Genomic DNA, 144,179 nt, shown 5'->3' with positions numbered 1-144,179 from the left:
CTATATCGATGTCAGAAGCTTGTGATGAACTGTCATCCATAACTGCATTCGGAGTTTCACTAATAACATTTACGGAACTATTATTCGAAACAGTCAATTCCGGTAAAGCCTGAACCTTATTATCCACATCGCTAGCAGTCTTCTTACTTTTTCGCATTCTTTTCCTTCTTTTATTTCTACTCGAAGACGAAGAATTAGTTAAGTTCGAATTTAAACGATTTGACTGTAATTGCTCTAACTCATTAGCTGATTCAACCACTACCTCATTCTGACAAGCACTAACTATATTGGATTGTGTTGTATTTTCATCTATCACCGTTGCCAAATCAATCACTTTATGGTTATCACTAACCATCGATGAACGCATAGTGTCATAGTTCCTAATATTGGGAATAACATCATCAGCTCGATGGACAATATTTGCAGAGTTCAATTCATTCCCAATTACACGATCATAATTTCTGAATTCACTTAAACTAGAATAATATCCATTATCAACGTCCTCTCGAGGCTTACGTTCAGACGATAATATAGAACGCAATTCATTTAATTAATTAGTAGATGGCACTGATATTTCTAATAACTGTCTCTCTATATCATGAAGCTCTATCTCACACTGTATTCCAATGTCCGCTAACGATAGCCTTTGATCACTTGCCTTTACAAATAACGACGCTATCTTGCCGGTATTTTTCTCTAAGTTCTTAGTGTTAAAAGAATTTTGGCCAACCGGGTCACCTGATCTAAACCCCTTATGCTCCACTGAAGAACCAGAACTATTCAACGTATTGTATATTATATTAACTATCTTCTTGTTATTGCGTAATCTTAGTTTATTTAGTCCATAATCTATCACCGAACCAGTAGCTCTTAAAAATGGCGTTCCTAATAAGCAATCGCAGGGAAGATCCTCAACTATCCTGAATCTCACTCTTTCAAACCAACCTTGTATGTTCAGTACTAACATAATCTCACCAGATGACCTGTAATTTTGTCCTAAGGGAGCACTTATATTTAAGGGTTGTACTTCAACACGATAACGCTCCGCCCCACACTTCCCAACTAGATGTTCTGTCACTAAGTTATATGATGATCCACCATCCAAACAAGGAAAAACATTAACATCGTTCACTTTCGCCTTAATAAAGGATGCCACTGTGTATTTCATCTCAATGGAACACAATATTGTTTATCACGCATACTGAACCGACGCTCATACCCCGCGGAATGAGTATCATCGAATAAAGTGCCGCAATTCTGATTTACAATTCGTTTATTATCATCTTTTTCTAATTTACTTGTTTTAATTGAGGATGTGCACGCATTTGTACTTTTCATATTCATTTTACGACTATAATCCAATTGACTTCTATTAAATTTAACATATTGACTAGCCTTATAACGCAATTCCTCAATAGAGAGTGGTATAAGGGTTTGCAACATTTTGAACCTAACTGCCGGGATCATTCCATTAATAATTATTTTCACTAACTGTTGTTCATTATCAAAAACATCTAATACTTTGGCTGAAAAATAGATAGTATCAATATAATAATCAACAAACTCAGAAAGAGCTTGTTTACGATAAATGCGTTCACTAATTAATGTATGTTTAGCCGTGTCTGTAATAAATTTTTCCACAATGTTCTTTCTAAATGGAATCCATGTAACATTATTGTTCAATGCCCTTTGAACCTCACGCAAAAATGCACCTTCACATTTTATTAAAATAGATGACAAAAGAAATGACATTGGATAACTACCTTCCGATTGTACACGCTCCAAAATGAGTAATAATTCAAAAACAGCAAAACTGTTATTACCATTAACCGGCTTAATATGCTTAATATTATTTTCCAATACTTCAATGTTCTTATTAAATGAATATTTTTCAAAATATTTATTATATGAAAATGTTCTGGTAGGTTCCGATCTGGTACCATTACTTTTAGATTCACCCTCACATAAATGATCACAGCTACGAATACTAATTTGATTTACTGTCTCAATTCTCATTTGATTATAACGACCAGTATTTAGATGTAATGAACCTATGGGAGTTGAGTTTCTCAAATAAGATACTCGTCTATAATAGTTCTGCATATTTAAATAAAGATTTCGAACCCCTTCACTTCTATTCGGAGTAATATCCGCAGAAGGCTCACAGTATCTGTCACGAAACTCTACACGTCTTGTTTCATTACTCATACTATCAGGAAACACTTGATCCGACATAGGTGGTTGAACGACCCTACTCACATTCTGAATGGTTCCTGATTCGATCCCAGAAGCAAACACTGGTTCCACATTTCCATGCATACTAAAATTCCTATTCTGAAACGTGTTGTCTAATAGAATAGATCGGGCAGGGGGTGTTTCACTCATAGAAGTCTCACCGACTGTACTATTATTTACAAAACCGGTCTGGTCAATTGTATAAAGATCATTATCACTTGGCATGGTAATACTGACATATTCGTTATCGCAAGACATTTCAACCAATATAATAGCAAGTATATTCAATAAATAATAATACATATAAATCTAAATATATACAAGTAACTACCTTAATACTAAACACAAACTAAACTACAAAGAATTTCGACCAAAGCAGAAAAAAAAACAACGGTTCAATGCAAACAAAAACACGCAGCTCTCCCAGTACACATCCGCATTCCAACGATCTCAACTATTATGCAATAACTACAACATTGTCGATTATAATTAATGAATATTTCCTCACTTCTTTACTTTCTGACAGACTAACGTTTCCTTTATTTTAAGTTAATCATCAAATATTATTCAACTATTTTCATTACATTGAACTGAATACATACCCAAAAAATTCCGTAAATAATAAATAAGATTTTTCTTTTTTTTTAATGTATTGAATAGTACTGTATTGAGGAGTTAAGTTATGAATTGAGGTGAGTTGTGACCTGTCGTATGTAATGCCCCTCGATCTCGGTCCGATAGGACTCAACACTGAATTTTTAAAATTAAAAAAAAAAAGAAAAAGGAATCCTTACCCCACAAGACCAGAGGCTCGTATCCACTAAGGTTATCGCAAACAGCCGTGAAATTTTCCAGAAAACAAGACTTAATATTATACAGTTTTTAAAAGTATTATGGCAAATCAGAGCTAAAATTTCATCTGATAACAATTTATTAACAATAATTCAAAAGTCAAAACAGCTGAATAATAATTTGAATTAAAGATTGAATTGAATATGTATGTAGTGATAATTTCCTTCAATTCAGCAATCTACCTTACAATAATTAATATTTAATTCAAGATACAATATACAACACCTTTAACAGATCGATTGTCCAATTTAATCAAGAATTTTAACGATTTGACAACTTACTAATTTATGAACGATGTAGCAACAAATGACGTAAGGTAGTATTTTCGGAACTAATTACTAAATAGAAACGAGGCAGCAATAAACTGCATACGCTAATAACTTAAGTAATGATTACATAAATAGTTAAATACGTTAGTCTTTCTTAAAGCTTGTCTTGCAATTTCTGGAATTTTACTTTTTATACAAAAAAATACAGAAACGGATCCGAGTTCGATTTCTTTAACAAATTAGACTGATCAACCAAATGGAGCAAATAACACAACCGAACACATACATTAACTGTCACAAAGACACAGAAAGGATAGAAAAGGAAGTTAACAAAACTGGTTTCTTACCTTTAATTATCCGCAATCTGCTCACCCTCCTATTTACTTCTCTGTCTGTGCCCAATGTTAATAAATTCAGGAAAGAAATAAAGAGCCAACAACCAGCAAACAACGACAGGTTCCTTCAACAAATCCCTCCTGGACTCGGCCATTCAACAAATACTCGAAGCGAAGGCAAACGGAAACTACTCGCAGCAACACCCAGCGGAAGCAGCGACAGGTCACAACTGACCTCCCACTACCTACGGAGCCACGAGGCAGGGAAGAAAAGCGTTGTTGCCACATCGTCATAACTACAAACTCTTATTACTTCAATTCACATAATCCAATATAATTTCTGTTCACAACATACATTATTTAATTATTTCTTCTTTCTTTTCATGTCCATAATAAGTATTTTATTTAACAATTTTTATTCATTTATATTCAACTTGATTACGTTAAATAGACTCGTCCATAATTCTGGGGGGTGTTTCCTAAGCCGTCAAACCAGCGCAGAAGTATGTCCCAAGGAACGTCATCCAGTGGCGGCTCGAAGGGAAGTCACATCAGTGGCGGCTCCAATGTATGAACCATTACAATGGGAACGATTTATGGCAAGAAACTGGAAGATGTACTTAGATGCGAAACACGCTGTGGCATGATAGATAGATATCGTATTTTTCGAAATGTCTTAAAGAACAATAAAAATTCTCCATGATAAAACTATTGGACTTTGCTTTACAGTCTATGTGTATTAAGTTGTTGAAATATCTGACTGGTGTAGTGATGGGTAAATTCTCGGGAAGATATTTCTTGGGAATATTAACGGGAGGATTCCCAAAAATGGGAATTTTTCCGGAAATTTATGTACAATCACAAAGAAAATTGCATCCTATTACTATATTCCGATTTGAAAGTTAAATTCGTTTCTATATCACAGTATATTATTACTGTTGTCCCCAGAGGAGTTTTTAAAATGAATATTCTGAACGGTATTATGTTATTTTATTAATATTTATTATATTTAGAGAATACACATAAATGTATATTATTTACAATATGTTCTATGCAAGTAAACATGTGGAAAAATGGTATAGTAAGTCCACATACTTTTACGCCGCTAAAGAGTTTAAATTTATATGTACATGGATTTTCTAAACTTGACTCTACTATTGATAATTATAAACATATTAAACGGTAAGTTGGGTAACACAATAAGTTACAAACACAATAAGTTGGGTAACTGCCAGAAGACACATGCCCCACCATTTTATCAAAATTTGCGCATAAATATTTATGTTCACAATCTTTGCAAGATACTGACTTATCTTTAAAATTTTGCACGGAACATTGCCACACACGACCTTTCTTCCTACTCATTTCTCGAAATTTCATGCGTTAATTCACATGTAAGAGAAGTGCGAGCATCTCTTCAGAAATTCGAGTCAGAGAGGAGAGACAGAACGACGTCTATTCCTAACGGTGGTTCAGGGTTTATTAATAGTACTTCATATCTATTTTTATAAAATTTATACATTACTTTACAAAATCATTTGTAAATTAGTACTTTGCTAATTTTTAGTGCAAATGGAAATGGAACTTTAAAAATCATATTATTAGTTATATAAAGTACAGTCAACGAATTTTAATTTTTTAAACATCCAAATTATTTAAAACCTAGAAGTAAATCATAATAAATGAAAATAAAGTAATTAGTCGTATGGTTCTTATAATTTGGAAGATAAAAGTAAAGAAATGGAAATAAATTCCTTTCCGGGAATTTACACGCTAGGGGAAAAACCCTGAAATATTCCCATTTTTTATTTTCCTTCCCACCGGGAATATTCTCACTGTCCATCACTAGACTAGTGTGTGTCGTTTTCAGGTGGAAAAACTATAACCTAGTTAGACAAGGTAGTCTCCGGCTGTAGCCAACTATTTTTGTAGTCGTTCAGTCAACATTCAGATTCCATGACGAAAGGAGTCTGCAGTCTTCGATGTGAAGAAGTTAACCGTAGTTTGCATCACCTGATCATTAGGGAAGTTTTTCTTTATAGTTAGTTTTCTAGTGGTCACTTTTTTCATCCCGTGTGCAATTTAATGGTAGAGTATTGTGGATGATTTCATTTTGTCTCCTGTAAGATAGGGAATGGGAAATGTGATGGTGGACATGTCAGACCCGCGACTGGGAGGGAGAGGGGTGGGAGGAAATGATGAGTTCTTTATAACTTCGCTCCTAAAGAAAGGTCTAACAAGGAAGGATCACGAAGTTGCTCCGCTAAGATCCGAACGAAACAATTGCATTTGCATTTGATGTGTTATAACTAGATGAATTCCAAAGTTATACGTGCCACCGGATGGAATGTTGTGAGTTACAACATATTTTGTGATGTAAAAGCTACAAAAAATTACCTGGCAGAATAGCTTGAATCAAGTAATTTGTTCGGAAACGGTTGGGTAAATGGCGGACACACATATTCCATCATTTTCAAGGACACACTTTTTGGGATAAAAAGTATGCCCCAGGGTCCCCCGCAGGGTTCCAGACGGAGTCTAACTCAAAATTTTCAAGTGGCAAAGGGGGTTAAAATTGCCATCCGCGACATATTGAGTTCAAAATGCCATACTATGTATCGAACGCATGTCCAGCTCAAACCACTGGTGTTGCAGAAACGAAATGTTGTATTTACGTTTATGGTTAATAGCAGATTTCCACAAAATATCAAAGAGTATCTTCTGTAATCCAATATGGCTGCCAGCGTGAAAAATGAGTTTGTATATAAATATGCTATTTCTTGGAATGTTGTGACAAACCAACAAAATTTGTGCAGCTCGATGCACTGAGATAATTTACACGTGGTTTGATACTGCTCGCCAATCTTGTAACTGAATGTTTTTTTTTTTATTTGGTATTGCTTGAAATATTGCGATCAAATCAAGGAATGGCATACAAATATAACCATCACGAATACGTTACAATACAGCCCCCAACCTGACTATTGCAGCAAGTCCTTTATGTATAAACTACGTATGTCCAAATAAGAAAAATACCCGAAGGTATTCAACTTTTGTTTAGCAATATGAATAGGAAGTTAGAGTTGTATGTTGATCGCATATTCGTTACATTCACGTAAATGATATGGAGAGAACTGTGACCAACGTGCATTAGGAACAATTCATATACAGGGGTGAATGAAATAATAGTTGAAGAAAATCGAAATTCAATTATTCTTTAGTCTTCCTATTGTTTCTACATACATAATAGAAAAAATAGAGATTTAGATTTGTACTGCTATCAACGACATAGGTTTTAAGCGACCATTTTGGATTCAAGGTGGACATAGATTTTCAATTAAGCTTTTGTTTACATTTCGACAACCGTTATTTTGCATATGGTTGTCGTAGAAAATGGAGACTTGCTCCATCTTATTTCATTTAACAGCTTTCAAACGGTGTGCTACTTAACCCCTCTTGCATTTGAAGCTTCTTAATTGGACCCCATCTGGGACCATGTTGGGGTCCTGGGACAAGACGTTTTAACTTAAATCGTTGTACTTTGAAAATAATGCCACACTTCCTTTCCTGTTTTCACATTTGTCTCACCGTTTCCGATTTATAGGGGTGGCCATGGACTTTTCAATTAAGTTTTTGTTTACATTTTGACCTGCTGCCATTTTGCACAGTATTGTCATAGAGAGTTGAGACTTGCTCCATTTTCTTTTATTTTACAACTGCTTTCAAACGATATGCTACTTAACACCCCTTGCCATTTTTGAAAATTTTGAGTTGGACCTCGTCTGGGACCCTAAAGGGGACCCTGGTGCAAACTTTTTTTAATCCCAAAAAGTGTGTCCTTGAAAATGATGAGATATGTGTTTACCGAGCTTTCCATTTATCCAACCGTTTAGGAACAAATGACCCGGTACAAACTATTCTACCAGCTTTGTAGCTTTTACATTATAAAATATGTTGTAACTCACGACATTCCGCCCACTGGCACGTACAACTTTGAGATTCGTCTAGTTATACCATATTAAACGCAAACACAATTGTCTTGTTCGGATCTCAGCGGAGCCAGTTCGTGACCCTCACTTCTAAGTACGTTCTACACATTATGTTATTAGCACCTTTTACATAAATGTAGCCGTTTTGGTTAAAACCTCAATAAAGAAAAAGATTTTTCCTAAGAAAAAATATTTCATTTGACAAAATTATTATTTTTGTATTATTTATTTATGCCAAATAACTAAATTTAGAAAAGGAACGTGAAATACGAATCACTGTTCTTTTTTCACTTTTTACCTTTTACAGAAACGAAAGTAGCCGTTCTTTATTGATGTTTGGCCACAGAACGCGAAAATCGCACTAAAATTCTCTCGTGGCTCAGGTTTCTAAGTAATTTAGCATTTAATATTTTGCTTATAACATGGAACATGGAACATTGTAAGTACATGATTTGAAATTATTGTTTTACACGGTACAAAGTGTCGTTCTTGACAAGTCTTCGCTGCATATTCGACTTGGCAACGTTGTGCGTTATCAACAGCTAGTGTGTGCGTCTCATAAGTCAAGTGAGGCAATGATTGCAAGTTGCAACTAGCTCCAGTTAACGCCTCTAATCTAATTCATGGCGTGCTTCAAGTAGTAGTTCGGCAACTGTTTGTGAACCAGCAGTTTGAAAGTAGTGAGTAAGAACATTATCGCTGTTGCACACATTGTTTTCATTGCGAAGTGTCAGTGATTCAAGGAAAGTGCAGCAATGCCCCGCGTTTGTAAAAATTCGGTAGACAGTGTGTGCTACATATGTGCGGACGTGATTTGTGGTTTCAGGAAGTGCCATTGACTGCTGTAGTGCGAAGAGCATATTTACTATACTTTGGGTGTCGTGTTGGAGACCAGGATAAATCATGGGCTTCCCATGTTTATTGTACGAGTTGTTCATCTACTCTCAATGCCTGGATGCACGGGAAGAACTTTCCATGTGCTTTGCTGTGCCGCCACTTGGCGCGAACCTACAAACCATAGTACAGACTGCTACTTTTGCATGCTTCCCTGCTTGAAGAAAGGTATAAATACGAAGAAGAGGGAGATCGAATACCCAGTGGTACCATCTGTCATTCGTCCAGTGGTCCATGAAGAAGGATTGCCTGTTCCCTATGCCCCGGCTACCATTCCGACGGAAATTGATACAGACAATGAAAGTGAAGGTGAACCTCTTCCACATACCAGTGACACTGATCCTTCATTTGAACAGGAAACCAACTATCCTGAACCACACCGACTCACACAAGTGGAGCTTCATGATCTGATTAGAGATTTGGAACTGCCAAAGAATAAAGCTGCGCTCTTAGCATCTAGGTTACAGCAGTGGAACTTTCTGGAGGATACAGTTAGGGTATCAACTCTACGCGATCGTCAAAAACATCTTGCAAAATATTTGTGCTGCACCGATAAGTTAGTAATTTGCAATGATGTTCCAGGTTTGATGCAGAAACTGAAGATTCCGTACAAAATAGAAGATTGGAGACTGTTTATTGACGCCTCCAAAACAAGCCTTAAGGCTGTGCTTCTGTACAACAATAAGAAGGAAATATCAGCATCAATCCCTGTTGCTTATGCACCCCTAGGTAAAGAAAGTTATTCCATGTTGGAACGCGTTCTGGATCTTATAAAATATGGTGAACACAAGTTTGTGGTGATTTTAAGGTGATCTCAATTTTGCTTGGTCTACATGGTGGCTATAAAAATATAGTTGTCACATATGTTAGTCGGATAGTTGTACAAAGAATGTCCATTACACTCGAAAGGAATGGCCGCGACGAACAGCTTTGTTGCCAGACGGAAAAGACATTTCAAATGTACCCCTCGTGAACCCACAAAGCATTGTGCTACCACCATTGCACATCAAACTTGGACTCATGAAGGCATTTGTGAAGGCCATAAAGAGAAATGAACGTGCATTGGCATACTTGTGCTTAACGTTGCCGCGTCAAAGTACAGAAAAGATTAAGCAGGGAGTCTTTATTGGTCCGCAAATACGCAAGCTATTGCAAGACGAGGTGTTTGAATCTATTCTCAATGCAGATGAGCTCCATACGTGGCATTGTTTCCGTAATGTTTGTACCAGATTCTTGGGCAACCACCGAGCAGAAAATTACAAAGAATTATTGGAAGAATTCGTATCTGCCAACGAGAAACTTGGGTGTGTCTCTCAAAATGCACTTCCTCCACTACCATCTTGATGTCTTTCCAATGAATTGTGGATCTTTCAGTGACGAGCAAGGAGAGCGATTTCGCGAGGATATTTCTGCGATGGAACAACATTACAAACGAAAATGGTCAGTTTCAATGTTAGCGGATTTCTGCTGGATGATTCCAAGAGATGCTCCAGATGTTCCTCACAAGAAACAAGCAAAGAGACAGCGTGTTTAAAACAGATACTTTAGGTAACTTTTACCAATACAGCACTTGTCCTGTAGCGCTATATGCAAAATGTTAAGAGTGCTATTACACCGATAGTGTGTCAGGAGGAAGTTATATTTTTGATATTCGTATTCAGTGTAAAACATTTATAACAAGCAGCTATTTTTCTTTCCGTAATATTTGTTACAGTTTCATTATCATAGCGTTATATCCAAAATGTAAATTGTGTAATTAGTACTAAATCTGAATTCGGAACACGTATTTATTGTGTTTTTCGTGTTCAGTGCCCAAAAAAAATTATAAGGGACGGATATTTCTATTTACGTAATCATTTCAAAGTTTGATGACTTTTACCTTTACAATTTCATTATAATAGCGTTATATGCAAAAGATAAATTATGTAATTAGCACTAAATCTGATCTAGGAGCATATTATCATTGTTATTTTATTGTTCACAGTCCAAGAAGTTATAAAGAATAGTTATTTTTATTTCCGTAATCATTTCAATGTTTTGTGACTTTTACCTTTACAATTTCATTATTACTGTATACTATTATGTGTAACATGTAAATTGTGTAATTACAAGTAAACCTTAGCCAGAAGCACATTTGTATTGTCAGTTTCGTCTTCAGCGCCCAAAAAACAATAAAGGATGGCCATTTACATTTCTGTAAAAAATTCCCAGTTGCACAGTGTAATCTTTTATTTTCAAAATCGTTGTTATAAAAAGAACAGTAAGCAAAATCTAATATTTCACTCAAGAAAAGCAATTAATATTTTTTAATTATCATTAGATCTATTCATACTACTTATTATATTATGTGATTCATAATAGTATTAATTCTGTAGATGTTCATAAGTATTTTAGAAATGTGTTTTAATTATCATGGGACAAGTACTTCAGTCATAAGAAAACACATTCTTATTATATTCATTTACTGAAAAGTTAAGGATACTCTTCTTGTGTGGATCCACACGTTAGCTATCGGGACATTTCCAGAATCCGAAGTTGTCCTTCTTACTTCAATCTTTATTAAATTAATTCTTCTTAATATTTTAATATACACTTCACTACACTCTGACACCACATTCAGAACGCACTAAGAAAAAACGAGAAATGGTTAAAAGGGGGACAAAGAAACACACAAACGCTTCCTGATTTCCATTCCTTCACGTCACAGAGATTTTATGCTGTTCAAGCAATCGTCAGCAGGTTGAAAGACGGACGGACTGGTTCATGAAGGAATAGAATAAGAAGTCAAACAAATAAGGCTTTCCCTTAATCGAGTTATGACAGTGCTCAGTTCCTTCTTGTTTCACGAGAGTCTATTTCCTTCCCATTATCGTAGTAACAGATTTCCTATCTGCGTTGTCCGCTTCGAGGTACTCGTCTCATAACCATGATTCAAGTTAATCGCTGAGAGAAACTCTTTAGGACCACAAGGAATATCACACATTATTGGCTCGTATTATCCTTTTCCATAAACCGTCCAACCCCAGTCAGTCACTGTAGTTAGCTCAGGATTCGTAATATGTCCTTTACGCCGTATTAGGGCTTGAAAATTTGCTCTTTTTATGGCCGGACGTAGAGTATATTGTGTTGGAGGTCTGCATGATCCATCGACTTGTTTTTGTGAAAAACCACCACCGCAATTCTTTTAGGGGTGTTATTTTCAGGATTCTTAAGTATACAGAGCGTATAAATGCTTCCACAACTCGGAACTTTTTTTCATTAAAAGTATCTTTTCCCAGTGTTGACAAAGGGTTAATTACTGTCTCATCAGCGTCTATAAATGCATTAAAGAAGCTTGTATTCGCTTTACTATAAAATGATCCGGTAATAGCAGTCCCTGAGAGAGAATGCAATCCAATCAAGCATCAGCTCGTTTGTGACCTAACGCTTGATATACCATACGAATAGAAATTTCACGTGTTTTAGCTCCTGAGACAACAAACCAGAATCCTGTCAAAGTTGAGGATAGAAATCCTCGCTAGCACTAGGACATCAGTATCAGAAGAACATATTTTTAGAGTACTGCTCTGTTTAAACTTGCGAAGAGTGCATGTAATATGATTTTTGTATCAGCCTGTTCTTGTGTTGTTACTAGAGATTCAACACATCGGTTAGTAGCAAGAGCCTGATTCCGATAGGATACTACAATATTTTTCCCATTACCGAAGATGGATGAGGATTACTAAAAACCTCCGTTAGTCTGTCCTTGTGTTTATCATGAGAAAAATTTTTTTGAAAGGAAAATTTTTGGTTTATGTTGGATTCTATCTTGTACATGACACTACATTGTTGTTTTCGATTTCTCATTGCATATTTAAGAGAAGTATCTGCATATGTCAATGACAACACGAATCTCAGAGAAAACACTATGTTGAAAAAAAATTGCAGAACTGATTTGTTAACTCAGAAATTGTTCTCGTCTCCTTTCCAGCTATCAGTTTGTTTGAATGGTTTAAGTTTTACCCACATTTGTTTGGTAACACTGTACCTCAACTGGAAGAAAATTGTATCAAAGACACTGTTGGGATACAACAGGATTGAGCACCAACGCACTTCACGATTCACGTGCTCAATTACCTGAATCAGACGTTTCTTGTCCGCTAGATTGGAAGAGGTTGTGTATCTTCACTAGCTCCTTTTGCCTAGTCTCCAAGAAATCCCGATCTGACTACACCAGACAATGCTCTATGGGGTTTCATAAAGCAACAAGTAAGAAACACTAGATATCACACAACGCAGGAACTACGAGCAGCTGTGAAACACGCCTTCACCCTCGTGACTTTGGCGCAAAACATCTGCGAGAACTTGGCTTAGAATTCAGCTGTGTTACTACATGGATGGTGATCATATCGATGTTATCACTCTTAAGACTTCAGGGTAACTGTGTACAGACATTCTACCATAACTAACAATATACTTTTGAAACTAAAGGGAGGTACGCCCACTTCCGGACCACCTGTACAGTGACTGACTGGGGTTGGACTGTTTATGGGAAAGGGTAATGCGAGCCAATAGTGTGTGATATTCCTTGTGGTCCTAAAGAGCTTCTCAGCAATGAATTTGAATCATGGTTATGAGGTGAGTACCTCGAAGCGGACAACGCAGATAAGGAATCTGTTACTACGATAATGCGAAGGAAATAGACTCTCGTGAAACAAGAAGGAACTGAGCACTGTCATAACTCGATTAAGGGAAAGCCTTATTTGTTTGACTTCTTATTCTATTCCTTCGTGAACCAGTCCGTCCGTCTTTCAACCTGCTGACGATCGCTTGAACAGCATAAAATCTCTGTGACATGAAGGAATAGAAATCAGGAAGCGTTTGTGTGTTTCTTTGTCCCCCTTTTAACCATTTCTCGTTTTTTTCTTAGTGCGTTCTGAAGTGGTGTCAGTGTAGTGAAGTGTATATTAAAATATTAAGAAGAATTAATTTAATAAAGATTGAACTAAGAAGGACAACTTCGGATTCAGGAAGTGTCTCGACGACTAACGTGTGGAATCACACCAAAAGAAGAGTATCCTTTACTTTTCAATAAATAAATATAATAAGACTGTGTTTTCTTATGACTGGAGTACTTGTTCCATGATAATTAAAACATTTCTAAAATACTTATGAACATCTACAGAATTAATATTATTATGAATCACATAATACAATAAAAAGTAGCAATAGGTGTAATGATTATCTAAAAAATATTAATTGCTTCTCTTGAGTGGAATATTAGATTTTTTGTACTGTTCTTTTCTTTATGTGTTACATAACAACGATTTTTAAATAAAAGATTTTATTCATATTTCAAGCTCTCTTTATAAATTTAGCTATTTGGCATAAATAAATAATACAAAAATAATTATTTTGTAAAATGTAATATTTTTTTCTTAGGAAAAATCCTTTTTCTGAAATTTTAATCAAAACGGCTACATTTACGTAAAAGGTGCTAACACCATAATGTGTAGAACGTACTTAGGCATTTCTTTTTAAGAAAGAAAAATAAAATCGAATGATTAGTAGTGAAGTTATAAAGTGTTAAGCGAGTGGTGATTCACCATTTCCTCCATCGCTCCCAGTCGCCGGTCTGACATGTCCATCATCACTTTTCTCATTTCCTATCTTATACGGAACAAAATTATACCATCCATAATAATCTACCATTAAATTGCACTCGGTATACCACAAGAAAACACAGTACTACTAAGAAGTGATCAAAATGCCCGAAGAGGTAATAATCAGTGGAAGAAATGTAAGAGAATATGTGGGTGAGGAAAAGTTTAATGCATGATAACCAGCAGTATCATTCAGCTGATTTGTCCAAACCAGTTCATCAAATTCCCAGAATCGATTGGAAAATTGTCTTTTCACCTCTAGATCTGGTATTTAGGACAAAAAGTTATTTAATCTAAGTCGCTCTTACCAGTATCATTGAAATAAATGATAAAAATAATAATATAATCATACTATGGTTACCACCTTTTAGTATACTTACAGTGGGAGACACTTATCAAAAAGGTGCAGTTAGGCAGTTCCCTATACCAAAAAGTCAGCCAGTTTGTTGTCGATTAGTTGAACAGAAGTTATGATCCATTGAACCGTTCAAAGAATAACATTATCGGCGTGATTTATATGCTGTCAACACGAAACATTTTAGCGAGAGAACCATATCAATATCTACAGTCACAGGTCATACTTCGAAAATTACAAATGCCACCAAGAATTTGTTTCGAATATTTTGAATAATTAGCGTTCCGCAGTATATTGCATCTCTTTTATCCTGAATTTCAGGCGTTGAAAATGTTCTTAAAATTAAGGACGTCCCGCCTAATTCGTGATAGGTGGCAACCTAAAATTATATAGTAGTAATACTAACACTAAGTAAATTTACTATATTGATCATAAGTTCGGTTGTTAAATGATTTTAATGATACCACTGACTGTAACCCATGGAAAGTGTGGCCCATTGTTTGAGAAACATGTGGTGTTCATTGTCACTCAACTTGATATCATGCCAATTGACAATGCTGGATGCTTGTTGAAAGTTTGCGGTGAATTACATCGAAATTCAGTACTGTAACAATCCCTAGTGATAGTTTTGTCTCGACTATGGAAGGCATGATAGATCACATCAACATACTAACATATAATCTCTTCTGTGCTAGGAGGGTGATTGTATAAATCGTCCTACCAACAGTCACGATCCAACATTTTCCTGAATCACTTACAATTTTTATAGATCAATGTTTTATGAGAAGTGACAATCCGTATATAAAACTTTCCCTATTATTTGATACATTCACAGAATGGCAGACTTAGACGGCGGTCCTTGTTGGCTGCCGATGTCATCTCCTGAGGACCCATGGGTTCAATTTTTTCACCGTATCGATTGCATGGAGGTGCCGAACTACATTGGTATAATGTAAACCTACTTGGTCTGTTATTCCGCGAACATTTATCGAAGGATCTACTTTCATGGTGTTTCTGAGGATTTCAAATGAAGAAGCTGTTGGTAGGTAGTTGCGGAGTTCATTTTTCAATGTTACATCAACGGCACCAAATTTCACAAGCCAACTGCGTATGGTGCTTTAATTGATCACTGATGACTCTAAACACTGTTTTATTTTTCGCAGGTAGATATATAGAATGTCCCAATTTGAGATCGCAAAGAAAATTCACTCACAAATCTCCGTAGTACACTTTAACAGAAATCTATTCACCAATACACTGCCTCCTGAGTGATTGTTTGAATGTGTATGTAGTTAATAACGTCGTACTCGTGACTGTGTTCCATTCTTAGCTATTTTAAAAAGGATAGTTTTCCAACAGAACTTAAATCGAATATTTAATTTTCATTATTCCAATACTTAATATAATTATTATTTTAAAGATTGAAGTTAAGGTGTATACCATAAATTATTAGTTTTATTGCATCTTAGATAGAAATTGCTATCCACTTTTCTAATTATAGAGTTAAGTCAATTTACAGTGTATTAACAGGGTACATATGGTATTTGAGGATTGCGCGCCTACAGTTATATGCATATTATTTGATTTGATTTTTCCATTGCATCTGTGACAGACCTTTAGAAACAAAAAATGAACAGACAGACTATGATTATTGTAATATACGCACAATGCTGCAATCTTGAGATTGCACAATTTCCAAAAATGGTCAGATTATTAGTGCACAAAGTTAGGAAGGTGTTGGAAGCATCCGATGCACCTATAACTAAGTATAAAAGGCACACACTGCATTCAAACAGTATGGTGAAACCTCAGTTTACAAAACACGTAAACATAATTAATTTAAACCCTCTAAAGTACGTAAGAGCGATTACCAGATTTATGAAGACGTCTGAGTTCACAGTTCACACCTCGGTGTATGAGGACATTCATTACAACTCGAATGCAATTACAAGGGGATAGTTCATCCCATCGCGCACTCAACGGTGGCTTCTTAACTGATTGCTAATCAAGATCAAACATCTGGAAAAACTTGCCATGATCTGGTTTCTTCCCGATAAAACTCTCAATCTAGATCAAAAGTTGAACAGGAGAAATGGCAGGTAGTTAAGTGCAGATCTTTCTTATTTCCCGTTTCTCTTCATAGGATCTTTGAGTAAGTACTCTTGCTGGCTACATTGAAGCTCTGGAAACAATTGTCAATCCTTGGATAGACATCATATACAATGGAGGCTCGTACGTTCTCCCGCAGGATCTGCACATGTGCATATGTTGTGGCGGCCCAGGGTTGAAACGCAATCAATCTGCACGATCACATCCCACTTCTGACTTCTAACTTAATAAATCCTCTAGAGCAGGCATTTCAAGCCTATTTCAGACCATTACCTTTCTTTTATTATATCCTCTTCCCAACGACTCTCACATACAACTCTGTTAAAATACCTCCCAATTGAAGAGAACTTCAAATCATCCAATCTAAGTTCACAACTCACAATATTTTTTCTGTTGCTAAGTCATAATTACAATTACCATTTTACCTCTTTTCGCGAAAACCTCATATATTCTTCTTGTGATACCTTTAGGGCTTCCGACCACCAGGTTAGCAATCCCCTCTTTACGCTATTACTTGCGGAACATTTTTGTACAATACAGTGATAAACGCTCCTACAATGGGAGTAATTCTCTTAAAACCTCAATTACTCAAACAATTTCCAATATCAATTAGGACCATCTGATTCGTTTTCCTAACCACTTCCGATTACACGATGAAGTTGTTACTGCAGCAATTGATTGTTATATTCAGCAAACATGGGCTTCATATAGGACTGCAGAAATGTATCAAATTTCGAATGAAGATGGTTGTCTTTCTTAGTGTTATTAACTATGCCCTCAAGTACCCTAGGCACCCTTGTAATACAATAACCAGGTTGTACTGTGGAGTTAACTTTCGAGAGTTGACATAATTTCGAGAGTCGCTATTGTCATCTTCGTCGGCTACTCAATGATAGACAAACTCAAACGTCTATGAACTCACGTTCTCATTATTAGGCTTACTTTATTGACATTGCATTATAACATGAGTCATTCTATTAAAACTTCAGTTTGACAATTAAATGAATTCTTACTATTCACATACAAATACAATTTTTAAAATACATACTGGAAATGTACATAGTGTTTACAAAGCATTTAACAGAATATTCTCTCGTTAGGAGTAAAGCAAGCGAACTTGAATCTCTAAATACTCAGATGTGCAGAGGAGTAACGTCATTTGAGCTTTTCTTCCATCTTTCCTTCTATGGCGGTATGAAGAAGACAATTTCTTTGCATGATATGTCAAATCCAATTGCCCTTCCCACGAAAGATGCTGACTAGAAGTGTCCTTTTCTCTCCTATCCGTTTTAAAAATCTTCGTTTGTTGCTTTCTCTGTCCATTTTATCTTCTCCATCTTCCTCCAACACCACATTTCAAAGCTCGCTAAATATTTCTTCTCTAACTTCCGGAATGTCCAAGTCGGAACCATACATTCCAATGCTCCAGATATAGTACTTGACCAACTTCTTCCTAAGTTCAATATTGAGCCTGCTAGTTAAGAATAACTTTTTCTTGTTGAATGCTTCTTTGGCTATGGCAATTCTTCACCTGATCTCTTTGGTGTAGTAGGCGTCTCTTGTCAAAATACTTTCCAGATACTTGAAATTCTCGACCTCTTCAAGTTCTCTTTCTTCTACTCTGACCCGTAAGGGCGCGTTTCCTCGATATATTCTCATGATTTTCGATTTTTTTATGTTAATTTCCATCCATATAGTTTTCCGGTGTCAACTATTTTGTCAATCATCTATCTATATAGTATGCATAATTAGGTAGGTGGGTTTCTAAAATTTTAATATAGTTTCTCAATGGTCATTGATTAGGACAAGCTTTTATTCTTATGAGTATTTGTTTACTGTGAAGCTCCAACTGATGTGATGCATAATTTCACTTGCATGACAAAATTGTAAGGGCTCGATAACTTAACACACACATAAAACATATTCCTTAAATGTAAATATTGCATGACAGCATAATGATAATACATGTAAGTAAGTTTTCTATTCTCGCAATAATTTTCCCATATTCATTGATACGTACACAATCAAACATAATAGAAGAAAATACTTCCCAAAATGTTTATGGTAATCTTTTTTGAAACGAGTTGTTAGTTTACATTAACGAAAAAAAATTTTGTTTCTATATATATTGATATAAATTTTCCATATTTGTAGTTGCGTCAAAAATTGTGGAACTTTCGTGAACACTCAAGAAGTGCTCCATCTACGTGCAATGTGTTTCACTAATCAAGGTAAAGTTCGGACTGAGTGTGTATGGAGTGTGAACCCCAATGTAGAAACGACATTCGGATTAGAGAAAAATGAACTTGTTATATTTGAAAATGTCTTAGCACAGGACACACAGTATAATTTCAGTGTTTTTGGTAAGTGACTAACTTTGGGTAAACAGTAACAACATATATTAAGAACTAGAAAATTTCATAAAATATGTTTGATTTCTCGAGTTAATTTCCTCAGCTATATAACCAGAACATTATTTTATTGTGCAATATACACGGGTGTGCATAATTTACGTTAGAAAGCAGTGGCGGCCGGTGGTTTGTGGTTTCGGGTGTTGCAGTACAAACGATCGGAGACAGAAATATAAAGTGGACTCATTGACTAATCAGCATAAATTTAGATGCAAATGCTATGTGACATGTTAAATTAAATAAAAATCTTTTTTTAAAAAATAAAAAATGCTGAAGATTTAATCCGATTAATCACCTTATTTAATTAGTAAGTTCATTCTTCTCTCTTTGATTGGAACAAATCTGCCTAATACATGCTGGTTGAACTCTAGTATTCTTTTGTCAGGTCTTTTTCGATGGAAAGCATAACCAATGGTGATAACCTTTCTTGGGGCATTCAATTTCTTGAAAGTCTCAATTCTTTTTGATGTGAAAATGAACTTTTATTCTTTTACTGACGCCATAGATACAGTTAATATTAATTGCAGAAGCTTTGTAGATTCATTAAATATTTTTTCTAGATTTTTGTGAACAATTCATCCTAGCAAACTCAGTCCCTGACAGTGATCCGAATTCCTCTTCAGTGTAGACTGAAGAGAGTTTGTAGCAGAGATTAATGTTATAAAAAATGTACATTGAACACGCTTTATTCACAATTTATCTAGGAAAATTTCAAATAAATTGTGGAAATGTACCTAGTGCATACATTACTGCCATAAGGTGTCCTGTACACTTAAACCGTTTTTTTTTTCGAACACTCTCCTGAATTGCCCTTTACTTGTTTTGTCTAAGCCTTAATTGTAAGTTTTTCCTCAGTTGAAAGCTGTTTTTTTTTTTTTTTTTGTAAGTTATTTACAGACGTCATGATATGCAATTCATTAAGAATTTGTAGGTTATGTACAGAATTAAAGCACACACAATAAAATTAAATCTAATAACTAATAACCAAAACAGCTGATACAAAAGAGATACTAGTATATGAATTGCGAATGTCACATATTCATACATAGGGCTGTAAACTGGCAGGCTTTTCATTGGCCTGGCCGGAAAAATTGATGTTATTTTGATTAAAGCTGGTGACGGGTGCAAACTTCTCACCAGCCCCTTTATAACAGTTTTTTTTTTTTTTTGTATCTAGTTCGAAGTATAGCTATTGAAAAGTAGCTGTCATTCTGTAAACTCAAAACTGTTACCTTTCACCATGTATCAACGATTAATATATTTTGTTCGCCTGTTTAGAAAATTTTAGAGAGATGACAGGGACTTCTTAAAGGACTTAAAGAGTGGAAAAGGACTTCTTAAAGCGATATCCTATAGTTGAAGTAGAGACTATATGTTTAAAGAATGAATTTCATTTTCCAAATCCAAAATTGTCACGTAAAGATTATTATACTTCTGTTCATCTGTTTCGATAATTTTAAAGGAATGGTAGTTACTGGTAAATACAATAAATTGATCAATGCCGATTGATCAATTTCAGTTTCTCATATAGCACAATGTATCTATTAAGATTATTAGTGAATGTTCTAAGGACTTACAGAATATATGTGTTAATGCACTTTCGGTCACGATAGTACATTTCCTTTTCATGGATAGGTCCGAACAGAGATACTTCACGCTGAGACCTATATCACAGAGAATTTTGAGGAAGTGTCGGTTCTTTTTATTTTACAGAGTTGGCAACCCTATTCATATATCAACACACACACACACACAAACACACACACTTGTGCGTAAAAGAAAAAAAGAACTACATTCCAAATCATCCGTCTTGGTTGTTACGCAATGCACGATGAACACAATATGCTTCCACATGAGGCGAAACAATGTTTATCAACGTTCTGGAAAGCAACCTTGAAACCCGCCAGATATAGGAACAACATGTTAGCTGGGAGGGGTCCAAAGTATTTGAGGAAGGTCTAATACGTCTACTTAATAACGAACCTGTCTTTTACTGTACCCGAAAAGATAAGTAATTCTTAATTACTGTCACCTATATTTTTAGAAAAATGATAGAACGATTATTTCTATAAGAAAAGAAAGAGTACATGATGAGGCGTAAAATAAAATATTTAGCTTACATCAATCATTTCTCTGTTAAACAAGTATAGTTCGTTAAGAAAGTCTACAAATGCTAGTTGAGTTTCGAAATTTTGGGGAGGTCCGGACCCGTTGGAGCCCCCTCGTGGCTACGCCTCTCAGCATTGCTAACTAGTCCCAAATTCAATGTGGCGTTCCCCACCATACAGTTCTATCAAGAGTATAAAATATACTTATTTTATAAAAAGAAATATGTATATACTAAAATACTATCCACAGAGGGGAGGGGGGATTCTGCATATTGACTTAGTAATATTTGGTTCACAAATTACTGTAGAAGAAATTTTCATTACCTATATAAGCTAAGAATTAACTTGTAAATGCGGATCTACTTTCATTTGATTTCTGCTCTATTATATATTTTCTTTTTTATTTTGTAATTCTGCTATCACCTTTTTTAAATTGTCATTATATTGATTTGCTTAGTATTAGTACCGTAATATAAAAATATGAATTCATAAAAACAAATTCCATTTGTTAACTGCTAGCGAAATAAAATTTAGAAATCTTATTTAGCGCTAAAAACCTTCTAATTCACTGGAAACCGTGCTGTGTTACAGAAGCACTGCAACGACCAGATGGGGGAAAGGAGACTTAACATTTGCTCCAATTCCCGCGCTGAAGGAATCTGGTCGTTGCATGCTCGTTGCAACACAATATAAATTAGAGACTCTGTGACGGATTATTTTTCGCTTTTTAAAACGGATTAACGAAACGGACAGTTAGAGAAGTAAAAAAATATGTTATTTAAAGTATATATGGGAGTATTAGAAAGTGTTTTTTCTGTTCTTTACTACTATTGCTAATAATATTTTTTTCTTGAAATACTTTGGTCGTTGCGCAACGCTGCAACACTAACATTAGCCTCCACTGTTAGAAAGTTTGGCCGGCTGTGCCACTCCAAAGTTGCACAGATTTGTGACACTTGAACTATACATTAGGATGGAGCGAAATGGGAGGTCGATTATCAAAAGTTGTCCAACAAAATAGCACTAGGCGTCAAAAGTCTTGTACTGACTAGTATAACATTCGTGAATTTTTTTCATAATTTTTTAACTTCATCTTCATTCCTCGCAAAGCCTTAAAGTTTTGCAATTTTTTTAAATCAAAGTTTGATATTTTTTGAAATTATTAAAATTTTTTAAAAGCTGCCCAATGAAATCGAACTAGGTGACAAAAGTTGCATAATGACTAGATTAACTACACTGTTCATGATTTTAAAAATAATTTGCATCTTCATTCCCCGCAAGACCTTGAGATTTTGCAGTTTTTATGGTAAATTTCGAAATTTCACTTAAAATATTATAAAAGTTTTAAAATCCGCCAAATCACTGTACACTAAAGCGTTTTTCACCTTTCAAAAACAAACCGCGTAACTTGATGTTGTATCACTGCACACACGACTATTTGCTGTTTGGTGAAGAGGAAATTGTTTCGTCTTTCCCGCAGTATTTCTGCTGCAGCACGTGCATGTATTTCTGCTACTGCGATGTGCATTACTCGTCTCAATCTCACACCATTGCCGTGATATAGGGCAAAATACCCAATATTATATAATCCCCCCTCCTTTAAGAGCAACTGAACATTGTTATTTTTCTCCTAACTGTAATTATAGATGAAATTACAATGAGTTATGTCAAATTATCAACTGAACGATAAAGAGATGCCGCTGGTAACAGCAAGCATATTTATCATTATGGGAGATTGTTTCTTTTTCATCTATTACCTAAATCATTAAGCATATCCATGAAAAACAAATGGTACTTTTCCCCCTTTAGTTCAATTTATTGATGTGCTTTCTTAGCATGCGAATGTACAAATACTAACTTCAGTACTACAAAGTAAGTAAATAAATATTCTATGAGAACACGAAAATTAGCTATTATAGGTCTTAAGTTTCTTCAAGTGAATTGAACAACGTTGATATCGTTTGATAAACTATTTGCTTTTCTTGTGCGCTTACGGGTTTGCCTTGTTTATGTTTAACAGAATAACTCGGAGCAGCAGGTAACCTGCTGGCTTCCTTGGGCGACATCTTTAAATTGTGGCGCGCACTTCTTGTGTTTTGTCATTTGTTGTAACAGTTTTCCCTTACAAATTCGATTTTGGTTCAAGATTTCGATCCCATATAGATACATACTTTGAGTCGAAACCTAAATGTTCTTACTGTGCCTTAACAACACATGAATTACCATAATATATTGCATTTGTTGTGTACTATTTGCTCATGGAAGAATAAGCTGTTATTAGTCTCATTTTCAATATTGCTAACTCATAGTTATTTTTCAGTTTTTCACAAAGAATGGTTGTCAAACAGTTGTGTCATTTCATGAAAATGGGCTAAGAAAATAAAAAAGAGAAACCAAGTGAACTTGCTGTTCTTATTGAAGATAATAAGTTCCTTATAGTATTTCAGATCTTTGTTTGACCTTGCATTAGAGATAAGTCAATTAAAAGAGAGAGAGAGAGAGAGAGAGAGAGAGAGCGTGAGGGGGATAGAGAGAAGTTAAAGAGGATAAAACCTGTTTTAGTGATTCACTACGAAGTATTATGAGTCTATTTTTTATTTAGTTATAATTTGTATATCGCCTTTTTAAAATGCGATCAGAATAAATGACCATTTAAAAGATGCAAAAACCGAATATTCGGTGCCAGAAATGAAAATAATGTACAAAGGAATCTTCAACATTTAAGAAGTTTTATAATATTGGATAGGAATGTTCATAACTTTTGAGTCTTATTTTTTTTTCTGGCTGCAGTGAAATTAAGAGGAGGTACTATGTGCATGTTAAATAATGTGTCTTTATTCCTATGTAGAATCTAAAAAGTTTCTTGGAATTTGTTGAATAAGATGTCGATAGAGTCTTCATACTCTCATGACTGATATTAGTTTATGGCGTAACTTTTCTGTTAGATATCAAATGAAAGGATGTCACGAGGATTCAAAATATATTTTATAGGTATTTTATTACATATAACAAAGGAAATAAAATAATAAATTCTCTATTCAATAAATAAGTAAACTCAGTAGTTTTCAAGTTCTTGCAGAATGAACAATTGCTTGTTCCAAACACTCGCTCGCCTATAATGAAAACGTACAAGGAGCTCTATTTTGAAATTAAATGAAATGACATTTTTCGAATTTTACGTCCCACGTTTATGCAGGCTAGGCTAAAGGAGACGGTGATGATGAAAACATGAATGAAATGTTGGAATGAAGAAAGTGAGAGGAAATTGAAGGACCCAGAGGAAACCCACGCACACGGTGTTTGTCTACCACAAGGTTCACTTGGCACGAGCTGGAATCGAACCAGGAACCCCATGTGCCAGAGGTGAACGCTCTACCACTGAGCCACTGCGGCCCCCCAAAAGCTAAATTTTAAATAGAAGTCGTGAGTACAACTGCACATGTTTCTAGATCTGATAATTAACTCCTTTGTGGCTATATGATCCGCGTACTCGTCGTCGGGCGGGAGACCCGCGTTCGATTTCCGAAGGAAGTTCATGTAGTTCGGATCACTCATTCGGCTATAGGTCCAAATCTTATAGAACCTTGTTGTTGAAGGGGACTATAAACTTTAATCCATCCATCCAACCATAGATCTGCTAGTAGGAACACTAAGTCATCATGTAATAGTGGCTCTGAATCCTAACATTTTAGGTAGATTCTCAGTTAGAGGAAACGTTAGGAGTGGGGATAGTAAGTTTTAGTTGTAATTTACACTGGTAGAAAAAAATCAACGTTCTCCCCTTCTTCCTGCTGATGAGTGTATGCGTTTATATAGTAGTTCAAAGATTCAGGAGAGCAGCGCGTACGCCACTGCAAACGAGAGGAAATGGTTCCTGATTCTCTTATCACAAGCCCATGCCATTTTATTTTTAATCTCATTGTTTCTCCCCCTTCAGTTTGTTTATTCATTTCTTAGGACAAAATTGCATATGACATTTTTGTTTAATTAGTTGGCAACATTTGTGCACTACAGTCTGCATTGTTTACAAGGAGTGCAAAGCTTCGTGAAAATCAGATTAGTTTAAGGAAGAATTGTGTTCACTACCGTAACACCCATGGTATTAAAATAATTTTCGTGCTTATCTTATTGCCTGCAGGAATCTTAAAATTTTGGAATGTATAGTGTAAATCTCAAAATTCATTGAAGACACTGACACTTTTCAAGAACTGTCAGATAATATCTGCTAGATGTCAAGCCTTGTGCGTAACTAGTACAATTTCGATGATTTTAAAAATATTTTTTCTTTGTCTTCGTTACCTCCAACAAGTTTTAAATTGAGGTTTTACACTATTCTCTAAAAATACATTGAGCATAATATTAAAATACACTATATAAATTTAACAATTTTGCATTGAATTTATTTTTGATATGCAGCTCTTTGCTGCTTCTTAGAGCTCACCACGAGGAGGTGGCTGCATGGATATCATCCCCCCATCCACCCTACATTCGGAAATTCTCTCTTTAACTCTTTCGTTTATATTCAGATTTTGTTTCGTATGTGGGCATAATTGACCTATCCAAAAGTATTACTTTGATAAATCCATCTCGAGCTAAAACACCCTTCACACGAAGATTACACACTTCAGACGAAGCTTTGGTAACAGTTTTAACGCACTTCTCGATTGCTTGAGTATGACATGGCAAATGGAAAACAGACAGGAGGATAGATGAACCTTCCGTTACACATATCTGTAGATCGTCCTCCAACAAATGGCACATCAGGGGTGGCTCGGTTACTTCGCGTTCCTTCCAGTTGATTAGGTCAGTGTAATCCTGAGCACTAAAGTGTATTGCTGGAATACTGAACTTACGTACAGGAGGTGTTTGGTTTGAGATTCTCGATCTTGTGACAAGGATTCTACGCATACCTAGTTTTCGAATATGCTTTCGATCACCGGCGAGCATAGATACCAGTAAATTCTCCGAATGCGCGAAGAAACCATTAAGATGAATATCCTAGCTCAAATGAGCTTCAGTTCATTGTTTAAGTACCGTGAAAAGGCTAAGTACGATGTAAGTTCACAGGAACATCCTTGATAGCAGGATTACATTTAATGTAAAACCACATCGGAGCATACAATTTCATGATGAGTGTAATCAGCTCCTTCAAGTCCGAAGATGAGTTAGTAGTGCTTATGTACACTCTAAGCACTCTGTTTGCAGCAGCGCCGTAACTTAGATTTTTTAAGGGGGGGGGCAAGCATTAATACTCGTAATTATGCCCCTAGAAAAGTTGTATTGCTAATTCTTGGGCCCCCTCTTTCCATCTTTCTCTTACTCTTTATGGGCCCCCCGAAGCCTGTAGGCCCTCCATGGCAAAGTCTGCGGGGCCGTTTGTTACGCCTCTGGACCCGTTCCATACATAAAAAATTAATTAAGAGGACAATATTGACAAATTTCAAAGCCATACGGATAAATATTATTTCTAGGGCCCCTAATAGTAGATATTTTTTTTACTAAAATGGGCCCACGATGCATTTTTGTTTTGTGTATCTTTTGTGTGCTGTTTTGTTTATCTAATCTAGTGAACCTGTTTGATGTTTCATTTATAATTTCACGTTCGTATCGTATATGAAGTAAGAAAATTTTGTCTTAAAATGGGCCTCCCTCGAACGGCTATGAGCTTCCCTGGGGGTAGTTGGCAATAGTTATCCATCTAGCATAGAATAATTTTCCCGAACTTCTTGATATAAAGTTCGGTGAACACTCACCAGCAGAAATTGTTTTTCAAATATCCCACATAGTGCTAATATTTGATCTGTGCTAAGGTTTCTGACGTCTTTTTCCTTCGCTTGAAAATTAACCATTGGTAAATCCTCACAATCACCGGCGCACATCTGTCTTCAACATTTAAGGGGGGGCGACGAGTAATGCCCTCGTTTTTTTAGCGATGTTCAAAATATTTATGAAGTTCAAAAACGATGCTCTGGAGGATCAGGGGAGTAGAGTTACCTTCAACATTGGGAAGCGGGCATATTTGAGGCTTATTCTGCGGGGACATTAATTTCGTGTCACTTTCCTTTGTGGCAATCGGACACTAATTATCACATTTCTACCCAAGAAACACATCTCAAATCATTTTATTAGAGAGGACAGTCCCTCACAATTGGTTAAACGTTTTTCTATAGTTCTCTAGAATTTTTGAGGACCCACTGTTGCGCCATCTAAATGCTCTTGAATATGCCTTAGAATATACCATAAAAATTGCAAAATTTCAGGGCCTTGCGGGGGATGAAGTTGCAAATTATTTTTTAAAATCATGAATGATGTAGTCTTTCTACTCATAATGCAACTTTTGTCACCTAGTTCGATTTCATTGGGCAGCTTTAAAAAAATCAGTATTTTCAAGAAATCACGAATGTTATACTAGTCAATACACAACTTTTGGCACCTAGTGCTATTTGATTGCACAACTTTGATTTATTCGTTCCACCCTACTATACATGGAATACAGGAAACAGAATAAAACACATGATTAGAAGAACAAAACTGGCATTTTTATACAGAAATAGTAACTTACATGGAGACACTTCACCTCAATGTAGACCACCTAACAAGCTTGATCTTCAACATGCTTCCATGCTGCTCACAAGATTGGTAATATGTTGTAGTATGGTATTCTATTTCTTCACCAGTGCTATTGGCAACTCTGGATAATCCTTCATGCATCTGGAAGTGCTGCAATACGTCTCCCTATAGTATAACACATTGCTCAACTTATGTCGGAAAAACGGGGTGGTCCATTCCTCAAATTTCCTGTTGTTCCAAGAGTCCGCCACTTGCATGTTCGATGCAGCCGAGCATTATTATCCATCAAGGTGAAGTCAGAACCCACTGGACTCTGAAAAGACGCATATGCGAGAGAAACACAGAGTCACAATAACGGTTACCTTTGAGTGTAGCGCGTTCAAAAATTTGGAGGTCGGTATGTCCGTGCAACATTATGTCTCCAACACAAAAACAGCTAAATTATCAAAACGATCATGTTCAACAGTTTTCATGGGATGATTCCATGTTCCCACCTCTCTACAGATAAATGTAGATCCAGAATCATTATTCATACTGAATCTGCTCTCATCTGAGCAGAGAACGCGACACCACTTCTACTTGGTTCAGTCCTGATGTTCTCGGCACCATTAAAAACGGTGCCACCAATGTGTGGATATCAACGAAATACATTGTAATGGCTAACAGAAAAAGAGACAACTCTATGTAGTCGACGTATCACTGTAACGTGTAAAACTAAACGTTAAGTGTATTTGCAATTGTAACTTCTGTACTCTTCTTACCTGTTGCATAATGAAATGGTCGTTCTCTGCTGTACTTGATTGTGGTCTACCACTACCTTTCCTTCAAACAGCATTGCTTGTGATTCGGAAAGCTCCTTATGCACTTGAAACATTGCTGTGGGCAATGCCAAACTGTTAGATCACACTCGTCACACTTTGTAATTCTTCCAGTTTTCCAATGTTTCTTCCTTGAATAATGTCCAATTGTTATCTTCGGTCATCACAAAACACTTTACAACTTTCTGACTAACACACACTACCTCGTTTCTTTTATTCAACTGCTTTGTGCTAGTGGAGTAAACACATTTAGTGTTACCGTCACGCTGACATCACACCATGCAAACTCTTGTAACGTATATACGTGAAGATCTTTCGCAACATGCTGTCAAGCTTCCATTCATTTCCACCGAGTTAGAAATGTTTCATGTTACTTTATCTTATATCGTCCTTAAGTTTTGCACACTATTATACATATACGAACATATAATCGTATAGTCCTGTTTTATATGTTTTACTTCAAACAATTCAAATTATTTTGCGGATAAAGATAAAGGAAAGGAAAGTGTATTGTCTACCATTGGTTATTTTCTTATACAGAGTGCAAAGAGGTTGGCCACTTGATGTGAGTAAAACATGCTTCTATACCAAGTCATATGAATTTGTGAAGAACAATAGCTTTGTTTTGCCTGGATTCTCCCACATCTTCATTCCACCTGTTGTTTTAAAATAATTCACTATCATTAATTATTAGTCCACTTTATGTTCTAATACATAACCATAAGAAGAAGATCTAAAGATTTCGTTTTCTTGAGGTGTGTGGGCTAAAGTGATTACATTATGTACCATGTTTCAATTAAGTAAATCCTCACGTTAAACGGTTTTCATATCCAGTATTTAACTATGAAAACATTTACACTAATTCCAACCCCAATCAGTTCACTGATTTAACCTGCTTTACGTAAGTTATTATAACATAAAATTAAATGTAACATGTGCGAAAAATATGTTTATATATTTCAAAAGCTGGAACTTCTTAGCCAGAAACTCAATTGTATTTGACTTTAAACAAATGCTAGTTGGAAGCTGAGAGCCCCTTATATAAACGTTTAAAGTAAGTTTCGGTTATCATAAGAAATAGTCATACGGTTTGAGCGAATAGTTTATCAATGCTCTGGTTATTTATTGACACTCCTCTTACATTAAGTCCTTTCCTATATGCGGGAAAGGAACGTTAAACTTCATTTAATTAGTTGATCATTGAATCTAACACAATTACAATATGTTGCAATACGTCGACAAAAGTAGTAATATCAAGTAGGCCTATATATAAGTTATGATTCGGTAACACTTTTACTATTCAATGTCGTATACTCTTGTCGTCTATAATTAAGATCACGCCAATTGATATGAGACGAGTGCCAATTTGCACATAAACTATAATTTCACCTATGTAAATAAATATAAATAATCATTTCTATTTCAAATTTTACCAAGCCAAATTGATAGAAACTTCAAGAAAAGTTTAAGTAAATTGCATTTAGAGGGACTCGAACCAGCGACTAAAACCATATCCTGATCAGTAGCGAACCGTCTCAGACAACTCGATTATCAACTGACCACCTACGGCACTAAACAAATCGAGTAACACCTCTTGTTACAAATTGAATATATATGATACATACAGACCTCAGGAAAATTTGAAATCCACTTCTGAGTCAAAAACATCATTGAGTTAATGTAGGAAATATTCAAGTAGTTGGATGAACCCTGTAGTAGATAATTTTCTCTCTCTTTCACCGGAGACTGAGAACATTTCTGTGCATAGGGTAGAATGAGTAGAAATAATGCTAGTGAAAACGATTAAAATAGTACTAAATAAATTTATTTTATATTAAATTAACAAAACCATAAACTCTTTTCTACATACAATTGAAGATTGGAAGAGTAACTGAAAGCTGTTTGAATATATCATTTCCAAAGCTTGAAATTCTCAACTACGTTGAGTGATACACAATTCATTTCAAATTTTGTGTGTCTCTTTTTTTAGATTAATGTTTAATCTTGGTTGGCTGATTTGGAGTTTTGTGTCTCGTTCAGCATCGGGGCTGTATAAGACATGGACTTACAGTTTTCATGTGGGATCCGAACCACATGAACTTCCGTCGGATAATTGAACCAAAGTCTTCCGTGCTGAAGACACTTACGCTAGCCATACAACCACAAAAGATTTCAATGTTCAATCTAACCTGGAATAATTCCCAACTGGTTTTGCGTAATCTGAGAACGTGCTTAGATAGCTCTTCCGAAGGTTTAACATATTCCAAAGTTGAAGGAAACAATGGGCATAAATAGTGAATTTATGGTACAATAGGAATTTGTGAAAAGTGAACCCACACAATAGTGCAATTTTAAGATAAATTCCAACAAGTTCAACTGTAGTTTAGCGATCTATATAAAAAAAATGGCATTTCAGTAACATTATTAATACCTTAGAGACCATCCAAAAAACATTATCATCAGATGCTGTAAGTAATGCAATGTTGCCAAAACGTTATACACCTTTTATCTTCAAATTACACTACATCGTGTTATTTCATATACAAGAGACTGCATAATAGTAAACAAAAATATGTCTAATACGTAACAGTGTTGTAAACTTTAAGAGTTATTTGAAGAGATGTATTGCTACAGTTTTGATGTATAGTAGCTAAATAGGAGAGAAAAGAAAATGGTTTCTAAAGTAATTCTTACTAAGGGTTATACTACCCTCAAGTACAAAAATATATACAGTGACCTAACATTGTTGTCAGAATATAACATTATATTTAAAAACATATAAAGAATATTCCAAACGGAATAGTTTTCAAACTAAAACAATACGATTCTTACATCAACATATTTGAACATGAGTTTTGCATAATCTGGAAACAGATTTAGACAGCCACTCCAAAGGTGTATCATATTCCAAAGTTGTAAGTCCTAATGGGCATACGTATGGTAGTTGATTTATGGTGCAATGATGATTTGAAACAAGTGAAGCCACACAATAATTCAATTCATTCATCTTCACGGTCCGAAAAGAACTGGAGAGAGGCTGTCAGGGGTAATGTGGCCAATATTTCTCACAAGAAACGAAATTATTAGCGTTTGTACACTATCAGGATGCTGGAGTTCATCCATTCTGTCCACCCTGCCAACAGTGAGAAACATATGAGGCTTGTGGGCTCACGTCAGAGTGTATCAGATTAACAAAGCCACTATCTGACATGTTCTTCACGGGAACCTTCGTTACATCTCGTACGTGATATGTAGATGACACTTATTGTCCGACAAAACCAGATCGAACAGACTGACAGAGCCAGGAACTTCCTGAACAAACAAATATCCTGAGAGGAGAACCAACTATTACGTTTTTTGCGATTAGGAAAGCTTTGTCCATGACTAGGAAATGAATTGAAAATATGTTCTGCGGCTGTGTAAAGCCACGAGGAGGTTCCGACTATCATGCACATCAAATTCATAGCCTCAGTGATGGTCATGAGCAGTGAAGGTGACGCGATGCCTCTACATTTCTTTCGAGGTGCCAGAGTAAACACGTTACTCACACCGAAATGTGGAGCAGTTGTAAAGCCGTGGATTACTGTTGTAGGGTGGGTGGGGAGGCCTTTTTTTCCATAGCACTTCCCTCTATTCCATACAGCCCGTACTACCTAAGAATGGTTGCCCAACAATTATCATGACCATGTCATTCCTAACATGTGCAACCCTCAGCTACCCAGATATTATCCCAATGGACTATCACGTATGGGATGTGGTTGAGAGGAATTCCAATAAACAACTATACAACAATGTTTCAGCTTTAAGGACAGTTGTTGTGGATGCAATGGCGAGCTTTCCCAAGATTCATCTCATTACTGCCTTCATGCAGTTTTAACAGCACGTAGAGTCTGTTATTGTGGCTGACAGCGGTTTTACTGAATGATGTAGTAATTGTGATGTGCTTACGTATACAGCACATTGAAAGGTAATAAATGTGCTTTTTCTAGTGTATGTTCCTTATTGACTGCGGATATGACTTTGTTCCCAAATACCTGCCGCACGCTGTATTTCCAATGAAAGTTTACATACTGAATTTCATATCTTTATAATAAACCGATCCTCATATTAGGGATTTTCTGATTAAATATTGCATATGCTTTCACTCCGTTTAAGAATTGTGTTTTGAAAGCACTGACGTTTTCAGTTATTTTTAATCAGCTTATATGCCGATTTGTATCTTGCTACTATCAGGGATTCTTGAGATAGTCTATTCTGAGAATGAAAGAATCTCAGTATCTTCTCTTAGGATAAGTGTTTTGAAAACTCATTCCATTGCTTCAGTAACAAACGTTTTTGTCAAAAATTCACGTTTCTAGGTATTGTAATATGTCCTAAGAGTTGATGAGTGATTCAATTTTATTCTCTTATACTAAACACTATACAGTAGATAAACAAAGATCTAAAATAGAATGACACAAAATTAAAAATTGTTGGTTTATTTAAACATATTTGTGAACATTTGCTGTCGTCTATGGCCTTAAGCCCCTCATGTGTGAGTAATGACGTCCTTCGGCGAGCATATTATCCGGGGAAGGAAAAGGAAGGAACGACCTGGAACTTGTATCTTAGGTACTATCCCAGATTTGCTCGCTGAAGTTGAGGATGATTTGTCTGTGAAAGCTGTTACACCTTTTCTATCTAGGGGCCCCACCGCTAATGAAATCTGGGGCGCTCACACCAGAGACGAAAGCGTACGAATATGCTACATGGGACTACAAGAGACCCATTGATAATACTTACTTTAGAAACATGAACCTTGTTACAAGCTATAAGAACAACTGTCTGTTTTCATGTTTCTCAAAATTAATGCATGAACCTTCGTATAAAAAAAGTTTGGTATTTGTTGTCCTATGTCGGAAGAAATTCGGGAATGTATATTCATATTCATATTTAACATAACCCATGATTTTCTCTTTTGTCGAAACTGTACATAAGAAATATTTATATGTATATAATGTAAGTTCAACTTTAACGATACTAGGTGTATTAGATGAGCAATCTTTTCTTGTTTCAGGACTTTCCCGTGATAGTGAATTAGCAACAATAACAAAGAAAACTGCGAAGGAACTAAAATCTGGGAGTTGTAGTCTTAAGGCCGATACTGAAATTATAAAGAGTTTTGTTGATCACGTAACGATAGAATGTATTGGGTTTTCAACTACTTACCCACCAATACGGTATGAATTTTATCAAAGGTTTGAGGAAAAAGGTAATGGCTTTTTAATATTCAATCCTAACAAACTGAAGTGTTGTCAATCTACGCATAAAATATGTAAAGTAATTATAATACGCATTTCAGAAGAACCTAAAGCCGCGAAACTTCCTACATATTAGTAGTTAAGCCTTTCAAGCGATTCTTGTGTTACATCCTCATACATAATGCATTTTGTCTAAGTACTTATCATTGAAAAGCCAGATTCAGTAATTTTCAAAGTGTTTGAATTCCATTTTCAGTTAACATTATGCCCTCTGTCCCAGAAAACAGTTGTTTGGTAAGGTTTTACTTTGTTTCTAGGAATTATACTATGACTATTAAGCGAAATTACTAATTTATCAGAATTGTGATTTCAAGCGAATGGCCTTCCACAATATGACAATAACAGAAGTGTCACTAAGTAACTATTTTTAATAACATGCTTTGCATCTTTCTCTCTTACATTCTGAGATATGCTCAGATTTGAAACTGTTTCCATCTCATCCCTTGGGACTCGATGCATTCACACATGACGATGTATCACAACAATCATTCCAAAGATTGCCACATTGGCTTTTAAAACATATCCTATATAGATGCAAAAAATTTAGACGCATATCAAGTTAAAATTGTCACATCTGATAATCACAATAAAATTTATACCAATTCATAGTGCTACGGTAGCGCTGGTTAATGTTACAACCACAAAGTTAGTGCTTCTACATACGGTAAGTTATTAAGAAATTAATGGCGCCGTTCTGATTTGATTTCAAGCCAAAATTGCCACTTTTACAAATAAGCTTTCCGTAAAAGGAAATCGTTAGTGCTGCTTAGTGCTACAAGAACAACGTTAGTGCTCATACGTTCAGAAAGTTATTAACAAAGTAAAGTAGCGATTCTGCTTTGACGTCATGCCAAAGTCCCTACAAATAAGCTTTGCGGAAAACGAAAACAGTTAATCGTTATTAGCATGATAGTACTGGTAAGTGTTATAAGCACAACGAGGATGTTCCTAATTACGGAAAGTTATTAACAAATAAAACTGGCAACTCAGGTTTAAAGCCAAGTAAAAGCACCATTTTTACAAGTAAACTTTGCTGGAAAGTGGAAAGTTGTTAATCGTTAGTGCTTGTTAGTGCTGCAAACACAAAGTTAGTGCTCCTATGTACGGAAAGTTATTTACAAATTAATGTACCGAGTCTGGCTTGACGTCAAACTAAAATCGACACATTTAGTAGTAATTTTTGCGGGAAATGAAAATGAGTCAATCGTTATTGCTACGTTAGTGCTACAAACACGAAGTTAATGCTTGTACGTGTGGAAAGTTAGTAAGAACTTAATGTGACTATTTTGGTTTGACATTAAGCCAAAGTCGTTATTTGTACAAACAAGCTTTGTTAGAAACGTAAAGGGTGTCAATTGTTAGTGCTACGTTAGTGCTGGTTAATGCCATAAGCGTAATAATAACGTTCCTACGTAAGGAAAGTTATTAACAAATTAAAATTCCGAACATGAATTCACTTTTACAAATAAAATTAGAAAGAGTGATAAGCGTTAGTTCTAAGTTAATGCTAAATACTGCTACAACAACAATATTAGTGGTCATTCGTATGTCGAGTTATTAACTCTTTAATGTGGCGATTCTGAGTTAACATCATGTCAAAATTGCAACTTTTGCAAATAAGTTTTTGGATAATCAAAGGGGGTAAATCATTTGCGTTATTGGTTACTGCTGGTTAGTGCTGCAAGCACAAGTTAGTACTCCTCCTTACGAAGATTACAAATCAAAGTAGAAATTTTTACTTGACTTCAAGCCAAAATAGATACTTTCATAATAAGTTTTGGGAAGAACAAAAAGGTCATTCGTTACTGCTACATTATGCTGCAAACATGTTCATGATCCTATGTACGGAATGTTATTGACAAATTTAATATTCCACTTTTACAAATAAGCTTTGCGAAGAACACTAGAGGTGTCAATCGTTAGTGCTGCTTAGTTCTTCTACGTAGGGGGTTATTAACAAATTGAAATGGCGATCAAACAAGAAATGCCACTTTTACAAACAAGTTTTACAGAAAAATAAAAAGCAGTGAATCGTTAATGAAACTTCCGTACTGGTCAGTACAACGAACACAATGTTAGTGTTTGTACGTACGGAAAGTGTAATTAATTAAAGTGGTGATTCAAGCTTGATGTAAATCAGAAATCGTCACGTTTACAAATAATTCTGTAAGAACGAAAAGACTGTCAATCGTTAGTGTTATGTCAGTGCTTGTTAATACTACAACACGTTAGTGATACCATATACAGGAAAATGTTAACAAATGAAAGTGGTGATTCTGACTTGACCTCAAGCCGGAATGGACACTTTCATTTAATAGCTTTCCATACATAAAAGCAATAACACTTATTTGTAACACTAACCAGCATCAACATATCCCTAATGACTGAAAGTCTTTACGTTTTTCGCAAAGCTTATTTATAAAAGTGGCAACTTTGCTTCACATCAAGAAATTATCATCATTTTAAGTTGTTAATAGCTTTCTGTAATAACAAGTAAGTATCTCCAATGTTGTGGTTTGTAATAAAAATTTTAGTGCACAAGGTACTAAAAATTTACACCTTTTCCTTTTTTTCGTGCAAACTTTCTTATAATGTGTCAATTTAGGCTTAACCATTACTTTAATTTGTTAATTATTTTTCATAGATAGGTGCACTTACGTTTTGATTGCAACACTGACGATCATTTGGATCGCACTAACGATTAACAGCCGTCTCGTTTTCTGCAAAGCGTATTTCTAGTAACTTCCTGTATGTAGAAACACTAACGTTGTGATTATAGCATTAACTATCACTAACCAACACTAATATAGCATTACCAATTGATACCAGCTTAGCTTATTTGTAACAGTGTCGATTATGGCTTAACCGCAATTTTAAAAATTAATAACTTTTCTGCACGTAAGAGTACTAATATTGTTCTTGTAGCACTAGCGCAAAAATAAATATTGACACCTTTTCTGTTTTCCCCAAAGGTCATTTGTAAACGTAGTGAGTTTGATCTGCCGTCAAGCCAAAATCGCAACTTTGATTTATTAATGTCTTTCCCTACATAGGAGTATTAACATTTTACTTGTAGCACTAACTAACACTAACGTAGCACTAACTATTGAGATACTTATCGTTTCCTATAAAGCCTATTTGTAAAAACGACAATTTTCGTTTGACGTGAAGGTAGAATCGCCACATTAATTTGCTATCAATTTTTCGCACATACGAGCATTAATGTTGTGTTTGTAACACAAATCAGAATTAATGAAGCACTAATAATTGACACTCTTTTCGTCTTCCGCGAAGCTTGTTTGAAAAACTGGTGATTTTGGCCTGTCGTCAAGGCAGGATCGCCACTTTAATTTTTTAAAATAACTTTCTGTATATATGAGCACTAACGTAAAACTAAAAATTGACACTTTTTTCGTTTCCTTCAAAGTTTATTTGTAAAAGTGACCATTTTTGCTTCATGTGAAGCAGCATCGTCACGTTAATTCATTAATAATTTTTTGTACGTAGGAGCACTAACATCGTGATCGTGCTTATAGCTAACGAGCGCTAACGATTGCCATCCTTTTCCGCAAAGCTTATTTTTAGAAGTGGTGATCTTAGCTCGCCGTCAAACTAGAATCACTACCTTAACTTGTGATAAGCACTAACTATCACTAACGATTGACACCCTTTTCGTTTCTCGTAAAGCTTAGTTGTAAAGCAAATGGTAATTTTGGTTTGACATGAAGACAGAATCACCTTATTAATTTGTTAATAACTTTCTGTAAGTACGAGCAATGAAGTGATTAAAGCACTAACCAGCACTAACATAGCCTAACGTTTGACAAATTTTTTCGTTTCCCACAAAGTTTATTTGTAAAAGAGGCGATTTTGGCTTGACGTTAGCATTAACGTAGCAGTAGCGATTCTTATACTCCAGGTCAAAAAAAGTGGGAATGCCTTCCAGAGATAAAGTCCAAAAAGTTGAACCTACATCTCTACGTTCCTCGGATCTCCTTACGAGGGAAATATATTTGCCCTCAATTCTGTACTGAGCAGTGTTGGTATTCTCCAATACCAACAGTCCATCTTCTGGACATTCTCTCCAAGATGCAGAAAACAATAATAAGATATGATAAGGCCAAAAAATAAATAAAAATAAAAACTGACCTAGTACATGTTGCAAGATAAAATCCTGTAGAACAGTAACAGAGATGAACGAAAGAGGTTAACATCCACGCGCTCCTTGTCTAATGGATAATGTAATGGATTAGCGTGCTAACTTTTTATATGGATTCGAATCCTCGCTACGCTTTTTTTGTACATAAAGAATCTGCATTTTACCGAGAAAGCGTATTCATGTTTGAGTGCAAGAAATTTATAAATACATATCACAGTTATAGAATATAGTATATTAGAATATATAAACAAAGTCACAACTCCTTGTCCTCTTGTCTCTAACGTTTACTCCGGTGAGGGAGATCCACATTCGATTTCCGGCATGACTCATGGTTCGATTTCATGTTAAACAATATGTCCAGATCTTATATAACCTCGGAGTTGAAAGGGATACTAAACCTTACTACAGCACAGTCTAATTTTTAGTCTTGAATAGAAGTAATATGGAAAGATGTTCATCCTAGAAACTAATTCTTTAGTAATTCGCGGAAGCAGGCTCGTCATTTCTGGAGGACTTTCGGGCAATTGCCTCGCTGAGTTTGACATATACATTTTAATCAATAGTATAATAACGAACAATACATAATAACATTTCCCATGTTATCTACAGTTAAGCTGTGAATTTAGTATGTAAGATTTATCATGAAATGTAACCTACCACACTAATAACAATTTAATCTCGAATGATGAAACATTGCTCAGTTTCATTTCTAAATAGATTTTCTTTCCTTTCTAGCCATTGTTTTGTCAATAACTTACAAAACACTGACATTAGACTTCTTACATGCATAATCTTTAAAACTTTTTCCCATATATTTTTCACAACTGTCACAGATTTAGTCGAATGTTTCCCTTAACACATTCTCAGTACTGAAAAATTGTTTATCTAATAGTTTAGTATTGGCACTTAACTTAAAAGTAGTTCTAATAAAAAAGAAAATTAAACTACATACACACAATATCATGTTTAGATTATTCATCGCAAACATTTCTTTGCTACTGATATCATACTGTTATTTCTTAGTAAATTACATTGTGCAACAATTTCAACTGTTTTTCTGTCCTTCAACTGATTTTAACTAAATGGAAGGTGCTGAATTCATTAGTGGAAACCAAAATGTTCCATTCTGTCGCGTTTTTGTTTGGGGGGAAGTCCACAACACATTTTACGAAACGTAAATATTTACATGTATTTACTATCTAATATAGGCTAGAAAGGCGTCTTATACTCATGTTAAGTTCTATTAGTTTGCCCTTTAAAATACTTTCTTTGGTCGCTTACGCTTGCAGCCATCTTCCGGAGTTTCTCTGATGATAGACCAGCGATACTCAACAAGTATACTTTCAGTCAATTTTCCACTCTAACGCTTTCAAATGTGACAATGTCCAAATGAAACCCACTTATTGCACCAAGGTTTTGAGAGAAAAAGTCAAAATGTTACATGGGTCTAGGTCTTGCTTTCTAGATAATGTCCTACTCTGACATAGCTGGTGACCCAGACAGGCTTAGCAACCTGGACAGACCTATGGCTCAGAAGTAACCCAAATATCAGCTCTAAAGCAATTTAGTCATTTCCACGAATTGAGCTCGAATGTTTATATGTTTTTTTTAAACCAAGATGTCATCTATTGACAATTTCAAACATAATTTCACATTAGTTCGTCTTCTCAGATTGGAAAATAATGCAGTAGTTTTGAACACGAAATACGCAAAAAGATTTAACAAACCACTGTTTGAGCTCAGCAGTATCTCGTATATTCTACACATCAAGTTTTTTGGGATAGCTTGATTAAATTTTGAGAATCTCTTATAAGAAAAAATAATTATATTTTATGAAATTCCGCGCATTGATATTCTTACAGACCTTGTAGCTATCTTTCAGTGCAGTGTTCTGACAGATACAAAGATATCTGCTCTCTCATTGGCCCGTACAAACAGCCAATCAGAAGCGTGGAAATCTATCTGAACCGACGAATGGGAAAACATAACATTCTACCAGAAAGAAACAACAAGGAGCAGGCAACCATTGAATACATTAATTCACATACATTTTTCTGTATTTAGCAATAATATTTCTCCATTCATTATTAATTCTGACACCTTTCGTCCGATTCATTAAGTTTACATCTCCTTCCTTTTCTATCCACCAAGTCTCTTTCCACTTTCTCGGCCATAACCTTTCTTCAATTCCAGCACAATAACTTCTTCCCAGTTCACATCATGTCCTTTTTCTTTTACGTGTTTAAATATTGCGTTAGTTTCTCTGCCATATTTCACATCACTTTTATGTTCTTTAATTCTTTCTTTCAATAATTTCCCCGTCTCCCCAATATATTTCATATCACAGTCCTTACAATTTATACAATAAATGACAGCTTTATGATCTCTTTTTTCTTTTTCCTTCCCTTTGCTTTTGACCATGTCCAACAACGTTCTGCTACCTTTTCTATACACCTTGACAGCTTGCTTTCTTAACATCTTTTTTAAAATCTCAGTATCTTCTCCTAGCCCTACAATGCCTTTCCATACCCCCTCATTGTCCTCCCCACTTTTACCTTTCCCAGAGACCACAGATGCTTTAACGATATCCCTTTTACTATAACCATCCTCATACAGCTGTTCTTTAAAGATTTCCACATTCTCTTCTACATTTTTGTTACAAATTTTGGTAATTCTTTCCAACATATTTCTTATGAAATTAACTTTTGTGCTTCTATCTACATTACCTTTCTTATTACAATAAATACCAACATTACATTCTTTTTGATACCATTGTGTCTTAATGCTCTTCCCTTCCTTACTCATTAAAATATCAAGATAACATAATGCACCTCCCCGGCTCTGTCTCTAGTTCTAATTCTATTCCTTTCTCCTTATCTTCAATACTACCAACGAACTCTATCAATTCTTCTTTTGATCCTTCCCATATCCGAAAACAATCATCAACGTATCTACATAAAAATCGAATCTTTTCTTTCCCCTTTTCTACCACATCCTTCTCCCACTCACTCATAATGATATCAGACAATACCTGACTTATCTTAGATCCTATACTTAAGCCATCCTTAATCTTATATATGTTCTTAACTTTACAGAAACCAAACTCCCATATTAAGTTGAGGGCTTTCCTAACTTTCTCCCATTTCCAGCCTTTAACACATTCTCCCCCCATAACTCTCTTAATCGTATCAAGTATAGCACTTCTCTTTAGACTAGGGAACATGGCTTTAACATCTAAACTAAACAAAATACAACCATTATTAATTTTAACATTACTGGTGTCGTTTATTACTTCTCTATAGTCTTTTACTGCCAAAGTCTTTTGCCTGTCTCTTACCCACTCTAACACTGGTTTCAATTCACTTTCTAGCGGTTCCAAATAATTATTTCTACAGTCCATAACAGGTCCAAGCTTTACATCCGTTTTGTGTATTTTGGAAAACCCTTTAACACCGACACTCTTCCATATTCATTCATCCATTTCTTAAGTCCCTTTCTTTTACATTCACCTTTTAATTCTATAATTTCTTCTTTCTTCTTGTCAACTAATTCATATGGTCCATCCACCAATTCCTTCACCTTGACCTCATACCACGCTTTATTCATTACCACTGTCGCCCCTCCTTTGTCAGCTCTAAAACACGTAAGAGAAAAAGGACATGATGTGAACTGGGAAGAAGTTATTGTGCTGGAACAGGAAAAAAGGTTGTGGCCGAGAAAGTGCCAAGAGGCTTGGTGGATAGAAAAGGAAGGGAATGTAAACAATTGGAGCAAAGGTGTCAGCATTAATAAAGAATGGAGAAATATTATTGCTGAATTCAGAAAAATTATGTGAATTAATGTATTCAATTGTTGCCTGCTCCTTGTTGTTTCTTTCTGGTAGAATGTTATGTTTTCCCATTGGTCAGTTCAGATAGATTTCCAGGCTTCTGATTGGCTGTTTAAACGGGCCAATGAGAGAGCAGATAGGGATATGAATTGTGTATATATACTTGAGTAGTTTTTTAAATGTAGACTCGGTAATATTTCATTTAAGAGACTTTATAAATAATCTGTTAATTTGGGCGGGCAGAGTTGCAAAGAAATCAACATTAGATCACCAAACACAAACACACTAAATAAAAAAAAGGCAATGGGCAGCTTAAATAGAAAACGAACAACACTCAGGATACTAGCCTGGAACGCAGAACGGTTGACGGAGAAAGTAGACGAGTTAGGTGATTACATTGAACAAAACAAAATAGACATTGCATTAATTAGCGAAACACTGCTGAACCCGCTAACTAAAACAGCAATCCGAGGATATGCAATATACAGAAATGATAGGCATACAATAGGCAACAACTTAGGCACAATGGTAGCAATCAAGAAAAGCTTAAAACATGCAGAGATAATCCTACCCACCCTCAATACTATTGAGGCTACGGGCATCAAAATATTTGTGAACAACCAACACATTAACGTTGTCTCTGTCTATAATTCCCCCTCTAAACAAATCGACACAGAAGACATTAGAAAACTAGCCAATACAAGTAGTTCAATAATACTAGCAGGGGATCTTAATAGCAAACATCCTCACTTCTGTAGCAGACAATCCAACAGCAATGGTAGAAAACTATATAACTTTTTGCAAGGATCTCCCTTGCAGATCCTCTCCCAATTTCAACCGACTCATTACCCTCACAACGGAAACGCGCCGGACGTACTAGATTATGCCTTACACAAAAACATTAACTCAAGACTCACTATACAAGTAGGAAACGAACTAGACTCAGACCACCAACCCATTATAATAACAATAAATGGCGAACCAGACTTAGAAAAAATTAAAAAAGCACTCAATTATAGAAAAGCTGACTGGGACTTATTCAAAAATGCAATAGATGAAAACTTACCAGGCGAGTATCCTATACACACAAAAGAAGATTTAGAAAAAGCAGTTAACATCCTAACTAAAGCTATACAATTAGCAACTAATAAATCAATACCATTAATAGACAATAATAAACATGGCAATAAATTACCTAATGTAATCCAGGAGTTAATTAAAACCAGAAATAAACTTAGAAGAGCATATCGAAACCATAGAGACCAAACTCTTAAAGCACAAATAAATCAATTAAGACGAATAATAAAAGAAGAAATTAGGAGATACAAAATGTATACCTGGGATAAAAAAGTCGAAAGCGCGAATTTCAAAGATAACAGTATATGGAGAATAACTAAAACTTTAACCAAGCCGTACAACCCGCCCCTTCCATACACGGGGAAAATGGGCTAGTCTTTACTGATGAAGATAAGGCCAACACCCTAGCTGATACACTAGAAAAAACTTTCAAACCCAATGAAAATGACGAGTTCAGACAACATGAAAGGCAAGTTAAAAGACAAGTAAACGAACTGCTAGAAAGTGAACCATTAACGTCAGCAAGAAAAACAAACAAGAAAGAAGTGTACAAAGTAATAAAGAAATTAAAGCCTTTCAAAGCTGCAGGTCCTGACAACATTCAAAATATTTGTATCAAAAACCTCTCACCAAAAGGAATTTCCTTTTTAGTCAAAATCATAAATGCAATAATGAAACTAGCCCACTTTCCCACTGAATGGAAAACAGCAAAAATAGTTGCATTACCGAAACCAGGAAAAGATCCTAAATTTCCACAAAACTATAGACCAATTAGCTTACTGAACACGCTAGCTAAACTAACTGAGTCAATTATATTAGCTAGAATAAAACAACACATACAAAATTACAATGTGCTAATAAAAGAGCAGTTCGGCTTCAGAAACCACCACTCTACCACACACCAACTAGTTAGAGTCATTGAATCAATAACAGATAAATTTAACAAAAACCGAAGTGTAGTAGCAGTATTTCTAGACATAGAAAAAGCTTTTGACAGAGTATGGCAAACGGGTCTTATATATAAGTTAAAAAACATTGGCCTACCTGATATTTATGTTAAACTAATCTCTTCGTACCTGAAAAACCGTAAATTCTATGTATCAGTTGTAAATTCCCAATCTACCCATCGCAGAATAGAAGCAGGTGTCCCCCCAGGGATCTCTCCTAGGCCCGGTACTCTTCAGTATCTATGTAAACGACATACCAAAACATAAAGACACCAACATAGCGCTCTTTGCAGATGACACATGTATATATTCTCATAGCTGGCAACCAAATCAGGCAGTAAAATATATCCAGAGACACATTCCGACACTTGAAGAATGGTTTAACAAATGGAAAATAAAAATAAATAGCACTAAATGTGAGGCTGTATATTTCACAAAACGTAAAAAAAGCCCTACCACCAACGTTGAAATTTTTGATACCCCAATAAACTGGTCTAATAAAGCAAAATACCTCGGTGTCACCCTGGATAGAAACCTAAATTTCAAAGAACACACCAAGCTGCAAATAGGCAAAGCCACTGGCCGACTTTCCGAACTAAAACCGCTATTAACAAGCCAAAACATTAGTAGAAATGCAAAAGAAACTCTATACAAAACACTTATAAGACCGATACTCACATATGCAGCCCCTACTTGGGGACATGCATTGATAGGAAATATGAAGAAATTGCAGATATTTCAAAATAAAATCATAAAATTAATCACAAACTGTCCTAGGTATACTAGATTAAAACCATTACAATATAGTATGAACATCCTGCCCATTGCTGAAATAATAAAGACACAAGCGAAAACTCTTTACAACAACAAACATAACATAAATAACACTTTAATAAATACACTTGGCACCTACACAATAAACTCCTACACCAAACACAAGAGACCACTACACCTAATATTAAACCCATAAAAGTTACTATTACTCAGAGGATGGAGAAGTACTTATCTTAAGCTAACGGTAAAATATTTAGACATGTACGAGTGCAAAAGTAGTCTCATTTTTGACATCGAGGAAAAATAGTGGAATTACGAATTTTCAATGGGCCTCGTTTTACTCTGGGCTCCCTCAACGCACTGCCGTTAGTTACGTCACTGTTCAGGATGCATGATGCAGCTTCTGCTTTTAGAAATACTTTCTAAGGCAGTACGAGTTTTTTTAACTGCTGTGTGAATTAAATTGTATTTGCTAGAAGTGTCGGTTAAAGGAAACTAAAGATCCTACACTCAAACACAAATAATCTCTTTCGAAACTCTAATGGAAAACGAAACGAATCGTCCTAAACATGTTACGCTTTTGAAGAGAAAAAGAGCAAAGCAGTAGTTGCACATACGCTTAATGGTGTTTCTTGGATACAAATTTATAACTTACGAAAGTCATGTTCACGTCATGGTTTGATAGATGAAGGGTTAGTAAAATGAATTCTTACGCTGGTGGTCGTGGGTTCGAATCTCTGCGCTTCTTGTTACTTTTTCTCTTAGCTACACTTAATTTGTGCATTCCAAACCTCGAAGTTTGGTTTGGATTATTTATGAAAGCAGGTGGAGAATTAATTGTAGTCGAAATTAGTTCCAAATATGAGATTATAATTACATTTTTTGTCTTTAACTTATTACGTATCAATTTTTATATAAAATTTTCCAGTCTTTATTTAATTCATCTTCCGGTGTAATACAATGAACATTTGCAGAGCGACGTCAGTCGGACGAAAGTACTATATTCCATTGTTACTCTAATATACCTAGGTATTTGTTCATATATTTATTAATTGTTTACTAAGTAAAAACTTATGGCGGTCCACATTATGTGTCATATAATAGACCGTACGAAGGCGGACATAGCAGAAGGCGTATTGCAAATATCCCTGGTGATAAAAAGTAGGGGTCTTCTTCACTAGATTCGAACCACTGTTACAGGCGGTTTTGGTTTACATATCAAGCATAATACCACTCGGCCACCAAGTCTCGCACGTTAGCCTCTTTATTAATGCAGAACATACTGAGACAATTAGATTCACTGGTGTCGCGTAATGTATTTCATAAAATTTTGTTAATAAGTGGGTCGAATTAGGTAGCCCTCTCGAGGGCTGATGGTGTTGTGGGCAAGCATTTATTAATAGTGTGTATAGTTCCCTTGGGACTCGATTACAGCTGCCATACGCCGTGGCATTGAATCCACCAGGCGAGAGATATAGCGTTGGGTGCAACAGATCGACCACGCATCTTCAACACGCTCCCAAAGATCATTAGATGTTCGTTGAGGATTGCTCGACCAGGTTTCTCGCAATGTTCTTGCAACAGAAACCCACATATTATCAATAGGTTCAGATCTGCTCCATGAGGAACCCAGGCAACTATTTCGACATCAGGTTGCCTCTGCAACCATGTCTGAACCACATTTGAATTATGGATCGAGCTATTGTCCTGTTGCAAATATAATATGCCGTCACCTTCATGAGCTTTTATTTCCGGAAGCGTTTCATCCAGATGTTCCACATACTTGTGGGCGTTTAGGCGACCAGGAATCCTGTAGATTCCTCCGAAATTTGCAGCCTTGCATATCCATGCCCAACAGTGGACAGTTACATGTCCCATTCGACCAGAACGGGAAACGTATTCAGAGGCATACCTTTTTCCAGGGGGGCGGTAAACACGCTTCGGCCCGAAGTTTGCACTGGAAAATATTTTTTCGTCTGTGAAAACGACCTCGTCTCACACAAGTGCAATATTTAACTGCGCAAAAGCCAGACGGTCAACCATGGGGTCTTCTGTTAGTCGCTCCTTAACAGCTGCCCTGTATGATCCCAAACCAAAGGATTTGAGTCTACGACGGACAGTCGTAACATCGCCTGCGAAATTGGTTTCCTCTCGTAACTGTCGGGCAGACATGAAAGGGTGCTCACGGCATTGGGGAATTACACTCTGGTCATCTTCGGCAGAGGAAACTCTTTGTCGCCCACTTCCTCTTTTACGTCTTACATCTCCTGTTTCCTCATATCTCCTCCACCACCTCCGTGCTGTATCACGGTTAACGCCATATCTCGCGCCTGCCTCGCTATAGTTCATGCCCGCATGCTCAATTAAAGCAATCACGCTGCTTTTAACAGAAGCTTCGTAGTGAGCCATTTTCATACCAGAAGCAAATTGATAGCTTTGCTTAGGTGTTTGAACGCAACGTGCTTCATGTGACGTCACGTAACAAGGCGGAATTTCCTCTCATTGTTGTAGACGATATCGTACGCCCTCTGCTGGGTGTTTCGTGACGGAAAAAGTGCTTTTAAACAGTTCATGGCGACCGCTTTGAAATCAAATGTAAAGTATGAGAATTAAATTTGTCATATCTGTAGTTTGGTGTAGAGACAAAACAAAATTGGAAACCAAAGGTTTAAGAACAACTCAGATTATTAATATAAAACAAGTCAAAGATTATTAACTTGTATTATCATACAAGAAATGCGAGAATTTTGAAACAAAGAAAAATAACTTAGAAATTTGCAACTGAAGACAAAAAAACAATATTAACTTAAACACACTAAAGGGTATGAGTAGGGGGGTTAATGGGGACGTCAGCAGTGAGACTATATGTCCCCGTCTCGATTAACGCGAGGGATGGATTTTACCATTTCACTTTAACGGAATAACGTAGAGGATGGAGACGAGGGGGAAGATACGTAACAGCTATAAATATAAAAATAAAAGTGACAATGTTCGGTGGTGAATAACTCTTGAACTACCCGATCGTTCTCAATCACATTTTGAACATAGATGAAATTCGAACCTGGGAAGCTTTTTGTTATTTCATTTTGATATTAGAACTTGCGGAAGAGGAGGGGAGGGTAAATATATGAAAATGAATAAAACTTAATAACTCGTGAACAATCCGACTGATCCCAATCAATCAAACATTGAATATAGATAAGGTTCGGACCTGGGATGTTTTCATTTTTTGCCTTGACGGCACAATGTAGGGGAGGGGAAGGGGGGACTATGTAAAAAAATAAAAATAAAAATGCTGTCTTGGTGACTTCATCACGCTTAAACCACCGAACTGATCTTAATCAAATTATCAACATAGATGAGGTTTGGACCTGGGGTGGTTTTTATCATATCCCTTTGATGGTAGAACGTAGGGTAGGAGGAGGGAGGGGAGATATCTATAAAAATGAATAAAACTTAACAACTCTTGAACCACCTGACCGATCTCGATCTAATTTTCAACATAGACGACGTTCGGGCCTAGAAACTTTTGTTTTAATATTTTCACTTTGACGGTAGAACATAGGAGAGGATAAGAGAAGGGGAGATTAATATATAAAAATAAATAGAACAACTCTTGAACCATCCAACATATTTCGATCAAATTTTCAACGTACATGACATTCGGGCCTGGGATAATTTTTGTCATACCGTGCCCCCACCATGGAGAGGGGAGAGGGATAAATAAAATCATCGAAAATGACCAATATCAAAGAGTGCTTTAGTAATAGTAAAACCATAACATATTACTATTTTTCTTTAATTTAGCCCAGCGAAATCGGGGTGCGACTTAGATTCGAGGACGTCTTAAGTTTGAGTAGTTATCGAGACATAATTAAAGATATTAACGTGTTATTGAATTACTTTGCTAATATTATTATTATTATTATTATTATTATTATTATTATTATTATTATTATTATTATTATTATTATTATTATTATTACTATTATTATTATTACTATTATTATTATTATTATTATTATTATTATTATTATTAGTAGTAGTAGTAGTAGTAGTAGTAGTAGTAGTAGTAGTAGTAGTAGTATTGAAGATTTGATCATTCAAATATTGAAAGATCAAAATATTCAAATACCTTAAGACAATTAAACGTGTGTCATCGCCGACTAATGATCACCAAAAATTCTAAATTTAAACAAAATATTCACACATGGTTCCGACTTGAGAACCTCCAGATTATTAGCTAGCGCCTTGAGCACAGATCCACGCTCTATATGCGCTAAATGGTATGTTTTAGTATGTTTAAATTAGATTTCCTTGCCTCCAGTTACAAAATTCTAAGTTAGTATTTTTCGTTCTTTCACAATTGCTTTCGATGTTTTTTAATCATATAAGTCAATAATCTTTGGCATAGTTTATATTAATAACGTGGTTGTTCTTAAACCTTTCGTTCGCTATTTGGTTTCTTCTCCACACCAAACTACAGATATGATACGTTTAATTCTCATACTTGTCTTTTGGTTTCAAAGCAGTCACCATTATCTGGTAAAGCAATTTTGTTCGCCACGATTCATGAGTTTTGTAACAAAACACGTCAAGAAATGAGTTAAATGAAGGCTGCAAGAGTTTATATGAAAGCTGAGTATTGTGAGCTAGAGACAAGCATGTAATAACGTCTCGTATTTGAAAATAATGTTAGCTACTTTTAATTCACTAACTGCTATTAAATTTATTTCAAGCTTAAAGAATTGGAATGAACAAACTCAGTGTAGCTTAAAGAAACAAAACGTAAGAAGAACGGACGAGATTCGAACCCTGGACCACCAGTACAAAAATCCTGTTCACTAACCCCTCACCTAACAAGCCATCAACTTCTATAAGTTTTAAATTTGCAAGCAAATGATACCATTATACGTTTGTGCAATCAATGTTTTGCTGTTTTCCTCTTCAAGAACGTAACATGTTTACGACGATCGTTTCGTTTTCCATTAGAGCTTCTAGAGAGATGATTTGTGTTTGAGTATAGGATCTCTTGTTTCCTTTAACCGACAGTTCTAGCAAATACAACTCAATTGAAACAGCTGTAAAAAAAAAAAAAAAAAAAAAAAAAAAAACTAGTACTGTCTTAGAAAGTATTCCTAAAAGGGAGAAACTCCATCGTTCACCCTGAACAGTGACGGGAGTGCGTTGAGCGAAGCCAACAGCAAAATGGGGTCCATTGAACATTCGTAACTCCACTTTGAAGGGTTTTAATTAATTTCACACTTTTTCCTCAATGTCTAATGTAACTACTTAGCCTTAGATGAAAAGGAAGTTGTGAAGGAGCTATAGACTGTGAAGTCTACCGAAAAGATTTATCACGTCCTTGCAGCAACTATTTCCAGCAAAAGGGAATAAGTACATCAGACCTAAGTTTTCAGAAACGCTAAAAAACCTTCCCGAGGCGTATTTGTATTTGTTTCAACATGTGTATAACTGATTAATTGTAGCAAAAGAACTGACAAACTCTAAGACAAGAAGAAGAATCTTGTATTGTAGCACTGCAATTGGTGAGAAAAGCTTGAAAGTGGAAAAAATATTTTTATGTACTTATTCCCTTTTTCCAATCAGTGGTTCAATTATGAGCCTATATTTTTGAGGTGTTAAAAATAATAAGAAGAAGAAGAAAACTTATTAACTGGTAGGTTACGCTGGACTCTTAATTGTGTATATGGAATAATGGAACGTGGGGTTATACAGAGGATTTTGGATTTCTGTTGGCGATCAATTAATCTTTACCCTAGTAGGGAATACTGGTTGGTCCGGATTTCGAACAGTTATGAAGATCAAGATTGATTGAAATTTCAACTTAGAATGAAATAAATAAAAATCTAATCTTATACAACTCTCATTGATAGTAGTGTTCCGTATTTGTTTAGACGCCTATTCTTTTATAACTTTACCTATGGTGCATGGAGTTGTTGGTTAGATCCCAGCTCGCGCTGAATGAACTTTATTATGGACAAACACCGTGTGCATGAGTTTTCTCGTGTTTCTCCAGTTTCCTCCCACTTTCTTCATTAAACGATTTCATTCGTTTCTTAACAGCACTGTCTCCATTAGCATAGTCGGCATAACGTGGGACGTAAAACTTAAATATTTCGTTTCGTTTTTCTTTTATGACTGTATCTCACTTTTCCTGTGACGAGAGCATCATCTAAGCGAGTATTCAGTGAATTAAACCACTATATTCATAGCACAATAGTACAGAATGAAGGCAATCTCCAGCATGTAGAGCAAAAAAAGCCAAAACATTCATATTGAAACGGTAGTTAACGAATTCCTCTGCGAAAAAGATCACCCGTACTGTTGTGTTTCAGATGATAATTTATAATTATACTTAGTTGGTTGCAATTTCTCCATAGTTGTGGGGGCGAGATACTAAAAAATCCCTACCAAGAGGTGAAGGTGACATGTAAAAGTAGTCAAATACGAACGAAATTAGTGTCGAATTCATGTGCAAAGATGAAAAGTGATACTGTGGATGCTGCGTAAGTCCAAAATAAGCCTTGGTTGGCTTCGAGTTGACAATGGGAGGGTGACAGGAATAAAGAATCGAAAATATCCTATATTTGTGTCGAATGGCTAGTTTTCAGGATCACTGACATAAAAGGTGATATTTCAGATGTGTATATGTCCAAGGTTGGCCATATTGAAATGGGGTCATAATGAGAACCAGTAAATACTTCAGAACAGTTCCTTTTTGGTGCGTTTCAAGACACTGAGAGTGAAAAGTGATAATGCACAAATCACATTCTGAATTATCGGAGATATGACTTCTGGGGAAGTGTCGTTGCTCCAGGGAGGCATTACTAACTGATCACTCCCTAAAATCGTCACTGTTTTGCAGGGCCGTAGACAGAAATTTATTTCAGCGATCGAAAGCTTGACAGGAATTTATTTCTGCGATTGAGGGCATATTTTACTAAAATGTCTATCATCCAGAGGAGGATCCAGGATGATTGTTTGGGAGGGGCGGTCGTTCGAAGTCAAATCAAGGTAAGAGCGGAATGCAAAAAAAGGAAAGAAAAAAGAAAGAAAGAAAGAAAAGAAAAGAAAGAAAAGAAAAAATAGAAAATGAGAAAGAGCTCTTCTGTAGAATTAACTTTCTTAAGAAAGTAAGGCCTATCTACTTTAGGTTTTAATTTAAGTTTATAATACAAAGATGAAAAATACTTAGGATATGCTTAATTTTTAAAATAAAAAATATAAAAAGTTCCCTATTCTGGGGGATGCGATCACCCCAAACATACTCCCCTGGATCCGCCCCTGCTATCACCATCTATAAAATTAGATATATATATACAAACAAAAAAGTAGTGATTTCGTGGGGGCAAAAACTCTGGATTGCCAAGGCCTGCATCCTGTGTATGTCCCTGCTGCTCTGATTGTCAAAAGCTCCTCTTCAAAGGTAAGACATAAAATATAAATAATAAACGTGTAACATAGAATACAATATAAATAGAAAATATGTTATAATTAAGAAATAGAAAATAATTATAAATTAAATTTGAAGGACAATTTTAAAAAAATCAATAATACCTGAAAGTAAAATATACTTTTAAAACAATTTTGCATTTATGCAGGGCTACAAACAAGTGAGGAGTGCCATGTAAATTTAGTAACAAATATAATATTGGAAAATTATTTCGAATTAAACTAGCTGTGACTACATTACTTCCAAATTGAACTTGTGGAATATACAGTATGAGCGTAGCTCAAATAAAATAATCAATAAGGAAGTTCTGACCATCCACGTAGGAGTAACTTACATTAACCATTCACCTAACAGACAATGACGCACAGGGCTTGGCACTACTTTATCAGATGGTTCTATCAAATGTCACTTAATTAAAACAATAGTAACAAATTTTAAAGCTTTAAAAAGTGCCCGGAAGAAGAGGAAGTTAATTTTGCACATTGTAACTAAGTTTCAAGAATTTTACGTCCGAACTGAACGGCGCATCTACCGAGTCAACTTTTCGAATATCCCCTTAAGGTAGCTTTCAACGCAGCTAAGGGAAACGTATGTAAACGAGTAACAGAATCCTCCGTAGCAGAATGGATAAAGTCATGGTTCGATAACCACAAGGTTCGTGGTTTGAAACCTGTGGCCGAAATCAGATTTTCTAAAATCTTAATTTTTCAGTTCTGAAGATCTTCCTCTCCTTTCGTAATCATCTGATGCTCTAAAAAGAGTTCTCCACATTAATTCGACAACTGCCTAATGTGATCCTCGCAGTTCGAAAACTTCCCTTCTTATCTTTCACAAAATCAGAATTTTCGCCATAATACGAATGCTGTCCGATCATTTTTTCCCAATTCTAAATCTGTGTATACAAATCATCCCTCTCTGTCTCCATACTTGAATCTCTCTCTCTCTCTCTCTCTCTCTCTCTCTCAATGTCACCCAGGAAGTCATATGGCTTGAGATCAAACCTTCGACTCTTGAAACCAAATGTAAGCTCTTTAGCAATGTGCTATCGTAGCTCTATAGGTTTGTTGTTTAAACCAGTGTCTTTTAGATTTTATTCGGGGGGAGGGGGAAGAGATTCTCCGGCGACATAAGATTTTCACTTTTTATTAGTGTATTACTATACTAAAAAATACGTATTTATAAAGCTCAAGAGAGGGGGAATTACACCCTCCTGTCCTGCCCAAATGACGCCCCTGAAACATTTGCTTGCACTTACTGAAAAGAAATTCAATGAATCATTGAATAAAACTGGTTTCTGTCCGTAGATATTTTAGAGCTCTTGGCAATTTCCATAGATTTCTTAGGGAGCATCTTACTAGCTTGCACTCTTTAAAGAAAGAAAAGAATGAAACTAAAGATATTTATGAAGCTCTGGGAAGATTGTGTGACTTTCCTTTAACTTAGGCTCTTAAAAATATTTCAGAACAAACGAATGGAAAAGACTGTTTTAAAGCTATAACGTTGTAAACTTGATTCCTGTTTCTTTTTCAGCTGAATGGAAAGAGTGTACTACGTCACACACACTGCTTTAGACAAGGAGAGGTGGAGGACGGGGAGGAATTGGAATAAATACTAGAAGCAACTAATCGATTGATACATGTATTGCGGGAATGCATAAGAAAACTGGGCAAGAGTTTGTTATTAATTTGGACTTAGAATTTTTGTAACAAATTTTATGCCGCGGACTGTACATAAAGAAGATGAATAAAATAGTTTTTATAATTTTTGAAAAACATATCAAAAAATTCATTACAAGATAAACCACTCCTCATGGTCACTTTCTAGACAAATGTCTTACTCCGTATTAGTGATTTACTTAAGAAGATTCATGGAAATAGCCTCTATCTATCGTGAAAAAAATGCCCGAAAAACTTACCTTCAAGAGTGAACTACCTCTTCATTCTTTCAATTAATATGATTAATACCGTGGTTTAGAGCTTTAATAAAATATTTAAGAAATTTGGAAAATCGCCTGGAATAGCAGTTTTCGATTTTTAATTTTCAGGAGATTATGCTTAGTCTTAAGGAACAAGTAGAAAATTCGAAATTCCGTACCGGAGAAACTTACAAGAATCTTGCGTTTAAAATTCGATCTGTATATGTTAAACAATATGGCCTATAGTCATGTATGTATATATTTAAATAGGACATACTGACAAAAATTTAAAAGTTACTTTATTTCGTATGTAAGGAATAAAATATTCAGTAAATTTACAGTAAAAGTGTAAAGTTGAAATATTTAACTCGATTTTTTCTTTTCATATCGCCGCTCGAAAGTAAAAACACTGGATGTGTGCTTCAAGGTTGAATTTGCTTCAGAATTGTTGATTGTGACTAATTTTTTAGAAAATCTTTTAAGAAAGTAAAATGATTGTAATATTTTCCTTCCATTCTTAGAAATTTATCTAGGTTCTAACACACACAATCCGAAGCTAGAGAATGCAGTTTTAATGTCAGGAGATCCTCCAGATTTTAATACCAGTATATGTGTAATTGCAACAGACAGATTAGGGCTGAAAGCAGAAAGTTGCATTCAATCACAGGTAATCCACTGAAACGATACAATATTTTACAGTGGTTTCAGTGTAGTTTATGTAATTCAACATGTTGTAATAAGATTACTGCGATTGTATAATTTTCTCTCAAATATTTATGTACAGCAAAAAATGAGGTGTTGAAACAACACAAAATGACTTCCACTTTAGCGTATTACTTGTGTGTCAATTCAACACCAAGCATTTTTTTTAGGATTAAGCCGGTCAAAGGGTTACGCCCTTTCTTCGGTAAGAGGATAAAAGGTATTTTGATTCTTCCTTTATTAATAGGTGGGCATTGGGATTTTGAAAACCATTATTATATTTTTTTTTTGAGGGCATCATTTATTTTCAATATGTCCTTGGAGGCATAAATTGCCCTAAGGGAGGCATCAATTTATATGGGTACCATTTATTATTATACACTATTGCATCAAGTAGTCTGGGCGATGGCTATGGAATGAGAAATGAGGTGAAGTGCAGATGGACGCCACAAAAGAGGTATGGTTAGTGTGGACGAATGAATGGTTATCTTCTGCCCTGGGGCATCACAGGGCTGATGGTGACAGATGAAGGCCGCTGCTAACAACATTGATGAAACACCAGTGCAGAGGTAGTTTAATGCATGGACTAAGATGAGGTGGACGGTATATAGCGAAATCAGCCTTGTGAGGGTCATTGACGTCTAAGGTCTGATGATATAATGTAAGAAGATGTTAAAGAGGTGTGCCTTGATGACGAGGTGGGGTATCATGAACGATTTCCAGGTGAAAGATATCGAGGAAGAGCGAATTACCTTCTGCGATTATTTTTGTGATGTATTCTGTGCGGAATGTTTCTAAGTGTTGTAAGATGGTGGGAAAGTTGATACGGCGATAAAGGTCGGCATTCGGTGCTGGTAGTTTTATGTGATAGGCAAGCCGGAGAGCATGTCGTTCGGATATTGCAGGTCTATGATACACTGCGTCGAGGACAGAGATCCAGCATATATGGCCATGTGTGAGGGCAGGTCGGAAGAAAACCTTATAAGTCTTTATTACGGTTCTTCCGTCCTAAGCGAAAAGACCTTAACTCCACATTTTTCGAAAATCGAGATATTTGTATCGGAATGTTCGTAGTAGAATTCTGCATCTTTCTAAAGTGAAAATGACGAGGTTTGACCAATAGGTAAGGGGTAATGACGTCATGAGTGTTTACCTTATGTTGGAAACTGTAACTGAAAGTAAGCATAAAGACCTTAAGTGTCAATTCATAAGCAAAAATATTTAACTGTATTACCACACCAATTTTAGACCGTGAAAATATATTTAATAAAGTTTTACTGAAATGCAACAAATTTGAACGTACAGCCTAAGCCAAAACACGTTTTGCTTATTTTCTCGAAAGTATGTGACATGGAGTTAAGGCCTTTACGCTTAGCACGGCTGGGTTTCAGTGTGGTGCCCACTAGTCGCCGAAGAAGGTTTAAACGATTTGTACCCTGAGATCAGATTTTCTGTAGGTGGGGTTTCCAGGTGAGTTTAGAGTCGAAGATGATCCCAAGGTATGTGATTTGTGATGATGGGGTATGAAAGTGCCATTGACGTGAATATGAAGGAGAGTAGGATTGCGATAGATTCGTGATCGGCAGTGAGGGGGAAGGAAAATGATGGCTTGATTTTTTAGGGGATTTATGGTTAGGCACCACTTGTTACACCAGGAGGTAAAGGCATCTATTGCTTGCTCGAGTGTTCGATTGATGTGTTGAACAGTGTTGGATGTGGTGAGAAAAGCTGTATCGTCGGCATATTGATATAATGAGACATTTTGTGGTAGAGGGGGCATGTCTGCGACGTATAATATATAAAGAAGGGGTGAAAGAACAGATCCTTGAGGGACACCACAGTGCAGAAAGATCGGATGTGAAAGTGATTGGTTGATAGTAATGTAAGTCATGCGATTGGAAAGGAAAGAGTGGATACATCTGATGTAGGAGAATGGAAGATGAAATGAGTGAAGTTTTGCAATGAGGCCGGCATGTCAAAGATTTTGCTGAGTACTGATGTTAATTGGATAGGACGGTAAGATGAGAGTTCTGTAGGAGGTTTGTTTGGTTTCGTGAAAAGCAGAGTTTTTGAGATTTTCCATTGGGGTGGATAAAAGCCGGTGCGGAGAATAAAATTGTATATAGTTGCAAGAAGTGTGTATAAGATGGGGGAGAGGATTTTATGAGTTTATATGTGATATGGTCAAGGCCAGGTGCCGATGGAGGAAAATATATCTGCAGGAGTAATAGGATCATTAAGAGGTGAATTTGTGAGTTGATGATGAATGTTGGGTTGAAGAAGGGGGATGTGGGGATTTGCTAGACATTCGACATGCCGGGTGATAGTTGGAGGTCGTAGTTGTAGAGTGGGGGTAAATGTATCTTGGAAGAATGAGGCAAAACATTAGCTTTATCAGTATTGGTTTGGAGAGGATGATTATGTGAAATGATAGGGTATGACGTATGTCGATGTTGACCAGTTAACTGATTCAATATTTGCCAGAATTTGGTAGGATGTGATGTAGTTGAAAGTTGTTACATGCGAAGATCCAACGCCTTCGTTTGTAGGCATCGAGATAATTATGAAGCGTGCGAGTCCAACGGCGATGTTGGGCTAAGGATATGGGATTTTGAGCGCGTTGAAAGTCAAGGAAACAGGACGAGAAGCAGCAAGGATTGATTGATATTACGGAGGGATCGGACGTTTATGCGAATGACGTATATGTAGGGGAATGTTATTCTGGGTGGCTGTGTCGAGAGATGCTGTGAGTTGATCAACAAGGTTGTATAGTTCGTGTTCTGTAGTGGGCTCTTAAAGATGTTGTAGCGAAATGGTGAGATCAGTTTGAAAATTACCCCAATTTGCCTGATTATAATCAAAGTAGCGAATGGGCGGTAGATGTGTTTGAGCGGATTGGGTGAGAATAATATCAAGCAGGATTGGAGCATGATCACTGCCGAGAGGTGGGAGAACCCTGAGATTTTGTACATGCAGAGACGCAGAGCTGATAATTATGTCAGGTGAGGTGTTGCTTATGGGGCGTGATGGCGATGATGAAAATCGGCGGCTATGATGTTAGAAATGTAGTTGTGAAACTGTTGTTTCTCTGCTTGGGGTCGTCCATGGATATTTATGTCTGCCATGATGATGTAATGTCTGAAAGTATTGTCAATGTATTGAAAGAATTCATATGGAATTAGATGGCCGGGTCTAATGTAGATGGTACATAGAGTAATTATTTTTGTACGAAAATATAGCGTGACTACGGAATACTCTGGAAGGTTAAGTGGCTTTAGAAAAGAATGATTGCGTACAGGAATATTATGATATGTTCCAGCTGCCATGCCGCCACTTCTCGTTGGTAAGTTCTAGAGCAATAATGACGGTATAATTGACATTATGGAAGGCGGACATGATGTGTAGGTTTGAGATAGGTTTGGTTCAGATCAAAAACCTGTACTTGTTCCTCCCTTAGGAGATGTGCAAAAACTGCTTTGTGAGTAAGAACAAATCGGATATTAAGGAAGAGGAAGGTGACTGCCATGATGAATGATAGGGTCTTAAATGTTGTTTGGCGATGGTTGTTAGTTATAGAGATGCCATTCGGGATCTGTTTTAGTGGATGTGATGGAAAAGTGAGCATGTGGACCGGTATAAGCGGCAGAAAGTTGTAGGGCAAATAATTGTTGGTTGATGTGATCGACCTGCATAAGAATGTGTGGGAGTAAGAAGGAGTGGATATTTTGAAGAATAACTGTGGTGAAGCGGAGCAAGTCTTTTGCTGTGATGGGTTCTCGTAAGGAGTTAGCAGGTGGTGTAGCGGAATCGGTCGTGCGGATTGGAACGGATAATTCAGGTTTATCAGTTGGTGGAGCAGGTTTTTTATGGCATTTATAGATAGTTGGGTGCTGTTGATGGCAGGTATTGCATAGGGGTGTTTTTTTGAGGTTAGGACAGTTGTTAGTGGTATGGTCCTCATTGCAGTGTCCACAGCGGGGTGAGTTTGGACAGTTTTTAGTCAAACGTGAGGCATATGTTTGCCATCTTTTGCAGCGGATAGGAAGTCGTGGTGAAGTGCGGGATGGTTCTACTCTGTGGCGTCTGCGATAGATATAGGCACCATTTTAAAGGAGGTCTAATGTTTCCTTGGATGCTGTGAGAACTTGAACGAGATAGGTGGGGCCTGACTGACACTTGATGCAAATGCATTTGTGTACTTCATAACATTCGAGTCGTAATTCGTCAAGGATATCTTCGTCGGAATATACTGGTGGAACGCCTTTTATCACCACTGAGAATATGGGTTGGCGTCGAGGTAGCGGTGGTTGCTTTTTTCTGGTTTGAGAGAGAGCTTGAATGTTAGCTTTGTCACCAGAAATGTGAAAGCCTGCTTTGTTCCTGATTGTAGTAGCGAAGTTTTGGTCTGGAGATTTGATGATGTTTTTTTTCTAGTGAAGATGATCTCTGATACATTAGCTCGAGGATAGTGTTTCATAAGTTGAAGTAGGATATGTTTAAGATTCGGGTATTTGGTGTCAGCATTATTGAGAATATACTTCAAGGTTGCTGGAGGTTGGTTTGAACCGATGTCTATAGCTTGATCATAGAGGTCACTTTCGGATGCTTGACTGAAAGGAAATCTTGAACGAGGACGAGGTTGTTTCTTCTGATTTTGCGATTGTAGTGTATCACCTGATCGTTTTTGAGAATTGGGATCCGCTTTGGGTTTGGCCCCCTTGCACTCCATCGAGTTCGGAGGGGACACCCACAGATCGCGAAGACTGCGGAGTGGCCGAAGCCAGTAAAATATGAGAAGAGAACAACAATGATCAGTCTGGTTGATGTCGAAAATATAAGATGAGATTATAGGTCATGATATGATCAAACGGTGCACAACGATGATGATAAGTTTCACCCTCCAGCACTGAAAATTACTGTCAATCCCAGTGAGAGCGTATACATACTGGTCTCAATTGTGCGTATGCAACACAATGTCCTCGAAAGCACGCTAACACTTCCCAGCTATGCTAGGCTTGGTACAAAATACAGCGTATGGTACGTCAAGCTGGTGAGAAAGAAGTCAACACCAAGCACATCGCCACCAAGTCAACATCGAGCATATCAGAAACACCTACATACTGACTGTATTTGCATTGTTTTTTTATTGTTTGGTATGAAGAAAGCTTTGCGAAATACAATATATTTCGCATTTATGGCAAGTAACTAATAACGTTCTATGTTTTCTGTAACACTGGTCGGAAAATGAACATTTTTTCGCTCCCACGAACGAAAATAGGGATTCTTATAGGTTTCGAGCTCCTGAGGTCGAATCCGCAACCCGTTTTTCTCCAGTTTTCAGGGAGGAGGGGGCGTTTCAGTATCCGTCCAAAGATGCTATTCTCCACCCATAATAATTTGCACGTTATAATTTAAATATCAATATGAATTATGCAGATAAAATTACATAAAAAGTTAAAGTTTAACACTTACGTGTCACTTTGTTTTACTACTCCTTTTGTAATTACTACATGGTGTCTCGCGTGTCACATTCCAACAGAAGTCTGCCAACATATTCACACTCCATTTACCACTGTAGCTCCTCTCCGTGGTAGCTATTTGCTGGCGAAACCTTTCCCCGTGTTCGTCAGAGACCTCCCCCAAGCTGTACATTTCAGGGAAGAAGTCCAGCTGGCAATGCAGGAAGTGTAACTTTAGGGACATATTACATCCCATGTTACGAAATGAAGTAATTAACCTCCCCAAAATGTTTTTGTAATCAGGTCACTTATGATTCCCTAGAATGTTACTGCACTCTTCTCGAAAGGCCTTCTCAAGCCTCACTTTCCACTTCATTAAGCTTACAAGTAAATGTAGTATCCTTTAAAATGTCTCTGATTTGAGGTCCCGTAAAAACACCTTCTTTCACACCTTCTGGCCTTGCTGAGTCTTGGGAATAGTTTTCTGAGATAATTAAATGCTTCACCATCCCTGTTCAGGGCCTTGACGAAGACCTTCATGAGCCCTAATTTGATATGAAGGGGTGATAAGAATATTTTCTTCGGATCCACGAGACGTTCATTAGCCACGCTCATCTCCCCTGGGACCAGTTGCTTCCTTGGCAGGCATTCTGAGATGGTGTACTGATCTTTGGCTTGACTATCCCAATGACACAAGAAGCAGCAGTGCTTTGTGTAATCTCCTTGTAAACCGGTGAGGATGGCAATAACCTTAAGGTCAGCGCATACAGACCACTGGAACTGTTCGTACTTTATTTTCGCAATAGGTTTCGCGTGCTCTCGTATGTTTCTTTCATATGTACAGCATGAGCAATAGGGATGGATGGCTTTTCATTGCCATTGTGTAGTAACACTGCCTTGAGACTTATCCTAGAGGAATCTACGAATAGCCTCCAATCTTCAGCGTTGTAGTTCAACTTCAGTTGTTCCATTAGCGATGGAATGTCACTGCAATACACCAAATCACCATCCTTTGTAAAATTAGGAACTAGGCTCACCTGTCTTTTCCTATACATCGATATATTCACATCTTGATTTAGTAGATCCCATTGTTGAAGTCGTGATGCAAGCAATAGGGCTTTAAACTTGGGAAGAGATGAGTCTCTAATCAGATCATTCAGCTCTTCCTGACTTATCACATGTGGTTCGTTAGTGTCAGGCAATGAAGCGTAATTAGGGTCTGACTATGTACTCGAAGATTGTGCAACATCCTCACAAGCAGCATTTTATTTTATTTTATTTTATTTACTGTATTTTATTGTTCATGTTTTTTGAGAAACCTTTTATATTAGTCAGGAAGAAGTAACAGTCTGAAATATAATCACGGGGCTCGCGCCAAACCATAGGTACGGCGAATGGCATCGATTCAACCATCCTGTGAGAGTCCGCGCACACGAGTTACAACTTTGTTTCGGAGCCTAAACGCGATCCTGGTCGCCGATATTACACCAGAAATACGGATGGTAGGCTGTCTTCAGGAACGGTGACAATGGCCTACTTTGTCCCTTGAAAATCACTTCCCTACATATGTAGCAGAATTAATCTCTCCAATTGTTGCAAGTTCTCGGCATGTTCGTTTAGCACAAACGTCAATATTTCATGCAAATATATTTTTCATCTACGGTATACACAGACACAGCGTAACACCACCTTCTAATACGAAGATCAACTCGAAAGTGAAATATTTGTTTGACGAGACAACGTGGTGTCTTGGCGCCTTTTTTTCAATATTCTGTCTGTCGTCTAGACAAAAGGGGGCAGATGAATGATCGCAAGTTCATTACGAAACCTTTATCCGTCAATAACGCCTAGGTTTTAGTGTATGCAGTGTGGAACGACAATAAATCTTTGCAACCCAAGGGGAGGGGGTACGTTTCCGGGGGTCGTGATCTAGAGAAAAGAATGTCCCTGGAATATAGTCTAGTAACAATTCTTGGATTGCGATAAAAATTTAGAATTATGCACTCCAAAGACGGAAAACACATATTAAATACGAAAAATACGATTTTCCTTTCACTAATGGAAACAGCACCTCGCCAAAAAACCTTACGTGCTGGAACTTTCTCGATGAGATATTCGTAATCAGCGTCTCGAAATCTATCCGGTACACTCTGTCACCCTTGTGGGAGGATTTTCATGCCGACCAGTGTAATCGATCACAATAATATTGTTGTAGACCTGTGAATCATCTGACAACAGTTACACAAATAGCAGTGCTTCCAACTATTTTCTTCATCTGCTATTCCTGTGTCTTAGCACGTATGAACAGAAGATGGCAGAACTGTTGTCTATGTAACTGTTGTCAGACGATTCACAGGTTTACAATATTATTGTGCCATAATGATTACAGAAAACATAGAACATTATTCGTTACTTGGCATAAGTACCAAATATATTTAGCAAAGCTATGCTCATATTAAACGATAAATACCAATGCAAATTCTCTCGGGTAGTAACGAGTTGCTCGGAAGACAATGTGCTTGGTGCTGAATTAACACACAATTAACAAGCTAAAGTGGTAGTCATTTTGTGTTGTTTAAACACCTCATTTTTTACAGTGTACTCAAGTGGCAGTATTGCAGCAAACATTAGACTTCTGTGCGTGAAACATCAGTTAAATTTGGTTCACAAATCTTGCAGTTTAATATTTCATGATCATACAACATTTATTTTGTTATCGACAATTCTTTGTCATTAATTCCTTATTCACTTTGTTATATCGAACGTTCAGAGTACACGGTATTCAAGTCTAATTATATCAAAGTTTGAGAAAACGAGAAATGAAGTTTGTACGCTCCATTTAAATATATATTCTTTTTACATTATAAAAGTCATTTACCATATTTTGACATAAGTCTTTTAAGCACTGAAAGGAACTTTAGATAGAAATGTTAAATATGTCCAAAATGACCAAAAAGTGGACTTGAATAATTTGTACACTCGATATATTCTGTAACTGTAATGATTTCTTTACAAGCTAAGCCTATTATATATACAAAAAAGAAGAAAATATTTGGAATTCTTTAAAATTACTCAATTTAAGTAATATTCTACCGAAAGAGGTAAAAAAAATACACTTCCATATAATATTCATTGTTTCTGATGTCACGATTTGTCCACATTTGTGTAGACTATGTACATCAAAAGCAACTAGATATAGTGTGTTTTAAAAAGCAATTGTATCTCTATTCACATTTGCTAAAGAATATAGTCGTGCATCGATAATAAAGCTAATACTTAGAATTTCTATTTTGATTAAACTTATGTTCCTGAAGTTTTTATTTCCCTAATGATATATTGTTTACCTTTGAGTTGTTCGTCCCAGTACTGCAGCAAATACAGAGGTTGTTCAGTCTACATCCGGCCAATTTCGACTTACCTAAAAATTTAGAAGAATTCATGGCGCCAGGTCCGTAAGTGCTTGATGTGTTTCCCTTGGTTCCTAGCAATACCCCGACAGCGTAATTTCCATTTTACTAGGCTTCTCTGAAGAACTGGGAGGGGAATCTTGTTCCATTCCCTTTGCACAGCCTTCCAAAGTCCTTGCACAGTTGTCACATGCCGTTTTCCCAAAGCCCGCTTCAGCAATCCAAATCCACAATAGTCCATAGGACTTGCATCTGGAGATTTAACAGGTATCTCATTGAAAGGTATCACCTGTATGCCACTTGCCTCCTCCATCTTCCTGTAGAATGCGAGGGACGATCGTGAGGTATGTTATGAGGCCTTGTCCATGTGAATACGCACCAGATTGGCGTCATTTCCGTACATTCTAGGAACCTCCTGCTCGTAGATCGGCCGCACGATCTGCTCCTGAAAGTACTGCGAATTTATTTTGTAGTTCTTCGCCACCCTACGAATCTTCAGTTTACCTCGGTAACAGTACCCAGTAACGACCATGAACCCTTTTGTGAAGGATTCTTTACAAACACGGACCCACCTTCTGAAGTTCTTGGCGCCTTTCTCCCTTTACATGATGGCTCTCGGTTTGCCGCAGTCGGAAAGGTAAATCCATGCTTCATCGAGCGTTACGAAGTACACCCACCTTTGTTTTGCCAGATGCCGTTCGTACAGCTTTCGGGCGTTACACTTTCGTTCCTTTTGATGGCCATCCGTGAGAAGATGGCCGCGAGCTTTCATGACTTTTAGCATCTTGAGTTGATGGTGTAACGTTCGGGTCACAGTCCCCAAAGACACGTCAAGGCAATTAGCCATACACCTTTGTGTTGGCGGATTTTCTTACATTACCATTTTGGGGAGTTTCCTCTGCATTCCCGCTGGTGTCCTTGGTGTTCTTGGTGCATTTCCGCTTCCTAGGCAACTTCGTTGATGATCAAAATAGTGTAGCTTCGTTGCCCTTGTACTTTTAAATAACACTTTTTATTCCACTTAAACTGATGTAACCATTCTTCTTGCACTGTTTTCTAATGACAGAAACACTAAAGTGGGCGTCATAAAGAGCCGCAACATAGCCTTCCCAAAACCGGCTTAGTTTGAGCGGCATTTTGGTCACAGAGCGGAAATCCACACACTTGGAAACAAGTTTAACACAACATTCAGAACAGTGGTCCTGTTTTGTGCGTTATTGTCGTCCGCGCGGAAAGACAACTCCGTTTCCAGGAAACCATGAGCCAGGTAGGGTGAGTCCATTCTGCCCGGGAGGGGGAAGGAACGAAATCGGCCAAACGTAGGCTGAACAACCTCTGTAATTAGCATTGTAAGTTACAAATATAAATATATAAATTCTGACAGGCTCCCGAATTATAACTTTGGAGTTAGAAATCATGGTATTGACGAGAAAATTGTATATATGTCTAAATAAAATGAAGAAATGAAGCATTTTGATTTCCTTTCTATAATTTGGTTTTCCGTAATCTTACAGAAAAAAGTGTTTAGTAGTAACAAAAGCACTCTCCTTTTAAATAGATGTGACAGTAGATTAGTTCAAAATCAGTAAGTGATTGGCACAGCTTGGTACTTTAAGGTCAGCTAAACTATCAGTGGTTTCGCATTGGTGTAACAGACATGCCAGAAAAACATATATAATGAGATGAAATATATTGCTTTACGTCCCAGGTATAAGCCCTTTTGGCTAAAGGAGAATTGTAATTAATTTAATGAAGTATTACGAAAGAATTGCTGAGATTAGATTATTGAAAGAAACGGGAGAACCTGATAGAACGCATGAGCACGATGTTGTCCACCACAAAGTCACTTGATATGGGATCGAACCAGAGGCCTTCACACCAGAGATGAGTGCAGGATTATACATGATTCGAATTTCACTTTTAACTGTCCATCATGAGGAAGGACATCACACTGTAATAAATCATCTATATAGGTTGTCCATTTGGTCAACACGACGTGTGAAAGTGAAATAAAATGCATTTTATCTTTTAGAAAACTGTGAAATGACTGGAAAAAGGAAAAGTTCAAACTTCGAGCAGATTCAAAGATTGGGAGATAATGGCAGAAGAAGGTTAAGAGAAAGGTGATGATGATGATTGTAGTTCTAATCTAATGATTGTAGTTCTGAAAAATTTGATTTGAGAAAGACAAAATGTTATGCAGCAATTCAGCATTGGGGAGACACGGTATCTCAGTGGTAGAGTTCTCATCTTTAGTGTAAGGAAGCGCTGGTTTGATTCCAGGTTATGTCAGCTTGTGGTAGACAACATCCTATCTGTGCCCTCCTGCTTCCTCGCACATTTTCATTCAATCAATTCTTCCGTAATCATTCATTTTCATTAACCATCCGTCTCCTTTACCTGAAGGACTTAATTATGAGGCGTAAACCTTGCAATTTTCATTTCATTTCAGAAATGCATAATATATTTTAAATATATGCCATCGGTTAATTCCATATTCTTGTGTTTCTACGGTTAAATAAGATAATTTTGAAGATTTGATCATTTCAGATATCAAATATATGCAATGTGGCTCGCAAAGTTATTCCAAACATCAACAACTGATTCCTCGAACGGCAGGTAAACTACAAATACCATAAAAACATATAATGATACCGCACCGTTCCGGAGATATAAAGGGTAGTCGAATACATGCTCACTGGATGGCAGAACATCCATCGTGTAGGAAACATGACGCCATCGTGAAGATGGTGGTAATTTTGAACACTTCCCCGAACAACATTGTACTCAAATAGGGCAATGTTCCTGTGTCCTCTTCAGATGCCTCTGTCTTCCTAAGATTGCATTAATTAAATGTTGCTCCTCGTGGTATTTTTCATCATTTTACCTCTATTTCTACGGTTTGCTAATGTTTTCATTGTTTTCAGCATATTAGTCTCTCTCAGATGCACCGATAACCTGTTTAGTTCTATTTCCATACCCCGCACCGTGTGCTGTTTCCTGTAGTTCGTCCCATGTATCTCAGAAAAGATACGATATCACGCATAGGAGTATATTGATATAGACCTTAGAGTTTGGACATAACTTTACAAACCTCCCCGAATATCTCATGTTTATTGTTTCAAAGAACTTCAATATGTAATATTATTAGCTTTATACTGATGAGAATAGTATAATACTAAAATGCACATCTTATCCATAGGTTACCTCCGATAAAAACCTAGAGAAACTAAAAGAGATTACTTATAGCACTGACTCTGAAATAAATGTTGGAATGAGAAGTGGAAACGAAGAAGGTTAGTGTTTTCATAATTCACTTACTAGAACATTTTTAGAGCTTACTTACATATAAATAAAATATTCGAAATACTTTGTTTCAGTTACAGAATAACTGCTGGGATCATTAATTTTATATTTATTTCGTTTATTGAAACTTATGTAAAGTAGGATATAATTTAATTGCAGAAATAATTTGTAAAATTAAGTAAGGAACAATGATAGAATCTGAACATAATATTTCAGATTTTAAACTAGTTAAAAATATTATAGCGTATCAATAGTACGAAATGTTATGACAGTGTTTTTAGGTTTAAGGTTTGTATACACACATAATTTGGTAGATACTTTCACGTTCTATCTGACAGGGGAACATCTTATATTGATAGTAGCATTGCCCAATCAAACAATACGCAATGGATAGAGGAGGGAAGAAAAATGAGAAATCCAAAGTTTTACGGGCCGACACCCAGAAACACAGGCGAAACAGAGGAAAAAAGATCTAGAGTCATGTGAAGATAGCAGTGCAAAGTATACACTGACACAGAAAGAAATTCAAAATGATTAAAACAATCAAAATGAGCTTTATAAAACACCATTGTAAGCAAACTTTGTACCCACAGACATGCTCAATAACATCATATGTAATGCAGTGTTGCCAACTAAGCACAAAATGAAGTTTTGTTAAATGGCAGGGAACATAAATTATAGCATCTAGAAAATCTAATTATGAGTAGGAAAATACCTGTGACATCTTAATGTACAGCGTTGCCAAGTTTGAAGATAGGCCTATATGAATTCCTATATGAATCTTTGATGTAGAAGAGTACATACAGCACACGATTCGAACTAGTTAAAACCGACATGTGCGACCACAAACAAGAATATAATCACATAAGTACAAACATAAAGAACGAAGCACAGTGTCGAAGCAGATTTGCCGGAGTGAAAATCAGAATAGTATCAAACGCAACATGCAAAACTTCATGTAGGAATTGATATAGGTCTATCTTCAAACGTTTGCAACAGTGTGCATCAAACCGTCACAGGTATGGTTCTACTCATAATTAGATTTTTCAGATGTTATAGTTCGTGTTCCGTGCCATTAACAAAACTTCATTTTGTGTTCAGTTGGCAACACTGCATTTCATATGATCTTATTGAGCATGTCTGTGGGTACAATGTTTGCTTACTATACTTTGTGTAAATGTCATTTTGATTACTTTAATCATTTTGAAGTTTTTCCTGTGTTAGTGTATGTTTTGCATTGCTATCTTCAAATGAGTCTAGATCCTTCTTTCCTCTGTATCTCCTATATTTCTGGGTGTCGGCCCGTAAAACTTTGGATTTCTCACTTTTCTTCACTTCTCTATCGATTGCGTATTGTTTGATTGGGCAATGCTACTATCGATATAAGATGTTTCCTTGTGAGTGTTACGTAAACTGCTGTTTCGCATTACTATTGCAGGCATCAAACGAAAGGCATTGCTGGACTCACGCATAAAATTTTAATCGTTCGTACCTCAAACACAAATGCTGCCATATACATCTGTAAATTTGCACCCATTCTCATTATTTCTTCTTGGTGTTTCATTTTTTACAAATAGCAGTGTATTTCATTTTGATAAATGTATGTTTAATTTTCGTATAGGTGCATTGCAATTCGTATCAACAGTGAGTGAAATGTTACAAGGTATGCCTATGATGAGAACGGATCAAACCGTTGCAGAAGAGATCCAAAATACGTTGGTGGAAGTAGTAAGCAAGGTAAACTTATTACTTACTAGTAATGACGCAAGTCACATAATTGTTGTTAATCTTACTAGTAGTTTCAAATTGCAAAATTGCCTATATAATTTAATACTAGATACTTCTACTAATGGCAGGTAGACAAGGAATAACGCAAGTTGTAACATATATTAGTTTCACTGTTTATAATTATTTTCTATGATTAGCGTGTTGCACAGACTAAGACTTAGTTGTTTATTATCAGCATAGTTGCTCGTACTCGAAAAATATTTTATATATTGGAAAAGTGAAAGACAGCTCGTAAGATTATATTATGTATTCTGAATCATCGGCGATAAACTTTGTACCAGTTTCTTCACGCTAAGGCGTTATTGGAGGTGATCAGCGGCTTGGAAATGACAACCCGAATGGGGATGTTCAGGTTATACAACTCAGGTCGGACTATAATTGTCGCAGAATCTTGTTAAAAGTATTTATTGAGTATCCTCATTCGGCCTACGGTCTTTGATGACAGTCCTCTTTTATGTTCCACGATCCTTATGAATTTGGCTTTTCTTTCAAACACTATTAGTCTTTGCTGATGTTGTTTTCGCATGAGTTCTGCAGGCTGTCGTCACCCTAAACATATTTCTTACGGCGCACTTAACACAATGGTCACCGTGCATACACTCGCAGCAACTTATTGCGAACCCACAATTTGACATACTTGAATCCCCAAAAAGTTTCTTGTTTTGCTTCACTACTGTCTGTCCGTTTCAACAAACTGCTCTGCTCACACCGGCTTATGTACTATGGATGACCACCGAGAACACCAGTAGTAACAGCGAGGCATTGTGAAGTCCTTAGTGTTATTCCAAACCAGAGGTGGAGGTAGGTTTCGGCATCTATTATTTTGACACCCCCCTGGCTAGCCAATCTCGAAAGTTATTGAGAAAATATGGGGCATAAAGAAATGGACAGTTAGAAAGTGACATCAATATCCTCCAAATTTAGCCTCCGGGAACAGTTGTTCAAGGAATGAGAAAAATTGGTCATGAGTGTAATTTTTTCCGACATTAACTGTATTCCTAAGAAGTTGAAGGCCTGAATCGAGTTCATGGCGACATAATTCCTTTTCAGCCAATAGAGATGTTGTTTCATAATAGAGGAGCAGTATTTTGTCTGTATATAATACGGAAATGTATTTATATTTTGTATAGAGTTCAGTTCATCTCCCTTTTTCTCCAAGAAAATGTTGAGGCATCTGTCGATTTTGGTTGTTGCTACCAGCCTTCTGTAGAAATAAGAATTAGCAAGTTATCAGATAAACAGCAGTGTAACATCTGTGTCGTTTATCGTGTTCTTATTACAATTTAATGTCTTGTGGATTGCATGCAATATAATTGCATTACTTGTAATGTTACGCATTTTTTTTATTTCAAGTTCCATCAGTAGGGAACACAATACAAAAATACAGAAGGTCGATCCGCGTATATGTGTCCAATTTTACACCGTACCCCTGACCACAGAAGCGACCGAACCAAGTGGTTAAACGCGTGTGCTATACCTGGAGGTCCATTATATCGTCTGCCAAGCGAAACTGTGTATCGTGTGCATCATGGCTCCAAAGGTGAACCGTTTTTGGAAGGGCTACGTAATTTGACTTTTCCACGCCAAATATTCGATTTTTAAAATTCAAAAGCAGTGCAAAGAAAATGGTTGTGCATTGGGTTCGACGACTATCAAAAACATAATCAAGCAGTATAAAAAAGAAGACATATCAGGTAAGCATTCACCCACTAAGGGATCCAGGAAGCGAGCGTGTCCCACAGTGACTCCACAAGTAGCTCAGAAGTTGCGGCGAATGGCCTTACAAGAAAATCCCCCTCCGGAACGTGTGATGGTAGCTCGACTCCACATACCACAGTCAACTGTTAACCGCGCCCTGAGTGGGAAATTAAACCTCCGGAAGGTCTTTAAAAGTCATGGACATTACCTAAGTGCTGCCCATCGCCGTGAGAGAAAGACCAACAGCAAGCGCCTCTATGAATGCCATCTATCTGGGGAAAAGTGGAAATTTGTGGCCACAGTAGATGAAGCATGCGTGTATCTATCAGATTGTGGCAAAATTCGCTCGATAACTTACACTTCGCGAGATGCAAAAAGCCGTCCTGCGTTCATCCGTCATTGCAAAGCAACTTTCTCGAAAGGATTTATGGTTGTCGCCGGTTACTCTTATCAGGGCAAGTTAACAATTCGTCAGGTCCCTAAAAACTGTAAAATCAATTCTGCATTCTTTCAGCAACATGTACTGACCCCAATTTATACAGAAGATCTGCCTCGTTTGTATGGGCGTGCCAAAAAAGCAAGTGTCTGTGCATATGGATAAGGCCTCCTCACATACATCTCGTTCTACCCAGAACTTTCTGAAGTAGATGGAGACAGACACCGGTATTCGTGCTATTCCATTTCATGATATACCAGTGAAATCACAGATGCCAGTCCCATGGATTTCTGCGGGTTTGGTCTACTGAAAAGGGCACTTTCTTCTCCTCATGTCACTACTCTCGAGGGCCTGTGGAAAGCCTGCCGGGAGGAATGGGAGAAGATTCCACTTCCTGTACTTCGTCGTAGTCTTCTACAGTGGAAGTTACGGTGCAGGGCTATTGCCAGAACACATGGTCATCACATTGAGGCCAACCGATGGTGGTCCCATGGATTTTCATAAGGTTAGTGCTATTTCAAAATTGGACACATATACGAGGATCGACCTTCTGTATTCATTCTCATACATTATTTCCTAAGAGATTGGTATTCGTGTGAAATGCTGAGCCACCATTTCATGTGAAAGATATTTTGTTTCAACTTCAAAAACAAAGAGACAAGAAGTACAATTTTTGGGTTACAAAATTTATCGTATAATCGGTAAAGCGGAAATAGATAGTGAAAAGCAGATCTTTGATATGTTGGTTACAAGACTGATCGTATATTTGATAAAACGGTACTAAATAGTGGTACTAAATAGCAGAGCTTTCTTTTTCCCCTTTTAATTATACAATAGGTATAGATCAAGTACTGTTGTTTATGTTTGTTACTTATGTTGTATTGAGCTTATTGTATTAATTTTGGAATATTCCGAAACCCCAGAGTTTCGATATAGCAAATGTTTGAACACACTTAAACAGAAAACAAAAATGAAAATATTTGAATTTACTTCCATTACTGAATTAGTGAATTGGTGGATTTATACGATTAATTTCTTACAACCTTGTCAACTATATATGTCATGTGTCTTATTTTAATTATGGGATTTCCACATTTTTCAATTGTGAAATTCTCAAACTTCAAAATTTCACATTCTAGAATTAGGAAATTGGAATTTATGACTCTAATGCTATCTATTAGACTATCGCTGATTCTTCTACAACGTATATTACAAAACGTCCGGTTGGCCGTGTTTAACGAAATACAATTACACATGTTTCACTCTCTTGTAAAGTGTGAGGGGAGAATACTAATACTTTCAAAAAAGTAAAACTATCTGTATTACTCAAATTATGCAATAAATAGTACATTTTATTGTGCATAACTGTGCTCATCAATTAAACGAATGAAGTGCATATATAAGAATACACAACTTTAGTTGTGAATTAAATAAACACAAATGTAAATGTCTCGCATTTCGTTACTATAAAATTAGTCGTCTCTTAAAAAATGTAAATATCATGCTGAAATGAGAATATTGTGAAGTAAGCCATGAATTACAAATTGTTGCAGATAAATACAATACACACATTTACTTATTGTTATTACACGGTTTTCTTAACTCATATTTACATTTATATATAATATAAGGCGTTCTGTCAACACCCACCACATCTCCTGAAATGATCATATGAATATATATACACAACTATTTAATTTTAATGTAATTATTTTATATAAACATTCTTGCATTGAGGAATATAACAATAAATACCAAAAGTTAAACCCGACCGGGAAACGAACTCACGATCGTATACTTACAAGTCCCGCGTCTTACCACCGAGCTAACAAGAACGCTTTTGTGATCTCTTTCCTGAGAAATAAGACTGAATTTCCAAAACAACTACATTCATATTCGTTGGATACGTTGATCTGGTTTTTCTCCTTTCTCCTTTTTTATTCAACTATGGTTGCGAAAACTATGTTCAGTGTCTTTTCTTACGTTGGAAATGTCCTTACGTATGGAATGATAATACCACCATGTGCTCACATGTATTCAAAGTTTTGACTTCGATTGCGAAGATTGGTTATATTGTTTAAACCTAGCATCTTTGGTTTACTGTTTCCCAAAGACACTCGAAGTTGGATTTAGAAAATGTTTGCTTCAAAACAGCCAGAATCAATGCGCTCAGTTTCCTACATGCATTTCAAATCTATTTTCCCTCAAGCTATATATCAATGAAAAGTAGCGTAGTGGTTTAAATTTCGAACTTCTGAGTCAAAGGTCGTAGGATCGAATGTAGGAAGTGGACATAAAAAATTTATAATTTGGATTAGCATGTATTTCAGCCATAATAACACAAGAATAAAATAGTTTGTGTTTCCCTGGAAAAGTGAGGACTTTTTTAATCTAGCCTTGTGAGTAGTGAAGCAAAACTAATCGAGCTGACCCATGCTGTGTGAACAACTGCTAAACGAAGTTCCTAAGAATCATAAGGTGCGTCTTTAGTATGGAGTTAAAGAGATTTCTGATATGCATAAAATAATTTCCCTGACCTAAAAATCCTTTAAGACATAGGGCATACCAGCAGCTTCTACACTTAGTCTTCATGACTTGGGTGAACGCTGTATCGAAAGCTCTTTCAACCACTTGACGTAATCAATCATACTCGCTTTGTTTGTTCACTACATTTCTCTGTCTGTCGCTATTTCAACCGTTTACTATTGCTTTCTTTCATTTCTTTATACGCACGTCTTATCTTCTTTCATATTCGGATCCATATACCAATCCGTTTAGTTTGATATTGTCTGTTCTATGAAATACAAATTAATCAATTTCTCATAATATGTCGAAATCATAAAGAAAGCTCTCTTGCTACCTTTCTAATAACTATGAGTAAGATTTCATGATAGTTCATTTTAAATAAACTTGCAACCAATTTGTTAATTACTACGAGCAATGAGTTCTTTCTAATTAAATTGTATATATATAGAGAGAGGATGAAATATTTCTGTTGGAGATAGTGAACTTTTACATTCTAATTATAATAAATATTTAATTCAAAATTAGATATAATTGCAGCATAGAAACGTTAATTGGGTAACAAAGCAGTTCAAGCCAATATTATTACTTCAATGTGTATCGTAGATTACAATTATCATGGAAAGAAATTGAATGCTTGTACCCTAAAACTGATTTTGTCGAGCATGGTTTAACATGAAGAGACAATTAAACTAGATTAAATTAAACAATAAAATATAGTTGAATAATCAGTTGAGTATTATTACATGGGTTTACTCACATATTAAATTTCACAAAAATTAACAGTTTCAACGAGGAAGTCGAGAATCGAAATTGGGACGTTCAATTTCAAAATCAATTTGCTAATCACTTGGCTAAGCTAATAGTTACTTTAGAGTTAACGTCGCTGAACATAAGACTATATGAGAGTTGGATTTATATACTAAAGAGGTTTCCAAACCTCTCGTAATGCACTCAAAGCTGGTTCATCGGGAACTGAGATGGGAATCTAATGTGTCACACACAGAAACTTCAAGGTAATGTTATAAAATATTTTAAATTTTACTTCTCGTCACTGCTAGATCAGATTTTGAATGTTCCATAATTTTATACTGAATTCCACGAACACTCAAACGAAATAGGCAAAATGACGGGATTGACAGTTCGAAGTGCCCAGTATTCCAAGGTTGACGGGGTAAATAATTACACCACTACGCAAAATCTATTTCCGATACAACCATTATTACACACATTATTTCCAAAAACTTTTTCTTATAGCAACTATAAGAATTTCCTAATTGAATTCAATTTACAGTATAGTTAATTTGGTCTTACATAGCAGTTAATACTCACGGTATAAAGTATAAAACATGTAAACATTCAATGTAAATAAATAAGAAAAGTAAGATATTATAGATTACTAGAATTGCGATTTAATTTGATTTTGAGCAGTATATATTTTGAACATGACTGCTACAATTGCTTTATAAAAATCCAGATTATGAATTACATTACTTTTTTAATGAAAAATACAATCATATATAAATTCTCTCTCTCTCTCTCTCTCTCTATATATATATATATATATATATATATATATATATATATATATATATATATATATATATATATATATATCAGAAACATGATTAATTTTCATTTAGGAGGAGATCCAACTCAGAAATCTGTTCCCCTTATTTTAGGATTTTTGTATATAAATGATAGACATGACGAATAAATATGACTGAGCTTTGAAACGTGACAGTTCATCTGATTTTTTTTAGCAGTTCAAAGTAGAATTTTATATATAAAAAAGTTTCTGTATATTAAAAAACTTCCCGAACTCAAGATCGAACTGCTACCTTCGATTCTAAAATTCCAGGAATGCGTTTTAATGTTTGTAATAATCGCTCCAAGCTCAGCTTCACACTTGGAGTTTTAAATAGACATTTTCTTTTTCAGTAATTTCAACTAAAGATATTGATTGATTTTGCATATTTGAAGTGTGCATGAAGTATGAGTTGTGTGTTAATAGCAGAAATACGTACGTTGATCATCTTTACACTTCACATATATATATGTATGAATGTTCCTAATAGCTATGAAGTGTGTCGAGTTATTTTTCCTTTAATTTCTCCCGGAATATTCTCCGCATAGTTATTTGACTGGCCAAGGTTTCATAACAATAAAGGTTTCTGCTTATAATCTTCTTATTTTGCTTTATTTTTCTCAAAAATAATTATTCGTTACTACACTACTTTTTAAAGAGACCACAAAGAAGCAATAATATATGAAGAAAACAGAGTTTATAATAAAAATATGGAAGTTAGACTATATGCGAGCTCTTTTTTCGGATGACGGTACCAGCATGAAATCCCAGGACATCCGTCCGAGGATATTAGACTTCCTAAATAGGGTCGTGTCTTAACGTCTTCGATTTTCTCTCCATCTGGCCATACGTTTGTCTCTTCCTGTTCTGCTCTTGTGCACTTTATCACTTTGGTTTTCTTCTTATTTTATCTTCATTTTGTATGTTTTTTCCAGTTGATAGTTCAAGTTTGAAAGTGCTTCCTGCAAGTCCTTTTCGTTCCCTGCTATCAATGCTATGTCAGCAGCAAACTTTGTTGTGCTGAAAATGTGGCCATTTACTTTTACGCCTTTCTCGATTTTATCAAACAATTTATCATAGCTTTTTCTATATACACGTTGAACAGGAGAGGTGAAAGTCCACATTCTTGCCCCACTCCTTTACTTATTCTTGCTGCCATTTGATCTCTTCCTATAACAGCTGTCTGGTTCTTATAAAGTTGATATATTATTCTTCTGTCTATATAATCCACTTTCAGATTCTTCAACGCTCTGAACATGATACTCCACTTTACGTTGTCAAAAGCTTTCTCTATATCTACATATGCTATCACAATTGGTTTGTTTATTCTGATATGCTGTTCCATGATCAACCATAGACTCAGTATTGCTTCCCTTGTGACCCTTTTCCTCCTGAGTCCAAACTGGTCTTCCGATAGCCGTTCTTCGATTTTCCCTTCTATTCGTTGTGCGATAATTTTGCACAGTATTTTTGATGCATGGGAAAGCAAACTTAACATTCTGTTTCTTGGCATTTCCGTGCGCTTTTTCTCTTCGGGATAGGTACCAATATGGTTTTCTCGAAGTCTCTTGCTATTTTTCTCGAGATGTACATTTCTTTAATAAAATTAAATAGTTTCTTCTTTGATCCTATTCCGAGATTCTAAATCACTTCCGTTGGCATTTGGTCTATTCCTGGGGCTTTACCATGTTGCATTTTCATTAAAACATTGTCAATTCGCACTGTAAAATTGATGGTCCTAATTCATTTTCATTCGTTTTCTTCCTTCTCTATCTCTTCTTCGTTCACTCTGTCTTCTTTGTAGAGTTATTCTATGTATTCCTTCCATCTTCTTGTTATCTGCTCCTTTTCTATTAGCGTTGTTCCGTCCTTGTCTGTGATAATGTCTGTGCGTTTCTTTTTCTCACCGAATTGTTTTCCAACCTTTCTATACGGCGTTTCAGTATTGCCTTTGACTATATTTTCCTCGATTTCTTTGCACAAGTTGTTTATCAAGTTTTCTCTGGCCTTCTTTATTTCTCTGTTGATGTGATTTCTTTATCTTCTGTATTCCTATTGTTTGTTTGTTATCTTGAACTGTCTTCACTGCTCCATCATTTCCAATATTTCTGTTGTTATCCAGGGTTTATATTGTGTTCTCATTTCTCTTCCTGTGGGCTCGTCGGCAGCTTTTGTAATCCCTGCTTTCATGGCTTCCCATTGCGAGTCGATGTCATCACCTGCTAAAACTACCTTAGACGTTTCTTCGTCTTTTGCGTTTGCAAATTCCCTTTTCATGTTTTCATCTCTGCTTACTTTGATTATGTTCCATCTTTTGTTTGGTGCTACCACTCGTTTCCTCTTTAGTCGGAGTTTGCTCTTCATCAAAACTAAATTATGGTCTGAGTCAACGTCTGCACCTGGGTTCTTACTGTTCTTCACTTGATTTCTAAATGCTTGTCGGACCAGTATATAGTCTATTTGGTATATTTCTTTGTCTACTGATATTGTCCATGTGTATCTTCTTCTTAGTGGTTGTTCGAAGAGAGTGTCTGTTACAATCAGATTATGGCTTTTGCGGAACTTAACTGATCCGTACAATTGTACAGACAAGATTTGAACCAGGTCTAACTGCACCAAGACAAGGTATCCAACCACAACGAAAGCATTGCTGAAATTCTGTCGCTTTATGGAACAGGAAACTACACAATTTCTCTGGCATTTCTGTCAAGAATCCAGATGTCAACCCAATAGTATACAGTGCTTTCGGACTCCTAAAGCGGCACCTGTCCTATCGTTGAGTCTACACTGTCTCTGGCTTGTACAAAGTCTGTAAAGAGGAGAGGGGTGCAATACCAAAAGTCCACCTGCAACGCAGTCTCCTGCAATGAAAACTCTGATGCCGGGCAATAGTCCGTAGAGGAAGCTAGCAGATCGAACACAACTGGTGGTGGAAACACTTTATTTTTTTTTTAGGTAAATGGCACATTCAGATTCAGCTCAATATAAATGAATTAACCTATGTATCTGTACGTACAGGTAGTTCGTAGGTACATCTTTGAATCGATTGTAACACAAAAAGAAAGAAAAAATTGCCTAATCTCTTGAAATCACTTCGTGCTAGAGTAACATCAAGCTCGAAAAGATGACCAAGCATACATTTGTCTTTATATATTATGCACGTAAAAACGAATCTAATTATTTATTTAACTATGTTTTCAATGGATGATATCTGTTACATTATAGAAATTGCGTTTAAAGACTAAATATTGAGGTAGTGACAATTGTTAAGAAAACATGATAGACTACGAAGAACCATACTTTAATATACCTTTCAATTTTCTTTTCAAATTTATATCGAACATAAAGACAGAAAAATTTAAAGTTTAAAAAACATTCAAAACGTTGTTGAGAAACACTAATTAGTCGAAAAATGCTAGTGAAAAATAGGATTAACATGCGAATTGTAACAAGCTAAAAGAACTGTTTAAACTTACACTGTTTCCAAGTAAACAAATCAATTTTGTACTTTAAGTTTAAAAACTACGTTACTAACATAGGTGTAATTGATTGGAGTTATAACATCCACTAATACACCAAGACTATACGAGTCGTACAAGATTCCTACACCAGTTGATCAATTAGGAATTTAACGTTCATTTTAGCTGTAGATGTTGACCTGCAGCGTAACGTAGGCTCCTACATGGAATGGAACCTTAGTTTCCCGGGATGAAGGCGCGTATGCTAACCCTACAGCCACAACGGAATTCATGCACAGTTTAAATATTGCCTGATGTTTACATTGTATTGTATGTCTGCAACCGTAGTTTAAAGAACAAATATTTCAAGTTATAAAAATGTAAATTTCAAACTTTAACGTTTACATCATTATTTTAATTTTTAGGTGCCCGTTACCTCAATTGCCACTGTGAAGCAAGCATCTTCTGCGCTGAATTCAGTGGTTAATGCACGAAAGGGTCTGAAGACTACTACGGAGGTGTTAGTGGCGTCCACTATAGAGAAACTGGCTAATAAATTGAAAGAGGATCACCAGAAGAAAGATGTTCATTTACCAGATATCACTGAAGTGTCCCAGTAAGCATAGTACCACGGATAGTGATATCCGATTACTCTCACGATTCAGAATAGAAAACAGTACTATATTAAGAACATTTTAACTCATTGAATGTAATCTTCGTTGCTTTGGGCAACAGTTAACTGACCAATTTATAATAGTTAGACTGTGCAAAATGATTATTGTAAACTTGAAGAACGTCCTCTTATGTTATTCTGTAGTTAGTTTCAGGAGCGAAAACGAAACACTGGAAATTTAAGAGGACAATTTAGCACTTATCTTCACCAAGTTTGTATAATTGTGCTATTCAAGCAAGATCAAACATATTGAAAATGTTTTATTCAATAAAACTGTAAAAGGCAAAGATTTCTTTGCCTGTTTAGTTTTTAGTACATTGAATGATGATTGGTGTGTTGCTGGTGACTTCTATCCCGTCCTGTCACGAAAAGGTTAATGACTGACACATCCTTCTAATTAAAAAATAAATCACTGAAAATCAAGCAGAAATTTGAAGTTCGATAGCGGCACATTTAAACAAGCACGTAACTCCATACAAGCTTGATGAAACTAAAATCTGCGAAAACGCTAAAATAATAAATTAAACGGAAATTGTACAATAAAAATTGTCAACATAATATGAACAATAAAACCAAAACACCCAAAAGCTAAGAAAGGCCTCGGAGAACGTTAATTGTTTCAATTTTACAGATAAACGAGAGAAAAGTTACGAAAAACAGTATGTCCGCAGTGGTGCAGATTTCCCCATAACTTTTGAGGAATGCATTTTTAGTTCTGTCAGGTATCATCAAACAAGACATCAATAAGTATCTTAAAATAAATGCGTCGGTCCAAGCAAATTCAGTGGTGATGGTTCCCAAGATCAACGTCCATGGTCGTTCCCCAAAATTTGTCTAATACCTGCCAATCCTAAACTTTCTCTCAGTTCTAAATAGTCCGGATAGCACGAGAATATGTTATAAACTCAGTTGAGTGTACATTCTTCAGAATACAGACAGTTAGCGCTAGGATTTAAATCGGAATCTGTGAAATGAGAGTGCCCAAAACGCAAGCGCGCCAGATATTTAGTACACAACGATATCTCCAATGGATCAAACTAGAAGTTACTGAGCGCAGCTTACTCTCGTTCGTCGTGATCCAATTTGCTTTGGCAAATAAAAGCGCAATAATTGGATGATACAACTACAAACAACCGAGCACGGAAAAGTGCTCCAGTACATCTGCCAATGTGTCATTTCTGGCTCCTTTGTCGGTGCCTTTGTTTCCATGACACAAAGCAGATTTCGAATTTATTCCATTAATCAAACATTTGATTCCAGTGTTTCTTCCAGGCATACTTTCTAGATGCTTTGCCTCCCCGGTGTTGGCCAACCAATTCTTGCCCACGGAGCTAAAAATAATTAAATTGCTATCGCCCATATGCCAAAATAGTGTCCTAGTGTAGCTCCCTTATATTCTGATTTTGCCCCCGCGCCAAAATTTCTTCGAGAAAGGATGTTTTTAATCACGACCCAACTTCATTTACCTTGTGATTGTTACGGAACTCGGAACTTCTTTCCGAACTCCTAGCTGGAATTCTCACTACACAGAACATTTTGTAAACTTTTGAAACCACTTTTGTAGAAATTATCTCATACTTAAAAACATTTTCAAATCAATATTTTTTTTTTGTATTTTAGATATATTTCATTTAGAAGCTTTCAAAGAGAGATACATGTATTAGTTTCAACTGTATCAGTGAAAGATGTTAGAAATTTAAGGTTTCAAATCTGACTGAAGGAAAATATCATCTTTTGCTATGTTAGACAAGATTTCTCTCTTTTTAATAATAATATATCAATTCTGGTTTCTAAGTATGGCGTTGTATCCACTGCTATAAATAAATTAAAGATTGAGAATCCATATATCAGTAACGTGACTCTTATGTACTTCACAAGAGCATATGAACCACCAAGTATTGTGCGTTCTTTGTTGTTCCTTAACGCTTTGACTACAATTTTTTTTAAATGTGAACGTTCTTTTATATGTAGGTCAGATCAAGGTCACAGGTCACCTTGAGAACCCATTTGACATGATGAGGTACGACATTGTGTTGTTTTCGGAGTATTCAAATGGGTTCTCAAGATGACCTGTGACCTTGATCCGACAGTGACCTCTGACCATGACACTTGATTGACGCATATTTGGTCGGCTTGCGACATAGAATCATACCATACAGCTTTTTTCTTTGTTATCACTTCGATTTACGTTTTTCCAGGCTCTTTCATAATTTACCATTGCAATCCCATAAGGAAAAAAAATCGAAATTTGACCTTTGACCCTATATCTCTTCAATCTTTAGTACAAGTGACATGCTTCTATGACAAAACAAAACTTATGCCCTTCGTCTAAAGTTACACCAATTTGCACGGCTTTACCTTATACCAGTTTTGCACAGTGAACGAATGAAATTGACACATGAATTAATCAACCCTCTGTGTATATATATATAAGCATGTTAATATTTTTTTTTTTCAATCAGTGGAATAAATAAATACATAAACCATAATATATTGAAAATAGTTTTAAAGGAACACAAGTTAGTACTCACCAATTGGCAAAGGTAAGATCGAAACAGGGAATAAGACCTAAGATAAAAGAAAAAAGGAAAATAAATAAAAGGGGTAGAAATAAGAATAATATTAAAGATTCCACTGATAAAAGCTGACGAATAACTATTGCCACACAAATGTAGAATTTTTTGTAAAATATTATGATAGTTTTGAAAAATGTTATTTAGTTATGTTATTATAAATGTAAGCAAGAAGCAAATAAATGCATGTTGTTATTAAATGTCTGAGAGGCGACTAACTTTGGTTTTCGTTGTTTGCGACTAAGGTTAAATAAAACATCATAGTCAATTAAAATCTTTCTAAATTATTAGTTTTCCATTGTAGCGATATGATTTTCCTCAATGTAAAAACGTTCTAAGTCTCTTAACTGTATTTAATAACATCCCAAATTATTCTATTCAGTTTAAATTATTTTATATTAAAAGTAGGGTTTTGAGCTGCATTTAGGTTATAATATTATGTAAGTGAATAGCCCTTTAAATATAAATTACATGGGTAAATAATTGAAAATATGAAAAAAGTGAACTTAAAATTTCTTAATGCAGGTCTTCAATTGTAGACAAGGTCTCACAGCAAGAGATATATTTATAAAATAATATGTTTGTTTTTTTTTATATAAATATAATTCATTTGTCTATTTTGCTACAAATATGTCCACATCTGTATATATAATAATGATACAGAATCGGTATATCTGATTGTAATTAATTGAGCGATGCGTTACTACTTCATCCTTTCTTCATGGCTTGGAATAGTTCAATTAGCTGCGAAGAGAAAACTACGTTCCTTATTGGAATTGTCTGTGATCCTGTGAATTACTTCATATACGAACCACGCATCACCTCTTGGTTTGAAACCCAAGAAACCTATCTGGGTTCTTCGAAAGTTCAGTCAGTTTTCCCGAGAAAAAAGTATGAATATCCTATACAAAAACAATGTTTTGTTGGGAAAGAAAGAAATATAACATTGTCTAAATATAGTGAAATATTGTGATATGCATATAATTCCATTTATATAAAAATAACGATGTTATTTAACATTTCTCTGATGAAAACTGACAGTGCTCTTCCCTCTCGCCCACGCTCAGTTGATCAAACACACAAACAGCAACAGATAAATTAGGTGATATTCCAGGAGCGGAGAAAGAACAGGTAGTGAAAGACAACTTTCAAGCATAAGTCACTTGAATATAATGATGCGGTTTTAAAACTATTACGTATATCGTGCTTGTAACTGTTAAACTTTTAATAATTTGGAGAACTTAAGTAATGGACACCACATCATTAAGAAGGATTCTCATTACTCATCGATGAATATAACGAGTTATTACTACTGATATTAGTGTCGAATCCATTAGTTTTCGGGGTAACTGAAATGAATAGTGGCAACCCCGATACCATTGAAGTTCAAGTTCAACCCCATGTTCATCAGGATTGAGAAGGGGTGAAAAGTAAAATTTACAAAATGATCTAGATTAGAGTCGAATCTACAGCTGCTAAAGTCGGGTTCCTAAAGTAATTGGTGACAGACGCGATGAAATTTAAGCCCAAGTTTAGGCAATAAGGGACATATCAACTTTTTCAGGAATTGACAGGAGCAACGTCGAAGGAGTTGTTCGTACATCTATCTATATTAATGCATAAAATGAAAAACATATGTATGTCTATCTGTCATAAAATATACACATGAAAAAGAGCTACCTAAAACAATTATATGTTGTACAGGTAGATCTTCCCCAGGTTTAATTGCGTTCAAAGCCATTTTTTATTTTGGACACGAAGGAATTGGGGGATCAAATTTTATGCAGAAAAAAACAGTATCTCGTGCAAACAAAAATGAGTATATCATGAGTCTTTGAAGTTAGAGAGATAAAAATCAATATATAAACTCTTAATTTAAAAAAAAAAAAAAGACCGAACACGTGTAAGAGAGAGAAGGAGGTAGAGAAGGAGAGTGATATGTAAAAGTAATTGAAAACAACAAATATTAGTGTCAAATTTCCAATACTTTTTCGGATTGCTGAGATAAATTGAGACATACTCAACACCGTTCAAGTCAAATTTCAGCTCCTATTGTCACAAGGGGGAAATGATTCAAATTAATATGTCCTGAATGACCGATTTCAGTGTCGAACCATAGTTTTTGAGATCGCTAAACTGATTGGTGAAAACATCGATGATATTTCAGCCCAATTTCCGTTTTAAGGGTTAGGGTCATATGTAAAAATAACCGAAAACGTCCGATATTAGTGTCAAATCCATAGTTTACGGGGTTGCTAAACTGATTGGTGATAGTCTCTGTGGGTTTTCATTGCTACACTCTCATTGACATGCTTAGTCTAAGGAGAAAGGGAAGAAGCCTCAAATATTTTCCATTAACGTATTTTTTCGTTTGAAGAACGGGCTTTCAACTAGTCATATATGAAATAATGAACAAAATTAGTAAAGCAAACGTTTGTTACATACTTGACATGATATCTGCCTTAACATGATTTATGTTCCACAGTATAAATGTTGGATCGCATGTAATTACAGATCAGTGGGAAGTGTTGTGTCAGGAGTATTTGATTACTTCTATGAAAAAGAAGAAGATTTGTCAGCGGAAGAGAATTACCTTCGTGAAGAAATTACCAATATTATTGATATTAAGAGGAATTTTCGAAAGGAAAAGGTAATTACAATTATTTTTGTTATTTTATTTCTTAAAGTTAATATATTTTTTAGTTAAGTACTATGATGGCGATTATTAGAAACATGAATGTTTCAATATGTCCACGAGAAAGATTTCCTCGATTGTCAATTCTCACCTCCAAATTCGTCAATGCAAAATTCAGTCACCAATAGAATTCAAAGTGAAAATTAATTTAAACTAAACTTTGCCACTTCCATTTCTTTAAAATTAAATTATGAATAATGCCATACTACAAGTTTGTTAATGAAATACAGGGCGATCCAATAAAACGTGCCACATTTTAAAGGTTAATAAAACAAAAAAATTGAGATAGACACTTCTTTATTCAAAATTATAAAATCTTGTAGGAAGCAGTAATTATTTTGTACTATTGTGTGCTGAAATTACACAGTAATTGCAATACAATTGTTGTAATAACACCCAATAAAACCACCCACTTTTTAATCGACTGTAGCTTTCAATGGAGGGGCTAAAGGAGTGACAGTCATAGCTTCTGCTCACCTCTCCTACCGTTTTCAGTCGTCATTATGGTTTACCGAGGAGCTCATCGCGCCAATGCTGTCGAAATGTGCTTCTTTTTTCTTTTATCTGAAACAGCAGATCTGTGATTACAGTGTGAAGAGCTTTTTGCTCAAGGTTTGCCATTCCATGTAGTGAAAATTTTCCTGATTGGACGACTATCTTGCACTGAGTCGAGAACTTCCGAACAAAAGGTTCACCGTTGGAATATTGAGGCTGTGAGACAGTTTGTTTTACAGTCCTCAGAACGTTCTACAACAGAACCGGCTTTAAGCCGATTGCTCCCAATCGGGCCTCGCGCCTCAGGAGGCCCGTGCTAGTGCCGTTTACTCTACTCTCCAGTACTGTTTTAACAGCATATTAGGCCCCAGAACAAACAAGTGTGTTGTGGTCCCTCTGACTAAAGTTTGCTCCTAATACATGTAATTAATACATACTATTCTGCTCGCGGGGCCACCAACCGAGTGGCTATGATACCGTTAAGATGGTTCTGCTACTCTTGGTTATGAAGTATATACCAGGGCCGTGCCGTGGGGAAGGGGGGGGGGGAAATTCGGGAGAAAAAAGGAAAATTGCTTGGAATATATGTATGGGGGCGCCGTCATATACTCTCGTCAATGGCGCTGATTTTCCACGGCACGGCCCTGGTATACACATCAACATATTGCAGTACAGGTACATTCATGGACTCCACAAGGGAAAGTATGGCCTCTCCCTAATAAGTAAATGAATAGTTTGTATTAAGTTTCCGGGCATAAGCAAATATTTTCTGAATTTAATGGTGCAGTAATTTCTCTATTTTTTTTACGTTTACAACTTCTGTTGTAAAAATAGATATTATGTCCAGGGAGTATTCTACACACCCGCAACACACCTAACACTCCCCCAAATTTCCTTATACTCACCCCTAGGCATAAAATATTGTTTTCTTTGAGTTTGTGTAAAAATGGATATCATTATTCTGGGTGCACACTCTCTTCTATTTTGAACACCCCATAAAGTGAAAGTTTCTGGTGTTCTTACTGATTAGGTCATGTGATACTACTGTGAATACCGAGATTTTAGCAAATAAATCATCCTCAGTGCAACTTCATTGCATATCCTTTGTCTTATTATAGCTATAATAAAAATACAAAACCAGAAGACAAACTTTGCCGTCTCCTGCGAAAAATTCCGTGGATGTATTTTTTAAAAATCAAGTCAGGAAACCCGAATGTATACTAGTGCGTACTGAATAGGTGGCTGCTTATGAAGATTTGTCTTCTAACTCGAATAATCAAATGGAAAATATTTCATCCATCTTCAATCAGTTCCTTAAAGTTTGTGATCGTCTCATCACCATTTTATTTTGTCTGCGGTCGATAACGATTTCAAGCTGATTATACCTTTCATAAGTAGTAATGTTCTCACTAACGTACATTAGGTTTTCCTGACTTGATTTTTTTCAAAAAGATACAGCTGTTCAGTAGTCTTTGAACCAACAAATTCATATCAATGTGCATTTCTTTAAGTCTTACCAATACAGTATAAAGTTATGGAAACATAGACTGAACCATTGTATTTCTCGTGAAATTCTAACTTAATTTCATATATTACATGACCCTCTTTCTGTTTAAAAAAGTCGAGTGAGATACAAGATAGTCGACTTCAAGATGAAGGTCATGACAAGTATACCTTCAGATAGATGTCTATTTCCTCCCGATATTGGTTAATGTATTTTCATTTTTCATCCCTTTACCCGTTCCATGTAACGTGGGATCCTATCACCACGGCATGGCGCGTCCTCAGGTTGCGGATCGAGGAGAAGGCCTCTAGATATAGAGGTTAGCTGTGAATATACTGAATAAGCAGTCGCGGACAGACTACTAGGAGCGGCCCTCCAGCTTGGGGGTTTGGGTAAGGCTAACAACCTCACCCTATAAAAAAGACACTTGTTCAGAAACATTCACAAAAGCCTTGGACAAGGACTGACAATTTGGCACGACTTTAGCAAAAGAAAATGGACATGAGATTTGGAACATGCAACATTAGAAGTCTTTATAGGGCAGGCACGTTAAAATCCATAACGAGTGAGTTAGAGAAATACAGGCTGGACCTAGTAGGAGTTGAGGAAGTTAGGTGAGAAGGAAATGGATCTGTGAATTCCGGAAATTTTATGTTCTTTTGTGGGGAAGGAAATAAAAATCACCAATTAGGAACAGGGTTTTTCGTTCACAAACGAATATTACCAGTAATTAAGCGGATTGAATTTGTTACTGACAGACTTTCTTTTATTACTCTTAAGGGTCGGTGGTGATATTATTGTTTTAAATTTACATGCCCCAGCAGAAGATAAGGATGACAATATAAAAGACAGTTTTTAGGAACAACTGGAACGGATATTTGACCAATATGAAAATTCTATTAGGGGATTTCAATTCGAAGGTAGGACGAGAGGATATTTTCAAACCGATTATAGGAAACGAAAGTCTGCATAACGAAAGTAATGACAACAGTGTTAGACTCGTGAACTTTGCAACATCCAAAAATCTAATCGTGAAGAGTACAAAATTCCCACATCGCGACGTTCATAAATATTGGACCTCACCAGATGGAAAATCACATAATCAAATTGATCACGTTTTAGTAGTTAGAAGAAGGCAATCTAGCATAATTGATGTCCGGTCGTTTAGAGGGGCTGATCGTGACACTGATCACTACCTGGTAGCAGCGATAATACCTTGGGAGAGATTATCGTTGAATAAAGGAAATATTCTATGTCCGAAAACGGAGAGATTTAATTTAAAGAAGGAAGCATGGTGCAGCTATTGAGAGTGTAAGAACAGAACAAATCAGAACAAAGTAAATGCAAACTGTTTTTAATACCGTTTTATATTGTTTAGCAATCAACATTTTATCAGCAATACTTTTTGTTTTAATCGTCTTTCATATGTGGGAGGTTGTTTCTGGTTATGCTGTATTTATGAATATGAACAGAAATATTAGATAAGTTTTCGATTAACTTCTTCTGGAAAAAATACTCCTCCATAAAGAACTACTCTACTTTGTTATTTTAATTTTCAAAAGAAATATATTGTGCAGTATTTAAGCCTTAATAATGAAATAATTGAGCGGTTTGGGAAAACTTAATGGTATGTCACATTGTCTAATTTTCGAGTAAACTGGGAAAGAAGGTTCAACATTCCCATGCAATCCAATGCAATTGCCACATTCTAAACAATCTTTCCTTGCTATCTCTAAGTACATTTTAGAAATTAAACAACCCACATACTCTTCGGTGGTTCAGTTCCAACCCATTCCATTTAATAACTCAATTTGTTCTAAGTAACGCATACCATTATGTTCGCCCTAGCCACTGAATTATTAATGAAATGTGGATAAAATTTTAAAAATCAAAACAAGTCATTACTGTTTCAGAAAAAAATATTTTACTTTATGCTATATCACAAGATCATTAAAAATATATATAGGATGGGCGGGAATTAACTTCTTATAGAAAATTACAACTTTTTAAAATTCCTTACCAATTTTCATGAAACAAAAATAATTTTGTTCCTTACATTGGTAGAATTTATCACATATCTCATTTACGTCATTAGATGGATCACGATGCAACGTCTAATCTTGTGTGAACAGGCTCAGTTGGCATCCTGGTATGAAGTATGGCAGTCTGTGGTACAAGGACAGAGATAGTGGTGATGTGTGAAAGGATCTCGTGCCTCGGTAGATTCAAAAATCATAGGGATTTTCAATTCGAAGATAACTGAAACCACAATCCTACCGCAATCCTATCCTCAAGACAATAGATCTAAAGGCGCTTGGCCAAGCTCTATTTGATACCGATTGGAAATGGCTCTTCCATAGTTTTATTGGTTCTTCCAGAGCAGTTAGCGTACATTCCATTCGCTTGTTTATTCAGTGAACTTGTCGTTAAGAGAAGTTGTTATTTTTGAACTATCAGTGCATTTCCGTGTATTTACATCACTTTGTGACTATCTTTCAAGAGCCTGACGCACTGCTTCGCCCGATCCTTGAGCAGCTTTTCGCAGAGAATGATTCTCTTCTCTCAAAATAATCACTTTAACACGCGCTTCGACTCCTAGTTAACAGTTTCTCTTTCACATGTTATATATTATTTGTATGTTCTACACACTATTCAACTGGTTCATGCGAATGAAAACAGTAAGATCGCATGTTACAGATTTGCATCCAATTCTACCCATATTACGACTTGATGGTATAGCGCATACATAATTGTTCGTTGAAGTAAGGAGACAACTACTAACAAGGATTTATACACACACGCCACTAGGTGTCGTTGAAATGATGCATCATCAAACAAAGCGTGACATTAGTCTTTGTTCATTAGTTATCTGTTTATTTCCAGGCGGCTTTCCTCAATAAATTTGTCTTGATGTCAACAAGACCACGAATTTTTGTATCCGCATATGAACAAAGTTGCTCATTTTCAAAAACGAGTCCAACAAAGGTGGTTTTGTATGGAAATAGTGTCATTTATTTGGAAAATTCTGAAACATCAATAGTGTGCTCAGACTTTTCACAATGACTATAAATATTTTCATGGGACAGGAAACAAAGGGAGAGATGATAGACGAAAGAAATTATCTGTTAGCTTACAAAAACTTTTCACTGTCAAATTTCAAAGAAAAGATTTATTGATTGAAATGTTCTCTTAATAAAAACATTGTGTATTCATTGACTTGATATCGTACTGACGTATGTATATACATACTTGGAGGAAAATTTATGAAATTATGAGTTGAATGACGTTTTCTTCTCTTTCACTTCAGAAATAGAACATTTTCTTATGTGTCTGCTTATATCATATATTAAAATAATAATATTCCAATAGGGAAATAAACTCTCAACCACGTAAGGTTTCAAGTATAATGCAAATGATGAGGTTTAACTTGTGTGGTGACCGCTTGAGCACAAGAAACGAAAGCACTGCAATTCACTTTTATATATATGTATATAAAGGGTTTGTCAGAAATATAACTACACGTTTCATTGCATATGTTTAAGCACACGATAGAATCATGGATACTGGAGGGTGCGGTGGAAGTTCACCTGTGGTGCAGGGGGTAGCTGGTTTGATCCCAGCTCGCTCCAAGTGAACTTGGTGGTGGAAAAACACCATGCGCCTGGGTTTTCTCGGGATTCTCCCGCTTACTTCATTCCACCATTTCATTCGTATCTCATCATCACCGCCTCCTTTAGCGTGGCCGGTACAATTCCGGCCGGTACGGCGTGGCCGGAATTATCGACGTAAAACTTAAAGATTTCATTTCATGGATACCGGTTTGATATAATTGGAAAGGCAATGTCTCAAACTTGTGATAAGCAACAGCACAATAATATTATGACACTTAACTCCCTCGAACTGCTGGCCACAGATACAGTTTCCAGAAGAATCTTCAGTGTGAACAAGTTTCTCTTCGGTGGTTTTCTATGACGAATATTAAACTGTATGAACTTCCAACACTTTTTCATTCGTTTCAATTATTGCATTTGTATACACGACTCAAAGAGTGCATTACCACCTGCAATTCTCCTTTTCATGAAATAGTAGAAAACCTAAAAAGCACAGTCGTTGGGTTGGTTAAGCATTAGAAAGGCGTTGGACTTAACCTCACTTTTGTTACAAATATATCAGTGTGGCAAACTGCAAATAAGAGAATAAAATAAATTGTTAAGAATGACGGTTTTATTATTAAGTGAGAGAGTAATGGATGACATAAAAATTACAAAACGATCTTACTTAAGCAGTTGAAACAATATGAATGATAGAAAATAGATATCAGAGGATAGCAGTTTCTTTCCTTTCTAAAAAATCGTAAAAAAAGAAAATAGATTATATAATGTAAAAGTTTAATATAAAAGCCTAACAGCACAACAACAAACATCCACAAGAGACGGAAACAGAGACAAGCACAGAGTAAGGGACACCATTGGCGTAGCAGATTTGCGAGCTGCCCATGCAAGATGGGAACCTAGTTGTGAACCCAATTGTTGTAATAATAATAATTATTATAATATTATTATTATTATTATTTATATTTATATTATTATTATTATTATTATTATTATTATTATTATTGTTGTTATTATTATTATTATTATTATTATTATTATTATTATTATTATTATTATTATTATTATTATTATTATTATTATTATTATTATTATTATTGAAAATTCGTTTCCTTTCCAATCTCTCACTCTGCCTAAGAGCATGTCTGCATATAGAACTCATGTGTGCAATTTTGTCAATGAGCGGTCTCAAAGGTCAAATGGGATGGAAATCTCCAAGAGAGAGGAACAAAAAATGTTCCTATGATAAATTCTAGGTTAACGTTCGAAGCACTTGCTTTTGAGAGGTGCGTGTTTGTTTCTTTTTTCGGGAACAACAACGTTTTTGCGCCTAAGAAATTACAGTATATAATAATTCAAATTTGCAAGTGGATTTATTTACATTGCAACTTGTGGTAATAAAGAAATTGTCATTGGAAGACATTATTGTAAAAATTTTGTTTCTTCACTCATTGCAACTCTTAGGGGCCCCTATGCCTCACCCTCCAAGATCGATATCGAAAATTTGGGATATTTATATATAGGTGTTGATGCATTTGTGATATCGAATGCTGATATATCAATATCGATATCGATATATCCACATATCGCACAAGCCTAGATCCGTGAAATGATTATTGAAATATATTAGAATCAATAATCAAAATTAAATATGTTCTTGCATTTCCGTACGCAAAGTTGAGGGGGAAGGGGGTGAACCCGAACAAACATTTTAAGCCAAAAAGTTTGTTAAAATAGAAGTAGTTATACTTTCCCCTTAATAGATAACTATTACTATTTATTTCTTAATCTTGTATCTGATTGTGATCATAAACCAGTGACAGTACACATACTTTACACAGTATAGCAGTATACTCTATAATTTTTCACAACTAAGCAAATCGCAAGATAAAATTCCTGTGATATTAAAATGAAATACTCTACAAAATAATCATAACTCATTGTCCTTATTTCTGTCAGTACTTTGACATAGACTCAGAACTATAAGACTAATAGAACTAGGAACGAGACATTTAATTAACTTTTTCTCTCAGACTAAAAGATTTCTGCATTTTGCTGAGATTGTCATTTTTTAAATTTAAGTCCCCTATCCTGCATTAATTTTGGCTTCCGGGGTTTCGAGGTAATCGGTGTCTGTAAGTGTAAAGTTTGTCGACTTTCAAATGTCAACAGTTTGTTAAAAGAGCTTTTAAATTTCAGTTTGTTGTTTCTTCGTTACCAAAGCAATTCTGATTGACTCTATTGATGGTGAATTACTGAACTTATACACTCCGCATCAAAAAAGCGACAGCTGACACCTTGTAGCTAGGTCATCCAGTATAAAACTTCTTATCCCATAATCGTGTCTTGTAGGGAGACCCCTCTCTCTCTTCCTTTAGTCTCTCCCATATTAAAATCAGCAACAAGATTAGCACAATTCTAATATCAAAATATAGATGTAGTAGTGTCAATAAAGTGAAAAAAGAAGAATGAGAAGAAACGAGATTCATAAGTTGATGTAGGGAAGCACAAACATATCTCAAGGAAAAATTTAAACCAATAGATATCTGTTAGAGGTAAAGAAGTGAAACAGAGAGAGAAAAGGAGGTGGAAGAAGAAAAAATAAAAGATACAGATAAAAACATTGGATTTAAACGTAGTAAGAAAAGAGCCTAACATTATAAAATTCCGTTTCCAGAAATCCAACAGTAATATAGAAATATGTTATTTTTTCAAATTTTTGTGAGCACTATTCGAATATATACGTAAATGATGCTTGAAAATTAAGTCACTTTCAAAATGAATAATAAAACTGGTGGTCAAATAAAATATTCAATTTTCAGTGAAACTAAAAAGCTCCGAGACACATCTAGGATCATGCCAAAAGTTTAACACAATTCTGTCTTTCTGATGGTTCGGTTGCAAATTCGGTAGTGTTCATTAAACGTACTGATCTGAAATACAATATAATAAATCTAGTAATTAGCGTAGGTCGTACCTACGCAGTAAAGATTAGAAGACAAGAAGTGGAAATTTTTGGGGTTCCAACACATACTGTCAATAGAGGCAATATGGAACTTAAATACATTTCGTATTAATAAGCGTAATCAACATGGCCAAGCGATTTTCGGTAGCTGGTTGTAATACTTTTGATGTCTATGAGTATGGGTTCGTACCCCAATTTTTCACTTTCGTTTTTTAGTTTTCTGCAGATACGTCGGAACGTTAAATTTTTGTTTTTTACCAGTTGTAAATGGCGTTTATATTCAAAATAAGAGTAATTGTGGTGGCCTTTATTTGGATATACTTTTAAAAGAAAGAAAAGAATAAAAACAATACACAAGGGCAAAAATTACCGGTACCAAACATTACCAATAATAATTATTGCGGAAGACTGAAACGAACAGCTGAGAATTCTAAAGACGGGAGTTATACTTTTGGCAAAAGTATGTTAAGAACCACTGTGTTCTATAGTCCCCAACGGACTTGAACCCATGCCCGCGCGCACAAGACAGTAAAAATTTTAGTAACGCTGCACACAAGCTTGAGTTATTAGACAATTAAAAGTGTAGTACTGGTCCCGACTTTTATGTATACATAAGATCGATCTCATCTCATGTCATCTCATGTCGTGGTAGATAAACAACATGTGCATGGATTTTCTGGAAACGGAAGAGTAAATGGAACAACTGCTGAATCTTCGAAGAATGTTCGTTAGATTGACTTCGCATATTGATATTATTATTCGTTGAGATGACAAATATACAGTGAAGCTGGTCATTTATTACTATTACTATTATTATTATTATTATTATGAGCGTACTTTTGAAGTTGCACGGAGTAATTACTGCATAGTAGTTTATTATTTCTGAAATGTTTCCTGGATTGTATGTTATTTTCATTATTAGTGGGCACTAATTTGTCTCCATGTCATCGAATAAATTAATTTCGGCGTGCACGTTGGTGTAAATAACCTTACAGAAAGAACCCGGTTCGTTCCAAAGAGCAGAACTGAACTGTATAAGAAGTGTTATAGTTTCAGGTGGCAGAGTAGTGTAGGGGTAACGTCCTGGACTTACGAGTAGTTTAGGTTCAAAACGTAGGTTCAAGTTCTGGTCGATACGAAGCTTTTCTCCACAAAGTGATCGTGAAGAATCGAAGAGTGACTTCTCATACTAAACGAGCAATCCGTAAGAATGTGGAAGCAAACACCCATATCATGATAGAGACGATTTAAAATGTTAGTTGGGAAAGGGCAATTAATAACTATGGGGCTACTGAGACAATTCGAAACACTTAATTGGTCTGTAGTATCCACTTTTCATGTTACTGTTCCTAGAAAGAAACACGATACCTTTTGATAAATATGTTTCGGTTAGAGTAAACGGTGATGTATTGTTACAGTCGTAGACTTGCAAACCGAAAATATCGGTTCGGATGCCTATCAGGTAGTACCTTTCCTTTCTTCCATAAAATATTCGCTACCAACGTTGGTTGGAGAAGCTACAAGGCATCAATGGCGAGAATCCAAATAATGAGTGTGTGCGGTCTTCATCATACAGAGTAATAATAAGTAGTTGGATATACCCATGCTTCGCACGGGGACTGTATTTGAAAGTCAACGCCTGTGGGAGTATCACCATTGATCTCAGCGACCGCGAAAACTATGGATTTGATACTAATATCAGTCATTTAGGGCTATTTTTTTTACATGTCTCGGTATCTTTCCCGCTGACTCCCGGCCCGCATACAATTATAACTGAATTTGCAAACCATCGCTAATGGAAGTGCCACCAATGATTTCAGCACCCGCGAAAACTATGGATGTGACACTAATATCGGTGATTTTGGATTACTTTTATGTCTCGGTATCTCATCCCCCCACCCGGTGACCCCTGGTCCGGAGCCGAATAGCGTGAATTTGGAAGTTAAAGCGATCGGAGTTCCACCATTGATTTCAGCGACCGCGAAAACTATGAATTTCATACTAATATCGGTCATTTTCTACTACTTTTACATGTCCAGGTAAACGCCCCCTTGACACCCCCTGGTTCGAATTTTGACAAAAACGTTTAACTCTCGTCTAGAGCTTGGACCAAGGTATTCGTGACCAAAATTTAGTAACTCTCGGTCAATTTGTCTGGTTCCCAAACCGGTTCTAGTAAACGCCTCCCTGAGACCCCCCTGTTTCGAAATTTGAAAAAACGGCTTCGTATTGATCTGGGGACTGGACTAAGGAACCCCTGACCAATTTTGGTAACTCTCGGTCCATCCGTCTGGTCTCCAGGCCGCACACAGACAGACAGACAAACACACAAACAAACTCTTTATTTTATTTATATTAGATATTCGTCTCTCTTTCTCTCTCTCTCAATCAATTTTTCTTGACGTCTTGCATCTTTCTCTTCTCTGTAGAGATTTTACTCCTAGAGATTTAGTAGTAAAATAGTATTCATTCAATTTTTCTATCTTCTCTTTTCTTTTTTCTCTTTGATATTCAGTTTGATTTTTTAGTCTGGAATGTAAGGTATGACCTACGCTACCTACTAGGTTTATTATAATATATATTTCAGATCAGTACGTTTAATGAACACTACCGAATTTGCAACCGTGTAACATTCGCTTTCATGAGCAAATATTCTTATGTATTTTAATAACATTGAAAATTTATTTTATATTAGAACATTCATTTTGTCAGAGGCCAAGATTTTTTAAAAGTAAGCATCCTTTCTCTTAACAATCGAGAACCGTTTGCCTTGGATCGACCACCCACTTTCTCTGAAGAAGTACCAGAGATGTTCCCTCCTACTTTGGCTATGAGGAAAGCGCACCACCCAAATTGAAAAAGCGCTTAAAAAAAAGAAAGAAAGAAAAAGAAAGAAAAGCAGAAAACTGGACAGTGGTCGTCTAGTCGAAACCATGCCATCCTTCACAACTGATTTTTTTGAGGAAGCAAACAAGCCACTAACACAGAGAGGTTGAAATTTTTAGATTTTCAAGAAAAGAATAAAAGGAATTTTTGTTTGGAGCTATTTGGAAAGTACCCAGAGAAGTCAGTTAGTGTAAGCTGAGGAATCTCCGTAGAAACAACCTATTACAACACACATTTCGTTGACTTATATTTTTTTTCTGTGTGTGAAGTGTAAACTAAGCATGAGCGACTAAGTGGATAAATAGTGGTGCTTTGCAACGTTTATCCGTGTCACAACTTAAGTTATACCCACGCGCTTCAGACTCTTTACCCACCCACCCACACACACACACAAATATATATATATATATATATATATATATATATATATATATATATATATATATATATATATATTATCGATATCGTTCGTGAATTTTTCTAAAAAGCATAAGCCATGAATAAGAGTAGTGTTGGATGCCTAACACATTATAATGACAAGAATATGAAGTTTAAAATTGCTAGGTCCATCCGTAGTTAATATAAAGTATAGATTTAATTTCTTTCTAGTTCTATTAGTCTGGTAGTTCTGACTCTACGTCAAAATTACTGACAGAAATAAGGACAATGAATTATGATTATTTTGTAGAACATTCCACTTTAATATCACAGGAATTTCATCTTCCGATTTGCTTAGTTGTGAAAAATATAGGGTATAATGCTATATTATGTAAAGTATGTGTACTGTCGCTGATTTCTGATGAGAATCAGAAATAAGATTAAGAAATAAATAGTAATAGTTTTCTATTAAGGGGAAAGTATAACTACTTCTATTTTAAGAAACTTTTTTTGGCTTAAAATGTTTTTTCGGGTTCACCCCCTTCCCCCTCAACTTTGTGTACGGAAATGCAAGAACATATTTAGATTATGGTTATTGATTCTAATATATTTCAAACATCATTTCTCGGATCGTCGATATCGTTATTGACACATGTCAACATTGGATATCACAAATATATCAACATTGCTATATCCATATCCTGAATTTTCGATATCGATCTTGCTGGTGGTGTGAGGCATAGGGGCTCCTAAGACTTGCAATGGATGAAGAAACCAACGTTAATTTTTACAATAATGTCTTCCAATGACAATTTCGTTATTACCAAAAATTGTAATTAAATGAATCCACTTGCAAATTTGAAATATTATGTTCTGTATACAGTATATATTATATATGTATGTATACTGTATACATATATATATATATATATATATATATATATATATATATATATATATATATATATATATATATATATATATACTGTATTTGAAATATTATATACTTAGGCGCCAAATCTTTGTTGTTCCCGAAAGAAGAAAGAAAAACCACCTCTGAAAAGCGAGTGATTCGAATGTTTGCCTCGAATTTATTATATAAAAAAATTTTTGTTGCTCTCTCTCGGAAATTTTCATCCCATTCTGCCTCTGAGACCGCTCATTGACAAAAACTTACACATGACCGCTATATGCAGACATGCTCTTAGGCAGAGAAAGAGATTTGGAAAGGAAACGAGTTTTCAATATTATTATTATTATTGGTCATTATTATTATTATTATTATTATTATTATTATTATTTTAATTTTTATTGTTATAACAATTGGGTTCACAACTAGGCTTCCATCTTGCATAGGAGGCTCGCAAGTCTGCTACGCCACTGGTGTTCCTTAGTCTGTATTTGTCTCTTTCCCTTCCTTGTAGATGTTTGTTGTTACTGTTAGGCTTTTATATTAACCTTTACATTATGTAACGTTCTTTTCTTTTCTTTCTTTTTCTCTCTTCTTCTTCTTTTTTTGAAAATAGAAAGAAACTGTTTTCCTCTTATATCTATTTCTTACCATTCATCTTGTTTGAACTGCTTAAGTAAGATCTTTTTGTAATTTTTATGTCATCCATTTCCCTCTTAATAAAAAACCGTCATTCTTAACAATTTATTTTTTTCTCTTATTTGCAGTTTGCCACACAGATATATTTGTAACAAAACTGAGGTTTAGTCCAACGTTTTTCGAATTTTCAACCAACCCTAGGACTGTGTTTTTGCGTTACCTACTATTGCAGGAAAAGGAGAATTGCAGGTGGTAATGCACTTTTGGAGTAGTGTATAGAAATGACTTTTTATTTCATTGTACTTTCTTCGTTTCAATTGTTAATTTGTCCAATAGCTGGAAATATTTTTTGTTCTTTAGCATTTATTTTTCAAATAAATATTCTTCAACTTTAAAAAAGTCTTTTTAATACTTTTTTCAAGCAATATGATCAACAGGATTATTGAAAGAACTTCCCCGTTACTATGTAGATAGCGTACGCGCCTTTGGAACTCATGAAGTTCGGATTAGACATCAGGCTGTAAGTTTATGTTTCATAAAGCTTCGCTGCTGAACGGAACGTTAAACTCAAATCAAATCAAATTAAAGGCTTTGTAAAAATGTAATTAAGAATAAACATGTTTTTAGAAGTTTAACATTGATAAAATTTAAATTTTCAATTTGTATTAAGTTGAAAATATGACTCGTCCCAAAGTTACCCCTACTTAATGGTAAACAATTGGAACAGAAACTATAGGGAATATCTTAGTACGTAGTATTCAGATAGTAAAGTCGTCCTCATATTTATAAAGCGTAAAGTTAATTTTATTGTGCTCAGCCAGTTTCGGATCGAAATTATAATCTTTTGTAATTTTCTAATTATATTAAAAACTTGTACCAAAGTAACTCTATTATATGGTAGTAGTCCAGTAGTACTCCTTACCTTCTTACAAGAAGGGTTAAAATATATTTTCATATTCAGATGAAGAAAAGTGCCAGTATGTGTATAGCTAAATATTACTGTTCATAAGAGGAGCTGTCAAAGCTACTAAAGCATTGTACAGTAGTAAGAAAACACAAAACATTAAATTATGACAATTTTAATAAAAATGGACACTCAAAAGTTTGGCTGAAAATCTATTTGGAACTTGAACAATTATTATTTTTAAAAAATAATTCAATCTAATTTCAATTCTGTACAAGGTTTCTTGTTATTTCCAGCATCATCAAGTGATGTCTTCTTCCTTGAAAGCCATAGATTCCATTGAAGATAGTGTTGCGTCCGAGCAAATCACTGGACTTGAACCCACAATATTTGACTTCGAACACCTTTCACTTTGGGTACAGGTAGTATGAATATATTATATTTATTTAAGAATCATAATCAAAGTTATAACATTTGTTTATGTAACGTTAGAGTTTTAGCTTACATTCTAACGCTACTCAATAATTAATAAAACTAGATAAAAATATTCTCGAAAGAATGAGAAAAAGAAAATACGACGCTATCCCTCTCGTGGTTTCCATCTACCCCAGAGTACTACGCTATCCTTTTCAACAAACTTAGCTGGTCACTCTGAAGCTGGTCTGTCAAGGCAGACTATCAATGAACCACAGACATCAAAGCACTAGCGGATCCAGAAGGATCGTTGGAGGGGGGGGCGGTCAGCTTCCTAGAAGATGAGCATATCCTCAAGGTGAAAATAATTTTACTTTGCAAGAATCTGACGCATATGAATGCGGGACGGGAGGGGGGATAAACCTGATTACCATATTCAATTTTGGGACTCAAATTTGTATTTTTTTAAATGAAAGTATATTCCTTCTGTAGATTTAAATGAAGTGCGCACTTTCGTTTCGGAGACATGGCGGTGTGGTGATTCACTAGTCACCGCAATATATGAGATGCACTGTCTTACACAGTACTTGCACACACACAAAAAAATACTGTATTGACGATGGCATTCATTTTAACGAAAGAGTGTACAATTTGCACTAATCATTTATATTTTGAATAACAATTGCAGGACAACGGTTAAAAAAGTGACACACTCGGTCTACGCAAAAATAGATAACAAAAGTATACATGAATAAAGAATAATACAAAGTGTCAACAAATAACAAAAGACATTATAATATTTCTATGTGCACTCATGTTCAAGATGATTGTCGCATACCTATAACTGTCTTCTTCTACGAATAACTGTCTTCTTCTTGTAAGAATTTGATAATGATCTTGCAGGGTACTTTTGATACTGATACTATGTATATAATCGGGAAATGTATATTTGTGGTAAATTTCATAGGAAAAGAATTATATATACGAAAATTGGAATAAGTAAAGCAAAATGTTGTTAAACGGACAAGAAAGTTTTGTTTTCGTTTAATTGTTCTTACTTACTGCTCGTTTGATATAAAATTTGCCACACACATGTCTTTGCCGATTATATCATACTAACATTATAAGAAATACCGGGCAAATTCGTTATCAAATTATATTCCTACAACAACATATTTATAGACATGCGACAATAATTTCGGGCATGATTGTACTTTTCTTGGTAGTAAAAATAATAGAATAATTAATTATAAAGTGATGTTTAATAGTATATGGCACACAGTGTTCCAAATGGTACAAAATATGGGGAGCAATCTTTGCAGATTGCTATCATTTTTGTTTATATCAGATATAATTCAGCAAATTGAAAATTGTAAAGAAAAAATATAATATTCAAATTGAACTCCAAGGATGTTTACTTGTTTAGTGGCTCTGTGATTATTCCCCGTGATAGTGATTGCCCGAACATGAATTTCGTGGCTTTCCCCCCAAACAAGAATGTCATGGTTTTTGCCTTAAAAGAACTGACCTGCACACTTAAGGGCATAGATCAAGTACAGGAGAATGAAATTGATACACTTCATAATACATAATACTAATCCCCACTGTATTTAAACCTTGTACTGTAATACTAAAAGTAACCCAGAGCGACGGTTTGAAGTTAAACTACAGCAGTAACATGTAAGGAAATGATTTATGAATTTAAATCGTATATAAATATGATATATCGCAGTACTCCTTAACCATATAAATCACTACGAAGGTAAATGCACAATTTATTCGTAAAATACTGCAAATAATGTACTAACAAAAATATCAATACTAAACTTTCTCTTACACAAACTCAACAGAAATTTTGTCAGATCTAGCACGAATTTGTATAAATTTTACATGAATTAAAATTATATAGAATCACAATATAAGCCATTATAATGTATAAATAGAAAAAAACTAAAAGATTAGCAAAGCCTACAACAAAATGAACGAAAGATCAGAAATGTAAAACCAAAGTGATGTTTCCGTTCATCACAGCACACAAACTACATTTCCTAAAACGTACCGACTGGCGGTATTATTTGACAATATCAGATATTTAAAAAAAATGCAAATTGAAATTTAATTTTGAAAAATTCTCACCTTTAAACAAAATTACCAATAGAGAATAAAGTATGTGAAACTTGTTGTTTTTCTTTCATCTCAGATATAATATGGACCCCGTTTGGTCTAATGGCTAACACGCTTGCCTTTGGTGTGCGTGACCCCGGGTTCGATTTTCGGTGAGGGTACAGTTGAACGAAAATAGTGGTTCAGATTCCACTATAATAAGTAGGTCCACGTCTCCTTTAGCCGTTCTGGCACAACCGTGGAACGTTAAGCAAACAAGTATCATATGTATAATATATAACTGTTCATTAAAAATATAATATAGCCTATATACCGGTACACATTTTCTACGATTGTAATTGTGCCCTTTTGTTTCAGTTAAAGATTAAAAAAAAAACAATTTCAAAAACTTTTTCGAGTTTGTTCATCTCCTTGATATTGTTTGCGATTCAGATACGTCCAAGGAGTTCAACTTTAGACTCATGACTTTTGGGGAATACCCACGAGTTGAAAATAATTACGGCAAAAATCACGACGGACGGAAACCACATAATGGCCTTAGTCACTTTGCAGTCCATCTCTGTGAAAGTTACAGCACAAATTCAAATCTACGTCCTTTCTTGTTCCTGGCAAATCTGTCGATGACACGATCGTAATCTACTGAGTATACAGTAGTGCCAGGCCGATAAGTCGATCTGCAGTCATCCGGGATCGTAGCCAATGTCTTCAACCTTTTTAGTGTTGAAAATGTTCTTTCGGCTGATGCTCTGTATAGGGTATTTTGTCCGACTACACCGCTATTGCAGTGGTATAATTGAGTATGTAAAGAAAAAAAGCATTAGACCAGACTAGGAACAGGGAGTTGGAAATTGGCTCTATTAGGTAATTTCTTAAATGCAATTTTTACAAACATAGTATAATTATAGCTATGCTTACAACAACAATAAAATTGTATTTTACTAGCCTTCGCCTAGGTAGGGCTTTGCCCCCAGGCCCCCAATTTGCTCTACATACGACCTCGCACGAAATAGCAAATGCTCCTACGTGCTACTGTGGCACAATATTTCGCGTTCTTCCTTCTGTCTCTTTCATGTAGAACTGGATTGAGTTAAAACTCTGTCATGAAATTCAAACATCTCGAAAGGCATTTTAGTGAACCGCCCCAAATTTTTTACTTCCCTTCTATGTTAAGTAACAAAAAACGCTCAAATACATGTTTATTTTAAATGAAAAAATAAACTACCAACTTTCATGTCTCATAAGGGATCCCGAGGTATGGGTACCTTTTCATAATAATAATAATAATAATAATAATAATAATAATAATAATAATAATAATAATAATAATAATAATAATAATAATAATAATAATAATTCCATCCCTTTTCCTTCCTTCTAGGTAAATATCCAAAACGCTGCGTATTGATTTATTTGAGTGAGAAGTACATACACCAACATGTTTCTAACCTTCAAAGATTCTTAGATATTGCTATTATAATAATTGCATTCCCCGCCCCCTTTTCTTTTCACCTCTTTTTCTCATTTTACTAAAGTATCAAAAACGTTGAAACGCGTGTCAAATTATTTAAAATAAGAAACATAAGTACCAAATTTCAAGCCTCCATCCTTAAGGGATTCGGAGAGATGACCACACTTTTCTTTCTTCGAATACCAAGAAATCCTTCCTTAGTGATACCCCACATCAAAAACTCTTATCTGCTGTCCGAATTCCAAGTTTCTATTTGAGCGGTTTGGCCTATGCGATCAGTTATTCACTCATGACTGCGTCTTTTATATAACAGCTTGTAGCTTGTGTTATTTTCCAAGAAAAGATGAAATGCCATTAAAAGTCACAATGAATCCCTGGTCCCTTCCTAAAGTATCCATGTTGAACCCCAAAAGTCACGGCTCCCTCTGTTGATGTAGTAGCTAGCGAATGTATTTGATACATGAGGTTCTATAGTTTGATTCTCGGTGAGTGAGCATCGAACGTTCTACAGTAGTTCAGATCTAACTTTAAACTCTAGTTCTCGTTCTGTAAAAGCATCGCATTTGACAAACGACGTAACCAACCGAAAAGTCTCAGATACAGAGAGCTTTTCGGTAAGGAGTGCTGAAGATTCTATATTTTTCTTTATTCAAGGTAAAAGTACTTGAAGTTTCGGGACCCGATTTCCATTTCCATATCCTTTCTCTAGGACACAATTTTAAAATATACCTTTTTAGTTCAAAGAGTAAACCGTCTTATCCTCCTTCCTACAGCTGTTTGTCCAACAAATGAATCATATTCTTGCTCCTTTGGGGCTCATGGTGACCGCCTCAAGAAACTAAGGATAGAAGTATTAAAACTTCAAATGTGTCTGCATTAAGTACCACACATTTTGATTAGGCTCTGCTAGGTTATGAGTAGGATATTCGAAATGAAGGAAAGCAAAGAAGTATGAATTCTAAGAACAAATTTGTATTGAAAAACTATCGCCTTATTCACGTAACGGCTTTCAACGTTAGAAGCCGGCGTATTCTTACTATAAAAATAATCCCCATTGGTATCTTCTAATCCCCCATATTTACTAATATAAAGATATTCTATTTATGATTTATTTAAATAACAACATTAATTAACTAATTTGAATTTATTTACCTAATTATTCCAATTTACATAAGATTACATACACTGATCAGCGTGCTAAAAATTAACTGTGTCATTAGCTGTTCATAAAGAAACATTTATAATTTCGTCTAGGAACACATTCATACCTCTTATTTCATCACTCATACATCAACATAGTCAATAAACAATATTTATTTTTAACATATCTATATATTCCTATTTTCCACTGGCAATATTATTACAATTTACCAATCATTCTCCTCTTACATAAGGGAAACCGAATAAGGATATGTTCAAGTGCAGATAACAATAGCTACTTATATACATAATTTCCTTTCATTAAGACGAGTAACAAAACCTTCTGTACTGAATTTACTTAATGCAAGCATATAGTGACATTACCTGATATTTACACTGTAGATTTAAAAATGAAATATTAACGTAGAAGTATTTTTTGTAAAACATGTTTATAATAGAAAACTAATTTCTTAGGAACAAAAATATAAGATTAGTAGGGTTAGTACAATTCTAAAAAAGTTTAAAATAATTCATGTGTTTATATACGAACCATTACGTTAAAGTTAAAATTTAAACTTTTGATAAAACGAATCACTGACTCAGTAGTAGAAACGATGTGAAATTTTTAAAATCTTTTTATAACAATGATAGTTCTGTCTATGCGTAACCCTAAGCCCTAATCGTTAATGGTTGCCGCTCCGATACGTTTATTCCGTACTTGCCCACCTGCCTATATTTCAAAATTTTATGGTGGTAATGCTGAAAATGAATGTATTTTGCTGCTTATTGTTAAGACAAGGACCGTATTAAATGTCAAAGGATTATAATTACTTATACAGGGCGTTTCAAAACTACACCGACGACGTTTGGGAGGTAATTCCTGACACCAAGATAAGACAAAAACTATAGACCAGACGGGGTGCACAAATGCTTTCTTTCGGAGTTATAGGCTGTCGAAAACATCAAAAAATGAACTTTAAAGGTCTATAGCTTCAAAACTGTGGGACCTACCGTAGTTGGTTCAAGACTTCACTTAAGAACTAATATGTGCCATATTCAAAAATAGATGTTTCGGAATTCTAAGGTGCTCACGCAACAATTTTTAAAGTGGGAGTTTCGCTACGGGCATATAATTTGAAGCATTCCCCAACTACCTCTATAAAAGTTGTTGCGGAGTACGCAGCATTCTGAAACTTGGATTTTTGGATAGTGTTCATACCAGTTTTCAAGTGAAGTCTTGACATTTCTACGCTAGGTCATATAATTTTGGAGCCATGGACATTTAAAGTTCTTTCTTTTCTTTTTACTTTTCGGCAGCCTATAACTCCGAAAGGAAGCATTTGTGCACCCTGGTTAATCTATACTCCTTGTGTTACCTTGGTGACAGAAATCACCTCCCAAACGTTCTCGTTGTTGTTTTGAAACATCCTGTATCCACAAGTATTTATTCCATGTCAAAAACAAACTAAGCAATATGATCACAGGATACTATAAACTACGGAGAGTTGTTTCGATTTACCTTTAGTATAGTACTGTATTAAAAGTAATCCTCAAATCGCATGCCACTTTTTTGGCTTGTTCCATTTGCAATTTAAAACTATCATTTTTATTGAGCGATATTTTGTTATAGAATAATACCTTGTTTCCTCCAATCCTCTTATTCTACAAAAAGTCTTATCATCATAAGAGAATCGTTAAATCTTGAACTCCTGACCATTGACATTTCTTTAACTCTCTTATTGATTAGAATATACGCTACTTCCTCCGTATTCTTTTCATATTGATACAATATTAAGAAGATCCATAAGCCTGTGCTATTGTTTTGAGGATTATAATCCTCAAAAATTAAAACTAAAATCTTTTTGCTGTAAAATTTTCTCAGATAATGACAGCGTAACATTATATATATATACACACATAAATATATAAATTGGTAAATAGATGCATATTATGTATATATGTATGCATGTTCCAGCATTACCCCAGAATTCTTGGAGGAATCCCAAACAAATTTGGTACGCATATGACTTCCCATCTAGAAAACAATGCTATAGGGGTAAGATATATCTACTATTCTTAGGGTTTGGAAACGGGATGGCATATAAAGTGATCAGAAACAACCACTATTTGTGTTGAATACATACTTTTCAGGGTCGGTGAGATATGACACTGCGATGACTTGTACGTACAATGTGGCCACATTCCTAAGGCGGATGAGGAGACACCTAAGAATAATCGAAAATGACTGAAATTAATGTCGAATCCATAGTTCTCGGGGTCCCAAAGCTGATGGGAAACAGTCCTGATGACATTTACGCATAAGTTTAGCCAAGTCGGTAAGCCAACCTTTCCGCCAATACGTGCTGGGCTGGTAAGGGTGACAAGTAAAAATGGTCGAAAATGGCCTATATTAATGCCCGACCCATGGTTTTGGGGTCTCTGAGATTAAAAATGTCTCTTCTCTGATGGTGTTAAAGATCAACTTCTGTTCCCAGTAGAAGTAAGCCATTCCTAGTAAAACTTAAGGTGAAGGTGGGAAGGGTAATATATAAAAATTAGAAAAAATGATCAATATTATCAGTCTAGAATCTATAGTTTTCGGGGACGCGGGATAGTAACACGTTCAAATACTTCTAATGCTGTTAAAGTTCCTCAACATCTACATTGGAATGGGCGTTAGAAAAGGTGTGAATAGTGTCCAAAATGACCAAATCGAATCCATAGTTTTCGGGCTCGGGAAATCGCCTAACCTGTTTGAAATTACGTTAAAACATAGTTATTATCCACCTCAAGCTGAGTTTTTATCATGCAACTTTGATGAATGGGTACATTCTACGGTATAGGGTGTTTCAAAATTAATGTCAAAAGCAGGGTATCTTATGAAGTTTTAATATTACACTTCCATTGAAATGCGTGTCCTAAGGGAGAAGGATGTCAAATTTTTCCTAAAACCGATTGGAATGTTCTTCATGTGCTTCCAACATCACGTGTTGGCTGTAAGCAATCTCAGACGACAACTATGAAGGAAATGCCGTCAATCATCGTCAACAATCGTCAAATATAGAAGATCAATGAAGTCAGTCGACATTTCAGAATAAAAGAAGCCACAGCACCGCAGAAGGCATCAATCTTCCTCACTCTCTAGGAAGGCTTTGTTTGAGAGCTTCCCTTCGCCTTGACGCCCAGTCCTCACAATAACCTCATCAGTCTCTAAGACGTCTGGTCTTTGAGTTTTATCTTGCTCTCTAGGACGTTCGACCTCTAACAAGTAAACCTTACGTTTGGGTGAATCGAGTTGCTGACTGAGACACACATGAGAAAGTAGTACTAAATGTGGTCAGTATTTCAGTGAAGTTGTAGGTGCGAAGCTCCAGGGGTTTAGGAGATACAGCTACCAGAACATCACATGGAAGTACAGAATAGTCTTCATACAGTTGGCGGTAAAAGCTCTGTAAGACCTCTTGTAACGACAAAAGGTGAATAACAAATATATGGGTACATATTAGGACTAGGGGGAAGTCATATAGTAAGAGTATAATTGACGGCGGCCATCTTGAAATCCGCCATTTTGAATTAAGGTTAAGTTTTTAAAATAGAAATAGGGTCATGTGATACATGATTTAAGGCGCAAATTTAATCAGAAGAACAATGGTGACGTTAATACTGATTTACGCGCAATTGATAAAAAGTTACAGGGAAATTAAATATTGTTGCAGCATATGTATTAGTCCTTTACCCCACCTTGTAAATTTTGTGTTAATGATAATAATTAAATAAAAAGCAGGTGGATAAATATTAGGTCTATGGTAAGAGTTGCCTTGATGGCGGTCATGTTCAAATCCGCCATTTTGAATCAGACAAAAGTTTTAAACAAAATGCATAACATTGACACCTTATTAATAGCAAATTTTACCATAAATCCAACGGTATAACCATTTTTGCTTTATCATTAACCAGCATTTGTTATCGCATAAACAAGTTGCTAATTTAAGGAAAAATGACCAAAGTGGAATTGAGTCATAATTGAACTTGGGTCTTTCTTCCAGAAAAGTCCTCAATTAGTACAATCAATATGTATTTCAGGAAAGAGTGCATGACTTGCACAATTGCTCTGCTCACAGTGAGCACACCTGACAAAGGCAATCGAGTTACACTTGACACATTTGTCGTTAACAATTTCATCAAAGCAGTAGTCGTAAGGAGCGATCCAACGTCCAGGTTCTTCATTCAAATATCCAGCCTGATTGAAAGCGAATCGAATCATATTGCGAAAACGAGGAGCACTGAACTTGTTAATCGACTGAAGTTGTATGAACCTATCACGATGCCATATGTTCACGTCACTTTCTGTTACTGCTGTATCAGCCCGAAGTCATCTATTGCATTACTTTATTCCCATTTAATTTTGTGCTGGTTAATGATAAAGCAAAAATTATTATACCGTTGGATTTATGGTAAAATTTGCTATTAATAAGGTGTCAATGTTATGCGTTTTGTTTAAAACTTTTGTCTGATTCAAAATGACGGATTTGAACATGACCGCTATCAAGGCAACTCTTACCATAGACCTAATATTTATCCACCTGCTTTTTATTTAATTATTATCATTAACACAAAATTTACAAGGTGGGGTAAAGGACTAATACATATGCTGCAACAATATTTAATTTCCCTGTAACTTTTTATCAATTGCGCGTAAATCAATATTAACGTCACCATTGTTCTTCTGATTAAATTTGCGCCTTAAATCATGTATCACATGACCCTATTTCTATTTTAAAAACTTAACCTTAATTCAAAATGGCGGATTTCAAGATGGCCGCCGTCAATTATACTCTTACTATATGACTTCCCCCTAGTCCTAATATGTACCCATATATTTGTTATTCACCTTTTGTCGTTACAAGAGGTCTTACAGAGCTTTTACCTCCAACTGTATGAAGACTATTCTGTACTTCCATATGATGTTCTGGTAGCTGTATCTCCTAAATCCCTGGAGCTTCGCACCTACAACTTCACTGAAATACTGACCACATTTAGTACTACTTTCTCATATGTGTCTCAGTCAGCAACTCGATTCACCCAAACGTAAGCTTTACTTGTAAGAGGTACTTTACATATACTCCTTGGGCACAAAACCCTTGGATCTTATCACCCTAAGTAACTTGATCTCTGGATCTTTACAAAGAAACCAACAAACTTCTAAGGACTTGATATTTGAGACTGTAATTATTATTCTTGTACATAGGGGAAAATTTTATAATAAAAGGTGGCTGAGAAAGCCCAAAAAATTTCCGTGTACCATATTTAAGCTCTACTTTAAAAGAGAACTCTACATGGTAGAAGCATCGGTGTGTATCCGACAGACATTTTCTTTAACAAAAAACCGGACTTAGATTTTTCACACGCATGTGTCACTAAAAGCGTTAGTGCAAAAGTGTATTAGTGTATATTTGTGTACTGTAATAAGACATAGTGTTATAGAATCAATATTGTGGAATCCCTGTTGTAAAGAGACATTGGTGTATTGATATAGAATTTTGTTTAAAACGATATAAATTAATTCTTTTGTTGGTAGGCGTTTATGCCAGTAACTCGTTCAGACAAGAACACTCACTCAGATAGCAAACACAATATATCAGAGGTAAACTCTCTACCACCTTTCACTGTACCCCATTAACAAATTATTCCGGTCACATAACAACGATCCGGATCGTTTTCCATGTTATTTAATCATGTGCCATACTCCAATCGTGGTTGTCCGAATACAAAAAGGAAATTTTGCCAATCATTTTGCAGGATGTACCACTTGATTTATAATTGCAATTGCAAAGTCAAAATCAATTTTACAAATCTTACGAGCAAATAAAATATGCCATCCAAAGTTACCGCCTTACAAAGGGGAATTGAAAATTTTCCGAATTCAACCAAGCGAAAGTAAGCCGACTGACGCGATTACGAAGAAATTAAGGCAATCCGTCAACTCATGGTAACAGCTCTCAGCAGAATTTCTTACACAAGATAGCTCTCAAAACCTTTCAGATAGTACAGAATTTACAAGAACATCCCCATTTTCTGAAGGCAGCCCAGGAGCTAGTGAAGAAGAGAGACTACCTGGAATCATCGCAGGCGATTCTTCTATTTTTGTCCAATCTCAGCGCCCTTCAGCATTTTTCTTTAAGGGGACTTCATAATCTTGCGAGCCCCACCTACTAACCTACACGCAACAGTCCATTTCTAATATGCATAACTTTCATCCTATACCAAGTTATTCACAGAGGCAATACTAACAAACTGCAATCTCTTACTGCCACTGATGAACAGTTATCTACCACAAGTACTTGAACTTTCAATTTCAAATCCTCATCAAATAAGTCAAAATCCGCCGTTATATCATCCTCATACCGGTTTAAGATAGCAAACCAAATAGCCAAACTTTCATTGATGGTCACACAAGATGCTATAAAGAGATCGACAGAAAAACGGACAAGGAAATGGCACCAAAAATTCTGGAAAGGTAATCAAAAAGCAAGACAAAAATTTCAATGGGCGACGAGATTTTAGTATGTGCTATATACTACGAAAGGGAACATAGCGCCTCTTCCTGTTGGCATAACCCTAAAAATTCCAACTCGGGAAACTCATAGGTGGACTTGCAGGGCATAATCAACAATTGCAGGATACTCAAGAACAATCAGTGCGGCCTCACAGTAAGAACCACGATCACAGAATATTACAGACAAGCATGCTCAGAAGTGCGACACAATCGAAATAGTACAACAGAAATTTCTAACTGCACAGAGGATTTTTTACTCAAGCGACCGAATAGTGGAGTAGTGTAACGTCACGAGATAGGGGAATCTTGCAAATCATGATACAAACGTGCCACTTGGTAATGTAGTAGATGTATACCTAAGAATGAAATTTAGATGTAGACCCCCAAAATCAAACCCTTTATTTGCCTCTGTGACGTCATCATACAACATGGCTGACATGGGCATTACAGAAACACAGTAAAGGCACATAAATCGTTGATTACAAACGATACATTCTATATTTTGATGTGATGAACTGAATTATGTATTGATTAAAGTCTTCCACATTGCCATAATAGAAAAAAGTATCACTATGTAATGAGTATTAAACAGAGGCGGCTCGCGAGGGAAGTCACACAGGTAAGATTTGGATTTTTCTATTAAAACTAAAAGATGGAAACTTTCCTAATTTACTGATTGTTATATATAACAATTATTATATTAATTAACTTTTTTTTACTTAATTTGAAGAGAAAGAACATTAATTTTTATCGGTGCCACTTCCCTCACACACCGCCTCTGGTATCAAGATTATCAAGAGTGTGCAGATTACACGATATTTCTTTCCTCTAACATTAGCATACCTCCATCACTCACAGATCACTAATTTCCATTGGAAGTATTTGTTTTACACTGACCATCGCACACACACAAAGGTATGCAGAGAAGAGACCAGTAAAGACCATAAAGGTGAGTATGAAGCATCAGCTTTCTTCCAGCCCAATGGCTGAGGATCGGGTATATTAGGTTTTAACTTATGCCACTAAGACCAAATATATCCACCTTGAAACACTACTTGTTTCGCATGCTGAAGAAGTGCTCCCTCAGTTGGAGGTACACTTTTCAGTGAACGACCTTTCTTGGTGACGAGCATTTTCCGACATTCTTTAACACTCTCTGCGGTGCTTCTGCGATCATGCAAGTACACAGTAAAGCGCTGCACTTCCCCCAATTTCCGAAGGACACTGTGAAAGCTCTACAAATGCATCAGTGACATATGAGTTTGCTTGCCAAGCTTCCCAGGCTGTTTTCTTCCCACGTCCTGCAATGGCTGATACCGTATCGCAGCCAGTGAATGCGTGCCAGAATGGAATTGCTTTGAAAATCTTGGTTCCAAGCTTTTTTTTGCATACTCATGGACAGGAAAGTATCTTCGATTCCTTCCAACTCCGTAATCAATCCATAGATGAGAGAGGGTTAGGTTGGGAAAGGCATGTAAAGCTTGCACCACCACATCAGAATCAACTGTTCTGATGATAATCGATTTGTGACCAGAGTTACTGGCCTGTTTGGCATGCAGAAGTAGTCGCGTATCGGCTTCTTCATGTATACAGGATGCGAGTTTGGAAACATCAACATTGGGCGTGCTCCATATGCCAGTGTCTTTAGTGCAGACAACAGTCTTGCCTTCTGGTGTGTCAATATTTGACAAGAAGTCTGCAATGAGTTGGAATAATCGTTTTTGTGTCTTCATTATGCAGAAACATGGTCCAACTTTTATGCAGAACATGGTTCATTATGCAGAAACATGGTCCATTATGAAGAAACATGGCGAAATTCCTCGTTTTCGACACTCTTCAGTTTTCAGGCTGCCTAGTAGATAGCGGTTAAAAACAGAGTCCACTCTTGTTTTGTCCGTGAGGATTGACAATGTATATGGTTTCACTTTCGTATCAAAGTAATCTCGGAAGGTTTCTGCAGGAGATGGTTTCAACATGTGTATGACAGCAGAACCATCAAGTATCACACATGTGGCCTTGGGAGCCTTATGCTGGGAATCTACCGAACTTTTCCAGACACGTAACAACATCTGACTTAGTTCCCTTGCGAATGAAACCATCGTCAGGAAGTGATGGAGGATACTCCAAATTTTCATGAGCGAAGAAGTCAGAAAGGTCGCCCTGTCGGCCCTGACAAGCAATAAACATTCCGCTGAAAAGAGAACAATCATTTTTCATGATATTAACCTTGCGGTGTGCGGCAGTGGTCTTTGTGATTTGTTTGCAGTGGAGGGTTAGATTATTTCGATGAATTGGTTCAAAAATTGATTTACTTCACTGCATTAAGCGTTCTTTTTTGAAGATGTCCTACTGGTCTCTCCCGAGTTTTTCAGCATTGTACACTGATGCAATTGCATCTGCGCTCATAATTACGTCAGACACTATGCTTCCAAGGTCAGTGCCGTCTTGCATGAAAGGATTTCTGTCGTCTTCTGAAAATGTACACACCAGTCTTGAGACGTCTTTTACAAATCGTTTATTGGCAGCCAGAGTGTCTTCGTAATGAGTCTGACAATCACCTTCATCAAGTAACAATCTATATTCTTCTTCAAAATTGGAAATGAGATTGGCAATAACTGGACCAGACACCATCCGCTTCAAGAGCGCTGAAGAATTGTCAATTATTCCAACTGCTACGCCTTCAGACTTGACGACTTTGTTGCATTGTTCATGCATTTGATCATGGCCCATACAAGAATGAGGACGACTTGTCTTAGTACTAACGAAACCTCCTCGCACAAACTCTTCATAAATGGTAGGATGTCTGCAACTGAGCTTCTGTAATGACTTAACAAATATTGGCATCTAACGTGCGTAGTGCGTGTGGTCCAAGGCGAACATCCAGGGACACAACTCTGATTGGGAACTGATGTAGAGTTCAAAATCTGCAGAACGCAAGCTGTGGAAGAGCCTAAAAAGAAGCATTTCAAGTTCAAATACTTACACCATTCATTCTGTCTAACTTTAACCCACTGTTCAATTCTTTGGGGACATTCAGGCGATGCACTTTCTGAGTATGCTTTCTTCAGTATTTAGTGCAGGGCTGCAGATGTCACTTCGTGAGCATATCTCGCTCGCTTCACGTGGAATCCATGTAAGCAATTATCTGCTTTTCCAGCAGTGGTTACGCCTGCTTCCACTAGAAGATTAGTCCGCCCACTCTCAGTCAACCAGTTACCCAACATTTCTAAGGTTGTCATTTCAATATGAAGTGGACCTATCATAACTGCCATCTTCTCTTCCTCATACTGAAGAGATTGGGACCACTGAACTTGCTTCGCTACAGCAAAAACGGGTTGATCACAGGTAACCACGGGGACTTGGGAAGGATTAAGTGATGACACAATCTGAATGATTATGTCAATGTAATGACGAATCATGGCAGACGAGTTTATGGAGTCTGGCAACAAGGCTAGTAGAACACACCTACTTGTAGGTTGAATATTATCACGAAGTTGCTGAGAATGGAAAGCTGCCCAGGTAATATGTTCTTCAGAAATACTGCGCCTTCTCTGTGTCAATAATCTCGATTGCTTTCAACCACATATTTGATAAAATATCTTCCTGTAGCGGTGATTCAACACTATTGACGGTAGAAAGAGGCACATATGATTTAAGCATTGACATCTGAGGCAGGCAAGTCACCTTTGCATTTGCCGGACCACTTCTTGATAATAACCCCAGTATCGCCGCGATGATAAGATGGCTGAATTATAGATATCCCTGTGCCGTGAAATGCTTGCATAGAGTTTGCTGACGACGGGTTCTGATCGATATTGTCTATGGCAGCACAAGTAAAAACGCCTGTTTGAAGGTTATCTTGATGTACTCTCTTCTTAGTTTCAAATTGTTCACACAGTGCATTGGTCATGGTGGCCGATACCTCCCGAACTCGATCATATGATACACTCACACCTACTTTATTCAGTCTATCTATGATCCCTCTGTTCCGCGCTCTTGAATGGATCATTAATCCAATGTACAGATGCAGCGGAGTATCGCTGGGTAGTGGATAGCGTACATTTCCCTGTCCTTGCTTTCTTTCTCGTTTCACTGCGTATCAGTAACTGAGACACTGACAGTGCAGTACGGCTTACATAAACAGTTTCTTCATTTACAATATTAGGACCTTCAAGAATCAACCGTACAAGTGTTACTAGTGATTATGCAACTAATTGCTCCTGGCAAGCTGTGGTAATATGCCCATTGAATAGTAGGAAAGCTTTAAACATGTGCTTCCGCACGATGGATGCAGCACAAGCCAAACACATTCCATCATCTTCTGAATTCTGTAAGCAAGCAGCGTAAATCAATTCTGCAACGTCAATTATGCAAATGTCCGTTGCAATAGGTAATCTAAATTACACTTACATTTAACATTGGGGTTCATAACATTCTACGGTCGCCCGGATATGTACAGTCCGCGGCATAAAATTTGTTACAAAAATTCTAAATCCAAATAAATAACAAACTCTTGCCCAGTTTTCTTATGCATTCCCGCAATACATGTATCAATCGATTAGTTGCTTCTAGTATTTATTACGACTCCTCCCCGTCCTCCACCTCTCCTTGTCTAAAACAGTGTGTGTGACGTAGTACACTCTTTCCATTCAGCTGAAAAAGAAACAGGAATCAAGTTTACAACGTTATAGCTTTAAAACAGCCTTTTCCATTCGTTTGTTCTGAAATATTTTTAAGAGCCTAAATTAAAGGAAAGTCACACAATCTTCCCAGAGCTTCATAAATATCTTTAGTTTCATTCTTTTCTTTCTTTAAAAAGTGCAAGCTAGTAAGATGCTCCCTAAGAAATCTATGGAAATTGCCAAGATCTCTAAAATATCTACGGACAGAAACGAGTTTTATTCAATGATTCATTGAATTTCTTTTCAGTAAGTGCAAGCAAATGTTTCAGGGGCGTCATTTGGGCAGGACAGGAGGGTGTAATTCCCCCTCTCTTGAGCTTCATAAATACGTATTTTTTGATCAAATGTATAGTAATACACTAATAAAAAGTGAAAATCTTATGTCGCCGGAGAATCTCTTCCTTCCCCCCACCGAGAATAAAGTCTAAAAGACACTGGTTTTAACAACAAACCTATAGAGTTATGATAGCACATCGCTAAAGAGCTTACATTTGGTTTCAAGAGTCGAAGGTTGAGATCTCAAGCCATATGACTTCCTGGGTGACATTGAGAGAGAGAGAGAGAGGGATTGAAGTATGGAGACAGAGAGGGATGATTTGTATACGCAGATTTAGAATTGGGAAAAAATGATCGGACAGCAGTCGTATTATGACGAAAATTCTGATTTTGTGAAAGATAAGATAGGGAAGTTTTCGAACTGCGAGGATCACATTAGGCAGTTGTCGAATTAATGTGGAGAACTCTTTTTAGAGCATCAGATGATTACGAAAGGAGAGGAAGATCTTCAGAACTGAGGAATTAAGATTTTAAAAAATCTGGTTTCGGCGACGGGTTTCGATCCACGAACCTTGTGGTCATCGAACAATGACTTTATCCATTCTGCTACGGAGAATTCTATTACTCCTTCACATACGTTTCCCTTAGCTGCGTTGAAAGCTACCTTAAGGGGATATTCCAAAAGTTGACTCGGTGGATGCGCCGTTCAGATAGGACGTAAACCTGTTGTAACTTAGTTACAATGTGCAAAATGAACTTCCTCTTCTTCAGGACACTTTTTAAAGCTTTAAAATTTGTTACTATTGTTTTAATTAAGTTACATAGATAGGTTAATGTAAGTCACTTTTACGTGGATGGTCCGAGCTTCCAATCAAGACCATTCTTATTGATTATTTTATTTGAGCTACGCTCATACTGTATATTCCACAAGTTCAATTTGGAAGTAATGTAGTCACAGCTAGTTTAATTCGAAATAATTTTCCAATATTATATTTGTTACTAAATTTACATGGCACTCCTCACTTGTTTGTAGCCCTGCATAAATGCAAAATTGTTTTAAAAGTATATTTTACTTTCAAGTTTTACTGTATTTTTTAATTGTCCTTCAACTTTATTTTATAATTATTTTCTATTTCTTAATTATAATATATTTTCTATTTATATTGTATTCTATGTTACACATTTATTATTTATATTTTATGTCTTACCTTTGAAGAGGAGCTTTTGACAATTTAGAGCAGCAGGTACATACACAGGATGCAGGCCTTTGCAATCAAGAGCTTTTGCCCGCACGAAATCACTACTTTTTTTTGTAAATTATATCTAATTATAGAGATGATGATAGCATGGGCGGATTCAGGGGAGTGCGTTCGGGCGATCACATCCCCCAGAATAGGGAACTTTTTATACTTTTTATTTTAAAAATAAAACATATCCTAAGTATTTTTCATCTTTGTATTATAAACGTAAATTAAAACCTAAAATAGATAGGCCTTACTTTCTTAAGAAAGTTAATTCTGCAGAAGAGCTACTTCTCCTTTAAAAATTTGTTTTTTTCTTTTCTTTTCTTTTTCTTTTCTTTTCTTTTTCTTTTTCTTTCTTTTCTTTGCAATCCGCTCTTACCTTGATTTGACTTCGAACGACCGCCCCTCCCAAATAATCATCCTGGATCCGCCCCTGGATGATAGACATTTTAGTAAAATATGCCCTCAATCGCTGAAATAAATTCCTGTTTAGCTTTCGATCGCTGAAATAAATTTCTGTCTACGGCCCTGCAAAACAGTGACGATTTTAGGGAGTGATCAGTTAGTAATGCCTCCCTGGAGCAACGACACTTCCCCAGAAGTCATATCTCCGATAATTCAGAATGTGATTTGTGCATTATATCACTTTTCACTCTCAGTGTCTTGAAACGCACCAAAAAGGAACTGTTCTGAAGTATTTACTGGTTCTCCCTATGACCCCATTTCAATATGGCCAACCTTGGACATATACACATCTGAAATATCACCTTTTATGTCAGTGATCCCGAAAACTATCCATTCGACACAAATGTAGGATATTTTCGGTTCTTTATTCCTGTCACCCTCCCATTGTCAACTCGAAGCCAACCAAGGCTTATTTTGGACTTACGCAGCATCCACAGTGTCACTTTTCATCTTTGCACATGAATTCGACACTAATTTCGTTTGTATTTGACTACTTTTACATGTCACCTTCACCTGTTGATAGGGATTTTTTCAGTATCTCGCCCCCACAACTATGGAGAAGTTTCAACCAACTAAGTAGAAATTATCATCTGAAACACAACAGTACGGGTGATCTTTTTCGCAGAGGAATTCGTTAACTACTGTTTCAATATCAATGTATTGGCTTTTTTTGCTCTGCATGCTGGAGATTGCCAAAGAGCTAAACTTCATTCTGTACCATTGTGCTATGAATATAGTGGTTTAATTCAGTGAATACTCACTCGCTTAGATGATGCTTTCGTCACAGAAAAAGTGATATACAGTTATAAAAGAAAAACGAAACGAAATATTTAAGTTTTAGGTCCCACGTTATGCTAATGGAGACAGTGATGGTGAGAAACGAATGAAATCGTTTAATGAAGAAAGTGGGAGGAAACTGGAGAAACCCGAGAAAACTCATGCACACGGTGTTTGTCCATAATGAAGTTCATTCAGCGCGAGCTGGGATCTAACCAACAACTCCATGCACCATAGGTAAAGTTATAAAAGAATAGGCGTCTAAACAAATACGGAACAATACTATCAATGAGAGTTGTATAAGATTAGTTTTTTATTTATTTCATTCTAAGTTGAAATTTCAATCTATCTTCATCTTCATTACTGTTCGAAATCCGGACCAACCAGTATTCCCTACTAGGGTAAAGATTAATTGATGGCCAACAGAAATCCAAAATCCTCTGTATAACCCCACGTTCCATTATTCCATATACACAATTAAGAGTCCAGCGTAATCTACCAGTTAATAAGTTTTCTTATTATTATTATTATTTTTAACACCTCAAAAATATAGGCTCATAATTGAACCACTGATTGGAAAAAGGGAATAAATACATAAAAATATTTTTCCACTTTTAAGCTTTTCTCACCAATTGCAGTGCTACAATACAAGATTCTTCTTCTTGTCTTAGAGTTTGTCAGTTCTTTTGCTACAATTAATCAGTTATACACTTGTTGAAACAAATACAAATTCGCCTCGGGAAGGTTTTTTAGCGTTTCTGAAAACTTAGGTCTGATGTACTTATTGCCTTTTGCTGAAAATAGTTGCTGCAAATAGTTGCTGCAAGGACGTTATAAATCTTTTCGGTAAACTTCACAGTCTATAGTTCCTTCACAACTTCCTTTTCATCTAAGGCTAAGTAGTTACATTTTAGACATTGAGGAAAAAGTGTGAAATTAATTAAAACCCTTCAAAGTGGAGTTACGAATCTTCAATGGACCCCATTTTGCTGTTGGCCTCGCTCAACGCACTCCCGTCATTGTTCAGAGTGCACGATGGAGTTTCTCCCTTTTAGGAATACTTTCTAAGACAGTACTATTTTTTTACACCTGTTTCAATTGAGTTGTATTTGCTAGAACTGTCGGTTAAAGGAAACAAAAGATCCTATACTCAAACACACATGTTACGTTCTTGAAGAGGAAAACAGCAAAACATTGATTGCACCAACGTATAATGGTATCATTTATTTGCAAATTTAAAACTTATAGAAGTTGATGGCTTGTTAGGTGAGGGGTTAATGAACAGTATTTTTGTACTGGTGGTCCAGGGTTCGAATCTCGTCCGTTCTTCTTACGTTTTGTTTCTTTAAGCTACACTGAGTTTGTTCATTGAAATTCTTTAAGCTTGAATTAAATCTAATACCAGTTAATGAATTAAAAGTAGCTAACATTATTTTCAAATACGAGACGTTATTACATGCTTGTCACTAGCTTACAATACTCAACTTTGATATAAACTATTGCAGCCTTCATTTAACTCATTTCTTGACGTGTTTTGTTACAAAACTCATGAATCGTGGCGAAAAAAATTGCTTTACCAGATAATGGTGACTGCTTTGAAACCAAATGACAAGTATGAGAATTAAACGTATCATATCTGTAGTTTGGTGTGGAAAAGAAGCCGAATAGCGAACGAAAGGTTTAAGAACAACCACGTTATTAATTTAAACTATGCCAAAGATTATTGACTTATATGATTTTAAAAAATCGAAAGAAATTTTGAAAGAACGAAAAATACTAATTTAGAATTTTGTAACTGGAGGCAAGGAAATCTAATTTAAACATACTAAAACATACCATTTAGCGCATATAGAGCGTGGGTCTGTGCTCAAGGCGCTAGCTAATAATCTGGAGGTTCTCAAGTCGGAAAAATGTGTGAATATTTTGTTTAAATTTAGAATTTTTGGTGATCATTAGTCGGCGATGACACGTTTAATTATCTTAAGGTATTTGAATATTTTGATCTTTCAATATTTGAATGATCAAATCTTGAATAATAATAATAATAATAATAATAATAATAATAATAATAATAATAATAATAATAATAATAATAATAATAATAGTTATTATTATTATTATTATTATTATTATTATTATTATTATTATTATTATTATTATTATTATTATTATTATTAGCAAAGTAATTCAATAACGTTAATATCTTTAATTATTTCTCGATAACTACTCGAACTTAAGACGTCCTCGAATCTAAGTCGCACCCCGATTTCGCTGAGCTAAATTAAAGAAAAATAGTAATATGTTATGGTTTTACTATTACTAAAGCACTCTTTGATATTGGTCATTTTCGATGATTTTATGTATCCCTCTCCCCTCTTCATGTTGGGGGCACGGTATGACAAAAATTATCCCAGGCCCGAATGTCATGTACGTTGAAAATTTGATCGAAATCTGTTGGATGGTTCAAGAATTGTTCTATTTATGTTTATATATTAATCTCCCCTTCTCTTATCCTCTCCTATGTTCTACCGTCAAAGTGAAAATATTAAAACACAAGTTTCTACGCCCGAACGTCGTCTATGTTGAAAATTTGATCGAGATCGGTCAGGTGGTTCAAGAGTTGTTAAAGTTTATTCATTTTTATAGATATCTCCCCTCCCCTCCCCTACGTTCTACCATCAAAGGGATATGATAAAAACCACCCCAGGTCCGAACCTCATTAATGTTGATAATTTGATTAAGATCAGTTCAGTGGTTTAAGCGTGATGAAGTCACCAAGACAGCATTTTTATTTTTATTTTTTTACATAGTTCCCCCTTCCCCAACCCTACATTGTGCCGTCAAAGCAAAAAATGAAAACATCCCAGGTCCGAACCTTATCTATATTGAATGTTTGATTGATTGGGATCAGTCGGATTGTTCCAGAGTTAGTAAGTTTTATTCATTTTCATATATTTACCCTCCCCTCCTCTTCCGCAAGTTCTAATATCAAAATAAAATAACAAAAAGCTTCCCAGGTTCGAATTTCATCTATATTCAAAATGTGATTGAGAACGATCGGGTAGTTCAAGAGTTATTCACCACCGAACATTGTCACTTTTATTTTTATGTTTATAGCTGTTAAGTATCTTCCCTCTCCTCTCCATCCTCTACGTTATTCCGTCAAAGTGAAATGGTAAAATCCATCCCTCGCGTTAACCGAGACGGGGACATATTGCCTCATTGCTGACGTCCCCATTAATCCCCCTACTCATACCTTTAGTGTGTTTAAGTTAGTTTTTTTTTGTCTTCAGTTGCAAATTTCTAAGTTATTTTTCTTTGTTTCAAAATTCTCGATGATATTTCTTGTATGATAATACAAGTTAATAATCTTTGACTTGTTTTATATTCATAATCTGAGTTGTTCTTAAACCTTTGGTTTCCAATTTTGTTTTGTCTCTACACCAAACTACAGATATGACAAATTTAATTCTCATACTTTACATTTGATTTCAAAGTGGTCGCCATGAACTGCTTAAAAGCATTTTTTCCGTCACGAAAAACCCGGCAGAGAGCGTACGATATCGTCTACAGCAATGAGAGGAAACTCAGCCTTGTAACGTGATGTCACATGAAGCACGTTCCGTTCAAACACCAAAGCAAAGCTATCATTTTGCTTCTGGTGTGAAAATGGCTCACTACGAAGCTTCTGTTAAAAGCAGCGTGATTGCTTTAATTGAGCATGCGGGCATGAACTATAGCGAGGCAGGCGCGAGATATGGCGTTAACCGTGCTACAGCACGGAGGTGGTGGAGGAGATATGAGGAAACAGGAGATGTAAGACGTAAAAGAGGAAGTGGGCGACAAAGAGTTTCCTCTGCCGAAGAAGACCAGAGTTTAATTGCCCAATGCCGTGAGCGCCCTTTCATGTCTGCCCGACAGTTACGAGAGGACACCAACTTCCCAGGCGATGTTAGGACTGTCCGTCGTAGACTCAAATTCTTTGGTTTGAGATCATACAGGGCAGCTGTTAAGGAGCGACTAACAGAAGACACATGGTTGACTGTCTGGCGTTTGCAGAGTTAAATATTGCACGTGTGTGGGACGAGGTCGTTTTCACAGACGAAAAAATATTTTCCAGTGCACACTTCGGGCCGAAGCGTGTTTACCGCCTCCCTGGAAAAAGGTATGCCTCTGAATACGTTTCCCGTTCTGGTCGAATCGGACATGTAACTGTCCACTGTTGGGCATGGATATGCAAGGCTGCAAATTTCGGAGGAATTTACAGGATTCCTGGTCGCCTAAACGCCCACAAGTATGTGGAACATCTGGATGAAACGCTTCCGGAAATAAAAGCTCATGTAGGTGACGGCATATTATATTTGCAACAGGACAATAGCTTGATACATAATTAAAATGTGGTTCAGACATGGTTGCAGAGGCAACCTGATGCCGAAATAGTTGACTGGGTTCCTCATGGAGCAGATCTGAACCCTATTGAAAATATGTGGGCCTCTATTGCAAGAACATTGCGGAAAACCTGGTCGAACAATCCTCCACGAACATCTAATGATCTTTGGGAGCGTGTTGAAGATGCGTGGTCGATCTGTTGCACCCAACGCTATATCTCTCGCCTGGTGGATTCAATGCCACGGCGTATGGCAGCTGTAATCGAGTCCTAAGGGGACTATACCCACTATTAATAAATGCTCGCCCACAACACCATCAGCCCTCTCGAGGGCTGCCTAATTCGACCCGTTTATTAACAAAATGTTATGAAATACATTACGCGACACCAGTGAATGTAAGTGTCTCAGTATGTTCTGCATTAATAAAGAGGCTAACGTGCGAGACTTGGTGGCCGAGTGGTATTATGCTTGCTATGTAAATCAAAACAGCCTGTAACAGTGGTTCGAATCTAGTGAAGAAGACCCCTACTTTTTATCACCAGGGATATTTGCAATACGCCTTCTGCTATGTCCGCCTTCGTACGGTCTATTATATGACACATAATCTGCACCGCCATAAGTTTTTACTTAGTAAACAATTTATAAATATATGAAAAAATACCTAGATATATTAGAGTAATAATGGAATATAGTACTTTCGTGCGACTGACGTCGCTCTGCAAATGTTCATTGTATTACACCGGAAGATGAATTAAATAAAGACTGGAAAATTTGATATAAAAATTGATACGTAATAAGTTAAGGACAAAATATGTAATTATAATCTCATATTTGAAACTAATTTCGACTACAATTAATTCTCTACCTGCTTTCATAAATAATCAAAACCAAACTTCAAGGTTTGGAATGCACAAACTAAGTGTAGCTAAGAGAAAAAAGTAACAAGAAGAGCAGAGATTCGAACCCACGACCACCAGCGTAAGAATTCCTTTTACTAACCCTTCATCTATCAAACCATGACGTGAACATGACGTTTGGAAGTTATAAATTTGTATCCAAGAAACACCATTAAGCGTATGTGCAACTACTGCTTTGCTCTTTTTCTGTTCAAAAGCGTAACATGTTTAGGACGATTCGTTTCGTTTTCCATTAGAGTTTCGAAAGAGATTATTTGTGTTTGAGTGTAGGATATTTAGTTTCCTTTATCCGACACTTCTAGCAAATACAACTTAATTCACACAGCAGTTAAAAAAAACTCGTACTGCCTTAGAAAGTATTCCTAAAAGCAGAAGCTGCATCATGCATCCTGAACAGTGACGTAACTAACGGCAGTGCGTTGAGGGAGCCCAGAGTAAAACGGAGCCCATTGAAAATTCGTAATTCCACTATTTTTCCTGGATGTCTAAAATGAGACTACTTTAGCCTTACATGAAAAAGAAGCTGTAGAGGGGACTGCGAAGTCTACTGAAAAGATTTATCACGTCCTTGCAGCAACAACTTTAAGTTTTCGAACAGTAATGAAGAACAAGATTGATTGAAATTTTAACTTAGAATGAAATAACTAAAAATCTATTCTTATATAACTCTCATTGATGGTAGTGTTCCGTATTTGTTTAGACGCCTATTCTTTTATAACTTTACCTATGGTGCATGGGGTCCTTGGTTCGATCCCAGCTCACGCCGAATGAACTTTATTATGGACAAACACCGGGTGCATGAGTGTTCTCGGGTTTCTCCCGTTTCCTCCCACTTTTTTCATTAAAGAATTTCATTTATTTCTCACCATTACTCTCTCCATTAGCATAGTCGGCATAATCGTGGGACGTAAAAATAAGATATTTCATTTCATTTTTCTTTTATAACTGTATATCACTTTTTCTGTGACGAGAGTATCATCTAAGCGAGTATTCAGTAAAACCTATATTCATTGCACAATAGTGCAGATGAAGTTTAGCCCTTTGGCAATCTTCAGCATGGACAGCAAAAATCGCCAATACATTGATATTGAAACAGTACTTAACGAATTCCTCTGCCAAAAAGATCACCCGTACTGTTGTGTTTCAGATGATAATTTCTACTTAGTTGGTTGAAATTTCTCCATAGTTGTGGGGGCGAGATACTGAAAAAATCCCTACCAAGAGGTGAAGGTGACATGTAAAAGTAGTCAAATACGAACGAAATTAGTGTCGAATTCATATGCAAAGATGAAAATGACACTGTGGATGCTGCGTAAGTCCAAAATAAGCCTTGGTTGGCTTCGAGTTGACAATGGGAGAGTGACAGGAATAAAGAACCGAAAATATCCTATATTTGTGTCGAATGGATAGTTTTCGGGATCACTGACATAAAAGGTGATATTTCAGATGTGTATATGTCCAAGGTTGGCCATATTGAAATGGGGTCATAGGGAGAACCAGTAAATACTTCAGAACAGTTCCTGTTTGATGCGTTTCAAGACACTGAGAGTGAAAAGTGATATAATGCACAAATCACATTCTGAATTATCGGAGATACGACTTCTGGGGAAGTGTCGTTGCTCCAGGGAGGCATTACTAACTGATCACTCCCTAAAATCGTCACTGTTTTGCAGGGCCGTAGACAGAAATTTATTTCAGCGATCGAAAGCTAAACAGGAATTTATTTCAGCGATTGAGGGCATATTTTACTAAAATGTCTATCATCCAGGGGCGGATCCAGGATGATTGTTTGGGAGGGGCGGTAGTTCGAAGTCAAATCAAGGTAAGAGCGGATTGCAAAAAAGAAAAGAAAAAAGAAAGAAAGAAAGAAAGAAAGAAAAGAAAGAAAAGAAAAAATAGAAAATGAGAAAGAGCTCTTCTGTATAATTAACTTTCTTAAGAAAGTAAGGCCTATCTATTTTAGGTTTTAATTTACGTTTATAATACAAAGATGAAAAATACTTAGGATATGTTTTATTTTTAAAACAAAAAGTATAAAAAGTTCCCTATTCTGGGGAATGCGATCACCCCAAACACACTCCCCTGGATCCGCCCCTGCTATCATCATCTATAAAATTAGATATATATACAAAAAAGTAGTGATTTCGTGGGGACAAAAGCCCTGGATTGCAAAGGCCTGCATCGTGTGTACGTCCCTGCTGCTCTAAATTGTCAAAAGCTCCTCTTCAAAGGTAAGACATAAAATGTAAATAATAAACGTGTAACATAGAATATAATATAAATAGAAAATATGCTATAATTAAGAAATAGAAAATAATTATAAAATAAATTTGAGGGACAATTTAAAAAAATCAATAATACTTGAAAGTAAAATATACTTTTAAAACAATTTTGCATTTATGCAGAGCTACAAACAAGTGGGGAGTGCCATGTAAATTTAGTAACAAATATAATATTGGAAAATTATTTCGAATTAAACTAGCTGTGACTACATTACTTCCAAATTGAACTTGTGGAATATACAGTATGAGCGTAGCTCAAATAAAATAATCAATAAGAATGGTCTTGATTGGAAGCTCGGACCATCCACGTAAAAGTAACTTACATTAACCATTAACCTAACAGACAATGACGCACAGGGCTTGGCACTACTTTATCAGAAGGTTCTATCAAATGTAACTTAATTAAAACAATAGTAACAAATTTTAAAGCTTTAAAAAGTGTCCTGAAGAAGAGGAAGTTCATTTTGCACATTGTAATTAAGTTACAAGAGGTTTACGTCCTAACTCAACGGCGCATCTACCGAGTCAACTTTTGGAATATCCCCTTAAGGTAGCTTTCAACGCAGCTAAGGGAAACGTATGTGAACGAGTAATAGAATCCTCCGTAGCAGAATGGATAAAGTTATGGTTCGAAGATTCCTCAGTTCTGAAGATCTTTCTCTCCTTTCGTAATCATCTGATGCTCTAAAAAGAGTTCTCCACATTAATTCGACAACTGCCTAATGTGATCCTCGCAGTTCGAAAACTTCCCTATCTTATCTTTCACAAAATCAGAATTTTCGTCATAATACGAATGCTGTCCGATCATTTTTTCCCAATTCTAAATCTGTGTATACAAATCATCCCTCTCTGTCTCCATACTTCAATCCCTCCCTCTCTCTTTCTCAATGTCACCCAGGAAGTCATATGGCTTGAGATCAAACCTTCGACTCTTGAAACCAAATGTAAGCTCTTTAGCGATGTGCTATCATAACTCTATAGGTTTGTTGTTAAAACCAGTGTCTTTTAGACTTTATTCTCGGTGGGGGGAAGGAAGAGATTCTCCGGCGACATAAGATTTTCACTTTTTATTAGTGTATTACTATACATTTGATCAAAAAATACGTATTTATGAAGCTCAAGAGAGGGGGAATTATACCCTCCTGTCCTGCCCAAATGACGCCCCTGAAACATTTGCTTGCACTTACTGAAAAGAAATTAAACGAATCATTGAATAAAACTCGTTTCTGTCCGTAGATATTTTAGAGCTCTTGGCAATTTCCATAGATTTCTTAGGGAGCATCTTACTAGCTTGCACTTTGCACTAGTGCACTAGTGCACTTTACTAGCTTGCACTTGCTTGCACTAGAAAGAAAAGAATGAAACTAAAGATATTTATGAAGCTCTGGGAAGATTGTGTGACTTTCTTTTAATTTAGGCTCTTAAAAATATTTCAGAACAAATGAATGGAAAAGGCTGTTTTAAAGCTATGACGTTGTAAACTTGATTCCTGTTTCTTTTTCAGCTGAATGGAAAGAGTGTACTACGTCACACACACTGCTTTAGACAAGGAGAGGTGGAGGACAGGGAGGAGTCAGAATAAATACTAGAAGCAACTAATCGATTGATACATGTATTGCGGGAATGCATAAGAAAACTGGGCAAGAGTTTGTTATTCATTTGGACTTAAAATTTTTGTAACAAATTTTATGCCGCGGACTGTACCTGGAGTTTTGACTATTATAGTTCCATTACTTGAGGTCCAGGTACTTACTGGGTGACTGTACAGCACAAAGTCTGCTCAGTTTTAAACGTTACAACATATTAAATTGAAGATTACACATTTCCAACAATTTTGCTCTCTTTACATTTCTTTATTTCTGCAATAATAACGGAATTGGTCGATTTCAACGGACTTTTGTTTCATCCTGTATAATACTAATTACAGGATTCAGTGGCAAAAAATGTACCTTTTATTAGCAAATATGAGTAATACGAATTCAAAATTTGATATGAATCGTTTGTAATCACCGTTTTATGAGCCTTTATTGTGAGAAACGGTGTTTCTGTAATGTCCAGGCTGCCATGTTATATGATGACGTCACAGGGCCAAATAAAGGATTTGATGTTTGGGGTCTACATCTAAATTTTATCCTTAGGTATTGGTCTACCACGTCACCAAATGGCATGTTTGTATCACGATTTGCAAGAATCTTCGGTTACCCTACCCCACTAGAAGAGAAAGTCAACTTAGACAGGAAAGAAAACAAATTATTACTTAGGGTCGAAGTTAATTCAAACAATTCAGGGAGTATTTATAAGGACTCATCGTTGTCATTATGGTCGAGGAAAGATTTGCCTTTAAATTCCAAGTTATCATTTGAAACTTGCATAAGGGACATCGCTAACAGTCATTGTATTCAAGCATTTAGATTTTATTAAATTCAAAATTGGAAACTACTTCTGCATCATAGATGCGATTTTGGGCCGATTTTCGGTCAAGATTATTTTCTCGACTTTTTCTAAAATCAGCTTTCAGCGTAATTCCATATCTCTATACAAGACCCAAGGAAGCCTAATTTTCTACAAGAACACGGGAAGACGAAAAGGTGTCACAATCATTCATTCAATGCACCTACGCTACAAGTCGATGCAAAAGTTGTATGTAACTTAACACTAGTATACCAGAGAAATGGTACTTCTTTTTATGCAGCATTCATTATTATTTTCCCTCTACAAGCATTACTAGAAAGGTATGGATTGGAAACAATAACAATGAAAGTTCTGGCCAATAGCTTATGCTATTAATTCCAAATCTTACGTCATGTACTACCACCTTAAATAAAGGAACTCCAGTGGTTGATTTGATGCACCAGTGTTGTTGCAACTTAGGAACTGCAAATGCTGTCAGCATACTCTTATATCTTTAAGAACTGACGAACCTTGTCAGTCAGTTCTCAAATTATGACGAACGAATCTATCGACACATTATTGAATATACTGATTTGCCTCTGATCAAATCCAAAATTAAGTTGAATTAATTTAAAGAACACACACGTTACTGCCATTACAATATAACCAATCCACAATGTAAAAGGTGTCCCGCAATTAATTTTCATTGCGTTTAACAATAATAAAAAATGACGTCCGACACGTTACATGCTGCTGCTGCTACCTCATCCTAAATAAAAAAGACAGCCATGGTAGTATCCCCATGGTGTAAGCGTCGGTGGACCGATGGGCAACTAGAAACATCTCGCTAAAAATTGGCGGCCCCGCACCGATAATCCGCAGTGGCCCCAATTCCATTTTGAAAATTATGCCACCAGCGGGAGAGACGCGATAATGATAATGAACAACAATAATAATGAAACGATAATGAACAACAAAATTACTCCCCCAAAATATGTTAAATCGCCCATATGCGTAATTTGTTTACATTAAGGTGAGTGTAAAAACACTAAAAAAAAGTTTAAACAAATACCCCGGAGTGGCCGCGAACCACCAAGCTTTTGATTACTAGGCGCGTGCTCGGAGCCACGGAGGCGATGAAGAAACCTTCGCTTGTAGAGGAATAAATCGTTGAGTTTTTTTTTTTTTTTTAATTTGGCTAATCAGACTGCTTCTGTAACCGTGTATATTTGACGATAATCGTTAGGGATCAGATAAAATCCGGTCGCGATGTAATTTTATAGCAAAATGAAGCGTGTCTGTTTACTTTATTTCATCATTCTCCCATATTCACTTTATAATGATCGGCGACAGTTGCCATCTAAATTCATACAATTATATGCACTCATCTCAATATTTTTCACTTCATGATGTAGAGGCAGGGGTTACTCTTGACCCCTGGAGCTCACTTTAGGAAACATTCGTCAGGAAAAAACTAATGTATAATAATAACCTCATGCACATCACTGGCAATAGCTAGTGTTGATCACTTTCTGATTCTCCGCGACGAATTAAAGGAGCGCGGATCAGAATGAAGTTCTTGCTGCTACGCAGTGGTAATTTCAACACCCCGACTCTAGATATCTCTTTCGACTCGACGAAACTCTCCGCCTTGGCACACTAGCGGCAAACCTTCGACGCGTCGCTATAGCAACGATTGACATTTACTGGCAAGTGGACCACTAGGTGCTGACGACGTTTACGGCATGGGGACAGGTTTGAATTTTTTTCAGAATATCGCTTCTGGTACGCCTAGTTGCAGTTTTCCCGTGTGATGATGATAGAATAATATATAAATTTGCCTCTAGTCACAAGTAGTACTTTGATTTATTGCAATATACATATTATCGATAAACAAGGAATAGTTTATTCCTGGGAATGCATTTTTTCGAACGATTTTCTCGAGAACGACTCAGGCAAATTTCTTCATACTACATAAATAAATATTTAATTAGGGGGGCAGAAGAACAGGGCATACACTTGGACTTCATAGGCTTTGATGGCTTCTGGGTCGACCATACTTTTGTGTCTCTGGAGAAAGTCTGATATGTGTTCCCACCCTTTCGACACTGGCGTGGCACATAAACAAAGCCGATCGCTAAGTTAAGGAAGGGCGTGATATATAAACACTATCGGGATAGTGAGGACGAGTGTGGTTTACAAACTTCATATGTGTTCAGCTTGTCAAATAAGTCATTCAGTACTCAATCATAGGCTTGAATTAGTTTAGTAATTTTAGATGTGATTTCTTAACTTTCTGTAGTAGTCCGATAACTTTCAGTATTAGATCAGTAAATTTACTAGCAAGTCTGTAAGTTTTAATACTACGTTTTTGTAATTTTAGCAGCAGTTTCGTAAATTTTAATAGTAGTAATAGTACTTTCACATTAGAAGAGATAATCCTAATCCTTCAGTTTGGGGGTTGACGTAGATGGCCAGCCCATTGTAAAAACAATTGTCAATTGAAATATTGTCTAAGAAGGAGTGTGAGTAAAAAGCTAGGATTGTGCCCCAGAAGCGACATGCAGGTCGATCGCCTTAAGGCCATTAGAAGTGAACAAAGGCTACCCCTAATCAAGAAACAGAGCTTGCAAAGAAGTGAGTCCATAAAATCAGAATAGGAACGTGGAACTTTGGGACCTTTACAAGTAGTAGATACTGGGGACGGGGACAAGAAGCATAGTGTAAAATTATGCTAAAAGCAGCGTGGTAGAGACAAAGTGATACGGGAATCGATTTTTTTCACAACGAATTTTATTATAAAACTCACTGTTATAAAACAGTATATTACGGTTTCATTGAGTTATATACAAAGTTCTCTAAGTAATAAGGGAAAATAGGTGTCCCAAGGCCCAGGCAGCAGAGGAAAGTTTTCTTACAAAACCCCAGGCAAGCTGAGTGAGATGGCCTACAATTCTCAGTGCTCCACATCAAGCAAAGTGGGGCTAGAGTCACGAAAAGCTCAACAGCAAGCTAGGCGGGAAAGAATACCACGAAGCTCAACAGCAAGTTGGGTGGTCTGCTGTTAGAAATATCTCAAGCTCTGCAGCAAACTAAGAAATAAGTTCCCAACAAAACTCCACATCAGGCTAAGTGGGCAAGAGTACGTATAGCTCCACGAAAACTAGAAGGCTCGGGTTAGGTTAGGATCTCTCAGAGCTACAGAGCAAGTTATGAGAGGAATGGTGACAAGCCGAGATTGATGTTGGTTACAGTGATTCTTGGAATTTTATATCTCCTCACAGGTGGCGGTAGCACTGGCATTTATCTATCACATGACCCAATGGTAACGAAGGTTCCTGTCGTCTGCTTTCTATAGTAACTTGTTGCAGAAACGTGCATGGTGTTGTTTACAAATGCATGCACTTGTTGATGTTTCTAAATAGAACAAAGTACTGGATATTACAATAGCATGCATTCGGGAGACTAACCAGAAGAGTTCAGATCAAAGGAAATAGAAAATAGATACAAGCTTTTATACAAGGGGAACAATTACAGAAAGAATGGTGTTGGAATTATTCTGGATAATAATATGAAGGAGAAATTGATGGACACGAAGAGAGTAAGCGACATAATTATTGTATTCAAGCTTGTGCTAGGAGAAAGAGAAACCTTGAACATAATCAGCGTCTATGCCCCACAAATTGGATCTAATGTAAAGACAAAATAAGAATTTTGAATAGAGCTAGATATTACTCTTGAAATGAGCATCATAAGCTTGTCGTAGCAGGAGATCTAAATGGGCACGTAAGAGATCAACATCAGGATATGAAAGAATGCATGGAAGATATGGATTGGAAGACAGAATTAAGGAAGGCGAGAACATTCTAGGAGTGGCAGAAGCGTACGATATTGCTATCCTGAATACCTTCTATAAGAATAAAGAAAAGGCCTTGTTACATATAAAAGTGACATTGCAAGGTCTCAGATCGACTTTATCTTATAGAGGAGACAAAACCTGTGTGATGCAAAGAACTGCAAAGTAATCCCAGTTGAGAGTTTAAGGGAGCAAGGTCGCCTCATAGTAGCCGATGTCTGCATCAAGAAAAAGTAGGAGGAAGGCAACAAAGTGTACCTGTTCTAACAAACTGATGGAAACTAGATGAGACAAGTGCTGAAAAGATTCAAAAGGAAAGTACCACAACGCAAGTACTGCAAATAAAAGAAGATATGCATTTGGAAGAGTAGTAAATCAAAGTATCAGCAGCACTCAGGGAAACAGCAAGAAAAGTTGTGGGAGAAACAAAAAGGAAGAGATCTTATTGATAAGGAAACGTGGTGGTGAAATAAAGAAGTTTAAGCAGCTGCAAAGGAGAAAAAGGAACGATACAAAATGGCGGAACTCTGACAATCAACAAGACCTAAGGATTACAAGGAAGCAAAGAAGAACTCCAAAATGGTAGTTAGTGTAGCAAGAGGACAAACTTATTATGAGTTGTAAAACAACCTGGAAACGAAAATAGAGTAAAGATAATTTACAATGTTTGAAGTTAAGAGAGAAGTAAAGGATATATATATCATAAGCGCTACATCAAAGGATGAAAATAACAAGCTTCTGACAAACGAAGAGAAGATAAAGTAAAGGTGGAAAGCGTATTTTCAGAAACTTCTCAATAAAGAAAGCCCGAGAAAATGTTGCGAAAGTTTACCCACGAATCAGGAACTGATTTGAACTGCGATCATGGTAGGAATAGAAAATGTCATGAAAAAGATGAAAAATGTTAACGCACTAGAATCGGATTATATCCCGATCGAAGCATGGGAAAGTTTAAGTAAAGTAGGAGTTCAGTAGTTTACACGATTTTTAATAGGATATTAGAAACAGAAAATACGCCAAAACAATACAGAAGCAGCTACGTTGCGTCGATTTTTAAAAACAAACGAGATGTGCAAGAATGTGGCAATTACTTGGGAATAAAAGTTATAAGTTATGCAATGAATCTTTGGGAGAGAGTTGTAAAAGCAGATTGAGGGAAAAGACCGAAATAGCAGAATACCAATTTGGTTTCATGCCAGAACGAACGACAGGAGATACAGTATTTGCAGTTAAGATGTTAAGGAGAAAGTACAGAAAACCAGAAGAATCTCCATATAGTTTCCATTCATCTAGAGCAGTGGTTCTCAACCTATCACTACCCCCGTTTGATTACATCCTCTTGCCAGCGACCTCCTTATAATTAATCAAGAGGATGTCTCTCAAGACGATTATCTGGTTTGTAACTAGCTTGTGTGGGATTTTTAATACACCTCACGATATCCACATATTTACAAGAATATTTAACTGTACAATAGTATTTCTCTAGAATCCATTTCTTGTATATAGTGGAGACACTAACGGTAATGTATTCCCTACGATGAAAATGCTGGTTCAAGACGGATATTAAACTTTTTCATTGTAGATGCCATCAAGATAGCTGATCTAAGCCCACAACTTCTTGAGCAACTAATAGAATTACCTCGCGACAAGTACTTCCAGCTAGTTTTCTGTAACAAAGACTTGGACAAGTTTTGGCTGAAGAGCAAAGAAGAATATCCTGGTCTGGTATCTGCTACTTTAAAAGTAATAATTCAATTTGCTACATCGTGCCTGTGCAAAAGTGTTCTTACATGATAAGCATTAAAACAAAAACAAGAAATAGCTTATCAGTTGAAAATGACTTGATAATGTGCATCTCGAAGATTGATCTGGACATTGCCGCAGTAGTGAAATCACACCATGCTCAAGTATCTTATTACCTTTCAGTTTTAATTATTTCAGTATGCAGGTTTTGTTACATTTGTATTTTCTGGCATTTCAATATGCAGTTCTCATTAGTTACATATCATACCTCTTTCATTTAAATTAATTTTTAAACAACTCTGCACCTGTTGAAAATGTTTAGTAGACCTACTTTTTGTTCTTAACAGTACGTATACAAATAAAAATATGCTATCTGAACGAAACTCAAAATAATATTTAAAAATATTTTCTGGTATTAGATTCTATTTACCTCTTCCACTTAACTTCGCGACCCCCAGGTTGACAAACCTGACCTAGAGAAAGCGAATTTTAAGATATTACGGGATTTTCTTTGGTGGTCACTGAAGAAGTGTGTTCCGTACACATACATCTCAAAAATTTAAGATATGTATGATGAATATAAGACAATAGTGAAGAACGTGTATGGAATAACAGCAAAGTTCGTAGTTAAAGTGAGACTTCATCGGAGATTTAGGCTTAATCCATACTTATAATCCATAATCCATACTACAAAAGTTGCGATAAACGTACTTACAAAGGATATCCAAGAATTAGTTCTTTTTAATATGCTATTTGCGGACGACATCGTGCTCGGAGTGAGACCAAAGCAGTACTACAAGAGAAATTAGAGAGAGGAAAAAGCTTAGAATAACTAAAACCAAGACAGGATATTTGCATTGTCCTTTCGGGGAAAATGTAATCGACAATACAACTACTAGACGAACAAGAAGTAGTAATAACAAGGAAATTCAGGTACTTGGGATCGATAATGCAGAAAAATTCAAGAATAGAAGGAGAGGTAGACAGTAGAATTTTCAGCAGTGAAACAAAATTGAGAGAAGCAATAGAAGTATTGTGTGATCGTAGGATACCGAAATGTCTTAAAGGAAAAGTATAGCAAAAAGTAGTGACACCTATCATATGATATGGAGCGGATTGTTGGACGACGAAGAAGTGAGAGGAATAGGAGTTGCATATTGCATAGATGACGATGGTGCGATGGGCATTGAAGAGACGTGGAAGGATGGAATTAACAGTGAAATGGTCCGGGGAACAGGAAAAGTGAGACCAGTAGTAAAGAAAGTACAAGAAAGTAGACTAACATGACTTGGGCATGTACAATGCAGACATTCGAAATACGTAGCGCATGCTGTAAAACTGCACGGGAAACGAGCGTGAGGCCTTCCAAAGAAAAGGTGGGGAGATTGTGTGAACAATGAGATATTGCAGCGTGGTGTCATAGCGGATATGACAACCGATAGAAACATGTAGAGGATAGTGACCCGAAACACCAACCAAGCTAACAGGAAAAAGGCTTAGAAGAAGAAGAAATTACTCAAATCGCCTTTCATGAAGTGGTAATGTGACTTTTGGAAACGCGATAAATCAGCTGGTGTCATATCAGATGAATACAGAGCTTGATCGAGAACATTTGTTAAATATTTCAACCAAAATTCAGTCACAGTAATCACTTTGTGTGATGGTGAATCACCGTAGTACACAATTAATGAATTATTCTTCGACAGTTCAGGGTTTTTTGCAACGGTGCTTTCACTTAAATACCTCATGACGCTCAAGTAGTACGCTTTGTTGAATATTTGTTTTTCTGGCATGAATTCTGAATGCAAATCACCACGGTAATCTAGAAAAAACAATGTCTTAATTCTGTAACGATTTTGATATTTTTTGTTTTGTATCAGCTCCTTTTTAGCTCACTATTCAGCAGTCTGTTAAATACTTTGCGTGTCAAACTCCGATTGAGCATGTTTCCAGGAACTTTTTTTCCGATTACCTTTTTGGGAAGAAGGTTCAACTTTTTCGGAACAAGTCGAGTGGGACGCGCTCATGCCCAAATTATCAATAAGAATGATGCAAGCGGTTTCGTATGAAATGCCAAGGACAGAATGATCTCTCACAAGCTTGCATGACGATTTTACATCTCGATTTCTTTCTTCTTGTTCATGTTTTCATCGGTTGAAGATATTGTACGACCAGCAGAATGAGAGATTTTTACACACTTCTTGGACTTCTTTGAATATTTTGTACCCTCGCATACTTGGGTTTTGTATAAAACTGATTCACTGTAGATCTTTTCCAAATTTCTCAACCATTCTACACATTAAAAATTCTGTTGACAACACAAAATTTCAGGCAAGACTCTTTCCTCAAAATCGCAAGACATACTTGAGGTCTACTAACAAAACTATAAACTAACATACTGAGGTCTACGTAAACTTGATCGCGGTCATATCGTACATCATAACTAAGTAAAGTGCTGCCATTTTCCAAAAGAAAAATATAGAAATTTTACGCCGATTTTTAAAATGAAAAGTTCCGGATGCCCTCTTAACAGAATGTACTAATACTTTGGTGAAAGTTGGAGAAATTACGTGGTATTTCGAACAGGAGGATATAATTCAACCTCTCTTGAGTTTTTCGAGCTGTAGATAGCAGGATTACTTGTTGACTTAAATGAAACTAGTAGGCACAATTCTTTGAGAGAGTTAGGTTGTTGGTTAGAGAAAGATTGAAACTTGGGTTGTATAGGAAGTTACCTTAGCCATATTTGCTTCGACTACGCTGGCTTCTCGACATCTCCACGCCTCAATGATAATTTCTTTGACTAGATAATAAGTGTATCTACCAGGAATCAAACTGATAGATCCTAGAATGTACAGAGAACAGCCAAGTCCGGAAGTAGACTATGGTATCATCCAGGGTCGATAGGCAGCTCGTTTGTTGGTAAATAGCCAAGATGTGAGCATAAAGTAGACTGGAAGAATGAGTTAGGGGTGGTTCTCAGTTTATTTATCATGAACCTGTATTCCATAAAGCTACGTAAAAGAAAAAAAGAGGTTGATCCATCATAAAACACATTAGTTATCTGAAGCTCTCATACGAAGAAAGTTCCGTGTTCACTTCAATGTTCTAGCACACATGAATTAAAACAGAGATAAAATAATGAGAGCTGGTTGAGTTTCCTGTTTTTGTCACATTCAATAGATAATGCTCACTTGAAAATAATAAAAGACACATGTTTTTTTCGTGTAACAGTTTACTGGAAATTGATTATTGGCAACATGCATAGCCAATCAACACTCGATTAGTCCATGGATGTAAGTCGCAGATTTACATATATTTACAATACATTAGATTGAATTAAGAATAACTCTTCTTTGTAAGTTCTTGAAGGGATGCATTAGATATTGCTTAAGATGAGCCTTTTAACCTAAGTTATAGCTTCCAGTTAGTATCACACAATAATTAACCGTACCATCTAATTTTTTCTCAAACATTTAAATTTATTAACTTTACAAATTATTAATTTCTTACTATTTGGTTATTATTTTTATCTATTTACAGAAGAACAGCTTGAAAAACTTGGATGAACAAATTCCTGTTTACTCAAACTGCCTTCTGCAGGTCGTACCATCCAATAAAACTGACTTGGATAATGAAGCAAAGCTGGAGGTAAATCGTCATCGAACGTTGTCAATATATTTTTTACAGATATAGACGCCATTTAAAATCGTATCATGTTTACAGGTCAAAATGAATAAGAACGTGCAGTATATATCGACCCATTCGTAAGATATTCGCGCCACAGAATCTATCAGTAGATGGCATGCTGTTCTTATGTGAAGGTGCTAGCCACGTAAAAGTAAGACTGATCTTAGTGTCATAAGTTGAGGGCTCTCGAACAACACGGTGAGTGTAGCTGTTGATAAATATGTATCTGCACTGCTACGACTACGTAAGCAAACGCCTATTGAGGGATGAAGTGATTTCAAATCTGGGCGTATAATAAAGCTGTGAGACTGGGTGATCAATCGAAACAATTGTCGCGTGAAGTGTTGTGGTATGTCTGTAAGTCACCATGAGAGACAAACTTTTTCAGAGCAGACATGCTTCCGAGCGCGCGTGCAACGCATCTTGACAAAAGGATGTGTACAGGACACTCTAAGAGGACGGGAATCACCAGTGGAATTAGAGCCATCATGTCCATGAGAATGTACGAACAATAATTCTACGTACGTCGACATACCCCATTCCTCTCGTACGATTATCCTTGACAACTGCGTCATTTTTATTTGTGTCCCAAAAGAATGCAGTCAAGTAACAAGTGGCAGTGCGAAAAGAAGACTGTGGAATTCAGTAATGAGGGATATTTCAGTCTGAGACATCCTGATGACAGTATCCCTGCCCATAGAAATGCAAGTGAACGAGACAATCCAGCATGTCACTCACCATATGGGTTCCAAGCGGGCAAAATTATATCTCCTGCTCGCTTCTGGTCCTCAGTGAAAGGCATATGATTTATGCCCCATGTATTACCTACATTGTCAATTTTTTTTTGCCCAGTTTTAACTGAAGAATTTGCAACTACCCATCGGCATAACACAATTTTGTCAAAAAAAACCATCGGGACGTGTGGGACATGGCGAAGCGGTGCCTGATACCCAACTAGGGTCTATCGCCTAGCTATACCAAGATCTACAGTGGGCGTAGGCTACCATATCCCAAATAGACAATAATCACCTATATGAGCAGCTACTTGCCCGAATATCTACTTCCAAGACCACTTGAGACAGATACATATGTTGTATGTTTTAAACACTCTGTACAACATGCTCGAGATTCCCACTGGCGTTGTCTTGGGATTACTATCATATACCATAACCTTCTTGTGAATCCGTAAATTCGTACTGGATGTACTTAAATGTGTTTTCACCACTGTCTTTACTTGCTATGAACAGGCAGTTTTTAGTTTGTGCCATTACTTTCAGTAATTTACCTGTACGTATGAAAGCATTCTTTTCTGCTTGAAGAGAGATATTATTATGTGTAAGTGGGTAGGAAATTAGAATATGTTTTCTTTGACAGATTTCTGACTATGCTGCTACAAATGTTTTTACAATCCTGTTCCAGTAATTTGAAAATACATGAAAATATGTATGTCAGAACTTTGGGTGAAAAATAATTGAAGTTTTAAAACAACTATGGAAGTTCTGTTACGTTCTAATTTATCATAATTACGAGTTTTAAGAGCTATCGTAGTTCTTAAAGCATTTCTTCTTTCATGCAAACATTTTCCAAAATAAAACCGAAAAGAATTCTTATGACTCATTTCCTCTCACTCTTTGGACAAGAAGTAATCGCTATCATAAATATTTCTCCATGGCTGACAGCTTACATGACGCAAATTTAGATAAGAGAAGATCTTTATATATCGTGTCACTGATTTTTTTTAGATTTTAATAGATCGTTCAGGTTTTAATAGTTAAACTTAATTCTTAGTTGCATCCTCCAGTCTTGTACTTCAGGCAGGTATGGACGTCTTAGTTTTGAAACTACCCGCTATAATTTAAAACTTGTGATACAAGAAGTAAGATAATACAACGTGGTTCAAATTAGATGCGATAAAATACTATAAATTGACCGATTAGTATTTTCAAGTGGAGCATTAAGGAAATGCAGCTTTCTAACAATAACATAAAATCGTCTAAAAGGTATTGAGCCTTTTGCGCACGAGAAAGCTTTAGTGTCACAAATCTCAGGATGCAACACGTCTTTCACAAGTCTCAGGCATAACACCATTTGACAGGTGGCAGTTGAAGCTAGTAGATATGCGAAAAGCGTTGTAATTTTTAAAATCAGATGAATGTTTTGCGCCATAGCAAAGAGTGAACTTCCGCAGAACTGAGATACATTTTGCAGGCGCAAGTGGCTCTTTGCCCGTGAAGAAATTTGTCATGTTTATGGGCGAGGTATCTTATCAAAAGTAACAGCCAAATGATGGTTTAGTTGCATTCTTTCTGGAAATTTCTATGTCCATGATGCACCTTGTAGTGCGAAACTAATCAGAACAAAAATGGAGAATATTCTGGCAAAAATCGAGCAAAACTGGATGTAAGCAGTCATGACATTGCCATGGACCAACCATCACCAAACTTTCGAGAAAGCTACTGAAGAGTATCGAACTAACGTCATTTATGAAGTGGTTGATCATGAGTGATTAAAAGTGGATACCTTACGCCTACAATGTGAGAAAGAGATCGTGACTGATGTGAGGAGAAGCTCCACAGTCTGAGACAAAGCTCATACTGACGGCCAAGAAGGTTATGTTGTGGGTTTGGTGCGATTGGAAGAGCATCATGCATCATGAGCTGCTGCTGCAGAGCAGAACTATAAACTTGTACCCTTACTCTCGACAATTATTGAACATAACTGGCAATTCAAAAGAAACAGTCGAAACAGATCAACAGGAAGGAAGTATCCACACTGACAACGCAGATCACACACACACCCATGACGACCTATCAGAAAATGAGGGAACTTAGCTGGAAAGTAGTGTTGGAAAATTTCATGAAAAGTTTAAACATGAAAAGTTCGCGCGAAAGTTCGGCTCATTTTTTTAAAATTGTCCATTAAAATATCCCTGTAAAATTACAAACATTTTGGTATATAACATGGCTATATTAAAAATCGAAGTAAATTTATTTTAGTTTCTTTTTTCTCTTTCTAATAGTACATAATTTTCACATTTTTTCAAAAGACATTACGGAGCGTTACAAGCATGTATTTCAAATTCAAAGCCTATATCATAAAACAGTATGTTTTCGGCAGAAACCTTCAATTTTACATGATGCTGACAACCGAAAACTTAAATTTGACTTGCACAAACAAGTTTATATCATAAACTCACGCATTACCAATACAAAATTAATCATTTTATTTTATATTTTTTCTTTGTGATTCAGTTACAATGATGTGTTTTACATGTTTATCCATAAAATGTATAATGTCAATGTGTGTCAGTCCATCTTGTATCATTATGGTGCAAATAACTATACTGTATAACACATAGCTAGCTCACAGTCATCACACAATGTTGGGAATAAGTTATTATAAAAATGAGTGTCGCTAATTAGTAAATAAATAAAAGCGAAAGTTCGGGAAAAGTTGCTTATGAAAAGTTCGGAAACGAACTTTCGAAAATGAAAGTTCGCCTGAAAAGTTCTCTCATTTACATCTCTACTGGAAAGTGTTAATATATCCACTGTATAGGCCGAACTTGTCATCGCCAGATTATCATTCCCGTTTAGGGTTAAAAAACTTCCTGAATAATGTTAAGTTAGTTACAAAATAAGACTTTGAAAACCACGCGTCACATTTTTGTGACCAGAAACGTATAGAAGTTCTGCAGCGATGGGATTATCATATCAGAAAAATGGCACAAGATTATCGAACAAAATAGGACATGTGTAGTGTCAATGTTATTTTCAAATAATAAATTTATTCTTAAGTTTCTCCACGAAAGACTCAATACCTTTTTAGACCAATTGATATAAAAGAAAACCAATGAGAAGATAAAATACCTTATTTACAATTCATCTCACAACATGAAATTTTCTTCTGAACTTGCGTGAACGAGCATTAAACTGTCAAATGTAATAATGTTCTCTAAATAATATGTCTTTAGATATCTCTGATTACAGTATCTACTATGTTTAGTAGGTAAAGACAGCGTGTACAACCCTTAGCTGTTTGCTAAATAGTTCTGGTAACAGAAAGCCACCGTCAACACTATTCAGATATGTTGAGGCTAGAAGATAGCAGTCTCATAACCTGGTAGTGTGTTGTAGTTAAAGAACTTTTCATGAGCAAAATGTAGTGGATAGTGGTAAATCAATCTTATGCAAGTACAGAAATAATTAGACATGGACGAAAAAACGTAGGTACGGGGAAGGATTAGAAGAATGATCTCATACTTGCCGAACTGTTGCTCAGCTCTATGAGTCAAAGGATGTCGCTCCAAATCGTCACTTAAACCACGTCAGAGAAATCAGAGTATTGGAGTGGTTTAACCATGCTCAAACTTGGAACTTCAAGGTTGTTTCCACTCATGCTGTGGATTTTGTAGTCTCCATTAGCATTCGATAGGGACAATACAGCTCCTGTAACCAATTAGCGACTAGTTTTCCTCAAATGCCAAATGCTGGTAAACGGCGAATTCCAAGTTCGATTTCCACTAGCTTAGTCGAGTATTTTTCAAACAGAACCACAGGAGAATTGCAGATGATCACCAACCTTCATCATGGGCTGGCTTCAACCAGCAGATGACGAAAAGGTGAGCTCGTGCCCCTTGTGATCTGCTTAAGTGACGATTCTGTAAGTGTAATGACAACATGACGTAAACTTCTGATGATGATATAAGATCTGGCCATGCAGACAGTTGGGAAAATTTATAACTAAATTAAGAAAGTGATCATTTATAAGTAAATAGAATATATTACTGTGACAGCACGTGTCTCTGAAGATTTCTGCAGAATTTATTATTTTCTTTCGAGTTACATAAACTTAAGCAAAAAGGAATTCTCAGAGGAGTTAGAATGGGTTAAGTAATGGAAGAAAGCTTTGCTGCTTCCCCCTTCACTGTTTGGTTATGGATCACAGAACACCGGACTGAGCCATCGATAACACTAGTCAACAAAAAAATACTTTTTCTCTGGCACACAGAAGAAAATACCTGATTCTAATAGAACTTTTCACGTAGAATTCGAATCTGCAATCAGGTTTTCTCCATGATCCTCAGTTTTCCCGTGAGAGGGATTTTCGGGAAATTTCCCCTCAAATTTCCCTTTTTTAAAACATTTTCATACCTATAGCTCGGGTACCCTTAGGTATATAAACACACAAATTATATTGTACGTTAGCTTGATTTATACTTAATAAGCCCTCTAAGTTGCATAAGAATCGCGTTATTCTTTCTAGAGAAATAAACATATTTATATAAAAATATGCTATGTGATGTGTACTGTTCATTTTACCATATTCATTAGTGCAGATAAAATCACATACAACTTCCACGAAAATTACAATACAAGCACGATTTATACTTCATTGGACTTGAAACAAAACATATTTTCAATGATGTATACATTGTGTCACCATTTTATGTCTACTTAATAAATAATACAAAAGAAGTGAGTAGTGAGTGGAGTCTTCTTAATAAATAAACACTTACCTACCTGAAATAAAATGTTTTAGTTGTCGACTTTCTTCTGTGTTTGGCTTCTGGAACATCTCTTTTGAGTGTCCAACAGTAATCAGCTAGCATTTCTGAACTCCACTGTCCCTGGTATCTCTTCTCCATGGAGGAAATGTCTTGATGAAAACGTTCCCCATGCTCATCACTAACAGCACCAAGGTTTCCAGGAAAGAAATCCAGGTGGGAGTTTAGAAAGTGAACTTTAAGGGACGTGTTGCAACCCATTTCTTTGAATGATTGCAGGAAATCATAATTTCACGGTAGTTTGGGGTTTTCTGGTTTCCTAAAAAAATCTCTGTTAAACATTTAAATGAACACCAAGCTGCTTTCTCAACCGGAGTTAAGAGATACTGAAATTTTTGGTCACGAATCAAACATCTTATTTGGGGGCCTACAAAAATCCCTTCATTGATTTTAGAGTCACTAACTCGAGAAAATTATTCCTTGAGGTAACAAAATTCTGCATTACTTTTGTCCATTGCCTTAACAAAGTTTTTGAAGAACCCCAACTTTATGTGAAGAGGAGGTAGAATTGTCTTATCAGGGCTCACCAGTGATGAATAAACAACATTCTTCTGTCCAGGAGTTAATACACGTTTTGGCCATTCCTTCTTGATGTAATGTTCCGCTTTGTTCCTGCTGTCCCATTCGCAGAGAAATAACAATATTTCGTATAACCAAGCTGCAAACCCATTAACAAAGAAATAACTTTTAAATCACAGCAAACGGTCCACTTGTATTTCACATACTGAATTCTTTCTAACACTATTTTGATGTTTTCATAGGTTTCTTTCATATTAGTTGCATAAACCAAAGGCACTGAAGGAAATTTTGTTGCCATTGTGCAAAACGACAGCCTTCAAACTAGTTTTGGAAGAGTCAATAAACAATATCCACTCTGTACTTATATGTGCATGTCCTAGTGTATCCATCACAGCACAGATATTATTACAATACACTAAATCATTTTCTTGCGAATAGTAGTTTTGAAACTCTGTATGACGGTTTCGAAAAATACACACTTTAGTGTCACAATGGAGCAGATTCTAGCCTTTAAGTCTAGAAGCAAGAAGTTCTGCCTGTATCTTGGACAGTTTTAAATCCCATGCGAGGTCATTTAGTTCACCTTGAGTTATCAGATGGAGATCCAATGTAGATGTGCTTCCTACATAAGTAGGATCATCTTCTTCATTTGGAACTTCAGTAGTTGCCTCAAGTACGTAATCCTCATTTACCGTAAGATAAGCAGGAGGTACTGGTACAGGTAATTCTGCACTGTGTGGAACTGGCCTAATTGCTGATGGCAAATTAGGGTAGTGCACTGTGTGCTTAGATTTCTGTGTCATACGAAAGTAGCAGTCAGAAGAATGATCTTTTGGTTCCCTCCAGATCATCGGTACTGCGAAGTTCATCTTTCGTTCACCATTTGCCCACCCAGTCAGACGTTTCACTCAAGTACAACAAACGTAGTGAGGAGCCCAATTCTTATCTTGGTCTCCTACACAGCAACCAAGATATAACTGATAACAACACTTCCTCACAAGTAGAGTCAAACATCGAC

Source organism: Thermobia domestica, chromosome 2, assembly GCF_964235325.1.
Source record: "Thermobia domestica chromosome 2, izTheDome1.hap1.1, whole genome shotgun sequence".
In the NCBI taxonomy this organism is placed as follows: Eukaryota; Metazoa; Arthropoda; class Insecta; order Zygentoma; family Lepismatidae; genus Thermobia; species Thermobia domestica.
The sequence above is the reverse complement of the archived record's forward strand: the minus strand, read 5'-3'. Positions refer to the sequence as shown.